Below are 144,179 nucleotides of genomic sequence, written 5' to 3'. Positions count from 1 at the left end.
CAATAGAACAGCACACTTCGTGTGTCCTCTATTCCCAACTTTTCTTTAGTAACAGCATTTGGAAGTGTATATTTGTGATTTGGTCTCATGGGCTGTAAAACAAATCTTTAAATAATGCACTTTTTTATATTGTAAGTAATTTATGGTATGTTTAGTGTGGTCTATTTATTTTACTCTTCAATCTGTCCTTTGGTTTGAAATCAGAGTTATTTCTAAAAAACAAAACAATACAATTAGCTTAAAGTTCCAGCTTTGTTTTGCTTTTTTTTTTTGTGAGTGATCCATATACAGTTTGAAGTTTTGAAAGAGAATGGATGTCTAGAAGTTCATGTTATTGTTACAATTTCAAGATTTTAAGAAATTTAAAATTGAGAGAAAGCAGTATGTGAAAAAATGTTAGAGGACTGGAATTTTTCTAAGCTCTATCACTAACTATATAATTTTACAAAATTTTTGACCCCAATTCTACCACCTGTAACAGGATTCAACTGAAGTTCTGTTTGTTGATAAACTCACACACTGTGGCATTGACAATTTTTCAGCAGCCTGATGATTTATGTATAGTACATCATTTCCAGAAATGTAAATCATCAAAAGAACTTCACAAAGCCAAAAATTGGCTCTTTACTGCTTATTGGAAATTTCTTGACAGCTGAGTTCATCAAAAGTGACAAGTAACAATTAATTGTATTTTCCCCTCACTATCGCTTCAAAGAAAAGTACTGCCTACAGCCTGCATTTAAGACCCCAGGAAATGCCATGGTTTTTTCTTCAGAAGATATAGAATTTGGATTTACCAAAGCAGCATGACTTAATACCTTGATTTCCAAACTTAAAGGAATATGTGCAGGTCCAAAGTCAGCCCACACAACAATGAGGAGTTAAACAGATGTTGCACAGTTAAGTCTCCAACAATATTTTAACTGCTTTTAGATAGGATTTAATAATAAGAAAAAAGTTAAGCCTATTCAGTATTATTACAAGTTTATTTCATTTACTAATATTCATTGCCAGATAATTTGGAAATTTTAAGAAAATTGTTTTTCAAACTTTAAAATGTTAATAGTGATTTCTCCCAGTACATGATGATAGCACATCATTGAAATCTGCACTTTGGTTTAGAATTTAATGGTTTTACTTGGGTGACTTAATGATTTTACTTATAGGAATCACATGACCTTATGAAATCTAACAACATAAACACTGCCAGCTGTTAGGTTCTATGGATGGGACTGCAGAATGACAGATAAAAAACCAAAACAAACAAAATAGTTACGCTAAGAGTTGACTCCTGTGTCCTAGGTGGCTTCCTCCTTGTTGCCTACAATTGTGTGAAACAGTGACTTATATGTGAAAATCCCCATTGTTTTTAAAGTCCTTTGAGACAATGGCTCGACTTGTTTTGCCTTCTCCGCTCCCCGCCCCTTTCCGAGCACACGCGCGCGCACACACTCAGTTACTCACCAAGACCCCAGCGCACAGAGCCTTGGAACCAGCAGGTTGCCACCAACACGGCCATCGACTTAATTTCTCCCTTGCTGCATTTGTGTCAGAAACGAAGCTTAATTAAGAACAAATGAGAAAATTCGGATTTTAAAGAGAGAGAAAAATGAAGGACAAATACAAAGATTATAAATACTAACAGTAGTTTATCAAAGAATATTTCTGTTTGTCCCATTTACAGACTCTTGCTTTTGTTGCTGCTACTGTGCTTGCTGCTAGAGATGTCCTATTTTATGCCCATGACATCTCAATCAAGCTGGAATAAACGGAAATAAATATTCTAGTTCCCCTTGCTCTGTTTTAAAATGTTTGGAAATGTAGCCTTTTTGAAATTATTTTTAGGTGCTTTATTTCTCAGTAGCACATGGAGGGGAGATCCAGCTCTCTATTTTTTGTTTCATTTCTTATAGTAATAATTAAATTCTAAAATTACAAAAAAAGTCACAGAAAAAAGCAATAGACATGTATATCCCTGGGGTAAACCTTTTGCTACCATTTGGTGAATATCACTACAGATATTCCCTTATGCATCTACATAGAGAAGGGTGGGTACATACATGCACGCATGACCCACGAATGGGTGAATGGAGAACAGGTTGATAGATATATTTTAAAATGAGATTATATTTAAGATAAAAGTTATTAAATTGAAGCAATTCATCTTTCTGAGCATGATCGTATTAGGGCGGTGTTTTTTAGTCAGTTTTCTTTAATCAAAGCCATATGTTCCCAAAACACGTGGGTTGCTGAAAGAGCTTGGTTTTGGTTGAGTCTAGCATCTGAAAATTCAAATTATATTCTACAGAACTGCCTAATTCCTGAGGTTTGGCACTGCTATCGCCCTGCCAGCCTGTCTTGCATATTTATTTATATGTATATAGAGAAGTCAAGGTTTATTGTATTCAGTCAAGGCTTGTTTCAGTATCAAGAGTTTCCGCTCACCTGCCCAATTCCTAAACGTGTCTGAAAATGACCCTTCAGAAGCCCTTCAGGCTAGGGCCTCCATGCCACCATCAGCTTGCGGCACTGTCTCTGCTCGGCGCCTGCCCCTCGTTTCCCACAGGGGCACACTCGTCACTCCCCGGGCTGTCCCATGTCCCTGGGCAGGGCGGGCGCTGGGAAAATTCCGAGGGTCGCCTCCACTCACCCGCTTCCCTCGGGGCGCCCTGGTCAGAGGCATCCCAGCGCAGGGCCCTTGCCCAGGGCTTTGCTTTCAGTGGTTTCAGGTCCCTGTAGTCAGCTAAGGTCCACAACATTTCCTGGGAAACCCAGGTACAAACAGCTCACACCTTCTCCGCTGCAGGCTTTCCAGGGGGGCAGGGGGGAGCCTCCGGGAAGCCTTAGGAGGCTCCACAGGACGCCAACCGTCCCGCTGTCTGCACGTCCAGCTTCGCAAGCTGCTCCCCAAGCTCGCTTGGTAGCTGAGGGTTAGCTGACTGGCTCCTCTGGTACCGAAATGCTTGTGTTTATGTAGCCCTTATTCTACTTAATAATGGCCCCAAAGCGCAAGAGCAATTCAGATATGCCAAAGAGAAGCCAAAAAGTGCTTCCTTTAAGTGGAAAGGTGAGTACAGAAAATAGGGCATTTTAAGCGAGAGACAGAGCACCTTCACATTCCTTTCATTACAGTATGTTGTTATAACTGTTCTATTTTTTTATTAGCCATTGTTGTTAACCTCTTACTGTGCCTAATTTATGAATTAAACTTTAAATAGGTATGCATGTGTAGGAAAAACATGGTGTATACAGCGCCATCCTCTGTGGCAAGCATCCCCTGGGCGCCTTGAAGCATATCTCCAGAGGGTGAGGGGCGACTGTCGCCCCAACCCAGGCCTTTGTTTCTTTCCTTGATAGGCACATGCTTTTTAACCCTCACCCAAGGACATGCTTGCTGACTTTAGAGAGAGGGGAAGGGCGAGAGAGACAGAAACAGCGAGAGAGAGGGAAACTTTGACGCGAAAGAGAACACCAGTTGGTTGCCTTCCACACGTGCCCCCGCCCGGGGATCGCACAGGCCACCTCGCCGTGTGCCCTGACGGGGAATCGAACCCGCAACCTTTGGGTGTACAGGGCTGTGGGCCCACCAACGGAGACACACTGGCCAGGGCAAGAGCTGCATTTTTAAGTTCATTCATTTTTCTCTTGTTTATCCGACATTGGTACATATGAGGAGATGTTATTTTAATAATTTTGGTTTCTTTTATTGTGTGCTGGGAACAGGATCATCTATAATTCTGTTTTATCCTGTCCCACCCAGAGCAGGTACAGGTTTTAATATCATATTACATTTGCCTGTATGCGAGTATGTGTGCACACACACACACACACGCACCAATAGAAGATGTATGCAGTTTAGAGTTGTCAAGCATATTACTTGCTAAGTCCTATTTCAGACATTAATTAGATTAAAATTTCATTTTGTTCAAAAGGAAAAATGCCCAACAAATTATAATTTATGCTTCCTCACCATTTTATGAACTCCTGTTATACATCATTTCAGCCAGGTGCTGGCAAGTTAATCACAATCTCAGCACGCTTCACTAACTTCAACATTATTTCTGAAGTATTGTAAATCTCCCCCAGGCCAGACCCTCTACCCCAGCTCCAAGGATAACATACAGAAAATCTTCGCGCATTCATTAACTAAATGGTATTCAATGAGCTATTTCTTAAACCTACAGTTTTAGTATTAAAGATAATTGCTGAATTCACTACATAAACACAGAACAATAAAGTCTGTAGGATGTAATATTAAAATTAAATTAAAATTCCATAATGAGTGACAGCTGAAGGATAATAGCGGATGATGTTACCCTAAAGCTGGCAGCAGTCAAGGAATTCATTTTTCAGCTTTAATATTCAAGTGACATGGCAAAAGCTACATGTGCCTTATACCTATAACTATTTTATATTATTCTCTTTAATCCCTATCAAACACGGCATTATAAAACTATCACATAAATGTTACTGTCACTTGATTGAATTGATATTTATGTATCTCCTCCATCCTATTTTTTCTAAAATATAACGGTGGGATACTTGTCTGCCTGAAGATCAATGTATCTGGTACAGTGTACTCTGTGCTCTTTATATGAAAATACTAGTGTTCCTCTCGTGTTGAGCATTAATTAAACACATGAATACATGTCCTACCACTAGTTAAATAAGCTGGAAAGACACTGCCTGCCGAAATCCATGCTCGAATATGCACAACTGTCATGTAGTCAGAGTATGTCCACACATGTTTAACTTGATTTAACCTGGTAGTTGCCGAGATTTTGAACTTGCTGATTTTGCATATTATAGAGCGAATGAAGAATGTTTATTTTGCTTTTTAGAGAAGTGGTCATAGAGGGATTCTCTGAGGACGCCTAAGGTGATGGTGAAGGGTAGATTTAGCGAAGCAAGTGCAGCCTAAGATAGGAATTGTATTGGCTGTCAAAATGTTTAAGCAGCTTTCTAAGCAGCTGCCTTGGCGCTGACCATCCAGAGCATCCCCACTTTGTAAAACTGGACCTGGACCCTAGAGATGGATCCTAGAAGCCCTCTGGCCTAGCCCTGACCCCTCCCCCTTGGACGCTTAGCAATCAGCACAGAGGAATATGAGGCATACGAGGAACATCAAATTCTTAAGTGTCGTAGTGTGTGAAGGGGAGAAACAATTAGAAGGCTAGGACACGAGATGAGGCGTCGGGGCCCAAACCGCCAGTCCCAGGAGCCCTGCCCTTGCTTGACCAAGAGGGACCCTTTGCAGGGGTTTCCTTCAGGGGGTGGGGTGTAGGGACAGCGGGAGCTCCTGGAACTCTGCCTCCGCAGTATAAATGCTTTAACTGCGTGTTGAATATTTTGCATAAGAATATTTGGGAAAGCATCGCTAAAGGCCTTAAAGAGCTCGCTTGAATTAGGACTGCTGAGAAATTGCTTGTGGTGTGGGTAGATGTCCCAAAGATGTCAGAAACAGAATGTCCGGAACAAGGCGATGCTATACCCGGTCTCCCTCACCTGCCCATGGCACCCACGCCCTCACGGCTGTTGAAGGTGAATCATAGGAGTCATTCCAGATATCACCCCGTCCCCCAGAATGACCCCACAGCAGACCCTCAGCCCCTTTACTGCTTCCCAGCTGCGGCAATGCCTGGCCTCCCGTAGTTTGCCCTGGTTTCACCCTTGCTCCCTCGCAGCTCATCTCCACTAAATAGCCAGAGAGAATTTTTTTAAGAACGTAATTCACTTCTTATAATTCTTTAGTGTAAATATATCAGGGGCTTGTTATACTAACAATAAAATTATAATTCCTTACGGTGGAGTGAAAGGTCCACATGATTCTACAACTCTTCACGCTCTGCCTGTGCCGCCTCTTCATTGTTTGGGAACATTCTAAACCCTTTCCCACTTCGAGGACTTTGCAATTGTTCATCTCTCTTGCTGAAATGCGACTTTTTTATTTTTTACTTTCTAAGCTTTGTTGCATGGCAGGCTCTGGCTCATCCCTTAGCTGTCAAATGTTCTCTCTTTAAAGTCACCTTCCTTAATGACTCCACCTAAAGTACCCACACTACCCCCAGCATTTTATTCTTTCTTATCAACTTAAAACATTCTTTTTGGCAATTAGCACCATTCTCTCTTTTGCACACACTATTTTTTCTCAGCACTGCAGTGTTCCGAAGCGCCACGCTTACGTGTCTGCTCACTCGTTTATTCTTCCAGGATGGAACATCCATGTTTTGTCCCTACCTGTATCCAAGGACCTAGAAAATTGCCTGCCACATGGGATTTGTTCACTAAGCATTTTAAAAATAAGTGGATAAGCCCTGGCTGGTTTGGCTCAGTGGTTGAGCCTCGACCTAGGATCCAGGAGATCCCGGTTCAATTCCCTGTCGGGGCACATGCCTGGGCATTTCGGGCTCGATCCCCAGTGGGGGGCGTGCAGGAGGCAGCCCATCGATGACTCTCCCATCACTGATGTTTCAACTCTCTTTCCCTCTCCCTTCCTCTCTCTGAAATCAATAAAAACATATTAAAAAAATAAGTGGATCAATGATTGCAATAAAACAGGGAAAGTTATTAAAAGCGACTATAATATATACTTTTTGAAGGACCAGGAGAATTTTGGTGATGGAAAGATTACAAGGAAGGGAGACTAGCAAATAACTGTGAGATTCACAGGCTAATGCAGTCCATCTTAGCACATAAGTTTTAGAATTATGAAGCCCCGGGGGTTATAAAGGTAAATGCAGCATGTTCCTGTTCCTGGTATTTCCCGTTAGTAGCTAACAGCTCTGTGCAGGTTGGCAACTGTGGAGAGGTACTAAAGTAGATGTCCTCAATCACAGTTTTATTCCCGGTACCCACGAGAGCATAGGCTCCCAGAGTGCCCTGATCAACAGTGTTTTCCGGGCTTGTAAGAGAAATCACCTTCCAGGTTTGAAGTGTGTGCATCAGGATCTAAGCAGAAAAGCAGATAACACACTCAAGTGGGTTATGTGAGGCACCACAGAAAAGTGTGGGCAGGGTCAATGAAAACCAACATGGGATTGTAAAGCACGGTGGGGTCCTGCTCCCACACACGGGCCTGTAGGGATAGCAGGAGGAGCAGGTGCCTAGATGGAACAACCTGGTGTTCAGCAGGGAGAATACTAATAGAATAAAAACCTTCTTTCTTTCTCTGCACGCCGTGATGAAGGACTGATACTGCTCATTGGCCAAGCCTGCCAGAACCAGAGGACGAGAGAGCCTGTAGCTGTATAATAAAAAATTCCACCTCCTAGAAGACAGCAGTTAGCAGCATGAAGGTCCAGTGTTCTGTCCTGATCTGCATCCATAAATTCTAAAGAACACAGCCTGCTACATAGTAAGTCCTCATTAGGCATTTGGAAAATGAGTGGACGAATGGTTACAAATGGGGGTTGATGCAACAGAGAAATCATTTCAAGCTACTGCAAGATACCCTGTCATAGTGACCGGGAAAATGGCCATATCTGAGGGTATCTGAGAGACAAACGCAAACCACTTCGCACAATTTGTCTTTCATTAGCTGAAATTAATTCAATAACGCATTTCTGTAGTTACCAGTTATAGAATGCCTGCTATGTGCAAAACGTTATTCTAAACCCTGCACGACTGAGGCACAGCCGTAAGGAAGTGGCCAAATTATCTGCTCCAGGCTGCACAAATGCCAGGCGTCGGGCCTGGGACCTGAACTCTTATCTTTCAAATTCTGAAATCGGTCACCTTATCAAAGGATATTGTCTCCTTGCCTTGCACACCAACAATCCCTTTCTCTCCATGCCCGTTAATTTCCCAAATTATTTTATCACTCTTATTTTCCTTTCTGTCCATAAAATAATTTTTAAAAAGATGATGTGATTTTATGCCAGTTCTGGGGTTCTAATTATCTAGATAGGTTATAATTATTTGTTAATATTACAATATAAAAATAAATTAAAAAACCATGCATAATACTGAATGAACGCAGTAATAGCTGTTCCTCCATACAGCCTGGGTCCTAAGGAAATATTCAGGAAATAAGCACCACAGGATAAGTCTATCACACCTTCACCTCTGTGGAAGTGATTTCATTATAGTTGGCTAATGTGCTTTTTGATGAGTTGAAACTTCTTTTTTACTGGGTGATTTATCACATAGGCAATGGAGCAGACTAATTAATAATGAAATAGGTAATAACAAGTTTGAATCTCCCTGAAGCCTGTCCTTTCATTATATTGGTTTTCTGAGGTTGGTGTCATGGGATACTAGAAGGTCTATCTAAGAGATTCATAGACCAAACAATATTTTAGAGTTCCTAAAAAATAAGAATTACCATATATTTTAGTGCAGATTAATATGAGTCATGGGAAAATTTTAGAATTGGACCAAAAGTAAGAAAGACCTATGTTTGGAGGTAAGTGAGCTCTGCAGTTTCCAGCCCTGAAATGCAGGATATTTTACTTAAGTACTGTGAGCATATTTTATTAGGTTTTTGTAATTATAAGATTATATAGGTGAGGCAAAGTGCTTAGCATTGTGCTTGGCCTATAGAATGCACATATTAAGTGTTGGCTGAAGTTATTATTAATATGGGACAGAAAATATCAACCATTATTATATATAAATTCTTTCTTTTCACTTTAGCAGAAATTCTTACAATTAAAAACAGACTGCAGTTAAGCAACTGAGTAAAATAATTTATGTAAGGCTCTAATTTGCTTGAATACAATTAACCATCACTGTACTATTCTTTTTGATCTGTTTAACAGCACCCTCTTTCATTGGATTAAAACAAACAAACAAACCAACCAAACTTCCTCTAAAGTTCTTAAAATCTCTAAGCAAATCTCTCTTAGTTCATTTTTCAAGATATGTAGGTTTAGAGGCTAAAATGAGATACTAGCAGCTCTGTATATCAAAAGCTTGATATGTATCTCCAAAGAGAATTAAAATTGAAGTAGCCAGGTAAATATACTATACTCATACTCAGGGGGAGAAAGGGTTAGATGCAGAATAAGGGGCTGCTAATGACTGTGAGAGATGACTTAACAAATATTGAAATATCATAAACCTGAAGTATAATTTTTATTAAAAAATATATGCTCACTTAAAATATTCAAGTAATATTTAAATGTGTAAAGCAAAAAAGCAAAAGTGAGCACCTTTCCCTCCCAAATCTCATGTCTTTCATATATGAAGTTCAGTTAGGGTTTGGATTCTCCCTCCCAAACTTTTCCAGGAATCCCAGGATTATTTTTATATGCCACCTGAATAGAACCTAGACCTCTCCAGGTTGTAGCAGGGAAAGTAATTTTCCTGCTTTGAGTCCCAGTGGTGGCTGTATAATATGTTTGCTTGGGGCTGCAGAATGTTACCTCCCACATACATTTAAAACATCTGCTTGCAGATCCTATCTTTACTCTCTGGGCATTTGTGATGTTACGTCTGTGGTGAAAACACTGTAAGGTGAATTCCAGTGAGTCACATCCTGTGTAATCTTCATCCCTCCAGCCTCTAGAACATGTGACTTCCTTCTCACCAGCAAACAATGCAAAGGTGTTGAGATAGTCACTCCCATTATGATTATGCCAACTTTCTCTAAGACTCCATTGTAGCAGACTTGAAGGGGAGATTCTCCTGATGGCTTTGAAAAAGTAAGCTGCCAGGATGCCAAAAGACCTGCCAGAGGGTCTTGTGATAGGAAGTACAACTGCTTAGAAGCTGAGAGTGGCCACACCTCACAGCAAAAAACAGGCACCTGAATTCTATAGCTGAAAAAACCCTGAATTCTGCCACATGAACTTGGAAAAAGACCTGAACTCCTGAAAGTAAGAGCCTAGTCAGTATCTTGAATAATGGAAGTCTTCCATTGTGAGATAACAAATAAATTAAACTGCTGTAGAGTGAGTTCTACTGATGACCTCAAACTGCTCACTACTGGCAGCCTCTGGATAACCACTCACATCTGATTTTTTTTCATCACTGGAGGTGAATTCTACATGATAGTGGCATTTTTCCTTCCTCCTTCAGACAGATGCTCCTGTGGCGATGGTGGGAGTAGCGGGAGTAATCGGGAGAAGGTTCAAGTTGGATGCAGATTGCACCTGGAGCCTATTCAAGACTCACGCTTTGCCGTCCGTCCCAGCCAATTCCAATTCCTGTGTGGGGGGTGATTTGCAATCCGAGTTCCAAATGAATGCACTTCCTGGTTTCCTCTGAAGTGCTCCAGCGACTCACATCAGCACCTTGGTCTAAATCTGATGCAACTTGAAAAACACAGGTTCTTTCTCAAAGAATTCCTGGGCATTTTACCAATCAGGACATTGGTTTGTTCATTTTATTTTAAATTTATAATTAGATATTATTATACTAAAATAATTCAGTATTATGAATTATGTAAATTAAGATGTGAAATATGTCATTCTTATAGTCTAAGCTTCAATTAAATTTCTCATCACATATTCTTGCTGACATTTCCAAACACTTCTGCTAAGACTTTAACTATACATATACATAAAATCAAGTACCTATTTCTTATATAAAAATGGAGAAAAACAATACACTTTTGCCAGCTACAAATACAAAATAACATCTTTCAAGGTTAGTATAAGTGAACATATACTGTATTGTTGACTGCACTGGAATGCATTGCAAGTATTCACACACACTTATGCACATACACACACACTTGTGTGTGCATATTTGTGCGTATAAATATATCATATAATATTTAGTTTTGTTTATTTTTGTTACTTCTGTTTCTCTCTGAAATACATATTTCTTAAAATGGGATAAATCATATATTTTTGAAAAAGGCAAAAATAATGTATGCTTCCAACATTCAAATAAAATATAAGAATGTGGTATAAAGAGACACTTCCTTAAAAGAGAGATAACATGTGTGAGATATTACATACATTAATAGAAAAATATAGTTTGGTCCAGAAGTTGTTAGTTCTTCATTTATAAGATAATACTTTGGCATAATAATTATTATGTAGACCTCCTTGGACAAATTCAGTTTACTCCCTTTCATTATGTACTTTTTCTTAGCTCATTTTTGAAATACTATGTAAGAGACATTCGGTAAATAACTTTATGCCAATACTAGCAATATCTGAATAATTTCAACCTAAACTTGTCTATATATTGACCTTAAGGGAAGTATTTAATTGTAGCTTCAGTTAAAATCCATTGTCTATTAGGAACAACTCTTAGAAATGTCCAATATATTAGCCTAACAAGGGAGTATGATACATTAATTATCTTGCATTTCTAGAATATGCTTATGCATCATTTGGGTGTATTTCTGGGAAGATAATAAAAAACCCACATTGCTTCTCAGTTTATCTTGGATGAGAAGCATAATTTCTGGCAGCACTGGCTGAAATTTCTTTCGGGCAGTCATTTTTCTTTCTAAGCAAGGGGGAGGTATTTACCAGTCTCATAAAGAAACCTAATCTCCAGCCCGGCTGGGCATTGCTCAGAGGTTGAGCATTGACCTAGGATCCGGTAGATCGAAGTTAGATTCCCGGTCAGGGCACATGCCTGGGTTGTGGGCTCAATCCCCGTAGGGGACGTGCAGGTGGCAGTCAGTCAGTGATAACTGTCATCACTGATGTTTCTCTCTCTCTCTCTCCTTCCTCTCTCTGAAATCAATAAAGATATATTTAAAAAACAATATATATGTACATATATATATACATACACACACACACACACACACACACACACATATATATAAAGAAACCTAATCTCCAGGCTGTATCTAAAATTTCATTCTAATCAATTACTTAAATCAACAACTCTAGGAAAAGCTGCTCAGAGGCCTTAGAAAATCAGATCAAAAATCAATCTCAGGGAGAACCAAGACAGTGGCGACTGAGTGGAAGCTACACAGACACTCTCCCGGGACCAAACTGTATTTACAACTAAAACATGGAAAAACCATCCTGAAAACCAACTGAAGACTAACTGGAGAGCACCCTTGTAACCAAGAATGAAAAGTGGAGACCACACAGAGACTGGTAGGAAGTGCAGACGCGAGAGGGCTGGCTGGGCTCCCACAGGCAGCAGCTGAAGGTCCAGAGGGAGATCTCAGCTGTGGGGGTTCCCACTGAGGACTCTGGGGCCTAAACCCCACGCTGGGCTCCCCAGCCCAGAGCACCAGAACCGAGAAAGGTGGCCACATAACATCTGGCTGTGAAAAGCAGCCAGGGAGAGGCAGCTGGAACTGCAGGCACCCTCTTAAAGAGCCAAAACACAAAGATTCCTGTGCAGCCACTCACCTTGGGCTCCAGCGGAGGGGGAGTGGAGTGCACTGGAGCTGTGTGGGGAGAGTCTGGGATTGCAGGCTCTGGAGAGTGATCAGGGGATGCCCGTCCGGATTCCTGTGCTAAGTCATTCCCTCAAACTGTGGGGGACATCTTTCTCCAGTGGCAGCAAATTTTTGGCTTTTGCCTGAGGGGGGAAGCAATTGCCCCACCCTGCTGAAAAGCCTCTCAACCTGACCAGAGGAGTATCTACAGCCTGAGGCTTGTTAAGAGACTGATAACAACCAGCTGCCCAACCCTGTGGAGCTTCTAGAGCCTGAGGCTCATTAAGAGAATCAGATTATTCAGTCTGCAGGCAGAGACAGACCTCAGGGTGCTTTGAGTATGCCAGATCTGCTTGGGGACCAGGACCTTAGAAAGGCAGACTTTGGTTTGCATCTTGGTCCTGTCCAAACTCATCCATCTCAGCAGTGGAGACCTCAAGCCTAGGTTTGTTGATAGCTCCAAACAGGGTACTCAGGGCCAGTCACAAACTGTGTCTGACATTGGTCTGTACCAGAGACTCACCCAAAAGACTGAGAGTCCTAGAAGATGTACCTAACACTTAAAAACAAACCAAAACTCTTTTTATGAGGCCAGCATTAGCCTAATTCCAAAACCAGATAAAGACACTACAAAGAAAGAGAATTACAGGCCAGTATCCCTGGTGAACATAGATGCTAAAACCCTCAACAAAATATTAGCAAATTGGATCCAGCAATATATTAAAAAGATCATACACCATGACCAAGTGGGATTTATTCCAGGGATGCGAGACTGGTACAATATTCACAAATCAATAAACGTGATACATCACATAAATAAATTGAAAGACAAAAATCACATGGTCATATCAATAGATGCAGAAAAAGCATTCGACAAAATCCAACACCCATTTTTGATAAACTCTCAGCAAAGTGGAAATAGAGCGATCATACCTCAACATAATAAAGGCATATATGACAAACCTACAGCCAACATCATAATCAACGGGCAAAAACTAAAACCATTTCCCCTAAGAACAGGAACAAGACAGGGGTGTCCACTTTCCCCACTCTTATTCAACATACTACTGGGAGTCCTAGCCAGAGCAGTCAGACAGGAAGAAAACATAAAAGGCATCCAAATTGGAAAGGAGGAAACAAAACTGTAATTATTTGCAGATGACATGATATTGTACATAGAGAATCCTAAAGACTCCACCAAAAAACTACTAGATTTAATAAATGAATTCAGCAAGGTAGCAGGATACAAAATTAACACCCAGAAATTGATGACATTTTAATATGAACTCTCAGAAAGAGAAACTAAAAAAAAATCCCATTTACCATTGCAACTAAAAAAATAAGATACCTGGGAATAAACCTAACCAAAGATGTAAAAGATCTTTACTCGGAAAACTACAGGACACTGAAAAAAGAAATAAAAGAAGATATAAACAAGTGGGAAAATATACCATGTTCATGGATTGGAAGAATTAACATCATTAAAATGTCCATACTGCCCAAAGCAATCTATAAATTCAATGCGATCCCTATTAAAATACCAATAGATTTCACAGATCTAGAACAAACACTTCAAAAATTTATTTATTTATTTTATTTATTTTTTTATTATTATTTTTTAAAATATATCTTTATTGATTTCAGAGAGAGGAAAGGAGAGGGAGAGAGAGAGATAGAAATAGCAATGATGAGAGAGTCATTGACTGGCTGCCTTCTGCATGCCCCCGACTGGGGATCGAGCCCGCAACCCAGGCATGTGCCCTGACCGGGAATCGAACCCCGATAGCCTGGATCCTAGGTGAACGCTCAACCGCTGAGCCACCCCCGGCTGGGATCGAAAATTTATATGGAACCAAAAAAGACCCCGAATATCCACAGCAATCCTGAGAAAGAAGAGCAAAGTTGGAGGGATCACAATACCAGATATCAAGTTATACTACAAAGCCACTGTGATCAAAACAGCCTGGTACTGATAGGAGAACAGACATATAAATCAGTGGAACAGAACAAAGAACACAGAAATTGATCGAAGCCATTATGGTCAATTAATATTTGACAAAGGAGGCAAGAGCACCCAGTGGAGTAAAGATAGTCTCTTCAATAAATGATGTTGGGAAAATTGGACAGATACATGCAAAAAAATGAAACTAGACCACCAACTTAGACCATACACAAAAGTAAATTCAAAATGGATAAAAGACTTAAATTTAAGACATGAAACCATAAAAATCCTGGAAGAAAACATAGGCAGCAAAATCTCAGCCATCTCTCGTAGCAATATGTTTGCTGATACATCTCCTAGGGCAAGAGAAACTAAGGAGAAAATAAACAAATGGGACTGCATCGAAATAAAAAGTTTCTGCACAGCAAAGGAAACCATCAACAAAACGAAAAGGGAGCCCACTGTATGGGATAACATATTTGCCAATGACACATCCGATAAAGGGTTAATATCCAAAATATATAAGGAACTCATACAACTTAACAAAAGGAAGATAAATAATCCAATTTAAAAATGGGCAAAGGACCTGAATAGATACTTCTCCAAAGAGGACATACAAATGGCTAAGAGATATATGAAAAAATGTTCAGCATGGCTAATCATCAGAGAGATGCAAATTAAAACCACAATGAGGTATCACTTCACACCTGTCAGAATGGCCATCAACAAATCAACAAAGGACTTGTGCTGGCGAGGGTGTGGGGAAAGGGGAACCCTAGTACACTGCAGGTGGGAATGCAGACTGGTGAAGCCACTATGGAAGGCAGAATGGAATTTCCTCAAAAAATTAAAAATCGATCTGCCACCTGACCCAGTGATCCCACTTCTAGGAATATATCCTAAGGAACCCCAAACACCAATCGCAAAGAACTGATGCACCCCTATGTTCGTAGCAGTGCAATTCACAATAGCTAAGATCTGGAAACAGCCCAAGAGCCCATCAGTAGATGAATAGATAAAAAAGCTGTGGCACATTCACACCATGGATATTATGCAGCTGCATAAAAGAAGGATCTTTTATCCTTTGGCACAGCGTGGAGAGAAATAGAAAGTATTATGCTAAGTGAAATAAGCCAGTCAGAAAAAGACAAATACCACATGATCTCACTAATATGTGGAATATAATAAACAAATTAAACTGATGAACAAAATAAATCCAGAGACATAGAAGCAAGGAACAGACTGAGGGATCTCAGATGGAAGGTGGGGAGGGGGGAGTGGGTTGGGACAGAGTAACCAAAGAACTTACATGTTTATGGCATAACTCATGGATGCAGACATTGGTATGGGGATAAAAAGGGGACATCTATAATATTTTTAACAATAAAGAAACTTAAAAAAAAAGCTTTAAAAAAATCAGTCTCAGAGTAGTGCTAGTAGAGAATACTAAGTCGTGTGCTGTAGTTGAGTGTAGAATGTGGACTGGGAATTTGGAGGGCTTTGCAGTGTGTCCACCTTTCTAGGCTGAACTAACTTTCCCAGAATTTCCTTTATTGCATGTTGCAACAAGGGAGATTCTGGGAGATCTGAAAGGCAGAAGGGAGGCAGTGGACCCTTTGTAGCTCACACACTTATCGTGGATCTGCTGACTCACCTCACTGGTGGGAAGCACCAGCTGGGCCTGCAATTGTTCTTACCTACGGCTATAGAACTTCTCATTTGGTATAATTGTCAATTATCTTAAGCAGTCTGCTAAAAGATCATGATTGTGTTAATCGTTATCACCATTATTATCATCAAAAGATTCCACAACATATTTAAAGTCCTAGACTCTATTAAACTTAAAATAATTAGGCTAAATGGAATCTTTATGTTTAAGAAATTTGGTTTTCTTCCATCTCTTAATATTGGTTCCTGAAGTTTACATAAACATGGTCATTTTAAGAAATTACTTCTGTTACTGTGGATAGATGGAACAAAAAAAGTACCAGGAGGGACTTAATAAAAGGATCCCCATCATTTCATCAGAATAAACTTCTGGTTTTTTATGATAAAAATAGCACCTTGAAATGTTAACTAATACTTTATGCACATAAAGCAAGTTGATTGGCTGATGTAATTGTAGATAGTTGAAATCATTTCACCTTAAGAATTAACAAGAATGTTGTTTTATAACTAGTCTCTCTAAAAGAACTCAGGAATAAACAGTTCATTACTTATCGCCTCCACCATTGAAATTGACAAGAGAATTAAAATTACCCTCCTAATGGAATTTAGTAAGAAAAAGGCAATATAATGATAGGCATAACCAAGAGCTATTTACTGTACAAATCTGAAAGAATGATAGACATTTACGCATTCATAGATTTTTTTTTAATTTAATGATTCATATTATATCATAAAACAGGGTCCTTGAAACTAATTTACCAATTTTCTTTCAAGCTATGACTCTTTTCAAGTTTCTGTCATGTTTCACCCAACCTAGAGTCTGATATTTGAATTAAAAGAAAAACAAGAATAACATATTTTCTACTTAATAATTGAGTTAATGAAATATATAGAACTGTAAAGTCTAATTGTCTAAAAAAATTCAAGTATATACACTATAAAATAGAAAGTGATGACCTGAGAATTAATTGACTGAACATGCTAGGTCCTTAAGTAAAAATGTAGGACCTTTAAGAATTACCTTTTTGGTATTTTGCGTATATGCTATCCTTTACATTTCACTGACTCTGAATTATATTTTCATGGAATTTTATCAAGGAAGGTAGAGTAGATATGATGCTGTAGTGCAGACATTCTGGTGCACCATTGTCAAATATTCACAAATCCATTAGAGAGTTATAGTCCTTCTTAAGAAGACTCCCTCTGAAATGGTGTATGTGCCATAATCTTATCCCATAGAGCATCTTAATATCAAAATGAATTATGAAATATAAATGTTTTATTGTAATAATCTATACTAGCTAATACTTCAGTTATTTAATGCAATGAGATGGCTGCATAGTAAACCACCACAAAGTTTCATTGGCACACAGTGACAAATGTTGATTTAACTTACACATCAGCATGGTGCATCTAACTGGGCTGTGCTCACTTATGAATCTGCAGTCATCTGCTGATGGACTTGTAGGTGGCTCTGTAGACCTTGGCTCACACGTGGCTGGGGTGGTCAGCTGACTGCTTACTAATGTAGGAAGGTCTCAGCTGGGATGGCTTGGTGCACTTGGATCAGCCACTCCTTTATCTCTAGCTTCAGAGTACAAGCCCAAGTATGTTTTCATATTTTAATTAATTAATTAATTAAAATATGAAAACATACTTAATTAACTAATTAATTAATTGTTTTAGTATTTACATGTCCCCCATTTACTTGGCTCCCCTCCACTCATGCCCTGTCCCATCCCAGGCCTTCATCACACTATTTATTGTCTGTGCCCATGAGCTATGCATATGTACATATAAGTTCCTTGGTTAATCTCTTCCTGCTCCCCTTCCCCTCTGAGATCTATCAGGCTATTCCACGCATCCTTGCTCAGGACACCAAGGGTAAGGATTCTGTCATAGACACTTTTTTTTCATTTATTAGATCATCTAGCAAGGTGACTTAACAAGTTCCTTTTTTAATGTAAAAATCTAATTCAAGAAAAGCCATGTATTATCCATTGTCATCCATTAAGCTTTCTCAATATGGAAATAAAAGCCACAACATTCAAATTTTACTTTTCTACAAAGAATATGCATGATTTTTCACAGGACAAGCATATGTCAAATGAGAACAATAAAGCTTCAGCAGCAGCCAGGAAATGCAAAAAAGTGTACAGATGACGTACTTCAAAGTAAATAGCTTAATTTTGATGGCTGTACAGTTATATAGAAACCATTTACAGAATATATAGTTTTCAGGGTACCAAGGATTTGTTTTCATCAGATATAACAAGACATGTAGATGGAGAAATAACTGCCATGCAATAAGAAGTTTTTAGCGGACTTTGGGCACAGGGTCTGTCCTTACCTGATACTGGGATGGTTAGGGCAGGGGAGTAGTGATCTAGAGTGTAGGACCCTAGTGAAGAAAGTGGTTAGGGTATAAGTTCTGGGTTGGTTGGTTGGTTTACATATAAGTGCCCTCCCAGGTTAGTTGTTTACCATTCTAGAGAGGCAGTCAGTCCAGGGGTAGCAAAGTCCCAAGATGTTAAAGCATCAGAAAACAAATAAACTGAAGCAACAACCTGGAAAACAAAGGAACTATTAATACACACAAACACACACATATATAACTTTTTTGTATTCTTTTTTTCTGTACTGTAGGCCATATTTTTACAACCCTATCATTGTGTTAATGCATAGTCAGTCGTTCTCAAGAAATACTTTAATTATGTATTATTTATTGAAACTGACACAAAAATTCCATGCAATCTCTTTATACAATCTATCTTCTCTCTAGAAATTATTCCAGTCTAATAAAGAAGCTGTTCTCATTAATGCCTGATATGCATAAACTTGTTGCCCTTTGCTTTATCTTGTCGATTTATTTTATAAGCAACAATTGCAGTCCACAAAATAACTTGCTTGCCAAGTCAGTTGTTATATAATGGTTCTTTCCTTTACTACCCACATTTCACAAGCAGTTCATACTCTTAAAACAAGAGAAAATTTATTTTGCTTCTTTGAAACTCCAAAGTATATTTTATGATTTCGGTTACACAACTGTTTTAAATTCTTCAAGAGTTTCACTATATAAACAAGTTAATATTTCACTAATTCTTTTTATTAAAAAACAATATTATCATTAGGATTTGGCAACCATAAATTCTCTTTGTTCTCTTACATGGAATGTTTTAGATTGGAAAGCACATGGTTTTAGGTTGAGATAGTATATACAATATATGTCACTCCCACCTTGCTGAACTCAATATCATTAATATTAAAATTAAAACTATAAATATTTGTATATAGAATATATCAGTGAAAATGGTATAGTAAAAGCCTCCAAAAATTCTCTCCTCTATAAAAACAATGGGAGCACTTGTAAAACATTAGAATCAACATTTTCAGAACACTGAAAATTACTCTAAGTCTTACAGCAATCTGGAGAGCATTATTGCAACAAAAATGGTTGAATCTTGGCAAAAACGGTGAATTTTATGGCATTATAACTTGTTCTATTCCCATTCCCTATCAGCTGCTTGGAAGCCTTGAAAACCAACATCCCACAATCAGGGCAAAATTGAGCAGTCTGCCAGTCACTAGAGGGGGCATAATGAAGCAGGAGGTACTTAATTGCCTTGTTCCTAGAGTATTGTCATCATTTGACCTACTTGGTCTTATTTTTGTTGGTTTGTTTGTGTGTTTTTTGGAACATCCCACTTGCAAGGGTGTCTTTTTTTGAGCTACTTGGAACTCTTCCAGTAGAAACAGCCCTTGGCACCTGGTTGTTTGCCAAAAACAAATAGAGGAAATTGTCTAACTTTACAGCTACATAGGGTAGTGGGTAATAGTTGAGCCTAATTTTATATATTTGTATATAATTTTAAGTCAAAAAACAAAACAAGAAGAAGAATCCCCGCAGGGGGGAAATGATCTTATTTTCAAAGTTGATATATTATATCATTCAACATGTCCTGTTTTCAAAAATAATTCTAAGATATGCAAAGAAACAAGAAAATATGGGAAAATAAGGGAAATAAATTAGTAAATAGAAAATGTCCCAAGAACACCAACATTTTGAACTTACTAGACAAAGACTTTTAGTTATTTGACATGTTGAAGAAACTAAAAGAAACAATGCTTGAAGAATGGAAGGTGTGAAAGGTATGAAAATGATGTTTTATCTAAAACAGAATATTAATGAAGGTATAGAAATTATTTAAAAGGACCAAATAGAAATTTTGGAGTTGAAAATTATACTATATGAGATGAAAAATTCATTATGGAGCTCACCAGCAGATGTGAGCAAGCAGAATTAAAAATGTGAAACTTAAAAATAGGCGTGGCTCAGCGGTTGAGCGTCAACCTAGGATCCAAGCAATCGGGGTTTGATTCCAGGTCAGGGCACCTGCCTGGGTTGCGGGCTCGATCAATGACTCTCTCATCATTGATGTTTCTATCTCTCTCTCTCCCCCTCCTTGCCTCTCTCTGAAATCAATAAAGATATGTTTAAAAAAAAAAAAAGATGAATTGATGCCCAGCCTGTGTGGTTCAGTAGTTGAGCACTGACCCATGCACCAGAAGGTCATGGGTTCAATTCCTGGTCAGGGCACATGCCCAGGTTGAGGGCTCAATCTCCAACAGGGGGCATGCAGGAGGCATCAGTCAGTGTTGATGTTTCTCTCTCATTGATATTTCTATCTTTCTCCCCTCTCCCTTTCTCTCTCACTAACATCAATAAAAACCTATTTTAAAAAAGAGCTGAATTGAGATTATCCAGTCAGAAGAACAGACAGTGTAAGGAATGAAGAAAAAAGAACAGAATCTGAGAAATGTGGGAAACTATTATTTGTGTCAACATTTACATAATATCCCAGAAGGAGAGGGAGAGAAAGAGCAGAAAAATATTTGAGAAAATAATGCCCATAAAATTGCCAAATTTGAAAAAAACAACATTAATATGCACACCCAAGAAACTCAACAAAATCCAAGCAGGATACAGTCAAAAGGATTCACACTTAGTCACACCATTATCTAACTGTTAAAAGCCAACTCCAAAGAGAGAATCTTGAAAGCTGCAAGAAAGAAGTAACTCTTTATGTAGAAAGGAGTCTTAAAAAGATAAATAGCAGATTTCTCAACAGAAAACATGGAGGCCAGAAGGCAGTGGTTTGATAGTTAATGTGCTGAAAGAACAAGACTGACAATGAAGTCAATATCCATCAAAACCACACTTCAAGATTAAAGGAGAAATTGATACATTCTAAGATTAAAAATAAAAATAAAAAAAACTGAGGAATATGTTGCTAAAAATTTTGCTATATAAAAAATACTAAAGAGGACCCTCAGGATGAAATGATAAAACAGAAGGACACCCAACAGTAAATTCGTATAAATTTATATGAAAAAAAATAAAGAGCACTGTTAATACTTCTTAGGTAAACAAACGACAATGTAATTTTTTTTTGCATGTGGATATTTTCTTCTACTGATTTAATAGACACCTGCATAACACAGCACATGTTAATCTCCATTGCTGGGCATAGGAAGTGTAAAGATGGAATTTGTATGACTGTAGCAGCACAAAGGAGAGAGAATGGAATGATAATATACAGGGGTAAATTTTTTGTATATTATTGAAATTAATTTGTTATTAATCTAACCCCCAGATTATTTAAATTTAGATGTTAATAGTAATCCTTAGGGCAATCACTATGAAAAGAAGTAAAAGATTTATATATATTTATATAAATATATAAATGATAATGGAATTAAAATGGTACACCAGAGAATATATGTTTAACACAAAAGTAGGCAATAATAGTGGAATGGAGGGAAAAATAAGACTTAAGACATATAGAAAACAAAAAGCAAAATAGCAGGATGGCCAGAGTCGCAAATTTATACTGATGACAGTGCAGTGGTTAATGGATTGGTTAAAAGTCAGGGAACATAGAAGAAATATAACTGAAAAATTGGTAACAAGTATGTCTGGAGAAGAGGTATGTTGATAGAGATCTTCAAATAGCTACAGACTATAAAGATATTTTTGTCCAGTTTGAATGCTACCCAAGGAGTGGCCTCCACAGAGGAGGATTGTAATCATCAGATAGACATGAAAAAAACCAAAAAGGCAAATAACCCAATTAAAAAGAAAAAAAGTGGTTAGCCCTCGCCAGTGTGGCACAGTGGTTAGAGTGCTGGCCCATGAACAGAAGGGTCACGGGTTCGATTCGCAGTCAAAGGCATGGACTAGGGTTGCAAGTTCGACCCCCAGCCCCAGTCAGCCCATGTGCAGAGACCACTAATCGATGCATCTCTCTCACGGATGTTTCTCTCTCTCTCCCTCTCCCTCTCTCCCTTCACCTCTCTCTCAAAAAATCAATGGAAAAAATATCCTTGGTTTAGGATTAACACCACCAACAAAAAAAGTAGTTAAAGAAATGAACAGGCCCGGCCAGGCGTGGCTCAGCAGTTGAGTGTCACCCTAGGATCCAGGCGATCCGGGTTCGATTCCTGGTCAGGGCACATGCCCCAGTTGTGGGCTCGATCAAGGACTCTCTCATCATTGATGTTTCTATCTCTCTCTCCTTCTCTTTTCCTCTCTCTGAAATCAATAAAGATATATTAAAAAAAAAAAAAGAAATGAACAGACATTTAAAAAAAACAAAGTATAGATGGCTAATGAGCTCATGAAGAGATTCAGCATCATTGGTTACTCGGGAAACAAAATCAAAATCTTAAGAGATACCACCTTATAAACACTATAGAACGAGTGTTGGCAAGGATATTGAGAGGTTGTAATACTCACACACTGCTGTTGGGCATGTAAAGTGATGCAGCCGTTTAGAATCTGGCCAGAGAATTATCATATGGCCCAGCAATCCAGTCTTAGAGAATTAAAAAAAACATGTTCACAATAAAAATTGTACACACATGTTTACGACAGCATTATTTGTAATAGGTAAAGAGTGGAAACAACTCAAATGTCTATTAACTATTGAAAGGATAAACAATATGGTATTCATATAGTAGAAAAGTTTTATATATAACCCTCAATTCACATTTATATACAAATCACCACATTTATTTTTTTATAACAGTTAACTATTTCCCTTGAGTTAATGGTTGCACACAATATCATGTTTTCTTACTAGGATTATAGAAGTCTTCATAAATAGGTAAATTAACTAATAAGTATGCTTATTTTCATATGCGTACTTCTGCTTTATTTATCAGTAAATGTGCTTTTAGGTTATTCTGTTGAACAAGGTATGGACATGCGTTATTGCTTTTTTGATTGATTTGAATAATCTACTGAGCAGATCATTACAGAAAGATTTGGTGTTCATTTAATACATGTATAGACTGTTCAAAACTAAAAATATTATCCAAGGTTTTAATTAAAATGCCCTCTTGTTTCTTAGATTCAAACAGTTTTAAATATCTTCTTTAGGTATCTACCATCAGATTTTTATTTTTATACTATTTCTTGATACCTAAAGTTAGGATCGAGTGACTTTCAACTATGAACAATAGAGATTTAGGTTTCATTTCTTTACACCTATGCTAACGTACATTTTCTCTTCCCACATCCTTAAATATGGTTATAACTAGATTTTTTTAAAATTTATATTTTTACATCATTATAATAATGTTAATATTTTTCATTGATGAACTTTGTACTGCATTATGAATTCCTTTCCCTTCTTACATAACTGTTTTTGAAGCTAATAATTACCTTAACCATCTGCCTAAGTTTCTCAGCATCTAAGTTATCACCAGAGAGGATATATCTCTTCTAATATGTTCCCCTAATCACATCAGGGAATCTATTATCCCATTTTTTATCTTGGAGATATGACTCCGGGAATCCTCTGTCCTTTCGCTCAAATGCATACTGGTTGTTTTCTAGGTCTGCTTGAAACCTGCCAGCTACACACCTGACATCCTCAGACATTCCTTCAGCGTCATTCTAGAAACTTCTCTAGTTTTCCTCATGTATTTGGTTCCTTTTTCTGTTTTATTAATTTATATCTTTGGATCTAAGGAAGAATGCATGAAAGTCAAATATCTTGAGATATTTAACCTCTGAAAGTATTTATATTCTACCTAACTCTTGTTTGTTAATTTATCAGACTTTATTAGTTTGTTAGGGCTGACTTTACAGCGTACCCAATTTTGAGGCCAAATGTCTAAGAACAAGGTGTTGGTGGGGTTGGTTCCCTCTGAGGTCTGTAAGGAAGAATTTGCATTCAGTTCTCCAGATATAAGGAGGCAAGGCATTTACTTGGGTTGTGTTTACGAATCCAATTTGATGAGATTAATATTTTGGCAGATATTCTTTTTCCTAATTGTGCTGTGTGTCACTAGCACATGGCATGCAGTCATCTGCTGACAGAGAATGTGTGACCTGTTTACCATCCCTGCTGACTGTGTCCCCAGATGATTTCGATAAAGAGCAATTTTAGGGCTGTAGCAGAACAGATCTGAGATAGTGTATAACATTGTCTAACTCTTTTGCAGATATTGATATAACATGGGCTGTTGAATGGTATAATTTCCACTGCATAGTTGCTATCGATCTCTTCCAGTGAGTCAATATGTGCTTGGTTTACCTGCTGTCATTTAGACAATTGAGGTTAACCAGAGATTTCACAGTCGAATCTGTCCTTTGGTCTGCTAATAATGTACAAATGAGCAATACTTAATATTTTCTACCACTTTATTTACTGTCAAGACTAGGTAACGGAGTTCTCTGATAAGAATCATAAATCTAAATTAAAAACAAACGCTGAGTGGTCTTCCCTAATGCTGTTGCTCATGCAACCCTGGAGAGGCTGTTAGGAATGAGGCTCTGAAGAGAGAGGCAAGTGTTACTGTTCTGACTCTGTCACCTCCAGTGTGCAGTAGTGGGCAAGTCTACAATTTTTCATCTATAGAATACAAATAGTAATACTACTACTAATAATAATACCTCCTTCCTGTTGTTAAAATAAATGATTAACTGTTTGATTAAATTATGTGCTTGGAACATGGTAAAATCTATTATTATTATTATTGTTAAAAAAGTTCAAAAGCTTATAGGTAGCTGTAGAAAATTTCAAGATTAGCTGTCATCTGGAGCCATCACTTTTCTGGAAGAACAACCATATTTCTGTGTCCTTTGCCAAAGTCTTGTCAAGCCTTTCAAATTTCTAAACATTTATTCCAGTAATATTGGAAATTCTTCACATAATATGGTAGAGATTGTTTTCAGATGTTTTCTTGAAAGATAGTAAATTTTGTTTTGTTTGGGAGCAGTGAGTAAAGGGTGGATAGGTGGAGGGAAGAGTAGCATCCTTTGTGACTTTTAATAGCAACTCCATTGCTTGTTTTATTGCAGTTCCTTTATTTTTATTTTTTAACAATTTTTATTGAATTCATTGGGGTGAAATTGGTTAATTATATAGGTTTCAGGTGTGCAATTCCATAATCTATCATCTGTACATTGTGCTGTGTGTTCACCACCCCAGGCCAAGTCCCCTTCCATCACCGCTTACCGCCCACCTCTTTACCCTTTCTACTGCCCCCCACCTCCCTTTCCCTCGGGTACTCACCCTGCTGTTGTCTGTGAGGTGTTTTTTTTTTTTTTTGCTTAACCCCCTCACCTTCTCACCCAGCCCCCTAACATCCATCCTCTCTGATAGCTGCCAGTCTGTTCTCTTTATCCATGAGTCTGTTTCTATTTTGTTTGTATATCACAGTCACTTTTAAAAATAATATGTCTCTTATTGATTTCAGAGTGAGGAAGGGAGAGGGAGAGAGAGAGAGGTAGAAACATCAATGATGAGAGAGTCATTGATCTGCTGCCTCCTGCACGCCCCCTACTGGGGATCGAGCCCGCAACCCGGGCATGTGGCCTGACAGGGAATCAAACCGTGATCTCCTGGATCCCAGGTCGATGCTCAGCCGCCAAGCCATGCCGTCGGGCTATCACAGTCCCTTTTAATTGCAGATGCAAAACTGAACAATATGACATATGGCCTGAAACATTCTCATTCAGTTTACACCTCATGGAGCATCCAGACTATTGCTTATGTTCTAAAGATCATCTTACCTCAAATGTTGCCCATATTCTCTTTTGTTTGTGCCCTTAAAAGCTATAGCCCAGATTTATTTTATTCTTAATGGAAGTCATGTTTTGGTGCAGAGAAACCTAAGGCCAAGAACAGTGAAAAAGAGCTCAGTGTTTTAAAATGTTTTAGGATTAAGCAAATGTTCTCATGTCTGATCTTAGTTTATCCTCAATCTCTCTTTTTTCTTTTTGAGGGATTTGGCATTTTACTCTTAGTGTCTTTTGATATGCCTATACCCTTTTGCAGATGAGAAAAAAAGTTCAGAGAAGACATATGTTGTAGCATAATGCTCCTTTACCCCCACAGATGTCACAGCTTAATTTGCGGAACCTGTGAAGATGTTATTTTGCAAGGCAAAGGGGACTTTACAGATGTGATTAAGTTAGGATCTTGAGATGGGGAGACTATCCTGAGTGCCTGATATAAACAAATGACCTTATAAATGTAAGAAAGAGCAGAAGAGTCATTGTTAGAGTGATGAAGTGTGAGAAAGACTTGACTGGCCATTGCTGGCTTGAAGATGTAGGAAGGGGCTATGAGCCAAGAAATTCAGGCAGCCTGAAGAAGGGAAGGGAACAAATTCTCCTTCAGAGCCTCCAGAAGGAACATAGCCCTGCTAACATCTTGACTTTAGCCCAGTAAAATCACTTTTAAACTTTTGATCTCCAGAAATCTCACATTATAAATTTGTACTGTTTTAAGGCGTTTTGTTTATAGTAATTTATTAGAGCAACACTAGGAAACAAATACAGTAAAAGATTGGCCCATAACTTTACAAAGGCTGGTAGAAACAACCCTTCAAATCTATGGATTACCAACCTAGCACTCTCATACCATAACACAATGCCTCTAAATATGGTTTAAATTGTATAGTTTATATATTTATACATGAAAATGTAGATTAAGATAAAAATGTTCTCACTTTTGCAATGCAATGTATACTTAACAGGTTTTATGCTATTTGAAAACACCACTAACCAAGAATAGAATAGTTAAATGATGTCATAATATATAATATATAGAAACACAACTCCCAATTAATGGAAGCCATATTCATGATTCACATATGAGTGGTGGTAGAAGCTGATTGACTCATTGGGCATAGAAATTACTGTTTCCTCATCGTTACTGCCTTGGACTTTCTTTCCAATCATTCTTGTTTGCTTTGCCACCCTCCATTTACTAGCTTCTAGCTTTTCAGTGAGGATTGGGTTGAGGTGTGTTTTGTGTATAGATTAAGTTAATCTTGTATGAACTTCTTAATTGACCTCTGCTTTTACCAGTCCCATCTGCATCTTACCTCTGCCTCATTTCATGAAGTCTCCTAGAAATGAGCAACTTTCTTCTTTGGCAAGTTAAGTGGCTCCCTCTTTGCACGTGATCCAATTCTCCTTAAGAAACTGGCCATTAATCCCCCTGCTCCTTTCCTGGCATCTTCATTTTCTCCCTCTTGTCTATTCTTTCTCTTCTGCTTTCAAACATAATGTATGTTCCCACATCTCCCACCATCCAAAAATAATTTTGCCACATTATATGATGCCACCCTGTAAACCTCTGCCTTTTTCATAAAATTTTGAAACAGTAATCTACAATTGCTTTTTCTAGTAATAATATACATTTGTTTTTTTAGGGATATTATCTAGATTTGTTTTACAAGTAAAGGAGAACCTGATTCAATGCCAAATTTGCTCTTAAAAGACAAGGAGAACCTGAACTAACTATTGGGTGCGTTAGGTAAAATATACTGAAAGGAAACACCAAATTATAAATTCAGTGGTCCCCTTGCAATCTTCGTTCTTCTGGACATACTGGCAGCATTTGACATTATAGTCATGAGGCACATAAATATGTTTCTCTTAATGACAAACTATATACTTGCCAGTGATCCCATATGATTATAAGGGAGCTGGAAATTCCTCTCATCTAGAGATGTTGTAGCCGTCACAATGCGGTACTCACGTGTTGTGGTCATACTGGTGTAGACAAACCTACTGCACTGCTAGTCATGTAAATATAGCACGTACAATTATGAACAGTACAGAATACTTGCTAAAGGTAATAAGCAACTGTTACTGGTACATGTATTTACTACTATACTTTTTATCATTATTTTAGCATATATTCTTCCTACCTATAAAAAAACATTTCTGTAAAACAATACGCCATGTTATACCATGTTTATCACACCTGATTGCATCATTTTCTCTTATGCTTGATTTAGTCTCATGTTGTTTTGTTTATTGTAGCCCCTAAGTGTACAAAATCTATTGCTAATGTTGCCAGTAAAAGGCTACATTGAGTGATTGACTTAGAAATGAAATTAAAAGTAATTAAGGATTGCAAAGGTGGAAACATCATTGGTGGTTATTGCTTGCCAGTCAGACTTGTCCCATTTCACCAGGGCTGCAATCTTGAAAAACAAAAACAAAATGATGGAAACTCTTAAAGCATCTGCTTCATTGAAGGCATGAGACTAACAAAAATTCCAGAGGGCCCATATCAGACATGGAGAAACTTCTAATGACCTGGATTAAAGACCAGGCACAGAATGTATTACTCTCAGCACCATGACAATCAAGGCCAAAGCAAGAAGTTTGTGAGGCTGAAAAAAAAAGGCTGGATTAGACTACAATGTTGAATTTACTGCTAGCTCTGGATGGTTGAAATAATTCAAGAATTGTTATTCGTTACACAATGTGAAAGTGAGCAGTGAGTCTGTGAGTGCTTAGGTGAAAGCAGCTGAAGAATTTCTGGAAACTCTAAGTAAGCTGATTGTAGAGGAAAGGTACTTGCCCGAGCAAATATTCAATGTGAATGAAGACCCCCCCCATCTCCTGAAAGTGAATGCCTAAAAGGACTTCTATCTAACAGGAAGCCAAGCCAATGCCAGGTTTCAAGGCTTTTAGGGACAGGAGAACAGTCTTTCTTGGGGCAATGTTGGAGGCTATCAACTGAAACGCTCTGTGATCTGGCACAGTGAGAATCCCAGGGCCTTCACGCATATCAGTGAGCACACACTGCCTGTGTACTAAAAGACTAAGAAGTCATGAATGACCCAGCTCCTCCTTCAAGATGCCCTCCTGCTTTGCTGTGCGAGAAGAATGGAGAAATACTATTTGGAAGATAACACACCTTCCAAGGATTTCTTTATTGGTGAAAATGCTCCTGGACAGCCTCCTTTTATTGGTGGTCTTCCTCCAAATATCAAAGTGGTGTTTCTCCCTCCAAAGGCCACTTCTTTGCTTAAACCAGTGGATCTAAGAAGTATAGCAGCTTTTAAGGCCTCCTACCTGAGGAGGTCCTCTATCCAGGCTATTGCTGCAACTAAGGAAGACACTGAGAAAATACTGATGCAGTTCTGCAAGGATTACAGCATCTATGACTGCACCAAGAACCTTGCTTGGGCTTGTGATGATGTTACCTAAGAGTGTATGAATAGCATCTAGAAGAGAGCACTCAAGAGGCTTGTCCAGGACTTCAACGGTTTCACCAAAAATGAGGCAGTCACAAAACTCAACAAGACTGCCCAGCGGGCTTGGCTCAGCGGTTGAGCGTCGACCTGGGATCCAGGCGATCGGGGTTTGATTCCCGGTCAGGGCACATACCCGGGTTGCGGGCTTGATCAATGACTCTCATCGTTGATGTTTCTATCTCTCTCTCCCTCTCCTTTCCTCTCTCTGAAATCAATAAAGATATATTTAAAAAACAAAAACAAAACCTCAACAAGACTATGGTTGGGATACTGACAGCTTTAGCCTGGGGTGGATGAAGATGACACTGAGGAGCCCCAAGAGGTGGTTCCTGAGGAAGTGACCAGTGAGAAGTTGTTGGAACTGAAATAGGAACTTATAGCTGTAGTAGTGGCCAGAGGAAAGGAGCCTGCAGGAGGAGAAAAAGAAGAACCCCCCAAAATATTCACATTGAAGTGTTTAGAAGAATCTTTTGCAGACCTCAGCGAAGCTCAGCGAAGCTCCTTTAAAAAGTTTGAAAACACAGACCCCAACACCAAACGGTTTTCATTAATACAAAGGAATGTTTATGGTGCATTATCTGCTCACAAACAAATCTAGAATAAAAAATTAGAATAAACAAATCTAGAATAAAAAAAAGCACCATCACCATATTTCTGAACAGACTGAAACCACAAGAAGGGCCTCAGGCAGATCTTTTAAGATGTATCCAAGATGAAAGCATACATTATATTCCTTCTCTTAATAAGAAGGTGATTATAGGAGATGACAGATCCAAAATTGTTATTGTGACCTGAGACCTTCAAATAGAACAAGACGTGGAGCTGGACAACCCTGTGTAGGCCTAGGCTAATGTGTGTTTCTATCTTATTTTTTAACAAAACAAGTATACAAAGAAAAAAATTAAAAAATAGAAATACTCTTATAAACTAAGGACATAAAGAAAGAAAATATTTTTGTACAGTGTACAATATATTTGCATTTTAAGCTAAATGTTATTGCAAAAGAGTTAAAAAGTTTATACAGTAAGAAAGTCACAGTAAGCCAAGGTTAATTTATTACGGAAAAAAAATAAAGTGTAGCCCAAATGTGCAGTGTTTATAAAGCCTCCAGTAGTGCACTGGAATGACCTAGGACTTCACATTCACTCACCACGCACTCACTGACCCACCCAGAGCACCTTCCTGTCCTGCAAGTTCCATTCATGATAAGTGCCCTATTCAGGTGTGCCATTTTAAAAATCTATTATACTGTATTTTTACTGTACTTTTTCCATGTTTAGATATAAAAATGCTCACACAATTGCCTGCAGTATTCACTACAGTAACATACTGTGCATGTCTGTAGCCTAGGAGCAATAGGCTATATCATATAACCTAGGTGTGAGGTAGGCTTTCTCATTTGGATTTGTGCAAATGCCCTCTGCCATTTACACAGTGATGAAATTGCCCAGCAATGCATTTCTCAGAACATATCCCTGTCATTAAGGACACATGACTATTGATTATACATCACTACACTTATAAACCTGTTCTTCACCATCTACACCATTGTTACACTACAAGATTGTTGTGATCATTAATTTCTTCCTATTCCTAGAGTCCAATATTCAAGCAATCACCAGTCCTGTTTTATCAGAAACAGGGAAGACACTATAACTCTTTTAGTCTAGAAAATTTAAAATAGAAATTGTTCAAAGGTTGAGGAAGAAAAGAAAGGAAGGCAATATCACTTGGATCAATAATGCAGGAGCACAAAGGAGAATGGATTTACAGATCCGGGAACCTACTGCAGCTGCTTGGAGCCTGCACTTTAAGTCAGTCTGATCCTGACACCAGAAGCTGAGCACTCTTGATGGGAAGTTGAAAGTCTAGACCACAGATGTCACAGTCTGCTCCACAACCCAGAAGAAATATATTCTTTACATGCTCTGATCTCTTTCGAGTGTCTCTCATTAGAAAACAGAGCCAGAAACCAGTTGGTAACGAGCTTAAAAAATGCAGTTTGTGGCATATCAGTCCCTTCCAATTACAGAAAAAAGACCAAGTGGTTGGAAGCAGAGTCTAGAATGTTTGGAAAAGTTGGGGGAGTCAAAAATGGGAGATATGGTCACTCAGATTGTTATAGAGAAAAATACTACTCTGCACCCGCATCCCAGGCAAGTAGTTTTATAGAATGACTAGGATGAGAGGTTATAGAACAAAGGCAAATTACTCATGCAGTTACTCAGCATTTACTCATGTTACTTCTTTCAATCCCATCACTGTTTTCTTTATATTCAAGATTGCATGCGTTAACAATAAGACATCACGCTCCCACTTATACAACCATCGCTTATATAAGGCACTCCCTCCCTCTTGGAAAGAGAACAGGTACAAAGTGCAGCTTCCACTATCTTCAGCTCTGATGATTAATTCTTCTTTGAACTCAATCAAAATCCTACCTGAATATTTTGTAACCCAAACTTGTAAAGATAACCAGGGATATCATTATCCTTTCTATCACTTTTCTCATTTATATCAATAACTTCACCTTCACTAGACTAGGTTCCACATAAATAGTTTCTCCAGTGGTAGCAGTGTCAACATTAGCTATTATTTCATAACTCCATTTATGTCCCACTCAAATGTTAATTCCACTAATGCAGTTTTCATTACTTGGTGCACTTTCATTTTTGTGGGACAATCCCTCTTTTAATTACCATTTTTTTCCCAGTGGTCATATAGGTTTATCACTGGGATACAAAATATCAGAACTACTTTCTTTCCTGTCGGAGCATGAAAAAGTAGCAGATGCACAGTGACCAATCACAAACAGACTTCGAAAAAGTGACCCGATTGGTCACTGATCATGAGTCACATGTTATTTACATAGTGATCTGTGGAGTGTACAGCTGACAGTGAAGATTGTATTTCATCCAATTACTCAAAGTTAATGCACCATAGTACTTGGAATTTCAGCTGTGTTACTGGAGGCTAGTAACTTCACTAAACCATAGCAACTAAAATTTGTATGTATTGGAATCATGCAAATGGGTACTGTTTATACATATTGCTTCTACTTGATGATGAAATGCTGCTGCATATCTCATATTTAGGGCTTTCTGGATCAGACAGTACCCAGTTCATAAAGAACAGTCCAGTTTGCAGAAGCTTAGATCCCATCCAATGCCAAATGACAAGCCAATATCAGTTTCCATACCTCAAAGAGTTATTTGCAGGGTCACAGTTTTGTTCAAAACCCTGGAGTTCTGCGATACTGAGACTTGCCAGAAGCTCTGTACAAATCCCTAAAATCTTTCAGTTTGCTTTCTCTTCTGCAGCTCTCCAGGCTGACATTTTTTCCATATGCTGACAACCTTAGTTCTGAATTTTCATGATTTCATATCTTGAAGGAAGAGTCAGCTTCCTAAAGATGTTCCCTGACTCCCATCATTTCGACTGTTGTGATTATGCCACAGTGGCATTTATAAGAAGAAAATTTGACCATGTAGCTCCTCTGCTTAAAAATCTGTCAATATTTCCTTAAAACGCTTAGGACAAAACCAAAACTCCTTAGCATAGAATAAAAAGGGTTTCATAATATGTCTTCCATTTAATGTTCAGCCCCTTCTCTTAGACCTTGTGATTCACTCATTCTGCACACTTGTGGGCTCCTAAACAAACTGATTTTCTTACCCCTGTTCTTTCCACATGGTGCTCTTACTGCTTAGGCGTCTAGCTTTACCTGGACCACTGTTGGTTGTCTAGCAGAATTATCCTAATAATAAACCTTTGGAATGTCTTCCATCACAGGCCAAGTTTGGATAATTATTATCTTCTAATTTGTGGCCTATCATTATTTAAATATTTATGACACTGTGCTGTGCTTTATTCATGTGTTTCACTGCTCCATGATAACAGAAAAAATATATTTATTTTTTGTCCCTAAGGCTCAGTACAAGAAAGCACATGTTCTGTTTCAAATATCTTTCCCCCTTTTCCATGGACAGATTCTCTCTGAGCCCCCTCCGCTGTCCTTCGTTACTGCTCTGCCTCATTCTATGCCTGTGCATCTTCTCTTGTGTTCACCTCATTGCATTGGTTTTGCTCAAGCTCTGACCAAAGCTCTCCTACTTTTCTTTATCTGTATGTTCTTCCCTATCCTGTTTAAACATCATGGCTTTAAATATTGTCTTTGAATTGCTAATGCTGCCATGGCTGCCATCTGAATCCATATCTTCACTCTAAAAGCTTTTCAAATACCCTAGGTGATATTCACTACTGTTTATTTGAAATCTTTATGTTAATGTTGCAAAATATTCATGACAGACAAAAATAAATACTTCTGTCCCCCACAACATAGTTCTCCTCTTAATATTTTAAGTAATAGCATCACCCCCCATTTAATTTTTGGAGCCATTCATTCATTTTAAAATTTATTTAAATAAATTTTATTCACAACAAAAAATGAATATATTCTATTTCCTAGGCAGCATGCTAAATTATAAGAATAAAGAGCAGAAAAACACAGAAGAGCAGTGGTGAAAGTGCTGTAACAGGAAATGTTCCCCTGTGAGAGTGATGCCCAATTCTTTATTATTGGGGGCTAAGGGGTCTTCAACATCATTAGAAAAGAGATACAACTTGAATGTTGAATTTCCCAAGTGACGAAACAGTATATACACAAAAAAGGGGCTGTGTAAAAATGTTTCACATTGTCTGATCTCCCTAAATCAACCGATGTCTAAATCCTTTCAATTGCACCTCTGAAACTCCGGTAAAATTCACCACCTGTGTTCCATAAGGACGACAAGACCTCTGTGCCAGCTACACCATCTTACCTCTTACCCTCTGGTTTTGCTCCCTTCTCCTCTATCCTAATATTTATAGCAATAACTTAAGAAAAAAACAGGTTGTGGCATTTGATTGCATAAAAATAGTGATTAGCTCCTATTTTCTACAAGGTTAATGAAAATTATTTACCTTATAATGACATTTAGATTTAGCATCATACCTTTTTTTCTCTTATATCCCCACCAAAACACAACCAAAGCAGGAATCCAAGGTCTCAATGAGAAGTGTATTGACTTAATGAGTAACCTCTTAACAAAACCACTTACTGAGCAACCACTGAACCATTCACTATATGACCTATGAGATGCACCTCTCTCTCTCCCTCCCTCTCTCTCTTTTTCCCTCCCCCCTTTCTTTCTCTTATATATCTATCATTATCTATCTATCATCTATCTATCTATCATCTATCTATCTATCTATCTATCTATCATCTATCTATCTATCTATCTATCTATCTATCTATCTATCTATCATCTATCTATCTATCATCTATCTATCTATCTATCATCATCTATCTATCATCTATCATCTATCTATATCTATCTATCAATCATCTATCTATTATCTATCTATATCATCTATCTATCTATCATCTATCTATCTATCTATCTATCTATCTATCTATCTATCTATCTATCTATCATCTATCTATCATCTATCTATCATCATCTATCTATCATCTATCATCTATCTATATCTATCTATCAATCATCTATCTATTATCTATCTATATCATCTATCTATCTATCTATCATCTATCTATCTATCTATCTATCTATCTATCTATCTATCTATCTATCTATCTATCATCTATCTATCTATCATCTATCATCTATCTATCATCTACCTATCTATCATCATCTAGCATTTATCATCTATCTATCATCTATCTATCTATCTATCTATCTATCTATCTATCTATCTATCTATCATCTATCATCTATCTATCTATCTATCTATCTATCTATCTATCTATCTATCTATCTATCTATCTATCTATCTATCTATCTATGTATCTATTATCTATCTATCTATCATCTATCTATCTATCTATCTATCATCTATCTATCTATCTATCTATCTATCTATCTATCATCTATCTATCATCTATCATCATCTTTTACCTATCATCTAATTTATTCATTTTCTCTCCTTTAACTGTTTTCCTCTGGGATGGTTCTAGTCTTTCTAATAGAAATTTTCATTTATTCTTTAAGATTTAATTGAATACTTATGACCTATGTGAGTATATTCACTCAACAAATCATGATTGATTTTTTCCCCTTATTTCCTTGAGACAGTTACCTATACTTTTCTCTGAATAGTATTTTACTGTAAGGATAATAGCTGTTGTAACGTTGTATTATAATTGTGCCTTTACTTATCATTTTTTGTACATTAATTTAGCTCTTTGGGGCAGAACACTTTAACTTAGAGTAATGTCTGGTTCATTGTTTACGTTCTATTAATATTTTAAACTAAGGAAACAAAGCTTTGATCTAAACTCCTTTTTGGAATCAACAATACAATTTTCCATAAAAACTAGATTTTTTGAAATAAGGCATCTGATTTACTAAAAGTTAAAAACACTTCACAATATATTTCAAGAAAGAGTCTGCCTTAAGAAAATTGGTTAATGACCAAACTAGGGTAGAATCTAAAATATTTGACTACTTCTGATACACATTTTTTTCTTCACTTCCTATTGGTATGATAGAAAGTGATATATAAGGAACATTAAAACAAAATAAGCAAAACAAAGCTCTAGAGTTAAGTGTTCTCAAGTACACCCTGGGTTACAATGGATCTAGTGAGCTGGAAGGAGAAGTGATTCTTTCTGCACTCCCACAGGGAGCTCGAGAGGTCAGGAGATTCCATAAATTTTACGCTGTCTCTTTGAATTGTTAATGAAAGTGGATGCCTGGTTACAGATAGAGGAAGTCCTTATTCCACAACTGTCCCTACTTTCCACAGGGGTATGATTAACATCATAATTTGTTTTGTAAGAACAGTTGGAGGAGTACTCTGAAAGTTCTGGTACATTACACACTCACTGCTTCTGGATTTTCCCACTCATACCTTGGACTTTCCCTTCACATGGTTGTATCAAAGACAAATTCTTTAGATGGTCTGAATTCTTATCTGCACCTTTTTTTCCTGTCAGCAATCTTCACAAGCTGCTTCAGCTGAGCAAGGACCTCACTCTGAGAACAATCACAGGGTCGTTTTCCTTGAAGATTTCCTTTCTCTAATGTTTTCCTTGGCATCTTAGGTCATTTCTCTGAAGAGCCATCAATCTACACAAGTGCAGATTTCCATGCCTACGATACTGATTTTACCACGGCAGAGTGACTGCCTATGTTAGGTAGGTTTTATTTTTTTACATCTTAATTTAAAATTCCACATATTACTTAGAATAAGTAATAAAATCAAATGTCTTAGAATAATATACTTTGACAAGTATTGCATGAAAACACGAACACTGAATTAAATTGTACTCTATTATGCATCAGCCAGCTCAGAAATGATTGAAGTATCTTATCAGAACTGATTGTAAAGAACATTACATTCATATTGGAAAAGCCATTCATTCTTAAATTTAGTAACTTTTTTTGGGCCTTAAGTGCGTTTATTTACAGCTACAAAGATAGTTCTATGAATGATCGTGTAGTAGAATATCCCTTTTAGCAGGGTGACTCTCATCAGTTTAAGCAGGCAATTGATTTGAATGACATTTTTAGTGACCATTTGCTTTTTGCTAAGCTGATTAAATCAATATAAAATCTATGAACATATTCTAATTATAAGAAATAATGCAATCATTAAGAGAAAGAAACACATTTACTTCAATGAGCAGTAATACATATAAATATATTATTTTATCCACTTTTACTAGCAATAAACATTCTTAATCAGACAGTGAAAAGGCTATTGAATTAGTCAATTAAAGAGTGGAGAAAGGCTACAAATGAATGAAGACGGCAAAGCTATTCTGATTATTTGAATATAGACAAAAATGGCATTGTCTCCCATAGATAATATATAATTTCTTGTCATTAATTCGTTACATTTCTTTTAGCCAATCCCTAATTCAAAATTATTTCATCAGGGTCTAGCGCTTGCCAGGACTCAGGTTTGCATTAGAGGGTGCACAATCACTAATAAAGCAACTGTTTGGAAGAAACAATTTTGGAGAATATGCATGTGGCAATATGTTTATATCCTATAAACAAAGGGTGTTTGCATTGGAAGCTGGGAGATGACCCTTCTCTGCCATTATTTTACATACTTTTCCAAAGCTTCATAGGCACAAGGGTGAGAATGGGCTAAATATCCCTAAGAGTTATAAACATAATTTCTCAGTACACAAGTCCAGTCCTAATATGTATCAAGATGTAAGAGCACCTAATACAAATTACACCATTAGCACAGAGAGTGGCCTTGTATCTCTGCGACTACTCGTATGTTCCTCTTTCCATGGAGAGGAGTTGGACACAGGCAAATAGGCACATGAATGTAAGTGAGAACGTGTGTGCGTATGTGTCTGTGTGCATGGCAAAGAAACTGCACCTTTTAACCCTGCGATCCGCTGTGTGAACATGATTCTTCTCATGCAACGTCTCAGAGTGGATCTGTGATGCAATTAACACGGTACTGATAAACAGGTCTTCTTAACGAGACTCCCCTTTGTAATTTTTGTTACTGTGCTTACTCTCTTCTTCCTTGAATTTCATGTTTGTTTGATTTCTAACACCTCATTGGCACTCAATATATTGTACAGAACTTTATAATTAAATAAGTAACAGTTATTAGCTATGTGCTTGATAGAAACCTATTTGAGTGATATCCCTAGGTTTCAGGCGCCTAAGATATTGCCAACCATCCTTCTAGACGTCTGACGTATATTTCTAGCAGAGTTAAATTGGTTGATTGTTATTTCCGGAGGTGTTGGCCCAAAATTTCTATGTAGTTCCACTCTTTGGGGAACTATGCCGAGGTGTGATTAAGCCATGAGGAATATATCTGTCCCTTAGAATAAGACTGGTATAAAACTAAATGATATTTTCCTTGACTTATCCTCTCTAGGACTCATAAGATATTTCAAAGCACCATCCCATTGCAAAACACCATCCGGGCCAAGCAAGACACATACTCCTCTCATTAAGGACTCCACAGCTGGAACCAGAGAAAAACCCTCAGGCCTTCACCTAAGTGAGAATTCTTTCTTTGTGGATAGAGCAAAAGGAGAGGAAGACTCACATTCTTCCTTGAGGATAGAATACTTCACTTACACTCTTCTAAGTGGGATTTCTGCTATTGCACTTGAAAACTGCAGTTAGGACAGAAGTGTAGCTTTCCCTTGGAAGGGATTACATCCTCAGAAACCTTATGTCTGTACTAACACCACAGTCCTAATCGCTGGCAATCTCTTTATGTTTAACCACGGGAGCAATAGGAAGAGTGACTCAGCACCTCAAGAATGTATATGATTTTATTTTAGGTGTTGCTCTAAAATCATCTGAAATTTCTCAGGACATTACTAAAATTAAGTATGTCCCAAGGACACATTAAATAGTTGGTCAAGAATGTACACTGTTGTCTAATTTTCTTCTCAAATTATGCATAGTTATAGCCATATTTGCCAGATGCTGCAATGTGAATCTTAAAATAAATGGCTCTATGGTATGTAGTTTCAGTAATATAAAATATGCAAAATATTTTCCTCATTATCTTAAATTTTAACAATAGCAAGACAACTTAGTTGTTTTTTTCTTTTTTTTAGACTTTTTAAAAACTTTATCTTTATGTTGAAAATATTACAGATTTTCCTTTTTCTCCCCATTAACCTCTTCTTCCCCCACCCACTGCCCTCCCCAGGCCTTCACAGCCCTATTGTCTGTGTCCATGGGTTATGCACAGATGCATATAGATTCTTTGGTTAATTTCTCCCCACCTACCCTCCTCTTTCCCTCTGAGATTCCTCTGACCCATGCTTCTATGTCACTGAATCTATTTTGTTCATCAGTTTATTATGTTCTTTAGATTCCACATATAATTGAGATGATGTGACATTTGTCTTTCTCTGCCTGGCAACTTAGTCTTCTCAAGAAAATGAAGTCCCTGAGTTGCAAAAATATATATGTTCTCCTTTTTAATTTCTTCTTTTTCTCCTTACCCTGGCTAGATTCCTTATTGGATGAATAATTCTGAACTCACCTCCTGAGATACATATATATATAGTATTTTTAAACTTATCTTCATTGTTGAAAGGATTACAGATGTCTCCTTTTCTTCCCATTGCTCCCTTCTACCCTGCACACCCCCCAGGCCTTCATCACACTTGTCTGTGTTCATGGGTTATGCATATATGCAAATAAGCTCTTTGGTTAATCTCTCCCCCTCACCTCCACCTTCCCACTGAGATTCCTCAGTCTGTTCCATGTTTTTGATACCTAAGACTACCAAAGACATTACAAAAAAGGAAAATATAGACCATTAATCTATGTAAACATTGATGCTAAACTCCTAAAGAAATATGGCCACTCCATATCAAGAATCTAAAATTGCCTCATAGCCTGACCAGGCGTGGCTCAGCGGTTGAGCATCAACCTAGGATCCAGGCCATCGGGGTTCGATTCCCGGTCAGGGCACATGCCGGGGTTGCGGGCTCGATCAATGACTCTCTCATTATTGATGTTTCTATCTCTCTCTCTCCCTCTCTTTTCCTCTCTCTGAAATCAATAAAGATATATTTAAAAAATAAAATAAAATTGCCTCATAGACAATGGATTAAGATAATTTACTATACCAACTATATAATAGAGAAAATTCATATTGCTACCTTAATAGATACAGAAAAAATTAATTGAAGTTTACACTTTTTATAATAAAAACTGTATTAGCAAAATAAGAATAGGAGAGAACTTCCTTAACCTAGTGTAGGATAAATACTTAGCAACAAGAACAAAACAAACACAATCCTCAGAAATCGAAGGATTTGCCTCTGAAATCAGGCTTTTCTTTTTACTGGGTTTCTGCTATCATCACATGTATTTAACATCTTATCATTATTTCCAGCAAGTATAATAGGTAACATAAATAAATAAATTGTACATATATTAGAAAGGAAGAAATAAATGTCATTGCTTATAGTTGACATGCTTTTTGTATGCAAAAAACCCATAAGAGAATACAGGTTAACTAGTGTAATTAATTAATGAATCAGGAAGTTTCCTGTACATAAATCAATTACATCTTTTATTTACAAATAGAATTTGAAATTCATAAAAAAATACACATCTTAAAATATCAAAAATTTAAAAATTGAGAATAAAACCAACAAAAAGTTTTGTATAATTATATATATATATATATATACCAGTGACTATAGAGACAATTTCAAAGTGAATCCAAATAAATGGACTATTATATTATGTTTTTGGATTGAAAGACTAGATATTGGAATTATGACAGTTCTGCTCAAATTTTCTGAATACGTAATGTAATTCCAATTAATATCCTAAAAGATTTTTTGGTGAAAATTGATAGGGTTCTTCTTAATTCCTGTGGCAATATAGAAGTCAAAGACAAGTCAAAACAACCTTGGAAAATAAATTTTGAGAAATTACCTTACCGGATATCAAGATTTAGAAATAGCTACATGAATTTTAACAAGTATATTATTTCATTTTATCTTCATTGTTGGATTATTACTTATACCCGTGTTCCCTACAGTTTAACTATGAATCATTAACTAATCATATTGTACCTTCAAATAATATAACACTATACTTCTTTGTGCCTACTGTAAGAAACTTACAACCTTGTACCCCCAGTTTCTCCCTCTAATATTTTGTTCCATTGTTGTTATATATTTTACAGGTAGGTATGCTATAAACACCACAATGTATGGTTAATATTTTGTTTTATACATTAATTTTAAAGTAATTAATATAAGAAATAAGTCTCTTAAATATTTCTTCATTTTCACCATTTCTGGAGATTTTTATTTCTTTTTGAAGACCTAAGTTTCTGTCTGGTATATGTTCCTTCTGCTTGAAGACGTTTCCATAAAACTTATTGTAGAACACGTCTATGGGAAATGGATTCTCTCAGGTTTCTTTTAGTTGTTGTTGTCTTGAAAACATATTTATTTCATCCCCTTAATTTTTAGAAGGTATTTTTGTTGATAGTTTCTAATTTGTTCTGGTACTTTAAAGCTGTCACCCAGTTGTCTTCTGTCTTCATTTGTACCGTATGTACAATAAGCTTTGGCGCCCCTCTGCAGCATCAGAAGACTTTTCTTCTGTAAGGGTGATGGCTTTGGGCAAGGGCTCATCCCTTATTTCCACCAGTGGTTCCAGTCATCCTCAAGGATGCCATCACCAAGGGAAGCCCTCTCCAGTCTCCTGCCTGTACCCAGCCTCTTTTATGACTTTGGTCAAGGTTTGTGGAGAATGTTTTATACGTGATATACACTCCTCATATGTCTGTGGTTCCCATAGTTTCTCTATTCTCATTCTAGACCAACTTAGCCTCTAGCAATTTGTGAAAAAAAGAAAAGAAAACTTGGATTCTTTTAACCCTCTTACAAGATTTCTGGTCACCAGGCTCAGGCCTTATCTTTCACTGGAGGGTCTTAAATTTTGGGCCACTTTGTTGCCCTGTGATCTCAGCTCTTGCTAGGTCTGGAGTTATGCTGTTTCTAGCAATTTTTCTCCTATGCAAAAAGGGTCTCTCTCAATCAGTATCTTGTTTCTCATGAACAAGGTAGAGATCTTAGAGCCTACTACCTGTAAATGTGTTACCCTCTTCTCGGTTTATTGCTTTTGTTTTCTAGTTTGTTGTATCTATCCTTTCTGCATCCACAAATTAGGTATTTTTATTATTGCTACGTGTGATTGGCTTAAAAAAATTAGTTTCACTGAAAAGAATGTTTACCATTTTGTTTGCTTACTATTTTTTCTTGCATATCAGACCATCTTTTTGAGTCTTTTAAAGCTCTTTTAAGAAATAGACTCCTCTTTTCATGAATTTGTTGACAGTGATTAGTGATGATGTTTGTTTGAAATATTTCATACTTATTCACACTTTTAGAAATACAGTTTCAGTAGCACACAATTCAAGGTTTACAGTTATTGTCTTCCAAGGACTTTAAAGATATTCCACTGATTTTTGGCTTCTATTTGCATCAAGAAGTTGAATTTCAGTCTAAATATTTTTGACAATTTATTGTAAACAATTTATCTTTTATTTCTTACTCTCTTTATGTATTTCTTTACTTTTTTTCTGCAACTTTATTAATCTATATCGAGGTAAGAATTTCTCTGCATTTCTATATATTCTCATTCTGTTCCATATAAAATCCTGCATATAAGAAATTCACTAATTCTGCAATTGGTTTATTTTCTTGTTGACTATTGCTTTCAGTGTTTTAATAACTATAATTTTTATTTTGCCAATTTGTTTTGTGATGATATATGTATGAGGAAGAGGAACCTCTATATAATTCTTATTTTCTGCCAGTTTTATATTCACAGTACACAGGAAGGAAGAAAAATCATATATTAGAAAATAAAAAGACACCAGGAGGAAGAAAAAATATGCTTCTGTTTCATGGTGATAGGTCACTTTCAGGCTGTATTTCCCATACCTAAAGGGACAGAGTCTCAGGAGTGGAATAGATTGAGAGTTTTCTTCCCTCTGAAACAGTCAAAAGAATACATCCTAAGCTAAGCTGAAGAGAAGAAAACTCATTATTCATAGCATAGTGTCATTCACCCTGTAGGCTTTCAACAATATAATTGATGATGATGATGTGACAGTCTTATGTGTACATCTCTTTAGTCCTTGACATTATAACTTTCATTATTCTCCCTACATGTAACAAAATAAACTACAAAGTCAGTCAATATAAACTAGAGTTTCAGGAGGTAAAATGATATTAGATTTCAAAATAATCCTTTCTTCTGGGTTCCTCCTTTATTCAAAACCACTCACAGTGACAGCTTTTCTCTTTATAATTTCTTTACAGAAATCATCTCTGATTGCAAGCTCTGTCTCCAATTTTTGTGACAGGCATCAAAATTATGGCACTAGCATTTACCCTCTTGTTCGCATCAAACTGTTCCTTCTGTTCTTGGAATAATTGAGAAGATATGATATTTGAGCAATGCAAGCTTAAAGGACAGGTAGCTTCTTCTGATGGCAATGACAGTGGCCTCTTGTTCTTGAAAAAAAAAAGCCTGACCCTTTACACCATCTCTAAGGCCAATGTAGACACTGCTTTAGAGGCAAATAACAAGGAAATGACTCAGTATCGAGGAATTTCAAAACTCACAAGCATCCTGAGATTTTATTCCCATCCTTTTATTTTATGTATCAGGAAACTAAGTCTACAAGAAAGTTTAATTTGCTCATAGGCACATATTTATTTCGTTGCTAGAATTCTTATTCCCTGCATCATAATAAATCAATTAATACATCAATTTTTACCAACATTCCTTTTCTTTAGCACTAATCAATTTTGTATGAAGTTGTTCAATACAGAAAATATTATAGAGGTTGATTTTAAAAGAAGTAGAAATATAGGTTATCCAGCTTATTGATGACAACAGGCTAGTTTGTCCAATGATAGTCTAAAGGATAGTCTGGCACTTTTTTTCACATGTCGACTCCTACTCAAACATTTCTCTGTGTTTTCATGGTCCTCTCCCAGGGAAATGCAACAACAGGTCACAGACCATAGAAAATTGCTTCCTACTCCTCTCATTTGCCTGCATGAGTTTCTGAAAAATAAAACAAATCCTTGATAAAACAACAAATCAGTTGTTGTTTTGTTTTGTTTTTTGTTTTTTTGCAATTTCAAGAGTTTCATTTAGCTTCATTATCTCTATTTTCTCTTAAATCCATGTCTTACACATGGTGGGTTTCTACATTTTATGGAAAATATTAGATAAACTCCTTTATATTAAGAAAGAATAGTTCATGATACTAAGTTAGGTTTGAATTTAAAAGGAAGGCTAGATGAAGAAACTTTTTGTTTAAATGATAAAACTTCAGATGTTAGTGTCAGAATGCCACTGTAGACCAATTTGTTCATCTAACACAGAGTCCTATGGGGTGGATGGTTGTAATTTTTGCCTCTCATCACTACTGAATAATCACCAGCCTTCAAAAGTGGTCATTGACTGGAGACTTGAAAATGTTGCTGTGTTTCAGCTTTCTGATGTATTACTTAAAATGTTAAGATGGCAAACATCACTTGCTGGAGCAGTTGATAGCATACCCAGATCACCTTTTAAATTTAGCAGAAACTAATTTAGACTTCACTAAAAGCCAGGCACTTTTTCAAGTACTTTATTAATATTACTATTCACTCTTAATTAAAAACAAATCTTTTGCAGAGGGTCCTATTATTAAGCCCATCACATAAGTGAAGAAACTGTGGTTAAAGAATGTATCTGGGTCTAGCACATGGTTGATAAGGATCATCTATCAATGGATACTGAAGGCAAATAAGTTCAGAATTTAAATGTTAAAGTAACTTTTCCAAGAAAGAAAAAAAAGTATTCATCATAATTTGTAAAGCATTTAAACATTTTTTCAGTATATAATCTTTGATGGTTTTGTTACTTATTATACCAGGAAACTTTGAGGGAAAATTGGGGTGATTGGAGTATCGGGTTTGGTGGGATATTCCCTTTCCCTGGATGTATCAGGAACACAGAGATGGCCTTTATCTGAGACTAGAGTTTTACTAGAGTCTTGCATACAATTATTCAATATCTGAAAGTCTATCATCTAAAGCTATTATGTTCTCATAATGCAGGAGAACCTAAAGCCCAATATCTATTGAGCCATTCTGAGGAATGAGGTCACTCATTCTGTGAACTTGAAGCACCGAGTTTCTTTCACAGTCACACAGACTAGCTTGTGCCATGTAATCTACTTTTTAAGAATGAAACTCTGCTACATCAAATTATCTACACTCTAAAATTTGGAAGTTATAAAATAAAAACTATTGATTGGGACTTTATTGTTGGAGTTGCCCAAACATATCTTCTAGTTATAGACTCATTATTTTACTAACTACTTTAGCCCTTTAAAAATTATACATATTTGTAAATAAAATTTATAAATTTTCACTCAAAGTTTCCTGGTGTAATAAATAACAAGCCCATGAAGGATTATATACTGAAATATATTTAAATCCTTTACAAATTATGATGAATAAGTTTATGAGGCACAGTAAATGAGGTGCAGTAACTGTCAGCATGTTTCTTCCTTAATCATAGTTGTAAGACTTCCGCTCAGCTAGATTTCAGGGGGTTCTGAATGACGGCTGTTCTGTATTTTAGTTGTAATTTTGATGTGGTTGGGGGAGGCAGCCGGTACCACGGTAACCTACTTTACCGTCTTGTCTTTCCTCAATAACTTTTAAAAAGAGATTAATTATAACACATAAGCAACATTTCTATCAGTTGCAAAAAAAGATGACATTGACATTCGGTGGTAGTTGCATTCTTGACATACAGAGATAAAATTTTTTTAAAATAAAACTATTCAAATATTATATTTCATCATTGATGTATACTTTCTTTGCTTCCATTTTAGCATGATTTTTCTTGACTCATTCTCAAGATTCTTTCCTCTAAAAACTGATGAAAATAGTGAATGATACATAAAAAAGACTTCTGATTCCAGTAAGATGACTCTGATGTGCTTTTTACCCAAATCATTTGGTGTTTACCTTTCTCATATGAATAAGAAATACATTAATTTGATTTTTACCTAATGGAGGTTATTAAATATTTATTGAGGTGTGGTAACTGTACTTTATCAGTAGTTAGATGTTCCTCTTACAAAAGAGATGAGGAAGATAAATGGGCTGGTTTGCTTTATATTATAAAACTTGTTCATCATTGTCATTAAGGTTGAACTACAAAAAAGTAGTATAAAATGATAAAATAGGTATATCTATAAACCTGTTACAAGATTAAATAGATATTAATAATTTTTCATGACTGCTTAAGACTACTCTTTCTTTTTCTCTGTTTGTGTATTTATATCTTAAGTTAAAACGCATCACATAAAACGAAAGCCTGGGCTTCTGCACTTTGAGACCTTCCTTACCCAGTGTAACCACTGCTGAATTTGAATGTATCCTTTAGTTTTGTCTTTACATATCTAAAAATTTATGTTCTAATGTTTTATATGGATTTTAAAAAGGTTCAATATATAGTATTACATATAGACATATAGATTTACAACTTTTCTATATTTACTCAACATTATGATTTTGAGATTTGTCCACATTCCTTCCTATAGTCTTATTTGTTCAGTGTAATTCTGTACACACAAAATTTTATTATTAAGTCATTTTATATTTTCCTATTCTGAAGAACATATTGATTTTTTTCTGTTTTTTTTTTTTTTTTTTTTTTTAACTGACAGATTTACTGCACTTAACCTCTTTACTCCTTACATGTCTCCTTGGCAGGGCTATAGGTAGAAGATGAAGGGTTATAATTTGGGAGGAAGAGGAATAGGTTTTTCACAAAATCAAGAATAAAGAGTAACAAATCCATCTAGGATATAAAATAAAATAATATATAAAATTGTGCAATAAAATATCCCTCCCTCCCTCCCTCCCTCCAGTCCTTCCTGTCTTTCTCCTTTCCTTACTTTCTTTCACAAATATTTGAGAGCCGATTATGTGTCAGGCACTGTCCTAGGCACTTGGGATATATACCTCAATAACGTAAAGATCCCTGAACACCTTAGCTAAAACCTAGCATTAATCTAGCAGGATCATCTTTTCTTGAGGCTCCTGAGACATGGAAATCCTTATACTTTTGCATTCCAGCTCTACTGGTCACTGTAACTGTGAAGCATATTTATACTTTTAAGAGATATAAAAGCTTTATTTATTTTTTAATAATAAAAGCATAAAATTTTGAAATGTCTGAAACATAAAGCTATCCAGTAGTGTCCAGTGCACAGTAAAGAGGACACTGTGGGTAGAGAAAACAGCAAGGTCAGAACAGCAAACATGAGTCAATACATGTTGTGTCCTTATGATTGCAAGTACTCCAGTTTGGCTGAAACAAAGAAAACATGTGTAAGGTTCTAGTGAAGATAAGTTTACAAAGATAGATTGGGCAATGCTGTAGGTTTTGCTTTGATGCTCAACCTTGCATTAACATTTCTTTTTCTTTTTTGGAAATTAAATTATCTTTATTGCTAAGTTAATTGACAAGTGTCAAGATAGAAAAAAAAATCACTATTTCTCTTATAAAGTAGAAAGCTTGATACATACAATTTAGGAATTGCTGCTACTCACATAACTGCTTAGATTTTATTTGGAGGTTAACACAAAAAGGAGGCTTGCACTTAAGCTAATGATTAACATAATGTAATGTTTTAAACTAGAATTTTAAAACCGCTCTAAAGACTTACATGTCTCTTAGCTAATTAGTTAATATAACTGTATAATATTATTTAGGTTCAAGATCTTCCTTCAATGAGTCATCAGAATAACATGAATTGAAGGGACTTTCCAACACTTTCCCTCTCCTGCTGCTGACTGTCCATCATAATTTGTTTTTGCAACAAAGCCGTTTCTTTTCTAAGTTCATTCTGTGCATCAGTAAGTAGAGTATTATGATTCTTCTCCAAGTCCTCCGTACTCTTTGTGAACTGCTCATATAACTGTTTAATTTTTTTCAGCCTCTGGCTCTGAATAAATATAGATTATTGGAAAGCCTTTTGTGGATGTAAAAACAAATTATCTAGTTTTTCTTCTTGTTTCTCAACTTTCTGTACATCTATCTCCCACTACTGAAACAAAGTCAGAAACTTCTGAAAATATTCTTGGTTAAGCTTCTACCTTTGATCTTGGTGGATTTTCCAAATATGTTCAATTTTCTGGTTACTTCTTTTGAGAGAAGCCTTGGTCTACACTGCTGGTATTTTTCTCTTTGCAAGAAGAGCATTGTTAACCTCAGCTCCAAATTTTTACAGCATATTATGTACTTCACACCCGGATATATTCAACTATTCCTGCAGAAGTCATTTTCTTCCCATGCTTATTAATAACTGGAATCTTCAAATCAGTAATGTCCTCCTCTGAACCACTCAGATCTTTTTTATTTTCTTTCTCAAAGTGATAGGCTCTTACTACTGGATCCTCCATTGATATCGTCCCAATTTCCTGGAATTTTTTTTTTCAGAGGGCACCATATTTAGATGTTTTCTGACTGAGGTATCCTCTTTTCTACCCCTATGCTCCTCCAAAATAGAAATATTTTGGCTTAAATATTTCTACTAATTAGTAGAAATACTAATTTCTACTAATTAGTGTTGCTTAAACTTCATTTACTTAATCTTTTTCTGTGTCTATTGTGCAAAGGTAAATGTCTGCTGTACACTGTGAGAAATGCTGAAATTATGAATAAGTTATCTATAAAAAGTGATCTCTGAATTCAGTTTACTATAAAATATGCATTAAACCCACAAAAACTTGTTCCACTTATTTTTACACCAATAAATTCCAAGTTTTCCTACCGTTCTATATATAATTGAATAAAGATAATATCACCAACTTCATGTAAGAAAATAAAACCTTGATGTTAGAATTTTCTTATTCAAATACTCTTATGATATTTCTCTTTCTACAAAGAATAAGAAACAAGAAAAACAAAATATAATAATTATCATTTTGTTTTTGGTGTTCAAATCATATTATACCCAATATATACTTTTATTCTTTAAGTTGTTGCTAACTCTAAATAAAGATGAGTGGACAAGTGCTTGTTTTCACATTGCCTAGGCTGGACACAAAAGAAATAATCTCATATGTAATAATTAACTAGAAGGTATTAGTGGCTCTTTGTTGTTATTTACATGGTTTGTGCAGTATTAGCAGGTGAGAGGAGAAGACATTCCTTAAGAGTAGTTGAACTAGAAGTCCATCGTACTAGAAATAAGATTGTTTTGAAGTTCATTTAACTGAGCTTTTTAGGGACAAATCAACAGAAATATCTCTGAGAAAAACCTAAAGGGTTATTGCTTTGCTAAGGATCCATCATAACTTTTACTTTCTAATATTCAGGCAGCAGACAGTGAATATCATGCTTATGACTGAGTTTCCACTTACTGTTGACACCATTAAAATTTCTAGAGGTGTTTGTAGCAGAGAGGATTCCAGGCAGTGGCAAAACCAGGAGTCACTTAAGGGTTATGATTTGGATATAGGAAAGATACACATGATAAACAAGGTGAACTGGTGATGTAGGAATGATTCAAACTACTAATGCATGTTAAGGGAGAGTCACTAATTTGAAACAGAATATATGGACTAAAATGAAACAAGTTCAACTCATTAAATAATTCCACAGAAATTGTAAATAATTGTTAACCCAATAAACTCCCTGTGTTTTGAGTGTGTATTGTGTTTTTTATTTTATTTACTTTTTAAAAATATATCTTTATTGATTTCAGAGAGAGTAAGGAAGAGGGAGAGAGAGAGAAAGAACATCAATGATGAGAGAGTCATTGATCAGCTGCCTCCTGCACATCTGCTACTGGGGATCAAACCCGCAACCCAGGCATGTGCCCTGACCTGGAACTGAACCACGATCTCCTGGATCCTAGACTGATGCTCAACCACTGAGCCACACTCAGCCTGGCTGTGTTTTTTATTTTATTTGTGTGGTTTTTTTTTCTATTTTGAATTTTTTCATGAGTTTTCTCTTTACATAAAAGATTCTGATACATCTTTCTCTGCCATTCAAATGTATTTTTATATAGAAGCTTTTCAGATAAATCTAGTCTCTCTCAAACAAGTAATTTTAATAACCTAATTAGATTGTCTGAGTGTTTCACTGTTACAATGATAGACAATATATAAACTAACCCAGACTGCCACCTGAACACTCAGCGTAGCCAAATTTGCATTTGAATAGTTGCCAGAATGTATTTTTTGCTTTTGGGTCCACTGCATCATGCATTCTTTTAGTCTTTTGTCAAAGAAAAATCTGCAGCAAAATTGCAGAAAGCCTTGTTAATTCATTTTTTAATGAATAATGCCCTTTGGCATTCTTTTTCATAGTCATGGTTTGCTGGAATGAATAGCATACACTTCTCTTTTTGGATTACTGTAGCCCTTTTCAAGCTTGAATATGCCTTGGGGGTAAAATAGAGGGTTATCCATTTGTACACATGAGGGAAAGTACTTAGATGAATACCAAAATAGAAGTATTGGGGTGCATAACAAATTTGCTTAGTGGAGATTGAGGGCTAAATGAGTTTGCCCATGGAATAATATTTTAATAGGATGTATAGACCAAGGTTATGCTCTCACATACAATGTGAATTAAATAATTCAGGTAGTTTCCCAGACAATATAGCAAATAGTAATTTCCAAACTGTGTTTTTTCTTTATTTGTATACTTTTATGGGTCAGAGTTTAAGTAATTTTAATAAATGTTTATTGATTGGCTACAAAGGTCCTGTGACTGTGCAAAAAATTGAGGCTAAAGGCACGCATGAAATCTAATCTCTAACTTTAGGATTATATCATATCAGAGGAGACAGACAAGTATCTAGCTAACTATGATGCCATGTGATAGGCAGCATAGTAGAGACATAAGTATAATCATAACTAAATGAAAGAGCAACGCATTTTTCTGAAAGGGACATCTGGTCAGATTTTGCAGAGCACAGGACATTTGAATTGAGAGTGGAAATGCTAGTTGATTTGTGGCAGGTGCAAAGTGGTTTCAGAGCATTTCAGCGGGAGCACTGCAGGATAGTCGCTGGGTCAAGGAAATTCGTGGGTAACGGCCAGGATGAAGTAAGGAAGGTAGTCTGGGGCGGCGCTGGGAAACGGGAAGAGATGGGGGTGCAAAAATAAGATGTCAGGGTCAGCGTCAACTTAAACTGCCTTTGTAGCTATAACCAACACCAGTGTCTGACAGTCTTGGGCCATGGTAATTTCTGGAACAATTTATGTGTGTTCACCAATGGTTTTGAAACAGCTGTCACTTAATACCACAGATTGTTTTGAGAATTTGGAATCAGAATATGGTTTTAAATTAGTTTCTGGTCTTGATATTTCCTTTTTGTATTATTAGCTGTGGTATATCACAAGAGTAACATAAATATAAGCAAAGATTATTATAATTATGTAAATTTAATACGGTTTATAGAAGTATAGGTAAAGAGTCTAGTCCTATCAAAATGTTCAACCAAAGACAAAAGATTCCAAGTTCAATTAAGTTTGGGAAACCAAATAATAAATTACCTTTTATAAGAGTCACATTCAGAATAAAGTTCTGAAAATCCCCAAATAGACAATCTTATTTAACTTTGTTAAACTCATTTGTTTGAGCAAAAATAGATATTATTTTCTTAACATAAAAATCTATTAACCTTCTATGGAACTAATTTACCAAAGACTTACTTATTGGATCATACAAGGCGCTCTATAAATATTTCAGAAATGGATGGCATTATGTTAAGGAATGGCAGGTATCAGAGATGCACCATTTACCAAGCACATCTGTGAACCATGAATCAGTCCTTTGTGTGTTTTTTCTCAAATCCAATCATTGTCTTTCTGGTGCTGGGCTCTATATAACGGGGCGGCTGAGCCTACTGGCTGTTTTCCATATTGCTGGGCAGCAGTCTTGCAGCTGAGTTAAACCAGTAGGAAAGAGTGGTGAGAAATTAGAAGGTTTCTAAGGGAAAAGCCAAGGTATGCCTAGCAGTTCCTATAACCCTCCCCCCTTGGCTCCAGCTCTGACTAAACAGGTAAGTGGTTCCAGCAGCCTTTGGCTCAGTCCCTGGGTGCCAGTAACACACCTCCTCACTTTATCATATACTTAGAGTTTGTAGTTTCTCCTGTTGTTGATAATACTTCATTTTCAGACTGACTTCATAGCTCTTTCATTAGCAGTGTGACAAGCCATTTCAAACATTTTTAGAGAAGTTTCTGTTTCCCTTGATGGACTCTGATACAACATTGTAAAAATGTCTCCACACCCATCAGATTTGTACAATTATTTTAAAAGGTTGCTATCATTTTCCATTTCTTACAAATAAAAAAATGTGAGTACAGAGTCTCTAATTCTGTTTTACTGAAGCCAAACCCAATGCTACTCTGTACTACAAAAAATGCCATTTGCAAAAGCCCTTGCTACAAAAGCAAAGAGAAGAATAAGTGTAAAGGGGTGCTTGAGCTCCCAGCTAATTACATCGTCTCCCTCCTTGCCAAGCTGCCTAGTAAATCCCATCACTGCTCAGGTCTGAGAATCTTGCCCTTAAGATCTTCAACAGCATCTACAACTTCATGCCTCCATCCTAGGAGTCAGAATGTTAGGACATTTTCTCTTAGGAGTCTAGGTTTTTAAGATATGAATCCTGCCTGTACCTTTGTCGAGAGCTCCTGGAAGCTATCTGCAAACAGATTGGTACCCAGTCCAATATTTCCCCATATGCGTCTAAGTCTACGATGAGAAATACAGCTGGTTTGAGTGTTTCATGTATGTCTTCTAGTCTGTTAACAGAGCACTCTTGTCATTTGGTGCTAATTCTATTGAGGCAACATTAAGCAGTCCCTGCCTTCTTTTGGAAATGGAATACATTTCCCCCTTTTATTCTACATAAAAATTACAAGATATTAAGAGATGTGGAAAGAGGATTACTATAATTAGCTTTTATCTAGGTATTTTATTCCGTGTTCTCTTTCACTGTGTTTTCCCACCTGCTACTCAATGACATAATTAAAACACCATAATCACTTATTTTCAATATTTCTAGTCAGGAATAATATCTTCAGTACTTAATGCCAAGTCTCTAATTCTTTATGGCTCTTAATTCATGTCTAATAATATTGATCCTATATTTTCTCTCTTCTTTTTCTCATTTAGTTTAACAATTTAATAGCAATAATGGTATATATTTTACTTCTTTTGGTGAATCAGCAGGCAAAATGCTTTTCATTGACATCAGTTCTCAAAACAATGCCTTCAAGGGTATGTTTTGAACAGGAGACATTCACTGGAAATATAGCTGTGTTTTCGATTGCTGACTTTCACAGTTTTGATAAATTTTTTAAAAATATTCTTTTCCAGAGACAATCAACTTTGAACTATGTCAGAAAACACTGATTTTTATTAGTAAGTTTTTTAGATATTGAAAGAGGTGGCTCTTATGTGTACATTTTTAGAGGTATAGACTTTATACATTTGTGTGAAAACAGGGCCTGGAAAAAAAGTGCTGGTAAGGATAGTGGAAGAGTAATCTGTCAGAGAGATTTTATTAGAGTACAACAGCTCAGCTCTATTTGGTTTGTAAGATCTCCAAATTTAAACCAAGCTGGCTATAATCTTGAATATACTCCAAAGCTAATAAACACAAACTGAAAATGCAGAGGGATTATGGGGAACCAAACGGTATCTTTTAAATGTGGTAATAACTAAAATGAGAACTCTCCATGTAGTAATAATGAAAGTTATCTTTTAGAATTCTCAGGCTCCTGGATTTGGAAAGCAATCAGAATAGCTATTCCTGTTGGATAAAACGTTCTTTTGTACAAGTGTTTTAGCTTAAAGGAGATCTTCACAAATGAAAGGAACAAAACTGACTCAGTCAAGCTATTCTACAATAAGGATTTAAAAGCATATTCAACAAGTTAGTAAGATTATAGCATCTGAAGAGCACTGTGACAGGCACTAAGTCTGAGCCCATGCATGCTCCAGCTGAAGGGAAAGGAGAGCTGAAATCATATACAAGCCATGATCTAGAAAAGCTAAAAAGAGGGCCGTATCAAAATCTCTAACCTGTTGGCAATAGGAACTGCACATTTTTTAGATCAGAGAATAGGCATGATGAATAGCATTTTAGGAAGGCAGAACTTGTGATTAATATTTAGGTCACGGACTCATTTAAAATTTTGAGATTTTATTAGAAGCTAAGGAACATTCCTCCTCAAAATAACTGTATGCACTTATACAACAAGTTTCCTGTTATATTACAGGAGTTCATGGACACTTAGAATCCAAGTTACTAACAGCTTTTTACAAGATATAGTATATTTGTTGTGGACTGAAGTAGAGATGAGATATGATACTGTATCAATCCAGGTATGAATTGATAAATTCATAAGAAAGTGAATTAATGGATGTCAGATTCAAGAAGGAAAGATCCACAGGAATTTTTTTTTTAGTATTTTTAAATTAAATTTACATTGTAAAGGTAAATCTACATTGTCATGATTTAACTAGTATATTTTTATTTCATCTATTGAGGAATCTCATGTTTATACACCAGTAGAGTTTAAGGTATTAATTAATTTATCAAAACAAAACAAAACAAAAGCCCTGATATTTTTAGCATTTTTTTAACATAATAAAACTTGAGCTCATATAAATTTAATTATTGCAATTATAATCTTCCCATCACCAAAACTCATAGCTTCTCCACTTAAACTCCACCGCCTAAAATGCCTATTCATCTATTTCTTGATCAATTAGGTCACATAATTTTTATATCCTAAAAGAATTCAATTCCAAATCATGTGATCTGATAGGTAGTTCACAGCATGAATATTTGAGTATTTGTTTTCTCCCATGCAAGCTAGAGTACAGTTCTTTGATGTCCTTTTCTGTGAACATCTGGAAAAAAGCTGTCTGCCCTTAAAGGCCTTATGGAATTAGGTCAGGTCCACTCAGATAATTTCCCTATCTTAAGGTCAACTATTTTGGGACATTCATTATATTTACAATATTCCTCAAGCAATACCTAGATTTGCATTTGATTGAATAACTGGAAGAAAGAGTGTGCCTAGCTGGGCTGATAATCTTTGGGCAGGGGGCATCTTATAATACTGCTTTCTACACCCACTAAAATAACAACAGCTCAGTAAAGTAAAAACAGAAGTGTGATTGTCTTCCAAATTTTCATCTTCCTCTAAGAAATAATCTATTCATGCTTATCTCATTTTAATACAATTATTTTTGTTCTTGTCTTTCTCCAACATTAATAATGAGCTTTTTGAGGAAAGCAATCGTGTGCTATGTATTGAGTGTCCCCAAGGAGCACAATGCTTGCAAATTAAAGGTATCAATATAAATTAATGGAAATTGTACTTAATGCTTATAATTTCAAAGTAGTTAAAACAATGATCCATGCATCTCACTGTAGATCACAATCCTTTCTAAGAAGATGACTTTATGGAAAGTGTAAAAGTAAAGAAAGCAGTAATTTATAATACAACATTCAATGATATTTTACATATGAAGAAAACAAGACCCTATCTTCTTTGTACAGTCACTTACAAAATGCCATTTTGTGCTTTAATTTTAGAATAGATATTTCTGACTAAGAAAGCATTTCGATATATATATTTTAAATGTCAACAGTACAAAAGAAAATGTCATGTCTGTTTTTAATCTTTCCCCACCTTCATTCCTGACGTCTAGAAAAGACCCACAAAAGCAGGCAGGAGATAAAAAGAAGAGATGGCTTTGAGTCATCTCTAGTCTTTGCTCTAACATGGGTCTGTCACTGACACAGCTTCACTGAACATGTGTAAAAGTGTTAATATGTCAAGAGTTCTACCACAATTTGCCCCTAATATTTACCTTTTCTTCACTAAGAGAAGTGTGTGAAAAGGAGGAAAATGTAGGAGCATATAAAACAATACTTAATAATATATTTCTTTAAATGATCCATTACTCTTTCCAAATACAATACAGTGAGAGCTAAATCATAATTTCTAAAGAGTTGTTGACTCAGCAATGCTTAAAGACAGAAAAATTGAGATTGTTTTTACATTCACATTACTTTCTTTTGGTTTTTTTTTAAATATATTTTTAAAATTCTAGCTGTATTGTTGAAAGCATTACAGATCTCCCCTTACTTTCCCCCATGGACCCCGTCCACCCCGCTCCCATCCCCTCCGCAGGCTTGCCCGGCCCATCTGTGGGCTATGCATGAATGCATATAGGTTCACTGGCTTATTATATTTTTAAATTTCTGAGTAAAAATAAAAACTGAGTAAAACTATATTGTGATTTTTTTTCTTCCTATTCAAAGACTTATTATAGCTTGTATTTTCTCCTCTGGAAATAAAAATTTGATTATAACACAGGGTCTGCTCCAGCTGCTGTTAGAAAATTTCACCCTCAACTCATGTACAATATTCATTGTTAATCCAGTACAGCGGTGCCTCGGTTTTCGAACGTTTCTATCCATGAACATCTCCGATGATGGACATCCGGAGCTACCAACGCCGCAAACCCGAAGGAAAAGCTTGGGGTTTCGAGCCCGCCTGGGAAGTGGAACTGGCCCGGGGCCCCCGCTGCGGGGCGGACCCCCGGTTTCCAGCCTGTCCGAGCTCGGCCGGGCCTCCGGGCGGATCCCATTCGGAAACCGAGGGGCCGCCCTGCGGGGCTGACCAGGGCACACCTTTGGTTTTCATCTGCCCCTCCCCACGCTTGCTAGGAATCAGAAATTTTGCTCAGGTAAGTGAAAGTAAGTAAACCTAAGGCTTTAATTTGAATGTGAGATGGATTCTGTAGCTATTTAAGAAATCACTCTAAATTTCTGATTAAGATACAACATGCAGTTTCCCGGGACTAATAAATTATCATAAAATTTTTTTATCTCAATGCTTGATGATGAAAGTAAAAATGTTTATTTTATCTACTTCATTTTTAATAGCACCTCTACTCTTCAGGACACAATAGTCGATCTTCTTTATTTTGTGGGTAAAATAAAGGTAGAATAAATTAATTTTAGGGTGAGTCCATTGCATTTATAAAAAATAAATAGGATTGAGTTTGCCCAGAGATTAATGACTTTTATTTTGAAGCGGAGAAGCGTCACAGTCTCATTTGACTGTGCATAACTATAATACCATTTTAACAAGCACATTTAAAAAATAGATTAGTTACAAAATAGACACCTCTCTATGCCACATAAATGGAAATAAACCCTGATGCTACTACACGCAAAAATCAAAGGGGCAAATAAGGGCTGAGTAAGGAAGGGAAAGTAATGACCCCAAACGAAAATGAGTAGCAGTGGTATTTTACATCTTTAAAACTTAATAACTCTATGTCAGAACAAGCCAGATGGCACAGCGCCTTGAACATGCTGAGCTTGCTCTGTGGACACCCGCTCCGGGCGGCGTGTTGACCAGCAGCCTCCTGTCCACCCAGCAGGCAGGGCAGGTGGCTGACAGAACGCTCGGCTCAGGGAACGCCGTCCCTTGTCTTTGGAGAAGGAAAGCATAGCAACCAACGTAAACAGAGTTTTGTTCTTCGCTTTCATGATCTTTGTTCTCTACCCACACGGTTGGGAGTCTCCTCACTTCAGCTCCAGCACAGCTTGCGTGGCTGTTTCTTTATGGAGCTGGCAGTTTCTGGATGTACTAGCACTCTGCCCACGAAGAAATCTTCTCTGTCCATTAGGCGCAAGGGCAGCTCCCCTTCCATGGGACAAAATGCACCTGTAGTTCATGCAGGCTTTCAACAATTCGCACAATTTCCCCTTCCATGGGAAAAAATGCACCCGTGGTTCATGCAGGCTTTCAACAATTCGCACATAGGTACACATACCCACATTATAAGCTACTCTCCACACCCAGCCATTAGCTGGTTCCATCCAGCATTCCACACAACGCTCTGTCTTCCATTACTGCAGACCAGGTAGCTTTTCTTCCACACCCTCAGGCATTACACTGCCTTCTGCGACTGGTACTCCATCCCCAGCATCGGCCAGGGCTCAAAGGCCATTTTTAAGTCCACAAACTTTGTGTCTTTTTAGCAGCAACTTCGTCAGTGAATTCCTACTTTTGAAAATTCTTCCTTTAGTTTTCATGACACAATACTCTGATAGACTTTCTCTTACCTTCCCACAAACACTTCCTTCTCTCACTGTCTTCCTCTACTCAGCTATTTAATCTTGGGCATTTTCTGTTTGTTTATTTTTTAATCCTTCACTCATTTTTTTTTTGAAACTTGAAAAATGTATTCTGTTGCAATATTCCACAAATGAAGAATTACATCTAAAAACCGTTTTGATCTAATAGGAAGTACTACTCTCATAAAAGTATTACGCTAAGTGAAATAAGCCAGGCAGAGAAAGACAAGTAACACATGATCTCACTTATATATGGAATCTAATGAACAAAATAAACTGATGAGCAAAATAGATCCAGAGACATTGAAGCATGCAACAGACCGAGGGATCTCAGGACGAAGGGAGGGGTTGGGGGTGTGGAGAGATTAACCGGAAATTTATATGCATATATGCATAACCAATGGACACCGACAATAGTGGGGTGAAGTCCTGGGCAGGGTGTGGAAGCAGGGTAGAGGGTGTCAATGAGGGGAAAAAAGGGGACATCTGTAATACTTTCAACAACCTTGGGCATTTTCAATACCTATTCTTACACTCTTTACCTTTCTTCTTCAATGTCTTTCCCTAGAGTATCCCATTTATTTCACAATTTTAATCATCTCCTATATGCTGATGATATGTATTTTTTTAATTTCTAGCCTATACAATTTTTTTGAGCTCTAGAACAATATACACTATACCTAAGAGTCCACTTGACATTTCCACTTGAATGTCTTACCGAGAGCTCAGAATCAATATGTCCTATAACAGACTAAAGATTTTTCTGCATTAAAATAAAATGTACTTCAGTGCTGTTTTTTTCTATTGTTTCCTCTATCAGTAAATAGTAACCACATTCATCCATTTGCAAGCCAGTGATCTCAGAGTCATACTAGACCTTATACCATAAATTCTCATTGATTGGACATCCTAAGTATGTCTTACTCTTTCTGTTTTTCTCAAGCTTGTTAACATCATGCAAGCCCTTGAAATGACTTCGTGACTAGTCTCCTTGCTCCCACTGTAGCTTGTCATCCACCCACACCTCTCCAATCTGTTCTTCATATTGTGGGATGATCATTTTCAAAAATAAATCTCAGCATGTATTTCCTGTACTTAAAGAAGACAGTTATAATTTTAATTATTATTCCATGAACAAAAGTATCCTTGGAATACTATAGTTATAGTATTAACTAGAGTTACTATAGTTATAGTAATAACTAGAGTTATTACTATGCTCTTTAAAAACTGTTATGATCTATCCTTAACTACTTTTCACGGTCATCGAACATAATGTCTTCTCCACTCTACCCCAATTCTTTGCACTCTTTTTACTGGTCTTCTCTTAGTTCCTTAAACACTCTCTGCAAATCTTGCAATAGTACCTTTACACATGTCATTTCTCTTCAACTTTATCTAATTAATTCCCACTCTTGCTTTAGATTCTTTCTTTAATGACTTGCTGCTTTGTCAGGGAAGCATTTTTGCCTATTATATACTCACAGTGCATCTGCTGATAAGAGCTTTAATTTAGTATCATTTTTTTATAAAATTCAATCATTTTTATTCTTGGTATGCCAACTCCTTCAACCCAGGAGCCCCCTGTCTGCTTTTATTCACTGTTGTTGTCAGATGCCCACCAATCAGAGTCTTCGATATGCTGTAGGCACTGAATAAAGAATTCTGTAAAAAAAATAGATGGCTTTTACCTCTTGTTTCTTTGAGGCCACATATCTTATGTTACTGAGGATGCCTAGCTATTTTCTTAAAACTGATTTCAATGAATAAATTCATGAAACTTCAGTAGAATGCAGATACAGTATTAAAATGTATTTTCATGTGTCTGTCCTGGATTTATTTTCTTGGTTATTTTGCAATTCTCATTCAGTTCTACAAGTTGGAAGCAGGCTAAGTTTCAGATTTCTTACACGAATTTCCAGGCCTAGATGATATTCATCAAGTACAAGGCTCTATCACATCATCACTGTTTTTTTCCTGAGGATTTGTTCATATCAAAAATTCTGCATTGTCTATAAAGGTATAAGGGCTTTGCCTGATATTGCTCCTTCTAAGAGAAATTTCCTTTTGCAAATCTTTCACTCTAAAATAAAGTGCACCTTCAAGTTTCCTTTCTAACTTTATTAGATATTTCAATCTCTTAATCGATGACTAGAGATAATTGGAAGGAGGCAGTTCCTTGCTTTCCTCACAGTGTAGTATAAGGCAACATATACCATAAAACAAATTCTTATTTTATTAATACAAAAGTACTCGCCAATCAAGGAGTAAAAGGCAAATAAAATGAATAGAAAACTGACCAAACCGTCTGAAGGATGATTTCACAGGAAAACAAAGTTATTACTAAACATATGAAAACTCAGTTAAAAATGTGCAAATGAAAGCAATATATGTGGCACCAGTTAAATGTATCACACTAGTAACAATTTAAACTTTTAACTGTCCAGGGTTGCATCATTTTTCCTTTGTCTTTGCAACCCATTCCTTTTTGTTATATCTTTCATCCACTAACCTGGAATCTTTTTTTTTTTTTTGAATTTATAGATTTTCCAATTAGAGTTGGCATATAATAATATATCAGTTTCAGGTGTACAACATATTGATTATATATTTACATACCTTACAAAGTATGTCTAGTGCCCATTTCATACCACACATAGTTATTAAAATATTATTGATTATAATCCTTATACTGTACTTTACATCTCTGTGACTAAATTCTTTTCACTAACAATTTGTACTTGTGAATCTCTTTCACCATTTCACCCATCCCCACACCTCTTCACATTTGGGGACCATCAATTTGTTCTCTGTCTCCATGAGTTTGTTTTGTTTGTTGATTGATTTCATATTTTAGATCTCACATATAAGTGAAATCATATAGTATTTGTCTTCCTCAGTCTGACTTATTTCACTCAGCACAATACCTTCTAGTTCCATCCCTGTTGTCACAAATGGCAAGATCTTATTCTATTTTATGGTTGAGTAATATTTCATTGTATATATGTACCACTTCTTCTTTACCCATTCATCTGTCAGTGGGCACTTAGGGTGCTTCCATATCTCGGCTATTGTAAATAATGCTGCAGTGATCATAGGGTGCTTATATCTTTTCAATTAGTGTTTTTGTTTCTTTAGACAAATATCCACAAGTGAAATTGCTGGGTCATGGGGTAATAATGATTTTTAATTTTTTGAGGAACCTTTGTACCGTTTTCCATATTGACTGCACCAATTTACAATCCTACCAACAGTGAATGAGGGTTCCCTTTTCTCCACACTTTCACCAACACTTGTTTGTTGATTTATTGATCATAACCATTCAGACAAGTGTAAGATGGTATCACACTGTGGTTTTAATTTGCATTTCATTGATGATTATTGATATTAAGCATCTTTTCATTTGTCTTGGGACTATATCAAACTAAATAAGTTTTTGCACAGCAAAGGAAACCATCAACAAAACAAAAAGACAGCCTACTAAATATTCCAAAACATTTAAAGAACTCATACAGCTTAACACCAAAAAAACTCAAACAATCTGATCTAAAACTGAGCAGAGGATCTGAATGGACATTTCTCCAAAGAGGACACACGGATGGCCAACACACCTGGTAATCTTGTGAAGGGAGTTATCATACTATCTTTAGGGAAGCATTCTGGAGGGGTAACAAATTTCCCCTATCTAATAAACTATAGACTGCAAAACTATCCTCCCCACAATTACAAAATGTTTTCCTTCAGGAATATTCAATAAAATGCATACACATATATACAATGATATTCACTGTGTCACTTTAAAACTCAAAATTTTAATTAAACAGAAATGGAACATTTTCTGGAAAAATAAGCAAAAATATTAACAGCTGTTCCCTCTGGACAGCACGATTTGGCAGGCTGCGAGAGAGGACTGTGCTTTTCACTTTCCACATTTCAGTAATAATAAAACGTGTGTGTGTGCATGTGTGTGATCATAAACTTTTAATACTGTTAGAATGAAAACTTTGCATATCAAATGTGTAGAAGAAAACCAAAGAAAGAAAGAAAATGGAAATGGAAATGCTTTGTGCTAAACAGGCCAGCGCTCGGTTTTTCCTGTTTTTCTGTTTGCTTTGGATTATCTAAATCTGAGGGAGAGGGGTAGAGGTTGAGGGTGTCTGGGGAGAATATGGTATTAGACTAACAGGGAAGCATTAGTTACCACTTCTAATTTTTAATTCTATTCTAAACAAAGGATATGCTCCTCAGATTTTTGTAATCAATTGGCTCTCTAATTCAGTTTGCTTTACTTTAAGCTTCTGACTTCTTTTCTTTCATAGGTGTCTTATTAAACATGTTGAGACACAGTATTAAGTACAGATAACAAGATACCATTTTAAACACAAGATGATAAATGTATTAAATTAAATAGTTCAAAATAACAGGGTTTAGATTGAGGGCATCTTAAAGAAGTTATTGGAGGCACCCTAGGACTGGGTGTGGTTAGGCGAATATGTAGGATTAGGAAGCAACAGGATTAGGAAGCACCGTCTGCATCACAGTCTTCAGGTTATAATTCCCCTTGAATAGGGAACTTATATTCATATCTTTGTTTCCAAATTTGTAAATAAAATGATAATTCAGTCCTATTAATTTTGATAAGATGAAACTTTGAAAAATATTTAACGCATTCTACAAGGGCTCTATAGAGGTTACTAAGCGTGTAAACCAGATTTTGTCAGGAAGGGTAGCACTATAAGGAGACTCCCTCCACTTGTCACGCGTAGTCCCAACAGTCTCCTGGACTGGTGACCCTGACTTCAGTGCTGCCTCCTATAAGCCGTTCTCCATGCAAGGATTTCATTACTTTTTTTTTTTTTTAATGAATTTCTTCATGTTACTTTTATGCTTATATATCTCCAACTGCTTCCTATCATATTAGTATGAAATACAAGGGTGGGCAAACGTAGGTTTACAGTTGTAATATAAATGATACAATAATTAATAAATAATAATACAAGAATGAACTCTGTTTTGTGTACTCACCGCTGTAAATCTACTTTTGCTCACCCCTGTATAAACTCCACCATGGTCCAGTGATTTTCAACCTTTTTTATCTCATGGCACACATAAATTAATTACTAAAATTCTGTAGCATGCCAAAAAAAACCATTTTTTCCCAATAGGACAAAAAATAGGTATAATTTTGATTCCTTCACACCAGACAGCTATTGTCGTGTTGGCTGTTGTCATTATTTTGACCATCTAAGGGCAAAGAGGTCAGTGCCCTGACTAAATAGTCAGGTATTTGCATGCAAAAATTCTTGGGGCACACGGGTTGAAAATCGCTGATCTAGATGACTCTATACAATCCAGCCCCTGCCTAACTCCCTAACCCCATCACAAGTTGTCTCCATTTGCTCCCATAGTTCCAGTCAGCTTGAAGTATTTCAAGCACACCAATCTATTTCTCCGCATTATGATCTTTCACGCCCTAGAATCTCTTTCATTTGGCTACTTACACTGTTCTTTACATCGCATTATCTCTGCTTAAAAACTGTCTTTTTCAAAACCACCCTATCACAATCACCCTGCCCATCAGCCTTTTCTCTTAATCAAGAAATGATGTTATACATGTAAGTGTTTAGTTGCTAACTATCTGAACGATTCTACCAGCATGCAAGTTCCATTTGGGCAGGGATTCTGTTTTCACTAGTTTATCCTCAGAGACTAAAATAGGCAAATAGTAGGTTCCCAGTACATATTTGTTGAAGGAATACAATAATGAGTACTTGGATGAATAAATAGCATGTGAGAGAAAAACTACCTAGCTGTCTTGCTTTTTCTGTTTTACACAGTTTTTATTTTTTCCCTTTTGGCATCTAATTTATAGAGACAGAATTGTATCTTATTTTAATAATCCCTAATAAATCACTCTAAAATTGGTGGTTATTGATTCAGGCTTTAATTAAACCAGCAAAATGCAAAGGTACATTTACCATCTGATGCTATTATGACAGTTTGACACTTATTTGCCTTTTTATATAGTTGTTCTAATACTGATACGGTCAGTTTGTAATCACACTTGTTTCCCACTGATCATTTTTTTGCAACAGCACAGTGAAATGTGACGACACATGTAAGCTCCCCACATTCACATAGGTATACAAGCACACATTTATTAGCATTTCCTATTGCTTCCATCTGCTGTGTTGTGTGAAATTAGCTGACTGAAGGGTCAGCAGTCCACCAAGACATCGGAGGATTTCTCTCATTTTCCCTTAACAGCCTCAATGTCGGCACCTGGACAGTATGTCTCCAAATTATTTTAATGCTGCTTTATGAGCCTGGTAAACACACATTTGAAATTGGTGGTTTCTTGTTTGTCTATTTGGTTTTAGTTTTAGGTTTTTTCCTCCCAATTTTATACACATATGCATAAGTGCCACTTTCTATCCTGCATGCAAAGGAATAGCTTCTTATGTCTAATTATTTATTTATTTTAGAAGTATAGTTCTGGCAGGTTTGGCTCAGTGGTTGGAGCATCAGCCTGCAGACTGAAGGGTCTTGGGTTCGATTCCAGCCAAGGGCATATACCTCGGTTGCAAGCCTGATCCCCAGCCCTGGTAGGGCACATGTGTGAGGCGACCAATTGATGTGTCTCTCTCACATTTCAATGTTTCTCTTTCTCTCACATTGATGTTTCTCTCTCTCACTTCCATTCACTCTGAAAAAGCAATGAAAAAAATATCCTTGGGTGGGGACTAAAAATAATAATTAAAAAATTAAAAAAATAAATATAAATCTGAATAATAAAATTATAAAACATTGGTGAGCTAATTAACAAATATTAGTTTAGATAAAGAAAATAATTCAACCAAATAGCTATTTGATTTCTCTTTGCTTTTATTGATATACTGGTAACTCTAGGTTAAGTGCTTACAGATTTTATTTAATTTAATCATGAGGACAACCCTACGGGAAGGGTATAGTTGGCCTTATTTCAGAAATGAGGTGAATGAAACTGAGATAATTAAAATAGCTTAGCCAAGTGCACAAAGCTGAAAAATGATAGGGCCAGGTAATGAACTCATGGCTGACCAAAATATCATAAATTACTCACTATGTCCACTCTGTAATCTTGGAGAAATCAGTTAGCCTCTCTGAGCACAGAGTCACACACTTCCTGTGAGATGCAATATAGAAATATACCATTCTTATCCAACCCTATATGAGGTTGGGGTATTGGAAGGGTTAGTCCAGCATGGGCTTCTTGCTTAACTCCCGACAACATAATGAGGAATTAGGTCCTAATCTCACGCAGGGCCCCGTTGCCTTTTCTTTTTTTAAGTGTTTGGAAACATAAAAAAGTACCAATGAAATACTTATCACTTAATCAGTTAAGAGAGACCACTTTCTGTGGTCTTAGCAGGCCAGACCACAAGGCTCTCTCCTTTCACACCCTCTTTAACTGTTTTAGCACAATCCTTGATGGCTTGACTTTCTGCATCTAGAGGGATAGAGTCCAGGAGCAAGGGCTCTGAAAATGAGGAAATAGCAGACACATAGTCCCTAATCTGAGTGACTTCTTGAGTTTTTGTTTGTTTCTATGACTTTCTGAAGAATTGGAAAGCTGCCAGTCAAAATGACCAATTGCTCATTTGTCAGGTTAAATGATTGATGCTCCAATTGCTAGTAAGCAAGGAAGGGGCCAAAAAGTCAGCTATTGGCTCCACTTAAGGCATCAGTGTGTGGTTTCCATTGTTTTATTGGATGACAACTGAAATAAGCAAGGGCATTTAGATTAAAACTTCAACGTTAGGACAAAAACACTGTTATTCACCTGGAATAGAAAAGTCAACCAATATATCCAGGAAAGCTTGAATGTTAATATAGGAAATGGTGAGCACTGTGGTGAACTGCTGTGCATATGACCTGCCTAAAGATGTTTTCTCAATATTTATTTAGATAAATAACTGTAGCCATTTATTAGATTCGAAGACCAAAGTATTGGTATAAAGTTAGACAGCATCTCATGATGGGATGTGAACCTTTGCAACACACCTTGAGAATATATACATTAATATAAGGATTTGGGACAATTAAATGAGATAATGCTTGTAATTCTGTATTACATGATCTGATTATAGGAGGTGCTTAATAAATAGAAACTATTACGATATTTTTAGTAGTCATTTGTGAAATGCTGTTATTATTAACTAACAACTTCATTGTATTTGGTACTTGAAAAATGTAATTCTAGTTGTGAGGTCAGGTGAGTAGTTGTTATTTTGATCTCTGCTTTACCAGATGAAGAAAATGAGAGGAGAAAGAGAGAAAGTCCATTCTAAATAAATAAATGTGGGATAGTAGAAAAGCATATTGTGCAGAGACTTCCACAAGTTTTATCGATTATTAAGTGAAACATAACTCCTAACTCTTTAAATGTGGACTATGTATAGTGACTCTCTTCTACCCTGTACATTATGAATGGGGAAGTGGCGGTGGTTAAACTATGTTACAGTCGAGAAACTGACAGTCTCAGCCACGTGACCAAGGTTAACATCAACAGTGATAAGTCATGTTGGTACAATGCACACTTGATATGATGTGATGAAAATGGCACTGTACCTCTCTGAACTTCCTCCCCAAACACATATCCTCAGTCTAATCATTAGAAAAACACTGAGCTAATCTCAATTGTGGGACATGCAACAAAAACCTGACTAGTGCTCCTCAAAACTTTCAAGTTCACCAAAAAAGAAACTCCTGAGAAAATGTCACAGTCAACAGAAGCCTAATGAGACATGATGATTAAGTAAATGTAAAGTGACATTCTGGACAAGATCCCAGAAGAGATAAAGGACATTAGGTGAAAGCTAAGAAAACCAGAAAAAAAATGTGGACTTTAATTAATAATAATGCATTGATATTTATTCATTGTCACAACTGTACCATGTTAAAGCTAGATGTTCAGAATAGGGGAAACTGTGTGTGGTATATGGAACTCAGTGTACTATCTTAATAATTCTTTTGTAACTCTAAAACTGTTTCAAAATGAGACATTTATTTAAAAAATAGAATTCAATTTGATAGAATTAGAGTCTCTTTGAAATGTCTGTGTGAGATAGTCATTATAATCATCAGTAGTAGCAGCAGCAAAATCAATGTGTCAAAAATTAATTTCAAAATATAGTATTCAACAAAGAGAAATTACCTAGTATTCAAAGATAAAACATTCAGACTCAGTAATAAATATTAAAAAATCAAATAGAGATTGAAAAGACATGTTGGCCTATTAACTGAGCCAAAATCTAGAAATTGCAAGTCTCCAAATTGGCAAGTGTATTAAAACTGGTACTTGAAGGAGTGAAGGTTTATTGTTAAGTGGTTCAATGTATTTACAGAGTAATAGAACATCATACTGATTAACCCCAGTAATTCTAGAAATATTTCCTGGAAAAATAATTCATATTTGAATAAAAATCACATGCATGGTGTTTTTTGCCATAATATTTAAAATATATACTTAATTATCCTAAGTGCACAATGTTTAAGAGAATGAGTAAGCATTGTTCACTCAGTGAAATATAACATAGGCATGACATACTCTGATCTCTGTTGTGAAGAGACCACTCCAATCACTTAGTTGAAAATAGACTGTAGATGGGGAGCAGTGGGCTCTAAGTAGCATTCTGTTAGGAGATATCACAAAACTCCAGGCAGAAAATGGTGGGAGTTTGGAATAGGATACTGAAAATGAGGGTATTGGGAAGTAATTATTCTTAGGATCTACTCTGCAGATTAATTTGAGAATATTTGCTGATGGATCAGCTTTGGGATGCAAGGAATAATAGGTCAAGCATTACTCAGAGACTTCTGCCAAGAGCAACTGAAAGAAAGGACTCAGCATTCAGAGAGAGGAGAGGCTGGAGAACAGCAGGCTTGAGAAAAAAGTCAGCCTTCTGGAAACTTTTAGTTTGAGATAATTATAGTTTGATTCGAAGAAGAGATATGTCACAGCAGGTATGAATACTGATGGGAATGATCCGGAATTAAGAAAACAAACTGATGATTCCAGAGAAATTGGAAATAATTGCTGGCATTATTTCTTTGAGTATACCTTAGGACACAAATATTGTTATCCAGACAAACAGGAAGGTAGACACAGTAGACAGACACAGATGCAGGTATGTGAATGAAGTGGTGATGGTGGCATGGGGGAGTTCTTTCATTGTTGCCCTGTTGTCAGGAGGAAGTAATTTGAGAAAGAAGACAGGTGCATATATGATGGAGGCTTAAAGAGGGAAAAAATGTTTAAAATAATTTCTACCATAGTGGAAGAGTGAATGAAGTAAAGCTAGAGTACTAACAACTCACTATAGGTGACTATATGTCTTAAAAATAAAAAATATATAAAAATAAATAAGGTAAGCATTCAATTTAAGAAGTGCATAAAATGGCCAGTCTCTTCAGAAATACTGGTAATGCCAATCATCCAATTCATACACACAGACACACACACACACGCACACAGGATACAATGGTGTTACCACGATTTAGAGAAATATGAACTCACATATGCTGCTTGTAGACCAATAATTGTTCAACCACTTTGGAGACAAATTTTATTTTACCTAATAAATGTGAAAATGAACATCCTGTCAGACAGTTTCCATGCGGGAGGAGGTCATCAAGGGAACATGACCACTAGTGGACCCTGGGCGGGCCCAAGGCAGCCAAAAGCCTCTCACTGCCCTCCCTTGTCTCTGTCAGGCATGTTCTGCCCACCTTCTCAGGCGGGAGCCGTTTTCAAGAATGTAGCCTTGAGAGGGCAACGTGTTGTTGAGACCATCCGGATGGTACATGGACTGAACCCAGTTAGGCCTCTCTACACACTTTTAGATTCTAGATTGAGAACAAGCTGACGGCGCAGGTAACAGCTGCACCCACCGCCTCCCGCAACCACATCACAGTCACAACTAAATCCAGACCCACCGTCACTCAGAGCCTCCTGAGATCCGGCTGCACAGAAGCCCCACAGCCAGGGAGCTGAGGAAGCACCGAGACCGGGAGAAGGGGGGAGACGCGGGCGGACTGGGGCTGGATCCCGGAGACGTGGTCACGGGCCCACACCCGGTGCCGCGGGGTAAACCCGGGAGGACATCTCGGCGGCGGGGGTTTCCCAGAGGAAGGAGGGGTCCCAGCCCCACAGCAGGCCCCCAGCCCAGGGCTCCAGGGCCAGGAAGAGAAGTCCCCACAACTCCGGGCTGTGATCCAGCGGGGACTGTCCCTGAGGGTCACAGAGGCTCCAGGAGCCCCAGCAGCTCCTCTAAAGGGCCCGGCACGGACTCACTCGGACGCTCCCCCTGAGCCCAGCGCCGGGCAGCAGCCGGAAAGGACCCGGGACACTCGGGGGGGGGGAACTAACCTGCCTGAGATCCCGGCGAGAGCTGGAGGGCGGCTTCCTCCTGGGCAGAAGGGCTGGCGGAGGCCATGGCTCCTCGGCGAGTCCTCCCCGCACAGCCGGCAGGCAGGCGCCATGTTTGAATCGCCAGCACCTGATTCCCACCTTTGGCCCCGCCCCTTGATTCCCGGAGGCCCCGCCCCCCCACCTGCAGCTCATCCAGGCCATTTCCAGGGGCTTTTCTGTGCAAGTGGCCTCTCGAGCCTCATGCTTAGGACTTTCCTAAAATCTCTCAAACAAGCAGCAGCGGGACCCATACGGCTTGATAAGCGGCCCCAGGCCTGGAACTAGCGGCAGCTGCATTGGCTCAGAGCTTGGCCTCTCCTGGGCACCTCCAAGCCCAGCACAAGTAGCAGCAACTACGGTTTGCATGTAGCTCATGCTGGGGGGCCCTGGGCAAGGCACTGGCACAGGCTGACTTTGCACCTCCCGGGAGGCCTCAGAGACAGTGCACCTGGTGGTCAGACTTGACCACGCTGGATTACAACCCTGCCACATCCATGAGTGACACACTCAAGGGGCGCACTCGGTGAACACCAAAGCCCCACTGAAGTAAATCCTGCTCCATAGGGGTGTCTCCAGCACAGCGGCTCTCTGGCTGTAGTTGCAGCTGGTCCTCACAGCTGATTGGCCTGGGGGTCAAGTCCTCCCAGGGATGCCCACAGCAACCAAGGCTCACCTACAACAGGACAGTGCACACAGCCCACACAGGGGAGCACCTAGAAGGCCCAGCTCAGGTGACTGGGGAGGCTGAGCCACTGGGCCCTACAGGACACCTACTACACAAAGCCACTCGACAAATTCCAGGAGACACAGCAGCTCTACCTAATACATAGAAACAAACACCTGGAAGCAGCCAAAATGAGGAGGCAAAGAAACATGTCACAAAGGAAAGAACAGAAGAAATCTCTAGAAAAGGAACTAAATGAAATAGATCCAAGCAAGCTACTAGATACAGAGTTCAGAATAATGGTTATAAGGATGCTCAAGGATCTTAGTAAGACTACTAAGGAAACTAGAGAGACCATTGATGACATAATAAGGCACCAATCAGAAATGAAGGCTACACCAACTGTAATGAAGAATAATTTACAGGGAATCAACAGTACAGGAGAGGACACTGAGAATCAAATCAGCAATTTGGAATATGAGGAAACAAAAAACACCCAACCAGAAGAGCAAAAAGAAAAAAGAATCCAGAAATATGAAGATAGCATAAGGAGCCTCTGGGACAACTTTAAGAGGCCCAACATTTGTATTATTGGGGTGCCAGAAGGCAAGGAAAGAGCAAGAAATTAAAAACCTATTTGAAAAAATAATGACAGAAAACTTCCCCTACCTCGGGAAAGAAATAGACTTACAAGTCCAGGAAGCACAGAGGGTCCCAAACAAGAGGAACCCAAAGAGGCCCACAGCAAGACACATCATAATTAAAAGGCCAAAGGTTAAAGACAAAGAGAGAATCTAAAGGCAGCAAGAGAAAAGCAGTTAGTTACCTACAAGGGAGCACCCATATGACTGTCAACTGATTTCTCAACAGAAACCTTGCAGACCAGAAGGGAGTGGCAAGAAATATTCAAAGTGATGAAAAACATGGAACTACAACCAAGATTGCTCTACCCAGCAAAGCTATCACTTAGAATTGAAGGTCAAATAAAGAGCTTCACAGATGAGAAAAAGCTAAAGGAGTTCATCATCACCAGACCAGCACTACAGGAAATCCTGAAGGGTCTTCTTTAAGGAGAAGCTAATGAATAAAAGAATCTGACCAACTAAATAGATCCAGAGACACTGGTGCATGCAACAGACGATCATATTTCAGAGGAAAGAGGGAAGGGGGGTGGAGGGTGGGAAGAGATTAACCAAAGAAGTTACAAGCATATATGCATAACCCATGGACACAGTCAATAATGGGGTGAACACCTGGGGAGGGGTGGGAGCGAGGTGGGGGTCAATTGGGGGGAAAAAGGGGACACCTGTAATACTTTCAACAATAAAGATAAATTAAAAAAAAGTAAGAGTCTAGTGGGACAGGTGCAGAGATCAATTTATCTTTCAGTTGCTAAGACGAGCCTTGTAAGATTTCTTGCATATATATACATATATTTTAAAATATATTTTAATTTTTTATTTTTATTTTTAGAGAGAGAAAGAGAAACATTGATTTGGGAATGGAACATCTATGGGCTGCCTCCCCATGCCCCTGTCCGTGGATTGAGAATCCCAACCAATGGAGCCATACAGGCCCTAGCTAAATTTTCTTGCTTATTAAATCTCCCAGCTACCAATCTGGAGTCGTTTGCCTCTTTAGTCTTTCCTCGCCCTCCATGAATGGGGACCAGTTTGCAAACTAATACCCAATAATTCAACATATAAGGATAGTTCCATGAGCTTCATTTCCCATACTTCCTTGGACTTAGCCATCTGAGTGGCTCTGTTTCAAATATGGTCCCAGATGCTCTGGAGAGGATCATGAAACAATTTGTTAAGAGTATTCCCAAATTTAGTAACAATAAAGTGATTCTTGCTATTCGGAGCCCACTGCCTTAGATAAACACTACATAGGAACAATGGGAATGCAGGGAACATTTATTGAAACTTAGTTTATCATAAACAACAAGTTTCAACTAAAATATTCATCAATAAGGAAATAAATAGATAAATAACAGTATGTATTAAGTTCTTGAATGAACAAGCAGACATAACTTAAATGAGTAAATAAATCTTGAAAATATAGTCATAGATACTATATTGCCATGAAACATGTTAACAGAAAACATGTCAAACAGTACTGTATTTCCCCTACAGATGCATATAGATAAAAATTGAGAAAACCATGCAAATAATAAATACCATATTCAGACAGTGGATATCATCTCTGGAGTACATTTAAAAAGATAAATGGGAAGAACAGATTATATAAACTTTCATATCTGTCAATAATCTTTTACTTTTTAAAATTTATCTGAAATAAATATGGTAAATCATTAACATTTATGAAGACACACAATAGTTTTACAGTTTCAAGTTTATGTAGTTTATATAAAACTGTAAATTTACACCTACATATATTTGGTCTATTTTAACTTTTAAAATTCATTAAGTAAAATAACTTATTGCCTTCATGAACAATAGTCACAAATAAAGCATATGCTCCACGATACTGATGATTTTCATCTTTTGTTACCAGGAGCACTTTCTCTATTGCTTTAATACTTTGTTGCCCCAGTATAACAACCATTAAATAGCTAATTAGTCATGGTTATTTTATAAAATAATCGTTAGTCTTATGCTAGAAAACAAGCACTATAAAAGAGGACCTATCTATAAACCAATAAGTAATAAAAATCATGATGCCCGAGTTTTTAGATTGCAGTAAATGGGTTTAGTGTTCAGAGACAAGCTGGTTACACAACAACTAATATATTGTTTAAAACACAAAAAAATAATGTAAAAGAAAATTCTCTTCCCCACCCCAACCAAATGTTACCAGAGGGAATTTTTCTCATGATTCTTGTATTTTGGACAAAACATTATGCATCTGTCTTTCCTGCTTACTTTTGATGTCCTTGAAGCCAAGCTTGGTTTCTTCAATTTTGTGACCCCAAAACTAGACCCCAGTCTGTCACATATCAGTGGCTCAGTATATGTGTGAATTGAATTTATGTCAGATACAGTAACAAGAAAAAAATGCAAGAGAAAGCATAACAATTCCCAAAGGATTCTGTATTCTAATTCTTACATATGCTAAAAGATGACCAAATGCTAGAAACTTGAATTAGCAACAAACCAAAACACAATACCAAAATTATTATTTCACTGGCTTCCTGGGAAACATCTTTACATGACATCCACACAGTATCACAACTGAACCTACGTGCTCTGCTGTTTTAAAAATCAGGTTATCATTGTGCTTCAAAATATGTATCCAGACTCTTTTTACTATATTTCAACATATATCCCACATGGCATGTGTCGTGGTTACTATTTTTAGAAAATATAAATCTATGACTGACACTTCAGATGAAAGTGTTAAGAAAAGTAATCTCTTGTTAAAAGAAGAAAAACAGAGGCTAAGAACTTCCATCCCATAGACGGAAAAATAAGTGATGTTCTTGGGATAAAATACTCTTTTCTTTCTAATTAAAAAAAATAACGTCTCTATCAGAGTAAATTTTCTTAGTGCACAGAGATGCATATTTATGTATCCGGAAAATTTACACATGGAATACTTACACAAGCTTTATTCAAGGTTACACATGGGACTACAGGGCAAGGCGCCTGAGTGCCTGCAGACCTTGCTATTAAAACTAAAACCAGGTGTTCTCTTACTGCAGGTATCGCAGCCCTAAAAACCACTTACTCTTGGAAGTTCCCTTGCCTTCTCTTCTCCACTAGGTAATGTGCTCTATTAAGAGATAGTCTTTTGATTAACACTATCTGCAGTGCAGGCCTTTAACATTCTAAACCATTTCTAGCCAATGATGTAAAAAAATGGTGAATGCTGCTTGACAGCTTAAAAATTATCTTTCAGAATAATTCCCTGAAGGCATATCTTTGTATAATATGAAAGCAAAATCTAAAAATACTTTTGATTACTTGGCACATTTCTTATAAAAGCAGGTTTATATTAGAATGAATCCTTATTTTTCATTTAAAAAGCCTCAGCTATGTCTGTATATATGTTGGCCGATTTCAATATTGTAAATTGTGAAATAAATCTCAGAGCAGAGCATGAAAAATCACAGCTACATCTAAAATGAAGGATTCTTTATGCATTATCTCATTACTTTGACAAGATGGAAAATAAATGTCATTTTTCCTAAAAGATGTTAGATTGATTAGAATTGGTTCATATATGAAGAATGTCTTACTGATCTAAGATATTTTGCTGATTTCTTTCAGTCTAAGTGTACATGATCTCATTAGTAAGACTTTTATAACAGGTCAAGTTAGATTCAAACCAAATAACTTCCTACTAGTCCCAAGTATTAGAATTTTCTGTACAGATGCCCAGAGTAGGGGTGTGTGTGTGTGTGTGTGTGTGTGTGTGCACTGCATAGTCAGCTACTGGTCCTTATAATTTCATTTCTTCCTAGGAGAGAAGTATAGAGGAGACCCTGATTATAGCTACTTCTTAAGCATTTTGCAATACCGCTGGTCAAGTTGACTTGCTACATAGTAAAGTGTAGCTTTGCTAGAAAATCTCATTTCGGTTTAATCCAAATTATGTAATTGGGAGCAACATGGGGGCAGTGCTTGTTTTAAAGTAATGAGTTTTTTGTTAAACTACCTGGTATTATAGACATAATGACTCATCATGACACTACTTTGTAGATAGAACATAAGACAATTTAAGTGTAGGTCATCTCAAAATGAAATGATTTGGGAACTTTAATACCCAGTTTTCTTTGGTTAGATTTTACATCAGATTTGTTTTCTGTTAAATGTTATTCTCTACATTATAGATATATAATCTGTTTACAGACACAAACACACAAACATGACCAAATTAGAAATAATTCTTCAAAAATATTGTTTAAAAAAATAACTGTGCTGTATGTTTTCAGATCAAAGAAATGCTTAAAGATATGTTCCTGCTAGGGAGATAAATCAAATCTAAAAATAATTACATAGGAGATAATTATATTTAATTTATTTGTAAATTTTCCCTTTATTAAGATATGTGTAGGAATGGAGCTTCATAAGATATCTGCATGATTACAAAAACCGAAACTTTAATAAAACAAATTCTCTTATTTATAGCATTTTGAAGATCCTTATGAGAAAATGGCATTAAAAAATATATGTATACTTTTCATCTATAACACATTTATTAATTTAAAGTTGCTTATTTCTGTTCTGACTCTGCCAATACCCTGTTACTGGCAGGTCAAAAGTTGTTTGTAAATATAATTAGAATTTCAAGGTATCATCTGCCTATAGCTACAAAAGAGGTCACATCAGCAACAAAAACAAACTTTGGCTGCCTTTTTGCTTCTGCTTGTCAACTCATAGGATTTCCTCTATATCTGAAGAAATATCTGAACAAATCTTATGAATGCAGGAATCCCACAATGCTTGTGTCCAATCAACCCAGCAAGACCAATGTCCCGCCCCCCACCCCAGTCTCACTCAGCTGCTGGCTCTGCTCTGTGCTGCTCTACCAGCTACGCTCCACAGGGATGTCCTGCGATTGTTAGAGGAGGTAACATTATCCCGCTCCTCTTTGTGGGATAGTTGTCAGCAAGATCCACAAAATGACAAATCTGAGCACTGGTCTGAAGAAAGCCAGAAAATGGTGCTCCTCATGTTCTCTCAATAACTTGCTTTTCAGGCGCTGTGGTTTTGCATGTTTCAGTGACACATCTCTTATGCCTTAGCCCACAGCATGTCCAGGGCAAGATCCAGGTATAACATAGCGACTGAAATTTACTTTAGAATAGTTGGGTAGGCACATGTGTGCCACATATTTTTCATTTATATTGGTTCAGTAGTCGGTTAACAATTAAACTACCTTAAGCTAACTAGGAGCTCACATTCCAGAAAGAACTACAAAAGAGCTTCAGCAATCTTTATCTCTGACCAAGCAGAGGTTTTACTAATTAGCATAATGATGCTACAAAGCATTTTTATAGGTTTAAAGATTGATATTCAAAATGTAGAAATTGGTTATAACTATTGGAAAGAGATGGCCAATGCTCTTTGGCATGAGTCTCTTAAAATAGGATTCAGCTCAATTCTGTGTACAGATGCTTATCAGAGAATTCTGTTGCCTGACACTGGCTGTTAGTGTAGTTGTATCACGCCTGTAGAATATTGATATGCCTGCCTCTAGTGAAACTTTCATTCTAGGCACTCACAACACCTAACAGGACAGAGAGTTGAGATTACAGAACAGGTCGTTTGACCATTTGTGTACCTGCTTACTAACAGATGTTTGTATTCAGAGCAGAATTTAGCCTGTGGCTTGTTCCATTCCACATAGCTGGGGAAGGGGAGGGAGTGGGAAAACAGGGAGAGTGCATGTGGTCCTTATGTACTTCTTACTGCTCAAGGTTAACAGTGTTGTTTTCCAACAAGAATTCTAATAATCTGTACTGTTGGAAATGGCTCAGGTCAGTTTGTACAAGGTAACTATCAACAAACATTGCACAAAATCTCTTGAGAGCTCTGTTGCTGAATCTCACTATTTGCACCTATTTTCTTAGTCTCCTGGGATGAATTTTCTACAGTACTTGGGTGAATTCAACAGAGTTGGCTCATTTCAGAAATACGTGTTCCAACATATACTCAATTATATCTGCATTTCCAGTGGGACAAAGCTTTATCTCATTTCCCTGGCTCCTCTATACACATTTAAACATTTCTTAAAGAGTCCACCAGTTTTCCACACAGGCCCAGGCATGACCAAATTTTTAATAGTAGGCCCAGCATAAGTATAAGTTAATGTCTCCAACATATAAGAAAAAAATATAAGCACTATGCTCTAAGTTATGTGTGATTTGTAATTCAGTTTTTATTCAATGTGAGATTAAGCTACACACAGTTTGGGGGATCATTAGTTTTTAAAGAGAATGTAATATATGTTCAATCAGACTCTGAGAAATAGTCCTATTTAGTTATCAGATTTTATACCTGAGGATCTGAGCTAATTCCGGTTAACAATTTAGTTAAAAACAAGGCCTTTTTGGAGTCTCTGTTTCTTAAGGAGAATTTATGTTAATTACAAATAAATAAATACCTTTTTTTCCTAAAGTTTAATTTTTTTTCCTTTTAAGTAAACACTAGAAAATGCTGCTCCTTATCTTAGGGTGTCAGGTAATACAGGATGCCAGCTAAATTTGAATTTCAGATCAACAGCAAATAATGTCTTACTATAAGCATGCCCCGTACAACACTTCAAATTGTAATTTTTCAGAAATTCAAATTTAAGTGGATGTCCTATATTCTTATTTGTTAAATCTGGCAACCCTAGTCTATATACAATTGATAAAAATTATGTGAGGAATAGGGCAGTATATGGAGCTGATTTATTTCAACCATATGTATATCATATATATCTTTATATTTTATGTACATACGTACATATACATATGTATACACACATATACGGGGGTGGGCAAAAGTAGGTTTACAGTTGTGAGCGTATGAAAGTTTATTCTTGTATTATTGTTTATTAATTACTGTGTTTTTCCATATGCGCAACTGTAAACCCACTTTTGCCCACCCCTGTATATTAACGGTTTCAGGCAAATAAGACATAAAATAAACCTCATTCATATTGAAGCAAGTGTCTTTTATGTTTTTCCAACTTGTGCAATTCGAGGATACATTTTTCTTCCTGAAAATGTTGGCTACTGACCCAGTTCTGGAGATGAAAGAGTACGCCCCCCTCGCCCAGTCCCACTCTGCCGGGCCTTTGGCGTAAGGAGCCTTGCACCTCCCCAGCCGGCGAGGAGCCCAAACTCACTGGGCCCCTGCGCCACTGCGAGCTAAGCTCTAAGCTCCCTGACTTGAGCGGCTCAGCTTCCCATCGGCGAGCACGCCTTTGCTCTCAGTTTCTTTCTGTCTTCACGTCCTCTATACTGTACTTCAGGTGCTCTGCTCTTGACCTTGCTACTGAATTAGTTCCCAAGAACTGATTTTCCATTTTTCTTTTCTGGGTTTTATCGGTGAGATTTCCAGGCCTAACTGCAAATATAGACTGTCCCTAAAAGAAAGTGCTCTCTGTATTAGCTTCTGTTTTTCTAGTGCCTCTCTACTCTCTCCCTTAGCACGTGTGCGATATTCTATATTCCCATCAATCGTGTTAGGGACTAGAAGAGCCTCAGTGCACTTGTTTTTAATATGTTGTATTCTAAGGCCTTTCTCTAAGGAGCTTGGTGTACATAACTAAGATTATCTAATTAGTTCTCACAGCATCTGTGTGAGGCTTTGGTTTCCTGCTCTTGTAGCTTCTAAATGATGACATGGCCACAAGGTCACTCAGCAAGTTTTGAAACTTCTCAAATTATTTAAAGGAGCTCATAAAACTCTCCAGCATTCCTCTAACCTTCCACTCACTGGAAATCCTCTTTTCTCCCAGTTCCTGCCCCCAACTTTCCGTTCTCATTGTCCTAGGTCATACTAACACATTATTTCTCTTTAAATATGCCTATCCCAGTGATGGGAACAACTGTGCTTAATTTACTGATTCAAATCACAGCTCATGAGTTCACTATGCTACTATGGGCAAGTTATTCCAACTTTTGAGTCTGGCTTTTTCAAATGTGAAAAATAATTTTTTTCCAGTTATTTATAAGAATTTGGAGCAGTGAACATAAAACATCTGACACATTGCTCGGCATTCAGCACACATTTAGTAACCTTCGTTGGTGTTGCTGGAATAATTAGATTGAGGCTGGGTGAGCAGTTGCTATAAGGAATTTTTTATAGACATTCATGTTGGACTTTCCTCAGTTACCTCCTTTAAGATAACTGAGATGACAATCCATACTCTGCACTCATAAGAAAAAAAACTGAGGATGTGCCCAGCATGCAGTTGGTATATAAGGGGCAATAAACCTTAAGTGAAAATATTAAGAGGAAGAATATCTTTTTTATTGAATTTATTGGGGTGACATTAGTTTGCAAAACCATACAGGTTTCAAGTGTACAACTCAAACATCATCTGCGCACTGCATCACAATCACCCCAAGAGGGAAAATATTTTTAGGAAATTTTAATGGCAGGCTCTTATTGAAAGCTCTTACTGATCTCTATGCCTGCTTGAAGACATTCTTGAGGGCACTAATCAGTAAATACTAATAATATTTTTGTTATTAATAGACTTCTTAATTTATGTATTTTTAAATGATGATGATTTATTATACAAAATTAGTTTTCTGAAAATCTTAAGCTCCTAAAAATGTATGTCCTAATTCCAATATTAAGAAGTGCCAAAGCAGAATGCTTTCATGCTTTCATCAAAGCTTTTTCAGCCTGTTTGGTCATTTGGAAATGAAATCTGGGTGGTCACCTAACACAATTAACTTGGTGCTAAGTACAAGTCCATTAATATTAGTTCCCTGTGCTGACTATAGGCGTCATCTTTAATATATCATTTCTCTTGCCTGTTTTAGTGTTCACTAGAACATTTAGAGTACTCTAGCCTGCATATTTCATATAAAGCCAATGGATACCACTTTCATTTTGACCTATCACCTCAGAATTGCCATTTTGGTTCATTTTGTCTTTTAAAGTGACATATATAAACTGAATATTGAAATCAAAATGAGTGGATTTAAATATTATATATTCTACCAGTCATTTCTAAACACTCTAACCTCCTAGACTGTTTTAGTAGAATATTTATGCTTAAGAAAAACTTTATTAAAGTTTTATATTTGAATAGCACCTATCATGCATTAGATTAACCCAATGAAATGGTTTTGCACCATAAGCTCAATCTAAATATACACAAGATGATTTCAATCACATCCTTCACTGAAGTTATTGGTAAACCTTAAACTCAACCATTAAAAAAAAGATAAGAAAAGAAAATGGGCTAAATTCTGCCCACAGATATTCATACAAAAACCCTACAGAAATCAATTTTGAGAGTTCTGTGTGATTTTGGGGGAGTAGAAATGGGTTTAACCCTGTTTAAATCACTCAAATATTAGTATAAAATGTGATAGGAGCCCTAGCTGGTATGTCTCAGTTGATTGTCATCACATGTACAGAGAGGTTGCTGGTTCCATTCCCAGTCAGGACACATGTCCAGGTTACAGGCTCTATCCCCAATAAGGAGGGGAGGGGGGTGCAGGAGAAAGCCAATCAATCTCTCTCCCCCCCTTCCTTTCTCTCTAAAATAATAAGAACATGTTTTTTAAAAATGGGATAGGAAAATTTGTACATTTAATGGGGAATATAAAATAGAAAACTAGTGAAAAATGGAAATATCTTTCTATCTTTACTTTCTTCCATCTTCTTGTTGAGCCTGTACATTACTTTTCCTGCACTAACAAATTTGTGGCAAGGATCTTAATTATAAATTTTCACTTCTGGTTTTTAAGTTCTCTAAATAGAACACATTCTGCTGTAGGCCATAGATAGGCTATCTGTAAACCAGACGATACGGCAAAAAAAAAAGAGAATTATATAACTTTAAGTGGACCTTTTCTCACATGTTATAAAAGTTAGTAAACTAAAGTCTCTATCTCCTCTAACTTGGCAATTCCCTTACAATCACCACAGAATTCAAACTTCAGGGGATTCATGAAGACAGAGATGCTCCATGTCTTTTTATAGATTTTATATTGTTTTTTAGCTTGAAAATACTCATTTTTAATTGAATTTATTGGGATAAATTGGTTAATAATTTATATAGGTTTCAGGTATACAATTCTACAACACATCATTTTTATATTGCGTTGTGTGTTCACCACCCCAAGTCAAATCTCCTTTCATCACTATTTATCCCCCCTTTACCTCCTCTACCTTCTCCCACCCCCACCCCCACCGCTTCCTTCTGGCAATGACTATACCGTTGTCTGTGTCCATGAGTCTTCCTTTTTTTTCTTTGCTTAATCTCTTCACCCTTCTCACCCAGCCCCAAAGCCCTCCCCTCTGACAGCTGTTCTCTTTGTCCATGAGTCTGTCTCCACTTCGTTAGTTTTTTTGTTCACTAGATTCTGCATATAAGTGAAATCATATGGTACATGTCTCTCTCTGACTGGCTTATTTCACTTAGCATAATACTTTCCATGTCCATCCATGCTGTCCCAAAAGGTAAGATTTCCTTCTTTTTTCAAGGCTGAGTAGTATTCTATTGTGTAAATGTAACACGGCTTTTTTATCCACTCACTTACTGATGGGCACTTGGGCAACTTTCAAATCTTGGCTTTTGTAAATAATGCTTCAATAAACATAGAAGTACATACATTTTTTCAAAGTAGTGTTTAGACATATGATAGGATGCTAAACATCACTAATCATCAGAGAGATGCAAATTAAAACCACAATGAGCTATCACCACACATCTGTCAGAATGGCTCCATCAATAAATCAACAAACAAACGTTGGTGAGTGTGTGGAGAAAGGGGACCCCTCATGTACTGTTGGTGGGGATACTAACTAGTGCAGCCACTGTGGAAAACAGTATGGAGATGCCTTAAAAAATTAAATGAAACTGCCTTATTAGTCAGTGATTCCACTTCTGGGAATATATCCAGAGAAACCCTAAAATACTCATTTTTAATTTTTTTCTACTATATAATTTTTTCCTGTGTTTCTTATCCTCTTTGTTTTACAAAATCAGTCAAATATATTGCTTCTTAGTCACATTTGTTCCCTTGTCCAATTCTCCAAATGAGGCAGGATAGAAAAAAGTTAGGGAAAACTCTTGACAAGTGGAATGAAGAAGTAGGGGGTGTATATCACAGGCCGATAAGCAGAGATCCAACTTCATGAATGATTAAAGGGAAACACTGTATGGCAAGGGACTCCTTCAGGGACAGCAGAGGTCCACAACAACAAGGAATGGCTAAAAACAGATCACTCCAAGATGGAGGAAAAACTGACCAGAAACCACCCCAAAGCTCATTATACCATCACTATAATGACACCACAAGTAGAAGGGGGGCTAGGGAGATAAATGTCATGACACATTTGGAACATATTAAGAACATATTAAGAACAAGAACCCCCTCACAACCAGAAAGTGAAGTCAGAATTTGGTGCCACAAAGTTTAGAAATAACTCATCGTGAAAACACATAAAATCCCAGGAATGGACTTTCCTCACATGCAATTCACTTGCGAGTTTGTCTGTGTCCACTCAGATGTGTACGTTTGCTTCTTTCACAGCTATGCCCTGTGAGACTTGCAACCAGGGGGACAGCAGGCAGCTAAACCCTTGATCCTGTCTCCAGGAACCCAAGTCCTAGCCTCTTTGTCTCTATCTGATTAAAATCTGATTAAAATGCTTTCCTCTCACTTGGACTTGTTCTTGAATTTTTTCCTGTATGAGTCAAGGGTCTGGAACATGCTGGGGCAGGGCCAGCTCTTGGCACAGAACAAGTCTGGTGACATGACCACAGATTTTGCCATAGGGTCCTAAACCAAACTCGTGATTCAGTTTTCTCTTCTAAGCTCATTTATGCATTCCTCAGAGAGAAGAATAATGGAAAATAGCACCAATAATGAACTATCCTCCGCAACTTAGAAATTTTAGGTGGTTACATCATAGCACTAAACTCAGTATTTACTAAGTACATATCATAAGGGAAACAGATTAATCAAAATAAATCTTGTCAAAAATTGGGGAAACATCTAGTATTTTTTATTCTAACTTCAGTTTTCAAGCAGAAAAGTTAGATGCAGGGCTAGTGTAATTTGTTTTGAAAATGTTAGAGCAGAGTGATTATCAGTAAGCAGTCCTACATTTTGGGTTCTTTTTCATTTTCTTTTCTTTTTATTTATTTAGTTACATGTGAAAGGCATGCATTTGGGAGAGATTTGATTGGAGATACCATTGTTATCTGTGGCATAAACTCTTTTTTTCGATGTAAAAGTTAACAGGCTAAGGGAAACTAGTCTCAGTGGCACAGGTATTCAATGTTATCAACTTGAATATTAACATAAAATTTAATAATATCAGGCTGAGCTGAAATATTCTAAAGCATATTTTAGGTATATGCTAATTTTTATTCAATAAGGAGGTTTTCATATGTAATAATAATGCTAATAATGTATTCAGTTAGCTTCACTGTTTAATAATTTCAGACTCATGGAGTTTTCTTGTCCATTTAGAATGCTATAGATCTCTGAAGGTCGGATATTGTTTGACACTCACAGTCTGATCAAATAAAAGCAATATTTTCATTTGGCTTTTCTTAAATTGAAAACTTAAAATTATGTACTTTATTGAAAATTTAATACTAAGGCCATCTTTTCAGAATGCTTTGATCAAGGTCAGGAAATTGCAGTTATGAATCAACAAAATCCAAGCAGTTAAAGATTCCAAAGTGAAAATTCAAATATCTTTTTTTTATATCGACATTTTTATGGTTTTCATTGTGGTGTATCTAACTAGTTAATAACTATTATATATATTTACATATTCAATTATTTTATTTATTTTGGCATTTGACAAAGATATAGGTGACATTTAAGGATATTAAATGTGTTCCTTTGAAGATATTGACATATACATTTCAAATTAAACATCTTCCCAGAGTCATTCAAATCAACAGAGCCCATAATATATTGATTTAAACCAGCTAATTAATAATAGTTTATGTTTATGTGTATTTTCTATCTTTGAGAAAGTTTTATGAGGTCTTTTTACATAAATTAATCCATTCCATCCATATAATAACTAAATGAGATAAAGGCTATAATTCTCTCCATTTTATGGCTAAGGAAACTGAGATCCAGAAAAGTAATGTTCCCAAAGTCAGAGAGCTATACAAAGTGAGAGAAACAGAATTTGGTTATATAGGTACAGATCTGTAAATCTATCTATATATTCCTGGATATGATTTATTATTCTGGACATTGACAATTTTAGCTTTTAGTTGTCTGTTTCCTGCATGTGATTATATTTTACATAAAAGCACATTAGAAATTCCATTTTAAGAGACATTTGTCTATTGTGGTCTTATGTCATCAAGAATATTATACCACATACTACTGAGGGTAAAAAGCCTAACATGTATGCAGGTCATGTAAGCAAATTAATCAACTTCAGGTATTGTGATGGAGACTGTGCAAATAAAAGATGTCCAACTCAGAGTCCCATTTATAAAAGCAAAGAAGAGGAAAGCCTTTTATAATTGATGATTCTCAGTTAAGCAGATGTGAGGATAATTCTCTTTATATTTGGCCTTGCTTTAATAATCTGAGAATTTGAGGAATTACTCAATAATCAATGAATATCACTATTTATGGCTAAGCACTGTTTCAGGTACTTTGTAAAATAGATAAATAAAATAGTTATTCACTAAAGAAGCTCATTCTCTAGTGGTGGGTACACATCCTTAAACAATAAAATTGTATAACTTTATTAACAATTTTGTAATAGAAATAGCCACCAGTGCTATGAAAACACAAATATGACCTGTATGATCAGGCTGGGTGACCGTGGAAAGTTGTATTCTTTCCTTCCATACTGAATATAAATATTTACTTACATGTCATGTATTGTCCTTGGCTACTGGAGTACAGAGATACAAAAAGCGGGGTTCCTGTACTTTAGTTGTTCATCAGCTAAAAGTCAAAGGGAACACATATATAGAAAAAGAAGTGATTGTTATAATAGAAGTTCTCATATAAACTTTTGCAACAAACATGAGTATCAAAGTAGAAGTTTAACAAAATAATGTCTGGGGTGATAGAAAAAGGACATGTGAAAAAAAGTATGAGAGAATGGAACACTCCAGAATTGGCTCAGGTCAAGCACACCTGTATGGCTGGGCAAGTGGAAAACTAGAGGCTCAGGCAAGGCCAAATAAGTTAGGCCCAGTACAACAATTATTAAGAAATTTGGATTTTTTCCCTTAGCTCATTAATTCTTTTTTATGTCATTGATTCTAATACTTTCATTTATATAAGAAGCAAATATTCTGTTCTTTGGCTTAGTTGTATCTTTGAGAAAAATTTTCTAAATAATGGGAAGAAATGAAATGAAATTATTTTGGAAGTCAAGATGCTAAATTATGGAAACCTGAGCCATGACAGTAGGCAGGAGAATCAAATACATGGAATCTTTTGGAATAATTAACATTATTAAAATTTTAGTGTCTGTGGGTTGAGCTGGTGAAGGAGAGAGAAAATAAAACCAAAAACTTTATTTTTAATCGCTTCCCCACTATACTCTTGTGCACAACAGATGGTCGTGCTGATTTTCCAACTGGTTCCTATGTGCATAGATCCTAGGGTAAATCACAGCATCTGACCTACTGTGTGACACATACTAGAGACTATTTTAGAGTGAAAAATGCTTTGTGACAATAAAACATCTTTAGGGTAAATTACACTTTCTCAATTAATGTATGACCCATGTTAGAGGTGAATTTATGTGAAAAGATGTGCTTTGTGGTATCTGATAAATTTTATTAAATTTTTGTCTTGTATAGAAGAAGCAAAAGTTACATTTTTCCCCCTTTATTCTTGACTTTGAGATTGTAAAAAGCTTTGAAACAGATTTGTAGTATTTTGCCAGGTATTAACATTCCATAAGTCTACAGCTGGATGCTGAATTTGGAGTGTCTCTCCAAATGTCACTGTGGTGCACTAGGTTAGGGTCACAATTGTGTAATATTATCAGCAATGCCATTAATGTGGATTAGAAATATAACTGAATTTATAGTTTTCATTAAGAATATCCTGATATTTTTGCTCTTTTTCCATTCCCCCTTGTGTTATTTTATACTCCTTCCTACTTATCTTTAGATAAATCTTAAAAGTCACCTACTAGTCAAAGACGATGTCCATGATGAAGACTAGGTCAAGGATGTGAAAGAAAATAGAAAACTACATCAATTGCTTCACTCAGTTCATTTAATGTATGTGTCAAGTTACTTACTCTTCAATAAATTTCAGAATTTAAATGCAATCCAATGGAGTCATTCTAGTTCTAGTAATTGGATGTGATTTATATAGTTCATATTTTCTCTTGTTGCTTTTTTCTGAGCACATTACAGTCATCCATAGATTAAACAAAGAAAAAAACCTTAACACTTTATGATTTAAAAAAAGTTAAACTTGTGCCTTGGGAAAAAAGTTTGAACTGGTTGGTCTAGGACTGAACTTTTTAATTAAATTGGCTCTTGCTTTTGTTTTTTCCCCTTTTCTTCCATGTGTTTGATTTATATTAAAATATGACATTTTCATCATGCTATGATTGAACTCCAAATGCGATCTCTATCCCCTGTACCTAAGTGATAAGAGCTGTGAAAAATGTCACTTAAATTTTCTTCTCAAATTTCAAAAATTCATGAGGTACTATTTCCTGAATTCCTAATGGTTTGAGTGCATTCGATTGGAATCATGTATAATTTAAAATTATTTCAGCACTTCTGTGTGATTTCTTTTTTAAACAATACACTCTTTGTTTTTTATTTAATTACTTAAAAATTGCAGCACATTCTAGTTGTGAAATAATTTCACTTATTATGTTACCAGAGCTGAATGACACACAGGAATCGCCATCAGTCAACATCTGACCTCCTCAGCGAGGAAACAAGCATTCTTTATTCCAGCCCTGGAAAATGCCTGCTACGTTTTCTCTGCATGATCCTGCGAAGCTTATCCTCTGGATGTGCCTGGAACTTGCCTCCTGATGGCATTCACTGACTGTCATGTCTTCTACTTCGACTCCTTCTTCCACTGTGTTTCAGCATCTAACCCAGATTTTTAAATTATCCTCTCCTTCTTGAACCACCATAATATCATATATAGTTCATTTATATACTGTTTTAATGGCAAGGTTTTTAAATGCATGCCTATTTTAAAGTCGTCTAGTCAGTTTTTTGTAGTAGACTGTAAGCCATGCAATGACAATGATGATGTGTTACTCTTCTTTTAATCCATTTTAACAATAGGCATGGTGGGTAAAAATACTCCATAAATAAATAGTGGGATTGAAATATTCCTCCCTGATAATTTTAATTTTTATCTTTTGGTTTTTGTTTTGGTTCTGAGTCACTTCTCTCCTTTAACATATTATTGACCACTTATTTAACTATTTTTATATATTGTTAATAGTGAGCTTTCTGAAATCTGAGAATATATCTTATATATTTTGGATTCATGCAGATGCTTAGCACATTATTGAACATATAATAGATGAACAATAAAATACTGTGGCTTTTGAGTTCATGGTGGCAAAATATAACTTGTTTGATCACTGACCTTTCTTTTTTTTTACTTTAGTAAAAGAGGATGAAAGAGACAAATCTGATATTCCTGTGAGATCCAGAAAGCAAGCTAACTATGAATCTGAATAGTTTCAGGAAGCATCAGGTTTGCATCCTTCCTTGCTGTGTGGTGAACTGTTGATTTCTTTGTTTTTAAGTGATGCATCAATGACCTGTGGCTTGCCAGCCTCAAAGTAACAGCCCTTTTACTATTTTTTAACCTGCAGTGGCCTTACCTCTGCAGCATTACAACTTTAATCACCAGCAGGCTTGCTTTAAGACTACAATGAGTCCAACTTCCTGCTCAAAAAATGTGCTACGACTTCTGGCTGAGCATTAAGACATTTTAGAAGCTCTCCCTCACATGAGAAAAAAGGCACCAAGCCACGAAGCACATGCATAGATCTGTCACTTATCTAGAATCTGGCACTTAGTTCATGTCACTTAAGGGAAAAAATATGCTGAGAGATTGCCTCCAGCACAGAGATTGCAATTTGGTTTCTTTTTGGGGGGTGGGTGGGTGGGGGGGTGGGTGAGTGGGGGTTGTTTTGTTTTGCATGTATGAAGTTTGCAATTTTTCATTTCAAATGGGTAGGCAAGCATGGAAAGCATTCATATAATATTATTGCTAAAGAAATACTTTTAGGGATAGGGCTCTTCAACACGTGAATAATAGAAAACTTGAATTTCTGAAATATGATTAATATCTATGAATTTTACAGTAGATGAAAGCAAACTGTAGTGAATTGGGGCTCCACTCTTCTGAACATTCTTAGTAGTTATGTTCTTCTTTGGTAGCAATTGTCATTTTGAATTGGTTTAGGAGTGATTTTGGCTAATTTAAGTAGGAAATAGGTAAGTAGGTGGAAGATGGGTTAAGGAAAGAGGGGAAGCTACAGCAGGGGAAATCAGAGCAGATATGTTTTAGTATGTAAAACAGTGACTTGGGCTGCTATTACCGACACGATTTGTAACCAAAATTGAAGGTGATCACAACCTAATTTAGTCACATGCTTGAGGTACTTAACCTGACAGACAGCAAGCGTCTGCACTGTGAAAGACCCCAGCATTTGATTGCTACAGAACATTTCAGTTCTTTGTCTTGGTGCCCAGTTGTGTACGTGCATTCCAAATTCAGAGCTCAGTACTTTATGAAAATGTAGCTCCTGAGAGTGCTGAAAGATGCGGACAGCCCAGGCTGCTCAAACGAAGAGAGGAAAAAATGTTTCTAAAACAATTACAGTAAATAGAGTTAGCATGTAATGGTCAAGATAGGCTTTTCAAAGCTTTTAGGTGCAAATCAAACCTCCTTAAAGAGCAAGCTTGCAAATTATTCAGAATTGCACTTGGGAGAGTATATTCCTAAAGCTGAAATTTAAGACATTTTCTGCAGATTTCTTCCCTAATTTTATCCAGTTCATCTAAGTTGCTATACTGTTTGTTATTCATCCTTGGGTATTTGTTCTTAGCTAAGCTCCTAACTGGATGGTAGTTTCAAAAGTCAGAACAAAAGCATAGTCATACCAGCCACAGCCTTGTGCTATCAAGGCCCAGGGCACAGGTCGTGAAACGGAGGAGACAGAATGGTAAATTCTCAAGTTCTTTACTTAAGTTACACTTCATTAGAAGAGATCCAAAGTGAAATGTAACTCAGAGTTAGATGCTCTTTACCATCCAACATACTGAGGATAATAAAGTGAGTATGTCAACTTCTTCAAACTTGCACTATGTCTTAATACATCATTCTAGAATCAAACGTACTTTTTAAAGTTTTTCATCATATTCCTTTGGAGTATTTTTCATACTTTTGATCATTTCAAATAAACCAAATAAATGATGCAGATTATTATTATCACAAAAAATATAAAACAAATAAAAGGAAATGTTAAAAATAATTGAGCTGATAGCGTTTCTAAATTAATTGTTGGTTCACATGCAATTGCAAGAAATAATACAGAGAGATCTCTTCTCTTTACTAAATTTCCACCCACGGTAACATCCTGCAAAACTATATAGTACATCACAATCAGGATATTAACTGATTAGGTCAAGATACACGTGATTTCTATTACCATGTAATCCCTCCTGTTGCCTGTTTATAGCCACACCCGCTGTCCCACCCCCATATCATGAACTGTACTTTATTTTTATAAATTTGTATTTCAAGGATGTAACATACAGTGTATATATCCCATGGGTGCTTGGAAAGACTGTGTGTATTCTGCTGTTCTTGGATGACGGTGTTATATAAATATCAATTACATCCTGTGAGTTGACGGTGTTGGTCAGGTCTACTTCTTTATTGATTTTTCTGTCTAGTTGTTCAATCAGTTGTTCAGATAAGAATGTTAAAATCTCCAACTATAGTTGTGGATGTGTCCGTTGCTTTCAGTTCCATCAGTTTATGCTTCATGTATTATGTAGCTCTGTTGCTCGCTGCATACACATTGAGGACTGCTATGACTTCTAGGTGGGTTGACATTTTATTATTATGTAGTGTTCCTCTCTTTCTGCTAATTTGCTCTGAAGTATAGTTTACCTGACATTAATATAGCCATTCTTGCTTTCTTTTGATTAATATTTGCATATGTTTTCCCATCATTTCACACTTAATGTAGTTATGCATTATATTTGAAGTGAGTTTGCTGTAGATAGCAAATAGTTGGGTCATGTTATTCAAAGTCACTCTGACAATGTCTTTCTCTTCATTTGTTTATTCAATCCATTTAGATTTACTGTAGTTATTGGTAAATTGGGCCTAAATCCTCCCTCCCCCTTTTTTTACTAGCCTTCCTTCAGATTGTTCAAATATTTTTAAGTATTCCGTTTTGGTTCATTCTCAGTGTTTTGAACCATCTATCTTTATATAGATTTTGTAGTGGTCACTCTAGGTATTATGTTATAAATACAAAACTTATTACAGTCTACTGCTGTTGATATTTTACCATTCAAGTAAACTGTCAAAACCTTACCTACCTTAATGCCCCCTTACCCTATTTTTGGTAGTATATGCATCTTAAGTTCTGCCTGCATATGTCTTTAGAATCACTTCAGACATTTGCCATAAGTCTTGTCATTCCTTGAGGGGAGTAAGGGCTTTTCATCGCCTCCGAGTTTCTGAATGTCCTCTAGGCTTTGATGTCACACTCCGGCTGTGAGCAGCAGGGCCCTGTCGCTGCTCTCAAGGCCCCCGGCCACCTGGGGCGGCAGCTTCTTCCCTCTGGGGGTGGAGACCCCGACTCCCCACAGGCTCCCACTGACTGCACTCCTGTGGGCCATGGGCAAGCGCTTTGTTATTTCCTGGCGGCTGGAAGTCTAGGCTCCCCGGGCGGTTTCCAGGGATGTGACAAGCTGGTGGGGTGCCTCCTTTCAACCTGGGGGTGCTCCCTACAACTTTTGCTAAAGTAAATGGGAACAGGGCTGCCATTTTTTTCTGGGGTGTCTGGCTCACATAGATCAGCTATTGTCCAAATGTTGTCTCTCTTGCTGGGCTGTCCATTCCTGGTCTTCTGGGGCTTTTTACGTCTGTGCTTATTAACATTTTAAGTGTGTCATCCTCTTCAGCTCCCAGTCCAGGAGGAATGAAGCAGAAAGAAAAACCAAGACACTCACTCGCCCTGCTCTCCTTGGCACCCAAAGTCCCTCCCCTGCTTTCTCCTTCCCGCCTTTCAGAGGGTTCTAATGTTTCTTTTACAGGGTTGGAGATTTTTACGGGAAAGTATATTTGCTCCATCTTCCTGGAAACATAAACCTGATGGAAAATATTTTGTTTGTTTGTTTTTTTCATGATTTCTTTTGAAATGTATTAACACTTATGGTTATTCCCCAGAAAAATGCACAAGACACACACATATACCAGCTATTACACAGAATTCAGTAGAACCAAAGACACCTCACTTTACTCATAGATTTCCCTGTCAGAGTATGGTTTCCAAGTTTAAAATTTTACCCTGATTTAAAAAAAATTACTAACCAACCATAGCAAATGTATTTTGTGTGTTCACTCTCTACTAGTCATTCTGTTACTGTCTTACCGCTATTTCAGTATATCATTCACATAAAATTTTGAGAAGCAATTATTTTAGTTTTAGGCATCAAATACTTGAGACTTAGATGATGCAGCTTTTCTAAAGAACAGAGAGCTCTTTAGAATCTAACTCAGTATAATATAATCGAGTTAACAGCTAATCTAACCAGTATGACATCTTGGCCATGACAATGTGCAGCTTTGGAAAGCCCTTCTCACCCTCGTCCATCATAGAATATAGAGTGTGTGCTGCCTTCTGGAGTTACATAACCTGGAAGCCTTCTCATGCATCTATTAGATGCGCCCAAAGTATGCCAGATTCATTCTTATTTATTATACAGCGGACAACACCCTTTTACATTTAAACTCTTTATACATTTTTGTTCAAGGTAGAGCAAATGCCAAGAAATTTAAATGCAGATTCTTAAAGTCACATAGAAAAAGATATGGATGATGTATTGTGCTTTCTTTGAAGAGAAGTGCCATTAGAATTAACACTAGAAGAAATAAAGATATAGTAACATGAATGTTGCCATTGAATACATTATCTCTTCTTATCTTCATTAAGAATGCATTTGCATCTCTCATCTCTTTTTAGTTATTATACCTGTAGCCTATGGGATTTCTAGTAGAATAGTTAGAATCCATTGGGAGAAAGGCGTAAGTCACCTAAGTTATAGTCACCATAATGACTTGAGAGTCACCGACTCTTTGTACTTAATAAATTTTAAATATTTGAGCAACATTAAAATAGTTTGGAATTCTTGCTGTAATTAATTGTTTGGCAGAACAATTTAATAGGGAGCAGTAAAGTAACATGCAAAGAGCAGGGTCTTAAGAACTTTGAAGATCTGAGTTTGATAACTAGTTGTACACTATGCTAATTATATGAGTTAGGGCAGATTACTAAACAAACTCAAAATAAAAAAACCTTTCAATCTCAATTCTCATATCAATTCTTAGCTTTTATGTCACAGAATTTTCCTAAAAATTAAAGTGATATAGAATTGCCTGCTACCGTTTATGGAGTACATAAACTCAATAAATCATATACAGTAGCAGAGCAGTAACAATATAAATTGGGGCACTAACATAACCATACATTAAAACGCTCTCAGGTATTAAAGATCCTTTCCTTTTTATTCTCCACGGAAAAGGGAAACTTTGTGTATCTTTTCATCTAAATAAAATAACAAATGATTAAGAAATTAGTAAAAATGTACAACTCCCAAAATGCACCCAATTTTATTGGACTGGAAGTTTTAACAACCCTGCAGGAAGAACAGAGATCTCAGAGAGACTCACTCTAAGAAACAGGACTCTTATGGGGCAAGAGATAATACTACTGGTGTTATGCCACAATGTCTTTTTTTTTTTTTACGCACTGGCTTTTGGCTATTATTTATAATAATGAGAATACTTCAAGGATTGTAGACAGTCACTATAAGACAATCTTACTTATTTCCTTTTTCATCTCCCCAGAAAGAACTGGAAAAAAAAAATAAAGAGGCACAAATACTTACTTAAAAGATATGGACACAAGAAAAGATATTTTTAGCAAATATCTTGAGAGTGACAAGAGACATCTCTGATAATTTCCAATAATAATCTGCTATCTCCATCCTACATTTTAAACCTTTAAATATTATACAAGTTAAAGAAGCCTGCTCCCACTTAAAAAAATATCTGTATGTTCCAATGGTCTTAATGATAGAACACTTCAGCTTCTAACCAGTACAATTGCTCTGTGTACTAGTTGAAAGCTCTTTGAACTGACAATCCTTTGTGCACTCAAATTCTCAATACAGAAACCAGTGGTAATACCCATGCTTAGCTACCTAGAGAACAAAGAGAAGATTATAATAAGATTTCTTTTGTATAATAATTGGAAAGAAGAGAAAAAAATACTGTATTGACAAAAGATTTAGGGAACTTTTTATACTTTCATGTCTTGTGAGGCAAATCTATTAAGAAGTTTTATGATATATTTGTTTTTATAATTATACACAGGGTGTTTTATTTGATGATAACAATAAATTAAGTATGATAAATATACTTTTTTATTTGTAGCAGAAGAGGTTCTGATTAGTCAAGTATCTCACGTAAGTACAAATAGGAGCAAGTCATATTTATTTACAAACCTTGAATTTTTAGGTGGCATTGTGTTTATAAGCTGCATATATTTATATAAACATTTATTTACATTCACACAGAATATTAATATATGTTTAATCATTTTTGTCATATTATGCTTTTGAGTCTCAAAAAGATAGGCCATCACTTTGCTGTATCTCATGCCATATATATTTAAAACCTTACTGACGCTAAATCTAACATCTAAGAGGAAATTCACCTCCTAGGTACTGTCAGAACTAGGAAAAAAATGTGTTGCTGAACAGTGACCATCTGTCAAACAAAACTGTACTAAAGTAGTGTGTGGTACCCACATGATAGAATCTCATTTACTGAAATTGAACTGGGAACACTGCATGCATTTCACATAAGCAAGGGTTTCAATTTGACCTTGGAGAGATTTATAGAAGGAAAAACTCACTCTTCTTGCATTGCTTGTATTGTCTTCATTATCCTACCAAGGTGTTTAATGAAGAAAAAAAAGCAAAGGGATGCAGGCAATCATACAAACCAGTCAATGCATACACTACATTTTTTAATTATATATAGGTTGTACTGAAATATTTTATATGTGATAACCTGGAAGAAACACCTAATAGGGTTCCTACAGCATATGCAGCAAATTCAGGACTGTAAGAAATTCTTTGAGACCAATAGTATCACTTCACATTTCCTCCCACTTCTGTGGTACAGCACAGTACAGGCAGATTTTTTAGCACTCCAGTTTTATCTTCAGACTCTATCAGCAAAATGATTAATTCAATGCCCTCTGTATACCAAATCTATTTTGGTCACTCTGTTATTTAACACTGGCATCCTGCAGAGAAAATATTAGAAGTGTCCATGCTTTTTCCATGTGTATACATAAAACAGAACTTGTTGGATTTCTTCTTTATCCAAATATAGAAATGGTTAAATAATTTTCTTTTTCCTAAATTAGTGTTACATAAATGCAGTTATCAAAATTGGTTATAGGCCAGGCCAACCAGAGTAAATTAAAAACAAATTATATGCTAGCAAACTATCTTATACAATGGTTTTCTATGCATGCTGTATCTATGTAATATAGCAACCCCAATATTTTGCCTTACATGTTGAATATTGTTTAGAATTCATGGCTGTCATTTTATTGTTAGAACTTTTATTGCAAAAAGATGAAATAGTGTTTGATTACATTTCTTTGACATTATGTTTTGACTCCTGTGTTATTGGAGAAAAATGTGCCTCTTCTTTCGCCATTGCTAGTGCGGATGGGGTTCTTGGAGGGCCACTGGAATAGCATTCCCGGAGGCCCCTGCTGGAAGATGTGATATGGTAGAAAGACTTATTTCCATGGAATTACACCCCTGGATTTCCAAGGTCCCATTTCCCATAGTCCAGGCATAGAAGTATAGCTGGGGTTTCAGTAGAGCTAAAATCACAGCCAGTGTGCAGAGTTTTCTTTCCACGCTGGAGCTGGGTCCAGTTCAGCATCAGGCTAGCTGCAGCCCATTCGTCCACTGCGTGTGGGGTGTACACGGCCATGGGCCCCACCGGAGAATGTCAGCAAACCGAGTGTGAGCCATTAGCCAATCATGCCAGTGGGAACCAAGAGAACCAAGAGAGCGAGCTTCTTTGTTTAGGGGATTATATACTCCCAAATTTCCACGCGCTTGTAGTGGCTGAGCCCATTCTGGCCAATGACCTCTATTCCCAGGTGTGACTGACAGACAGCACCTTCCCTGTCACCCAAACTTTACTGGGCACACATCTGTCTTCCCTTTGTGCAGTCCCCTCCTCCAGTGTTTTGTAGGGAATATGCCTGTAAGGTCTGGCCTTCCCTTAGACCTTTTTTTATTATTAATAACTAGCTAATTACAACTGTAGTACCTGCAGGTACAAAACCTACACATTCTTTGGTACTTCTGATGGGATCTGATGACATTTCTTGCAGTTCCACTTTTCTGAGACTTTGTAGTGACTCAAGGTTGTTCAGAATATTAATTTTACTGCCCTTCTTGATATTCATCCTAAAAGGTACAACTCACTCATTCTCCATATGGAAATGTGTTGCTTTTTCTTACCCTACAGTTCAATGCTGGTTATGACTGACTTGCTACCACCTTCAAAACATAGTTTCTCCCTTGGGTAAAATTTATGTTCTTAATATGCATCTCATTAACACATCAACTTGGCATCCAGTCTCATGTCTGGGAAAATGTGGACAGCTAATGGATGTTTGTGGAATAAATAAAGTTTTAAATAAGTGAATGTTTAGCTCATTAGGTGAATTTTACGTTTTACTTAACTTTTAATATTCTGACGCAAAATGCCTCTTTAGACCTGCTGCTGATCATCTCAGCTTCCTCTGCCTCTTGCTCCAGCTCGGAGGGAGTGCTGACTGCTCCCGCCTGCACTCGTGGCTCTCCAGCATCTCCTAACCACAGGCAGGAGCAGCCCGCAACGCCCTATGAGTTCCATCACAGGTGGGTAACACACGCATGTGCAGCCCCAACACGCACATCCCTGAAGAGGCAGAGAAGTTAAAAACCCCAGGAGCTGAACTTTGTCCAAGTGATATAGAAGCAAGCGGATAAAATCTTCCTCCTTTCAATCCCTGTGGCTAGTTTGCAACAAAATTTATGTTTCCTCCAGAGCATGATCCCACAGATCAGATGATTAGTCACCTTAGTGGTAGAGACAGCTTGCTAATATACCTTTTCATGAAACATCCCTTTTTTCTTGTTTTATTTATTTTTTTATATTCCTCAATCATGAGACTGCATTATCTAATTAAGCAATACACATAAGCTCCATGTCCATGGTTGTGTTGTCTGTAGAACCCAGGCTAGGTGAGCCGATCTCAAACCTGCCAAAATTTTGTGTTTCTTATCTTTTAGGGTTTCACTGTTAATATAAAGACCTATTTATGTTTCAAATATACTCTTAATTATATAAAAATGGTAGTTAATGAATTCATTTATTAGATAAAATTGTATATGCCTTTTGCTTTACTAAGTCATAGAAAGTTAAAGATGGAAGACATGTCTTAACCTTAATGCTTACAGATTAGGGAGAAGAAAAAAATACAAAGACGAAACACATGCAACACCTTACAGAGCACCACACACTGAGGTGGAGAGGCTGAGAGAGCCAGAGTCCTGCAGCCATCACTCAGAAGAGCCGAGGCTAACTTCAAACAGAAGAACCTGTATTTTCATTTGTGTTTATCAGAATACCGTTCCTGGCCTCGCTACCCCCAGACTCAGTGACCACTTGTGTAAGGGGTTCCGCCAACTGGGTAGTCGAGGAAGAAACTGGCCATGTGGTGCTCATTCTCTCCCTGAATTTTCTGCCTTCGGACAGAGTATTTATGGGATTTCCTGGGTAGGGAGGCCACGGTTCCACTGAGGCCTTTGACTCTTGTGGAGACTGTATTCATGCGCCAGTTCTTCATTTCTCTTTTCAGCTGCGCCCTCTGCAATGTGACTTCGTAGTTTCTTTCACCAGTGAGCCAAAGAGTATTTCCTAGTCCTTTGATTCTCAGTTAAGCCAAGTGACGTGCTTTGACCAAAGGGATGTCAGCAGATGTGATCTATGTATAGGCTTGAAAAAGCATGTGTTTCCACTCTTCTCTTTGTCCTCTGTCACCATTGTGATCACGTGAATGAGTGAATGTGCCCTAGGATGAGACGCAGATGGCCCAGTAGCTCCAGTTACCCCATTTGACAGTCTACGAAAATCCAGAAATGTGAGTTCAATTAAAACCAGAAGAGCCACCCAGCCTTAATGCTGAACCACAGTCTCATGAGATAAATAAGTGGTCATTGGTTTATGTCATTAATTTTTGGAGTGATTCATTGTGTGGCATTATTGTGGCAGTTGATAACTGATGCAAAAAGTGGTTCCAGTAGTGGAGGGAGGGCTGCCATAGCAGAAACTAAAACGTGTGGTTTTGGTTTGGGGGCTGGATGACAGTGGAAAGGAGGTGTTAGTAGAGACTGGAAAAATAGTGAGGATGTTGTTGGAGAAGCCTGGAAAAAAATTACAAGGAAACTTCTAAAGGGGTCTGAAAAATGGCCACCTGTGGTATGTCTCTGTAATCATCTGGTAAAAATGTTGCCTCAGGTAACTTGACTTTTTAATATTCCTAAAGAGCTTTTGGATTTGGGAAGAGTTGTCTAAGCAAAATATTGAGAGAATATATTAATTCATTTTAGCTGTTTAGGAAGAAATGCATGAAATAAAAAAATAGCCGAATACTTTGGAATTAGAATTATATCAGAATACAGAGATATCAGGACTTGCTAGGTTGCAAAATAAAGCTATTTTTTTATATCTACTGAACCAAAGATTCTAAAGAAATAGTGTCAGGATAAAGACAAAATCAATATTGTAGCTATGAGATCCTTTGTTAAGACCTCTCAAAGAATTAAGGTAGTGTTTAGCAAATTCTTTTAGGAAATTCAAAGTCAGAGCCTTAAAAAGTCCAAGCTAAGGGATAGCCTGCTATTGAGAGATCTTTATCTAAAACGACAATTTGTATGACTTTTGGAACATGGTAAAATATAATCAGATACACAGAAAGCCCATAAAGATTTTAGGGAAGTTGTAGTTATAAAATCACAGGCAGCATGAAACTGATACTGTTGAAATTATAAAATTACCTTTGAGCTTTTGATTTTCTATAAGATACTAGAATAAGAAAGTTGCCTTAGATAGGTATTTTACTTAATACGTTGTTGCTCTACTTACACATACTGGAATGAGGAGAAATTTATCTAGTTTTGTTTCTTCAAAATCTGGATTTGTTGCTTCTCCATGGACTCCCTGATAATTTGTGTGAAGTTTGTATACCTTGGATTCAGTGACTATTTATTTGTGTAAGGTTTGTTGATAATTTCAAAAATGGCTAAATCACTTAAGGTTAATATTCTTATATTCAAGGAACAGATAAGTACAATGACTTATACAAGGATCAGAAAAATTTTCTGTTAAGAGTCAGATAGTATATAGGCCCTTTGTGGCACAAGGTCTCTGTCACCACTACTCAACTCTGCCATTATAGCTAAATTTGTCATAGACAGTGCATAAATGAATAAGAATGGATATGTTCCCATGTAACTTTATTTATTGGATTATGAACTATAGTTGGCTGAATTCTGATTTATCAGAAAATATAGAAACTGAGACCGAAAGCACATTTGTCATGTGATAGTATTCTACTACATTTGTAATGAAGTGCTCATATAACTTGAATTAAGGTAAATAGGGAATTCTGAGCTATCTTACATTTGAATATTTGTACAATTCTTCTGTAAATTCTTAAGGTGATGTAGATTAGATTGGTTGATATCTACAATTTATGACTCATGTTGGATTTCATGTAGTGTGGCTATTGGTTGATATTTACAACTCATAATCTATGAGGATTTCATGTAGTGTGACTATTAAATTCCAAGAAAATTATAGTGCACCTAAATGCACTCTTACCAATATTTTTCTGCAACATTTTACTTTGGGAGTTTCTTTCTTTCTAAATGGAATGTGTCCCTAAGTGTAGATCCATATAACCGCAAAGCTAAATTATGGGGATTCAAATCTCAAAATGTATGTTACTGAATGCACTGAGACAGAAAATCTTTGGTTCATCTTAAGAAATAATATGTGTGTATTAGATAGAGAAAGCTAACTAGTTTTCAAGTTGGTACTAATTTTAATTCTCCTAAGCATAATTTATTCTGTTTCAAGTAGGAAAACAAGCCATCTGTCAAATGTGTTTCTCATTCTAATAACATTAATATTGTAATTAGAGGAGATTTAATATAGATAGTGCATGTATATTAATGACTGACTTTTTTTGGTGTCAATATGAATTTCATTTTTTCTGGGTTTTCATTTTAGGAAAAGTTGGAAAAAAGATTAAAAGGGGATTATGAGTAGAATGCTATTTTAGACTATAAGTTTTGGTTTTGGTTATAAGAGCATTTATTTTATAAAAAATTTATTTAATAATTTTTATCCACATATTTTTAAACTATAATTTTTCTATTCTTCATTTGGGCAAAATTTTAAAAATCAAAACGTTCTCAACAAAAATCATTTAATTAATTTGATTAAAGTTTGAATGAAAAGGAGAAAGATATTCAGAGACACAAATATCCTATGATCAGCTGACTGTTTCCCCTTATTTAGTTTTATCGTATCCAAATTTATTAGCTATTTAATCATATTACTTATTATTACTTAAGAATCTATCATGTGTTACATATTGTGCTCCTGACAAGACAGAGTCTTTGAACTCACAGATTATGATCTACCAGGTGAAAAAAATTGTAAACCAATAAATGTACATGGCATGAAGGAAAATACCATGTATAATAAAAACATAAGAATGGGAACCAGATTTTTTATGGCCAGCAAAGAAAAGCTCTTCTAAGTAAATGAGTTTTCTGCCTAGATCTGAAGAGTGAGCAGGAATTAGGCAGTTGGAGGGTTGTGTGAGCAGCATGTAAGCAGAAGGAAGATCACAATGTAAAGGGCCTTTGGAAAATAAAATTTGTTGCACTTCAGCTACTGAAAGAGAATCATTGTGATCAAAACATGATAATACCGAGCAAGAATGTTAGAAAGGAAGACCAGAAAGTTAAATTGCAGTTCATTAATATTTAATTAATATGGGCCTTGCCATGTTTTAAGTATTTTAGTGTTTAACCAGTGAATATTGACAGCCATCAAAAAATTTTAATCAGTAAAGGGATATAATCAGTTACTTTTTAACACCAAGTAATATTCCATTGTCTGGATGTAGCACAATTTATTTATCCATTCACCTACTGAAGGACATCTTGGTTGCTTCCAAGTTTGGGCAATTATGAATAAAAATGCTATAAATATTCACGTGCAGGTTTTTGTGTGGACATAAAATTTTAATTTCTTGGGGTAAATATCAAGGAGCATAATGGCTGGATCATATGGCAAACTTATATTTAGTTTCTGATAGGAAACTACCATACTATTTTTCAAAATATCTCTATCATTTTGCATTCCCACCATCAGTGAATGAGAGTTGCCATTGTTCCACATTCTTGGCAACATTTGGTGGTGTTAGTGTTCCATATTTTGTCCACAGTAATTGGTATATAGTGATATTTCACTGTTTTAATTTGCATTTCCATGATGACATCTAATATGGAGCATCTTCTCATATGGTTATTTCCCATTTGTATATCTTCTTTGGTAAGACATCTGTTAAAAGTTTTTGGCCCATTTTGGATTGAGTTGTTTTATTATTGTTGAGTTTTAAAAGTTTTTTGCATACAACCATTTTCTTATTTAAAATTTCTGTGGATTATTTTTATTTGTTTATATGTCTTTTGTGGAAATGTGCCAAACGTGAATAATAAGAAGCTATCTCCCAGGGAGATGAAAGTGATGTCACGTATTCTATTAGTGCTAATGCAAGTGAGAAAATTCTATATTTTTGAGAAATGTGCGATACATTTGACCAGAATTTATGGCTGGAGAAAAACACTGGATGGTGAGAAACAGGAAGATTGTTGATAGCCACACCCTAATGATGTTTACTGAAAAAGAAACGTTTAAATTCATGACAGTAAAGCAGGAGTTATTTCCTTACCCTTGGGTATAAAACAAAGTGTCCCCACTGAGAGCAAAGTGTGGTGCTCTCAGCCACCACATACATGTGAAATAAAAGGAAGAAAGTCATCCAGCATTGTCCGAAGGCAGATTTATCTTTTCATGGTCTAAATAGCCTTTTAAAGGAAGTATTTTATAATTAGGTGTGGAATACTCACTCATACATGTTAGTCAATAAAGGGCTAAAAAAGCCCCGAGATAAGGTTTACCACGAATTCTAAAGTAATGCTTTAAAATTATTAACAATAATTCTTCACAGATGCAAAATAAAATGACAGAAGTTGTTATATTTAAAAAGAAACATTTTCTATGTTTGAATAACTTAAGAGTGAACATTTCTTTATAGGGCATTTTTTTTTAGACCAAAACAGTTTATTTTTTTCATTGCCTTCTGGGATGGATATAAAAATCATTTATCGAACCCTTACTAGGCCCTGGTTAAGCATTATACATGTATTAACTTACATAATGCTTATAAATTATAAAGCTGGTATGATTGGTATCACAATTGTACATGTGGGAAGCTGACATATTGAGACAGAGAGGCTCATTTGCCACGGGATACCCAGGCAGTAATTGAAGAAGCTAGAAACAAAGCCGAGGCGACCCGACTTAAGATCCTGCTTATGCATTAAGCCAGACACAGTGAGAAACTCACTTCTCATAGTCATGATCAGAATAAATGTGATTTTGTTTTTAAGTCTTAAATTCAGTTACATCAGTTCCTCTCTATCAACTGGGCAGGACGTAGGTATATATAAATAGTATCCATAGACCTTGCTCCAGAATGAGTGTCCTATTATGCTGTTTTGTTTGTTTGTTTGTTTTTTAACTTCCTTGCTTTGCCTCGTTGTCTCCGGATGCTTCCCCTTGGTTTCAACAAGTGTTTCTCCCTTTTGTATGGTCCCTTTGAATGATGCTTTTCTTAGGTCCTGTGTTCCTGGTCCTGATACCACTCTCAGGTTCAGTGATTCGGAACTCAGAGAATTCAGAAAAGCCGTTACACTTAAGGTTATGGCTTATTACAGGAAAATAGTACAGGCTCAAATCAGCAAAGGAAAAAGGTGTAGAGGGCTGAATCCAGGAGAGCTGGCCACAAGCTTTCCGTTTTCCTCTCTCAGGAGCTGCACGGATAGCGCTTAATTTTCGCAGCCGTGATGTGTGACAATACAGAAGGACGGGCGCTGCCAACCAGCGAGCTCGCCTGAGCCTCGCGCCAAGGGGCTGCGCTGGTGGCTGGTCGCGCAGGCATGAAGTACGCGTGTGACTGCACCTAGTTTCTGTCTCCAGCCCCACTCCCAACTGATCAGGTTCATACCTCGTGGCCAAAATCCCCCACCGCGACTCGCATATTTAGCCTAAACTATGTGGTATAGTCAAAAGCCCCAGGTTTACAAATTGCCATCAGCAGGTAGGATATTAAAAGGGCTTCGAGGTTATGTACCAGAAGCCAGTCAAAGGGCAGTTTATTTGGAGTGTGCAGGGTTTTGACACCCAAACCATGATGAGTTAACCTTTTACCGCACAGAATGTCTGCTTCATTCTTGTCTATACGCTTGACTCTTGGATACGGACAGTATTTCCCATCTCCCCTGGTTCCATATTATGGAATATTCACAGGAGGGCCTCACCCCCAGCCGTCAGCGGTTCTTGCACAAAGAATGCCTGGCTCTATAGGGAAGAATTATGCTGGTGTAATTATTACATTTTCAAAAAGGTTGAAAAACTATAAACTGAATCACATTTGTGAAACTTCTGGATATTTATGTCCACCTCCAAAATAGCTTTTTGTAAAAAAAAAAATTTATTTTTAAATGACTAACTGCCCTTAATTGGCCTTGTACTTATCAAGATTAATCTGTTTGGAATAAAAGCTGCTTACATCATTCTCTTTTTTTTTTTAAAAAAAAGTGGAATTATTTATAGCGATGCAGTTGCATTTTTAATGTGGTAAAATATACCTAACATAAAATTTACCATTTTAAGGATTTTCAAGTGTGTGATTCAGTGGCATTAAGCACATTGGCATTGTGCAGACATCACCATTACCCATTTCCATAAGTTTTCCTCTCCCCAAACTGAAATTCTGTACCCATGAAGTAATAACTCCTTATTCCCCATGGGAACCGCTATTCTACTTTCTGTCTCTGTGAATGTTACTACTCTAGGTAGCTCATGTAAGTACAATCAAACAATATTTTCCTTTGCACCTGCCCGATTTCACTTAGCATGATGTTTTCACAGTTCATTCATGTCTTAATCTGTATCAGAATTTCATTCCTAAGGCTGAGTATTATTTCACTGTAGGCTTAAAACACATTTTTTAAATCCATTCATCTGTCAATAGGCACTCGCGGTGTTTCCATGCTTTGGTTACTGTGAATAAAGCTGCTCTACACGTTGATTACAGATACCTATTTGAGTCCCTGCTTTAGGTTCTCTTGAGTATATTACCTATAAGCAGAACTGCTAGGTCATATGATAATTCTATATTTAACTTTTGGAGAAACCACCATGCCATTTTCCACAGCAGCTGCACCATTTTATATTTCCACCATTAATGTACAAATGTTTCAATTTTCTCACATTTTTGCCAGAATTTATTTTGTCTTCTTAATAATCATCATCCTAATGAGTATGAATTAATATCTCAGTGTGGTTTTGATTTGCATTTCTCAAAGATTAGTGATGTTGAGCATCTTTTTATGTGCTCATTAGCCATTAGTATATCTTCTGTGGAGAAATATAGTCAAATCCATTGCCCATTTTTAAACTGCATTGCTTTTGCTGTTGTTGTTGAGTTGTAGGAGTTCTTTCTATATTCTGAGTATAAATCCATACCAGGTATATGATTTGCATATATTTTCTACCATTCCCTGGGCTGCATTTTCACTCTATGGATAGTGTCCTTTTATTTTCTAAAAATTTTAATACCTAATGACTCCACTGTTACTTGTAGTATTTGTTGTATACAGTGACTTTAAAACACTGATTCATTGATCCAAGAATTTATAACGATTCCTGCAATAATACATGCAATTGAAGGCCTAAACATTACTATTGGTTAAATTTTGAAAAACAACAACAAACAAACAGAAAAAAGAACAAGCTATTATTGTGGAAATATTAGAAACAGACTTATTCTTGTCATTCTTTAAGTGATTAAAATTTCTCACTTTTATTATCTTGACTCAGGATTTAAGGAAAATAATATGATTGATAAAGTTGTTCTCAAAGTCTTTAAATTAATAACATTTTTTATATTCTTTCTGAATTGACCACAGAAATTTAGTTTATATTTTACAAAAACATTTCCTTAAGCAACTATATCCCTGATAGTCATGATGAAAGGCTCATTTCTAAGAGTTAATTCATCAGTGAAAGAAACATAATCCCTATTTCCACAATAACAGTCTTTTAAGGTTATACATCTCAGAAGTATAAGAGTCCTCTCCTCTTATCAGCAGTTGAGGAGAAACAAAGTTAAAATACTGAGTATTGGTCAGCAGGGTGTGTTTACTGTGATACATATTTTACAGCTAAGGAAGTCAGTTTTAGGTCTAATTTATTGCCATAGATTTCCCCATAAGAAAAACACTTTGGGAGAGATCCACCATAACCAAATCATGGTACAGAAAGCTTTGCAAAACAGTATTTATCATAGTAACATGTATCTCAAGGGAGAAGAGAGGCAAGTAAGAGCTTCCTTCCCTTGAGAGACCTAGAAGGGATGGACACCACCATTGCTACTGCTACTACCTCCTGTCCTCTTAAAATAACTGGTCAATTGAAGTTGTAATGAATGGCTTGAGAAATGAAGTACAATTTTGTTCTTTCTTTCCTTAATTTTTCTAGTACGCTCAGAGAATGTCACATTTCTTCATCTTATAACACTGGAGCAGCCCACTCTTTGAAAATTTTGGTCACTTATAATGCATTTTATTTCCCAAATCAGTATGAACTCGTTGGAAAGAGTAAACTTGGAATATAATTGATTTATCTATTTGTAGCAGATTATGGTGTAAAAATTTTGGAACTCAGAATCATTCAGTATGAGAACATTTGTATTACATATTGGCAGACAGTTGTTTGATTTTAAAAAAGATCATTAATACTGCCAGGAATCTCAAACTTGTAAGGGTGAACCAAGGACAAAAATAAGATCCGGGGCTGGTGATCATAAAATTAAGGTGCTAGCCTTTCCAAAATAAATTGCTGCACCTGTGTGTGTCAGTGGCCGAGAAATCAATACCTGTTAGCATTCTCAGTGGGGAAAAAGGCTCTGCTACTATTCATCTGTGAACACATATTGTACAATCATCAGTCACGGGGCCGCATCTAATGTATGCATGCTGGAGGTTCAGCTCTGTATCTGCATCTCTGAATTGGTCCCAGCTTGACAGAAAGCAATCCTGCCATTTGGGGTTAAGAAGCAAATAAATGTAGGTAGCACAAGCATTATTGGAGGAAACAGCTATGTATCTTTTCTCTCTACTGAGGGAGAAAAACAACATCCAGTGTTGTAACTACACTGTGCACCTGCCTCCTGCAGTAACGTTTCCCTTTCAGGCCCGTTGGGAGGTGGGTGAGCCGCAGTGCCTGCAACTGCGGAGACATCCCAACCCTCGCAGCTGTCAGGAAGGCCTACACTAATGTGTCCGGAAAGAGTGATTAATAGGTTTTGACAATATCATTGCATTGCATGTTTAATCAGATTACACATCTGTTAGAGATGGTTTGCTTCTAACATCTGCAGTCAAAATCCGCAATCGGTATTCAGACCATCACTTTAACAGAAGCATGAAGCTACTGTCTGTCAGTCTTACCGTTGACACGTTAGAACTGCATGCCAGGAACAGATGAATCGTGACATTTTCTTGATTCATTTAATGATTTTTCCCCAAAATTTTCTAGAAGTTTATCTGTGTCTAAGTGAATGTTCATTAACAAGGAAAGAGATTAATACAGGGTGGGGCAAAAGTAGGTTTGCAGTTCTTCCTATGAGAAATATTACAATAATTAATAAGAATACAAGAATAAATTCTGTTTTATGCACTCACAATTGTAAACCTACTTTTGCCCCACCTTGTATATATAATTGTAAGTTATATTCTCAAGGAAGAGATTTACAGAGGATTGATGCCATCCTAAAGTTGATTATAATTTTAAAAACATTTTAAATGATAATGCTAGTCTAAGAAGACATATTTTGAGACAGATTTTTAGATTAAAAAATTTACAAACCGAAATAATCACTCTCTAGGTCTCATCTTTCTTGATTTTGCTGTACTGTTTAACAATGTTACTCGTGCCATTGTTGAAACAGTTCATTTTTCTCTCTCTGGGATCTATGCATGCCCCATTTTCTTTCACATTCTCGGGGCATTTTTTCTTGGTTTGCTCTGTATTGCCCTCCTTCTCTGACTTATTCTTAACTATGGGATTCCAAGTATGTCATTGGTCATCTTTCTATTAGGAATAAAGATTCTATAAATATATCTGTACATAGTTTCAGGAGAACAGATCTTTACTTTGGTTTGATAAATGCATAGGATTGAAATTGTTGGTTCATGGTACTTGTATATATTTTTGAATTATTAGAAACTCAAAAAAATTTATAAAAATTGTTATAAAAATTGCTATAAAATTTGACTTTCCCTCTACAATGCATTAGATGTCCTGTAACTCCACAATCTCAACAAAATTAGTATTTTCTGTTTTTAAATTTTAATTTCAATCTTTCTAATTTGTGTGTAGTGGTAGCTAGCTGGTAGCTCATTTTTTCTTTTCTAATATAAATATTTTAAGCTCTACTATTCTCATTAAATATTGCTTTAATAGCAACAAAAATTTGGGGGTACGTTGTTTAAATTTTCATTTAATACAAAATATATTTTAAAATCTCTTCTGAATTTTTAAACATGTATTATTCAAAACGTGTTTTAAAATTATTTTATTGATTTCTGGGGTTTATAATTTTATTCTTTTTATTAAGAGAAAGATTATGTACTATTTCAGTCATTTTAAATATATTGAGACAATTATTGGTGCAACAAATCATCTATGATTTGAACTTGGAAAGCTCCATTTGAAATGGGAAAAAAATGTTATATTTGGGTGGTTTGTTCTATAAATGTTACTTATATTCAATTTATGTCTTCTATATCTTCTTCATTTTCTATCTTTTTTCCTATGGTTAACAGAGAGAAGTACTGAAATTGCCAACACACTTGTAGATTTCCCTTTTCAGTGACCTCAGTTTTGGCCTTGTTACTAGGTAGGTGCCTATGAGGAAGACTGCTGTTTCTTCCTGATAAACTGTCCCCTTCCTCAGTATGAAATATTCCTCATCACCCCCGAAAAGATTTCTTACACTGAAATGTAAACACTTTGAAACTAACACGGCCATTCCCGCCATTTCTGGTTGTGTTTGAATAGTATGTGTTTCTCTACTTTTCACCTCCTTTTTTTTCTTGTTGTATAAAGTAACTTTTCTATAGACAACATCCAGTTTTTTTTCTTGCTATTAATCCATTCTGTTAAGGTTTCCCTTTTAATTGGAGCATTTGGATAATTTCTCTTTAATGTAGTTATTTGATTGGGTTTAAAGCTGCAACACTCTTTTGTCACGCCTGCTCTTGGTTCTTACTTTCCTCTTTGCCTGCCTCCTTTTGAGTTGAGTACTTCCGATTTTCCAATTTCTCTATTATTAGCTTATTTAGTGATACCCTTTTGATCTGTTTTTACAGGTGCTCTATGGTTTTAAAATGCATCTTTCCATTACCAGTGTCTACCTTCAAATAACTTCCAATGTAGTTTAACAAATTTATCAGAGTATGTGCACCAAACCACGGCCCACTATTCTCTTCCACCCTATTGATCTACTTTCCTTCTGCATGTATTATAAACTTCACAGTACAATTAAGAAAATGTTTACACAGTCAAAATGCATCTTATTTACTCACATATTTTCCATTCCATTGTTCTTTAATTTGCTATGTAGATAGATCCAAGTTTTCTCCTGGTAATTTCTTCCTGCACTAAAGGCTGCCTTTAATATTATTTGTACTGTTTGTTGGAAGTAAGTTACCTCAGATTTTACTTACATTCTTATGTATACTTATGCACTCTTTTATCTTTAAAAATTATTTTGGCTGAGTTTAGATTTCAGTTTGACAGTTTTTTCTTAATTTAACATTTTAAAGTTGGTCGATTGTCTTCTTGCTTCCACTGTGTGGGACAAAAAATACAAAGTTGTTTCTTTTTGGTTTATCTGTTTTCCTGTACATATTCTCCTGGCCCCTCCCACCTGGCAATTTTGAAGACTTGATCTTTATCAGTGGTTTTAAGCAATATTTTATAAACATACCTCAATGTGGTTCTCTTTGTGTTTATCTGCTTGAGAATGGTTGAGATTCTTATATCAGTGAATTTATGCTATTCATAAAATTTAATACATTTTAAACATTATTCAATTTTTAAAAATCCTTCCCTGATCTCTCTTTGTCCTTTCTTTGACTCTACTTACATATATGATAGAATTTATATCTCAAGACTATTTATGCTATTTTCATCAGTTTCATTCTCTTTTTCCCCCCGTATCTTTTATTTTGAATGGTTTTATTGCCATTTCTCATGTTTGGTGATCCTTTCTCTTCCTGTGTCTAGTCAACTGTTATCTCATCAAGTGAAATTTCAAATTCAATATTGTATTTTTAAATTAAGGCTTTATTTTTTAGAGAAGTTTTTGATTCACAGCAAAATTGAGGGGAAAAGTACAGAGTTTTCTACATACACCCTCTCCCCACACATGTATAGCCTCCACCATTATTAATATTCCCCAAACAAATGGAACATTTGCTATACATCATAATCATTCAAAGTTTATAGTTTCCATTAGAGTGCATTCTTGGTGTTGTACATTCTATGGGCTGGGCAAATTTAAAATGACAGGTATCTATTGTTTTGGTATTATACAGAGTATTTTCAATGCCCTACAACTCTGTGCTCCACCTATTCATCTCTCTCCAATTCCCCCAACCCCTGTCAACAACTGGTCTTTTAAATTTCTCCATAATTTTGCTTTTCCCAGAATGTCATATAGTTGGAATCATATAGTATGTAGCCTTTTCAGATTGGGATCTCTCACATAATAATATGAATTTAAGTTTCTTCCATGACTTTTTATGGCTTGATAGCTCATTTCTTTTTAGCACTGAATAATATTCCATTGTCTGAATGTGCCACAGTTTATTTATCTATTCACCTGCTGAATGACATCTTCATTGCTTTCAAGATTTGGCAATTATGAATAAAGCTTCCATAAACATCTGTGTGCAGGTTCTGTGTGGACATAAATTTTCAACTCCTTTGGGTAAATGCCAAGAGGGTGATTGTTTCATCATATTCTAAAAATATGTTTAGTTTTGTAAGGGACCAACAAACTGTCTTTCAAAGTGACTGTACATGATTGGATGCTAAATATTGTAAATTTATTCTCTTGAGGGATGCATATTATGTTACTATAAATGTTATTGGATTTTGCTTTACCTACTAACTAATTTACATGTAATTCTGCTAGATTAAATTGAGGCATTCTTTTACAATATCTTTCTCTATGATTCTGGTTAACTCCAGTCTTCTTGTGGACACACACACACACACAAACACACATTTGCATTTTGTGCGTCTGCACATATATGTGCATCTTGCAGGGCTGCATATATAGCTGTTGATATTTTTAAGAGCTCTTTGCTGTTTCTTTGTGTGTGCATTTTTTTTTTTTTTGCTTTCATATGATGTTTGATGGAAGAAGATTCTTGGTTTTAATTCTAAGTTCCAACAATTTATCAAGAGTTTTATTTGTTTTATGCCTCTTTTAAAAAATTTTATTTAAAATATTACAAATGTCCCTTTATCTCCCCAATGACCCATTCCACCCTGTTCCACCCCTCTCCCCAGTTCCCCTCCCCACCATTGTCCGTGTCCTTGGGTTGTGCATAGATGCAGATAAATTCTTTGGTTACTCTCTCCCCCTCCACCCACCCGCCCTCCTCCATCCCTCTGACATTCATCAGTCTCATCTATGCTTCCATGTCATTGAATCTATTCTGTTCATCAGTTTATTAAGTTCTTTAGATCCCACATATAAGTGAGACCATGTGATGTTTGTCTTTCGCTGCCTGGCTTATTTCACTCAGCATAATATTCTCCAGGTCCATCCATACTGACCCAAAGGGTACGAGATCCTTCTTCTTTACAGCTGCTTAGTATTCCATGGTGTGAATGTCCCACAGCTTTTTATCCACTCACCTACTGCTGGGCACTTGGGCTGTTTCCAGATCTTAGCTATTGTAAACTGCCCTGCTATGAACATCGGGGTGCATATATTCTTTCTGATTAATGTTTCAGGATTCTTAGGATACATTCCTAGGAGTGGAGTCACTGGGTCAAAAGGCAGCTCCATTTTTAATGTTTTGAGGAGCCTCCATACTGTTTTCCATAGTGGCTGCCCCAGTCTGCATCCCCACCAGCAGTGCACTAGGGTTCCCCTTTCCCCACACCCTCGCCAGCACATGTCGTTTGTTCATTTGTTGATGGAGCCATTCTGACAGGTGTGAAGTGATACCTCATTGTGGGTTTAATTTGCATCTCTGATGATGAGCGACGTTGAGCATTTTCTCATGTGTCTCTTGGCCATCCGTATGTCCTCTTTGGAGAAGTGTCTATTCAGGTCTTTTGCCCATTTCTTAATTGGGCTGTTTGTCTTCCTCTTGCTGAGTGCTATGAGTTCTTTGTACACTTTGGAAATTAGCCCCTTATCAGATGCATCCTTGGCAAGTATGTTTTCCCAGACTGTGGGGTTCCTTTGTATTTTGAGGCTGTTTTCTTTTCCTGTGCAGAAGCTTTTTAGTTTGATGTAGTCCCATACGTTTATTTTTTCTTTTGTTTCTCTTGCCCTGGGAGATGTATCAGTGAAAAGTCCACTACGTGGGATGTCTGTGACTTTACTGCCTATGTTTTCTCTTGTTTTATTTATTTATTTTAAAATTTATCTTTATTGTTGAACTTGTTTTAAAAGTTTATTTCCTTCAACAGATATTCATGGTATCATCCTATGTAATCTTCTCAAAGTATTACTATTTTTGCTACTTGTACTTAGATCAGCACTCAACCTGAACTCACTTTTTTGAATACGATGATAAAGTAGGGTCATAATTATTTTATATCTTTTCACCTGGCACCGTTCATTAAAAAGACCATCGCACTGAGTTGCCGCCTCTGCTATGAACCAGGTATCCATAAATATTCAGACCTGTTTCTGGGCTTTCTATTCTGTTCCACTGACTCATTTGTCTATTCTTATTTATTATTTATTTTTAACCCTCACCCAAGGATATGTTTTCATTGATTTTAGAGAGAGAGGAAGGGGGAGAGAGAGAGAATCATCGACCAGTTGCTTCCCTTACGAGCCCCAATTGGAGGTCTAACCTGTAACCTAGGTATGTGTCCTGATTGGGAACCAAATCCACAGCCTTCTGCTTTATGGGATGACATTCCAACCAGCAGCCAACCGAGCCACCCAGCCAGGGTCATTTGTCTATTCTTTCATCAAAAGAATACACCCATTACCATTGGTAATGTAAGACCTCCCACCTTCTCTTACATTTCAGCATCATTTACCATGCTATTTAACTCTACATTTTCATAAATAAATTTTCATTATATATAGAAAACTTGTAGTATTTCAATTGAGATTTTATTGAATATATAGGTTAATAAATTATTTTAGAGAAATATATATATTTTAATTTTTGAGTTTTTCAATCCATGTATACACTGAACTGCTCCAGCTGTTTAGGCACTCTTTAAACTCTCCCAATATTTATTTGGTAGATATATTTCCAAACATATTATATTTCTGGACTAATCGTGGAAAAACATAAGATGAGCTATGCAAAGCCTACAGGAAATATGTGTCACCAGCATTTCACAGTGAATGTTTGAGAGGCATTGTTTAGTAGCCTACTGGTCTCTAAACTGTGCTCCTAGGTGCTTCCCCTGAAGGGAGTGAGGCATAATTTGTGGCGATGTCATTGTGAGTCTCCCTTCTTTCGCTGCCATCTTAGAGCCATCCTGATTTTATGAGCAGCCTTTCACACATCAGCTTCCACATAAGAATCTTTTGAAACAACTCTAGTTTTTAAAGCCTCAGCGGCATAAAGTTTATTAGCTTTTCAGTCTAGTAAGCCTGAATTTGAATTCCAGTGTTCTTATTTACTACTATTGTGCTGCAGGGGCATTGCGCACTTCACCCTTTCAAACCTCACTTTGCTCATCTATAAAATGAAGACAATAAAATTACTGCAAGTTGATTATAAGCAGTAAATATGAAAGTGTACAGCATGTGGTAGACATTCGATGTAAATGGTAGCTACTTTATTTTTATGATGAGGTCTGAATAGTAGGAACTCTAGAAATCACCTATCGTGACATTCACTCTATAGCTCAAAAACTGGAACTCAGGCACCCATCCAACAAATATTTATAGGTTACTTACTAAATGCTAATGGGTTAAAGAGTGAGAGGCAGCGAAGGTGCCATTATAGAAATGGTGCTCAAAGAAAAACTTTAGAAGAAAGAAATATATTAGCAGTGACTTCAGTGAAATGATAGTGAGTCGTGCAAATGGCTGAAGAAAAATTAGAAAGAGAAGGAACCATGTGGGAAAATACCCTGGGGAAGGAATAAGCTTGATAGTTGAAGAAACGACAAGAGCTGGTATTGGAGTAAGCTGTGTTATGTGGATAGTGGTATGAAACGAATGGGATAAAGCGTAAAATTGGGTCAAATATATGGTAACAGAAAAAGATTTGACTGGGCGGTGGGCACACAATGCAAGATACAGATCATGTATTGTAGAAATATACACTTGAAACCCATATAATCTTATTAACCAATGTCACTCCCAAAATTTAATAAAAAATAAAATAAATAAATAAAATAAGAATAAATGATTTTAGAGATATAAGCTAAGGCCATATAATAAAGGTGGTATAGGTTTTGTCAGGAGAAACTACTGAAGAGTTTTGAGCAAGGAAGTAAAATAATTTAATGTAGAAGTTGTTTTGTGTTTAATAAAAGAAATTTATGTTTCTATCTCTCTTTTTAAATGTAATATGTAAAATTTATCAAGCCTAAATATGTGGATTGTAATACTAAAAATCTTATTTTCAAAAAAAAACCAGATTTGAAAAGGATGGTGTTCAGTGCATTGGAATTACACTGGACTCCCTAAAACCGACTTTATTAACAAAATATAAAATACTTTAACTTGCTTGTAAGATCAGTATATTCTCTTTTGCTGGTGTCATAGCTAAAATTTACTGAATTTCTTATAATTTATCTGAAAAGGTGAGATTAAAATAGACTTTCATTATGTTTTATTTCTTCCTCAATTAATATTTTATTGTATTGATATATATTGGTTTTCTGGTACATATAAATTCCTATTCAGATATCAGTACTTTCCATTTATCAATTTTAATCCATTTTGCCTCAAAACCATTATTTTAATCTAGTTAAAATTATTTAAATAAATTTACACTGATTATGTGCAGTAATCAAATTGATAAAATTCTTACAGTGGACTTAGAATGCTGTTAGTTTCTGTTCTAACTAAATTCTGACTAACCTCACAGAAGATTTCATAACCTTTATCCCAGTCTCTACTCAGTAGAGTAGGTTAATGACAATATCTAGCTTCAAACATGTTCTCTACCAGTAATGTATTAGAAGTTATAACGGTAAAGTGTACTTTAAAACAGTAATCTAAAATACTTATTAGAGTCCAAATATTGAAGATAGAACTTATTCACAGCATGCCCTAATTTTGTAATTAACAATGAATCAAAAGAAGCCATTAAGCTTCTGTGGCATATCTATTCTTAATAAACCTCATGCTGCTTAATGCTCGAAATTCTATTGTCCTCTTAATGTGTTTATAGATTTTTATAGGATCAAATATAATAGTATGTTTGAAGGATAATTATTTTCATAAACATTTATAAAGAATTATTTCAACATTTTCCTCTGTTCCCTTCCCATTATAACTGTTTAACTTTCTGATTTCCCTGCATATTTTCATAGAAGTTTCAGGAATTATAGAACAATGTCAGTGTGTATTTTTCCCCCAATATGCTGATATATTCAGCATATTTTCAAATTTCCCAGGTGTTTGTTCATAGGCATGACTGGTCAATATTTAATTTTGGCAGACTTCATTAGTTTTTATTGTACTAACATTATTATTTTTTTTTTCTGTAAAGAACATCTACATTTACAGGGTAAGCATTTTCAATCATGCTATGAAATACCTGTTCTATTAAATTTATCCTAATGCTTTCATGTTATTTAAATGCAAATACTGACACCATCATAATGCAGTATAATTTTCTTGCTAAGAAAATGATAGGTATTAGAATAGAGTATTTAGCAAAAGTAGGTATACATTAAGAGATAAACAAATGATTATGTCCATTTCTTTGTCCACAAAATTAAGGGAGAGAAAGTGATAACTCTAAGAGTGTGGCACGCTGTGCTTAAATTGGTACATTCTTATATTCTTGGTGAGTTTTAAAGACATTACACAAACAGAAAGGCAAGATGAAATGCACAGATTTAATCATAGAGACAGCCTTATCTTTTGACCCAGGAATCCCACTCTCGGAAACGTAAGTTAAAAGAATAATTGAACCAAAGTCAAAAAAGAAAGAAAAACAGAAACAAAAACTTCCACTCATAAAAAGACACCTGGCATTTCTTTCTAATGATTAAAAAAATGGAAAAAGGTAATAGTTTATAAAACTGAAATACATGTAAATGCACTGGCCAGCCATTAAAATGTGTGATTATTTAGACTGTATTGTAACAGTGGCTCTTTAATAATATGGATTGAAGTAAAAGTACTAAATAAAAGACATGCATAAAAATAAGCTCCTCCTTTAACTGAGCTTCTATACAGTTTCAGATTGGATGGCAGTGTATAAACTAGAGATAGATGTTTAATGTTGAAAAGATTATCACTTTTAAAATTTATTTAAAATATTTATTAATATTTTTGAAATGGTATTAATTTTAAGTGGTTAAATAAGTTTCCCATGGAAATACTGACAATAATGTGTACTATTAATAATGTATTTGCTATATACTTTAACTAGAGAATTAAAATGTATAATTTTGACATGACAAATTAAATTATTGTCATTAGGACAATAGAAAACACTACACATCATTTAAGTCAAATTAATAAACAATATGTTTCATTTTATACTTTCACTGTTCATATAAGGTTTTGAGTATAATTAAAGCAATTCAAAGTATGAAATACATTTAAAACAATGAATTACTTTATAAAGGGAAATATAACTATCACTTTATAACATACATACATCTAATTTGTTTTCCATGTGGACATCCAACATTTAACCTTCTTCTTTTTTTTTTTTTAATATATCTTTATTGATTTCAGAGAGAGGAAAGGAGAGGGAGAGAGACAGAGAGATAGAAACATCAATGATGAGAGAGTCATTGATCGAGCCCGCAACCCGGGCATGTGCCCTGACCGGGAATCGAACCCTGATCGCCTGGATCCTAGGTCGACGCTCAACCGCTGAGCCACGCCCGGCCGGGCTAACGTTATTCTAACTAACTCAAGAACCTTATTTTCCCTAAAGACTTTCCATTTACAAAGGATTGTGATGTTTTCAGCATTATTTACAATAGGCAAGATGGAAACAACCTAAACGTCCACTATTCTTGTGTATGCCATTTAATAAATATGCCATCCAATATTCAGACATTTCTTATCCCTTAATTCATATTTCATTAGATTCAGGAGGCCACAAAGAATAATAGGGGGAAATCTACGTAGTTAGGATGCTTATCAGCTTCTCTCACATTCAACAAATGTGGCTGGTCCTTAGACACAAATCAACCCATGACAAACAGACAGGAAATCTATAGCCAAGGCAGAACACTTGAATTCCTGGGTGGGCCGCAGAAACACACTCCAGACCGATCTTATAAGACAAATGCCCGAAGCCGCAGTGTGGTTCTGTGCTGCTGAGCTTTTGGCCGCCTCTAGAACCTTCGGGAGTGATAGAATGAGGGAGTCACTGCCTTGGCCTCCTGCTACTTCTGCCAACACCAGGGAGCCTTGTGCTAAGGTGATGGTACAGTCGCCAGCTTCAGGACGATGTCGCCTCTGCTTTAATACGCAGCCGCAAAACATGTGCTCACATGGTCCCCAGGATGGCCTCCAGGCCGGGGACCGGGCACTGAGGCCTCCCAGACAGCTGCTGGGGGGGGGCGAGGGGAAGGGGGCCAGCGCTGCGCTGCGCTGACCTGCCGCAGCTGCAGGAGGAAGGCGCCGCGGCGGGCCGGCCAGGCCTACCCGCGGCGCTCTGCTCCTGCTTCCCGGGCAGCCCGCCCATGAGCCTGATGGCTGAAGCTTCTAACGTATGCAGGCTTTCCAGCCCGGTCCCGGCTGCAGAAACGCATCCCTGGAAGAGGGGAGAGTGGATGCCGAGTCAGCCAGCTGGCAGTAGCTGTCCGAAGAACATTTCGGAGGCACTTTGCATGCTCCAGAGAATTTGTTGAAACATAGCTGAAAATTTTGTATTTGTATCAAGCATAAAAGACACCTAACTGGTTTCTTTAAGAATTATTCTTCACTGTGAATGTCTCAGTGAACTCTAATTAATAATTACTTTGGAACCTCCGGAGATGACAAGATATTAGTAACTTTTTTTCGTGTTACACCTTGATGAATAGACTTAATGAATGTGAGATATTGAGAAATATTTTATTTAAACAATGCTAACTGAGTGGATGCATCCTTGAAGGTTCCATAGTTTATTTATTCATTACAAAAATATTATTATCCCCATAATCTCAGAATGTCATAAGTTATATGGGAACAAGAAATAGAATTATAATACTTAAATCATATTTCACATTTAAGAAATTCATTTTTTTACCTTAACATCCCTAGAATTAGTATGCAACTTAAATACATTTCATGTAAATAGCATTTATGATACAGATGTCTAAAGATAGATATTTAAACTATTATTTTCACCTCACTTGAGTTATGTGCACTGCTATACTAGTGAATTTTTAAATTTAATTGTCATTGAATAGGTCTTTCCACACTGTCTATGAATTTGATAGCATTGGAAACATACTCATATTTTACTTGTAATAATGGTATTATTATGAATTAAATGTCTTAAAGACATACTTTAGAGATAAACACTGAGCTATACACATACACTGAACAGTAACTAAATGGCATGATTGACTTTAAGTGCTCCAGTGAAAGAGGAGGGCAATGAATGAGGGTATAAATGACTTCCTAATGATTGAAGCTGAGTGAAAACCACATTGAGATTAATTATACTTATCTCTCTACTTTTGTATATATTCAAAATTTTCTACATTGGAAAAAAATTAAATTCTTCAAAATTTGGAGACATGTTTTGACATTAAAAGCAAAATACACTGTGTTTGACAGATAGAACAAAAGTAATGGTAAGTCATAGAATAAAAATTAATGTCTATGTGATTGTAAAAGAAATGTCTTAATAAGCAAAGATAAAAACAAATAAAATAAAACAACAAAATAAAATTGAAGTTATAAGAAATTATGTCATATTTTAACTGGCAATATTTTATGCTTTCAAAACATTCCTAAAATAATGGTGTCTTACATTATATAAAATAAAATACATAGACATAGTTTCCTTTATAATGTGACTCTTACCAGAAGCACAATACATCCCTAGCTATGTAAATTTTAATTTACCATAATGAATTACTACAATAACAATGTAATGTTAATATATTATTCTCTTATGTTATTAGACATACTTAGTTTATAGACTGTACCAATCTCACAATATAATCTGGAATTATTACCCTCATTTTATATATATAAGGGGTTAACTGTAAGCTCAATGACTTCTTAGAGGTTACACAATAAATTTGAAAACCTTCTTACTACCTCATGAAGTATTGAAACGTCAATTGTTTTAGATGAAGCATTTGTCTTGTTTCATTTTTATGAATTAATTCACCATAACATCAGCTGTCATCTTAATGCAGTTATATAATAAGCAGAATACAGTTATCAACTAATAATTTTATTGCTTTTGAAAAATCTTATTATAGAGTCCTGCTCTATAATAAGATTTTTGAGAAGCATAAAAAATATATGCCTATACTTTGCAGATGGTACAGTTTGAAAAAAAATTCTTAAACAGAAAAACTTGGGAGAAAGTATGTTTTTCTCTATACATATGATTTCAACTATATATATACTATATTTAAGCCATATTAATATCCCCATAAGAAAACAGATGAATGTCTATTCTTCATTTAAAAAGGACTAGCCTTAGGATTCCAAATAAAGTGTTTCTGGTTATGTGTTCATTGACCCTTAATAATATTTGGTACTAAATTTTTGATGGTTTCATATATATTGTTCAAGTTATTTTTGTAGCTTCATATGCTTCATGACATAAATACAAGGTCAGTAATTGACCTTTACTAGGAATGGGCACTTAGTTATACTTTTTACTTTTTCATAGACTCTTTAGCAAATTAACATTATTGATTATATCACCTAAAATATTTCCAAAGTTTCATAAGAGAAAAACTGGGTGGGTAAGTGCACACAGCATTCTTTGGTTTGTCACTAGGCTGGAAAAGCTACTGTGGAGATATGAAAATACACAACTAGGAGGGATTCATATCATATCACACTTTTTATTCTTTGGTAATGCCAAACAAAAGCCATTAAAAGAAATAAGTTAAACATGAAAAGCTTTACCAATGGAAATCAGCCCCTTGGTAAACAAGTCAAAATTGTGTCCTTTACTTATAACTGATGGAAACTGCCTTCTCTCTAAACAAAATCTTTTATTTTTTTTAAACATATCTTTATTGATTTCAGAGACAGGAAAGGAGGGGGAGAGAGAGAGAGAAACATCAATGATGAGAGAGTCATTGATCAGCTGCCTCCTGCTCGCCCCTGCTGGGGATCAAGCCCGCAACCCCGATCTCCTGGATCCTAGGTCGATGCTCAACCACTGAGCCAGGCCCGGCCGGGCTAAATGAAATCTTATGTAGCATCTCAATTTCATTCTCTTTACACTAGAATTAAAAATAATTTATTATCGTCTGCTATAAAATGATCCTTTATATACAAAACAACTCTTTCTAATGTGGGTTTACTCCTCTCTTCAGTCAGTCTAAAATAATGTCAGTTATATTCTGTTGAATCTGTGTTTTCTATTTTAGTTTAACACTCTTCTTTTCATCTTTTAATTCTTTACTAGTAAAACATAAAGGTCAGAAAATTTGGAAAACTTTAAATTCTACCACAGTAATGAGATGGTTGCCTTACATCTTCAACAGATTTCTAGCTGTTTTTCAGGTGAGGCTAAGCAGTCTAGATGATTGTATTACTCTTCTCAGAGCCAACATTCCTTTTCCATTGTGTCCAATTACTTTCTTTTTTTCTTTTTCCTGAATGCTAAAATTACACTGGGGCTATGCAAAGACCTGCTAAATAATATAACACTACAAATAAAATAAGACTATCTTGAATCTTAATTTGGAAGTTTCTAATATAAAGAATCAGAGTTTAGATTCATAAATTACCTTCTCATCACAAAAAGATACATATATTACAGACAAATTAAGACTCAACTGTAATCTCATTTAATGCATTAATAAGTTAGAAGGGTTGTTCAAGTTGAAGATTTAAAAAGATACTCCAGCCCGACTGGGGATGGCCTAGCAGTGAACATCAACCTATGATCTAGGAGGTCGCCCTTGGATTCCCGGTCAGGACACATGCCTGGGTTGTGGGCTGATCCCCAGCGGGGGGCGTGCAGGAGGCAGCCGACCAGTGACTCTCTCATCATTGATGTTTCTCTCTCTCTCTCTCCTCCTCTCCCTTCCTCTCTAAAATCAATAAAGACATATTTTAAAAAATAAATATGGAGTAAATAAAAAGATACCCCAGTTAACCTAAAAGTTACTAATCATTTTGATACAAGCATTGTCCAAGAAATTAGTGACTTTCCTTCCTTCCTTCCTTGTTTGAGATTTGAGATTTTTGGATGACATAGACCCTATGATCCTCTTTACTATCAATATAATCACATATTAGGTTAAGTGTTACATGTTTTGTTATTATAATAGAGAGGACAATAACAGTGCATGATTCAGATTCAAATTCAGGAAAACCACATCTGTTCTGAATTATATAATAGGTTTTCCAAAATGCTTTTTAAAAAAAATCAATTTCTTTTTATTATTCAACTAGTTACTGAGCTGGAAATACTTGAAAAAATATGTAATAGACTTGAAATAATAGAAGGAAATAATTAACTGTAGTTGTATTCAAAAATTCAAATTAGTTTAATATAATGGTTGGGTTGATTTAATAAAATTATTACATATTGGGGTTATTAGTTATTGATGTCCATTGGTCCAGTCTGGTTTTCTCACTCAGAAATTTAGACTGAATAATAGAGGTCATATCAGTGGAGAAATTGAAAGAAAGTTTTAGATCCCATTAAATGAGGGATGGCCATATTTGGGGGCTTCTTTTTCTCATGAGTTCTCAGTTTTCAGACTTTTTTGGTTTCATTTTTAGAACTCATCACAATGCTGAGACATCTGAATCCTTGTTTTTCCCCCTAAAGATGTGAGTGTAGAACATAAAGGAATTGATACCAATAATGGTTCAGTAAGTTATAAACCTTTACCTGGACCATGGAGCATTTCAACATGGTTATAATGCAGTGAAAGGGTAAAGACCATGAGGTGTTCATTCTAGTGAAGAACTGAGTAGCCTGCTCTGTGGTCCATCAGCAACACAGGTCATGTGCACAGGTGTGAGGATATTTGGATCCAGGGGAATGTGTCAGATCAGGACAATGGGCTGGATGATTGCTTACTCAGCCTTAAGTGAAGTGAAAAAGACACACTCTGATGCCGGATATTCTAGTTCTAGGCACATAAGCTGTGCAGCTATGACTGAAAGATGGGCTTCAGCAGCCTCAGACTGATGAAAACCAGATCCTAAAACACACTGCCCGTGACCTCAAAATTCAGCATCATAGATATTCAACTGGATTAATTTCCAAGGATAAAATTAGAGCTCTTGTTCAGAAGAATGAAACTATGCATAAGTGAGGCCATACAGTATTTGTCTTTCTCTGTCTGATTTATTTCACTTGGCATTTAAAAGAAGAAGAAAGAAAAAAACAATCAACAAACGAAACAACCAAACTCATAGAAAAAGAGATCAGACTTGTGGTTACCAGAGGAGAGGGTGGGGGAGGGGGAATTGGAGGAAGGTGGCCAAAAAATACAAACTTCCAATTACAAAAAGGGTAAGTACTAAGGGTGTGATGTACAACATAATGGCCATAGTCATCATTGCTCTATAATATACAGGAAAGTTGCTGAGAGAGTAAATCTTAAATCGCATCACAAGGGGAATTTTTCTTTAATTTTATTTTCATTCTAATGAGATGATGGATGTGAGCTGAACCTCTGTGACAATCATTTCAAACCATCATGTTGCATGGCTTAAAATTATACAGTGATGCATATCAATTATTTCTCAGGGAAACTTGAAAAAAAGTAAACATTAATGGAAATATATGTGTGTATACATATATTCCAAAAAATTGGAACTAAGTCATCAGAAAGGAGCATATTTAGGAAATCTAAGCAGTTCATCATCACAGTCACACTTTTTCATTTTACTCATTGCGCTTGTTTTCTGAGATTAGCTAGGAGACAGGTAGATGATAGGTGACAGGTAGGCAGGTAGACAGACAGATAGAAAATTGTCTTTTCATTTTACTATGTCCCCAGCAGTACTATATCTACAGCAGTAAGAACCATGCCTAACACTTGGCAACATATCAATGACCATTAAATAAAAAAAAAACAAGTTGTTGTAAAAATACAGAACACACGTAGCACTGGAACACTTCTCGCCACTTTCTTTCCTTTTCTTTTAATGAATTGAACCTTTAAAACATTTGTCATGATCTATGACCTGGATTCATAAACATGGGCCTGATGGAGCTAATTTACATTCAAAATTCCAATCATTGCTTAGATAACACTGACAAATTTAATGTCAACCCTGGGTAAGGATTCAGGATCCTGACCAATAGTGCTGCACAATTGATATCACTTGCTTTACATTTCATTAATATAGTTAGATAATACAGATAACATTATAGCATACAAATTTATAGGTGGTTGTCCAGCAGGCACAATGTATAATTTTAAGGCTTGCCATATTGGGTGCTTAGGGAACATTCCATAATTAATAATATATTTAAAGAAAATATGTGGGTGGGAAACTATGGCCCTAGAGGTTAGCTGACGAGGCTCAGCTGAGGCAAACTCGGATCCAGGATTCACATTCAAGTTAATAGTATAGAATGTATAGAAAAGCATTTGAAAGACTGTGGAAGAAATTAGTCAAGATGTATTTTGTATGTTCAAATTTTTTTCTCTGATGATATTTTTGTCAGTAATCAAAAAGCTCATTATTTAGTGACTGTTGATTAGGAAGGTCAAACATATGATAAAGTTGACCTTACTGCACTTTCCCAAAAGAGATAAGTAACCCCCCAAAAAGGAGAGAAGCCAAAGATGGTCTAGCGCAATTAGCAGCTAGCTAAGGATTTAGGATCCTGACAAATAACGCTACACGATTGCTATTACTTGCTTGATGTTTCAATAATGTATTTAGATAATACAGACAAACTAAAAAGCCCTCCATTTTCCAGTTTGTGACCATAATATGAATGTTGGATAGGAAATATTATTAGTCACTCAAATGATTGTCACAAAGACAATATTAGTATTAATGTTTCTGATACCATTCCCCCATACTTTCTACTGTATTTCAAGGTTTCATTGTTTGTCCCTCATTGAATTGAAATATTTAATAGAATTTCTACTAAAACAGTTCAGGCAATTAAAACATTACTTTATGGGAAAGTAAAACTAAACACTTTCCATTAAGGAAATGAAATAGTTTTAGTGTAAGGGATTGATGATATTAAACATTTTGCTAAATAGAGGAACTGAAAGGGATTTGTGTGTTTATTTGGCTCAACCATCTTTAAGAGGTAAGAAAACTCAGTTGCAAATATATACTCTAAAATTATTGCAGAACTTAGACAAGAATCCAGGTGCTTTGATTTTTAATCTAGGTTTCTTTTCTCTGAATGTCCCCAAGGAGGACATTGTTTCAAAATGATGGAAACTACTGTAATGGTAACATTTTAAAGAAAGGAAATCCAGTTAGAAATGCACTAAACTGTATTATCTTCTTATCTATTTTTTCTTGTGTTTATTACCAGATGATAAAAAATGAACCTATTTTTTATTTCCTTGATTGTTGTCTTTGGTGCATTTTTATAATAGGAAAATTACATGTAGAACTCATTATTTTTATATTATGTTTGGTAGTGTATGTTGGACTGCATTAGAAATACAATTTTAATTTTTAAAAAATCACTATTAACCTTTATAGCTACAGTGATAAACTATGTTTTTATTCAGAATTTAATATTTAATGACTGTTCTTATAGAAACATGAACAAGTTAATCAAAACATAAAGAAAGCTTGGCTGGCATGGCTCAGCAGCTGAGCATCAACCTAGGATCCAGGCGATGGGGGTTCGATTCCCGGTCAGGGCACAGGCCCGGGTTGCGGGCTCGATCCCCAGCAGGAGGTGAGAAGGAGGCAGCCGATCAGTGACTCTCATCATTAATATTTCCATCTCCCTCTCCCTCTCCCTTCCTCTCTCTGAAATCAATGAAAATATATTTTTTAAAAATGTAAAGAAAGAAAAGAAGTTGGGATTTGTAATAAGTTAAATTGTGAGACATGTCATGAAAAACCAAACACTTCCAATATTTTCTCAATGCTTACTCAGACCTGTGCAGTGATATTTTTCTTCCTTTGCTCTTAGGAGTTTAGGAGCACATTTTATGACTTCTGAAAATTCGCTGTGGTCCCTGAAAATTAAGTTACTGCAAGCAGTAGAGGATATGTTCACCCTTGTTTTCTCTCTGAATTCAAATCTTTGTGTATAGAGGCTGCCTTGCAACTTACAAGGTCTACCAAGCCACCCATGTTGCTATTTCATTATTTCAGTGCTGTGCTTTGCTTCCCAGGTTTTAATAATCGGAGCTGGCTAGTGATTTGGTAAGTTAGGAATCAATGCCATAATTTGGAATTCAAGACTAAAATACCTTTTGCTATTACAAAACACTCATTACAAAAGTATTACTTAGTTTTGATTGTTTGCTCAGCTAGTTAAGAAAATCCAAGGCAGTTGCACTATCCAAGAGGAAAGTTCTTATTACTCGGGATTCCACATCCTAAACCACTGAATTCTGTTGTTTAAGAGACGAAAACGTGAAAATAGAGATTCAGTGCCTGATTGTTTATCAACTAACAAAGGTGCCAATATATTTCGAAAGATAAAGAGATTAAAGAACTTAAGCAAAAGAAATATTTATGCCACTTTATAATCAAAGTAGGGAGAGCTTCAGATATCCCCAAATAACATCTACATTGTGTCACTTTTTGGGGTAGACTGTTTAAAGCAATGACACAGTGTGTACATACTCCAAAGGACTGCTATCCATGTCTATGCAGAAAGCATGTTCTTCTCCTGAGCTTTTTAAAAATAAACACAAATATTCTTTGCCAGCCAAGTAACAGCTTCAGTTTCTCTTTCAGTTTTTGTAGGAGACACTGATTAAAATATGGATGACACACAGATGGAACGTGAAGCGCACTGTTCGCCCGGATATTAAAGAATAAACCAACAAGGTCTCTTCAGACTTCAATCTTTTTTGTCAGAATGATCAGAGAACAGTAACGGGATGACACCCGTTAGGGAGAACTCAAGGCCAACCATGGCGATAGGTTTGGGAAACTTCCTGAGAGTATCTCCTGGGAACTATGAGGTTGACAAAACAGGACTCTTTCTGTCGAGGCAGACATCTGAATGGGGGTCTTTATTTAAAACTAACATTTGGTCAGTTAACTATATTCCAAATTTTTATGCTTGTTCTTTTTTGTTAGGTTTTCCTTCTTAGTCAAAGAGAAGTTGAGGTGGGGGTGCAGCATTTTAACATCTGCTCAGGACTTTCTTCTTACTACACCTGTCTCTAGGTCAGTGAACATTCTAGAAATTTTATCCAAATTCTTTTAGTGCTGATCAATTGTCTGGTCTTAATCATCACTTCTGTAAACTTTTCAAGTTTCTCTCTACCTTGTCTCCTCCTCTCTCTTCTATCTCTCTCCCTAATTTCCATTGATTTATTTTAATTCATAATAACCCGTGACCTGAATTTATGTCAAGAGCCCCTCCCTGGTCTCTCTGTCTCAGGCTGCCTCCCTTTCAAGATGTTTGCACACTGTATTGAGTGGTCACTCAGAATCTCAGCTCTAGCTGTATGACCCCATTGCTTGAAAGCCTTCAAAGACTTTGCATTATTTTTAGTTTTGGACTTGACTCATTAAAACAATGTGACATTCTTTACTTTACACCTTCAGTTTTCTCTCTCATTAATCACCCTGTAAACCCTTGCCCTACTTACTGACTTGCAATTCAACAAATGCAACACAGCCTCTCTCATCACTGCTCATTTAGGTATGACAGTCCCTCTACTTGAAATTCCATTCTTCTTGGAAAACTCTTATCTACTTCAGATTTCTTTTTACATATTATTTCCTTAGTGATATTTTTGCTTATTTCTCCAAGACTAGATGGGGTGGCTCCCCTACGGCTACTTAAGCCTGTATTCTGTGTTTACCCTCACAGTAGTAGCACTTATCAAACTGTATTAGAATTACTTGCTTTATTGCTCTCTCATCTCCTATCCAACAAATTCCTTCAGAGCAGAAACCGAGTATTGTTCAGCAGTTGCCTACTTAACTCCATGAACATTTAGTAGATACATAATAAAATTATTAGATGATTCATAGATTAATAAAATTAACATGGCTTTATTTACATATGCTGAGATTATATTTTCTCATAAATGTCTTTTTATTCCTCAGGGCATTGACATTTCTAAGCCAAAATGAACTTAGATGCAACCATGAGAAGACAGATTGGAATACTCAGAAGGAAAATGTCAGTCCTGAAAGAAGGCACTGAAATATGGAAACTATATTAAACTCTAAGAAATATTAAATGTTTTGTACAAAAGAGAGAAAAGCAAAGATAGGTTACAGTAAATGTCCTACCTGATCTATTCCTTTTATTTCTGGAAGAGCTCAGAAGTGCCTTTTGATAAGACCTGAGACAATTTCATGACGCCATTTTCAGTGAACATGTGAATCAACTCACAGAAGTGCTGCATGGGACACGTTACCAGTCAGGCGTCCGAATAACACTGGAAGGTTTCCTCACCTCCATGCCTCGGTGCTGAGAATCATCATAAACAGTGAATTTGGACATAATAGAGAACTTGTTACGTACGTTTTTAGGGCTTTCGGAGCAGGTAGCGATGAATCCTTTTGTAAAGAATATGCCCAGAATCAACTAGTTCACTTATTTAGGAGAAATTACAGCTGCCACTCCTGTAAGCTGCGCTTGGATCAACCTCTTTACATTTGAGGGAAAGGAAAATGTAACAAGAAAAAAATTTTGTACTGAGACAGCTTCTGATCAATAGAGTGTTTATTTGTAGAAAATTGAGATTAATGATATAATTTTGAAGTAAAGCTATCATTATTAAATATATAGAAAGAATTCATAGGTGTTTAATTTTTTCCTAAGGTGGTCATAAGAATTCAGCAAAGAAAATGCTTACATATCTTTAAGATTACGTATTCTAAATTTGTAGAATTTTCACAGATTTCTATGAAAGGAACAGTCACTACTAACTCTTAGGATGTCAAGGAAGTCTGTAAAATTGAGGCAGAAAGTCTGATATTCTGAAGATCCAGTGTTAATTTTATATACAGAGACCAAGTTCTGCTGTAGTCACAACTTGAGTGACAGAGTTTGGAACATGAAATGAGTACAAAAGATGACTTTCATTCTATAGGCCACAGAATTTTGCAACCAGATGGACACGATCAGATTTACATTTGCGACACGATCAGATTTACATTTTCGAAAGATCACCATGTTAGCAGTGAAGGAAGAATAGGTGGTGACAAGGACTAGGACACAATTCAATGTCTGGAGCTGTCAACTGGGGTCTTGAGCTAAGATACAAGTAATCAGGGTAGAATAGAGAGATAATAAGAGAATATTAAAAAGAGAATCAATGAGAGTTTCCAGTGTGAGGCTTGGCCATCATTTGCATATAACAGGGGGGTGTGATTGCACCCAACTGTGAAGGAAAAATAGATTATTTTAGATTGCTGCAACTTGTGAGTGTAGGTGCAAAATAGTACAATAGGTTAGAAAGATGAAGACACCAAAGTGAAAAAGTTGAAGTGTTGTACCACTAAGGCTGAAAGGCATCAAAGAAGAAAAGAAAAGAAAACCCAAATGTGGCAAGGATTTTAGCAGAAGGTAAGGTCCAATCACTGGAAGTCTTCTGAGAGGTTGAAGAAAAAGATGCTGACTAAGATAATGAAATATTCAGAGAAATGGAAGAAAGAATCACAAACCAAGTGGGAATGGTGGTCATCCCATTAATATAACAGGCCTTACTTATTTTAGTAGTAATAATGTCCTTTACATTCACACATACACATATATATAAATTCATATATATTTACATATATATTTACATATATATTTACATATATGTGTGTGTGTGTGTGTGTGTGTGTGTGTGTGTATATATATATGAAAAGTAGAAATGCAAGCATACTGATGGCCACATTTTTTTACCCCTATCAGAAGGTGACAATGAGTTGTGGGGACTGTGGTGAGCTGCACAGGGTATAACATATCCAAAGGAAGTAATAAGTACTTAACTCCAGCCAATTGTTGTCATGCAGAAGTCATCTAATGCAGGGATTGATTGAGAGTATTAAATCTGTACCCAGATTACCTGTCTGCACACCTATTCCTGTCCATTATGAGGACAGCAAACTCCAGAAAATCACTGAAACCTTCTGTATCAATTTGTTTGTAAAATGGAGATTATAATATTATTTTTTACCCCACAGTGCTGTTATTACTATTATATTTCTTAATTTAAACACTTAGAAATAAACCTCACACATAGAGGGCATTCATTAAAAAAATACCAGTGTGATTTTTTTTGGGCAAATGATTTTCTTCTTGTGAACTAACACTGAAGTATTGGTAGTGGTTGCTGTAATTGGAAAGGATTGGGTCACTGTATTGGAAAGAATTGGATACTATCTCAGATGACCCTAGAAGGTGTTTGAAGACTCATCATATAAAATTTTAGGTATAAAATAGTTCAACTTCTAAAATATAAAATAGTTCAGAGTATGGCCATTGGAATGATTAATTATGAGTTAAATTACAAGAAATTTTGGAGCTAAATTTTATTTGTCTTCCGTCTAGAAGCAAAAGTCACTCATGTTTAATTAGTTATGTTTTCTATCAGCATGTTGGCATATGGTGTGTCTGTGTGTGTGCATGTGTGCATGCATGTGTACATGTGTAATAATTTTAAAAGACAGTCAAATAGAAAATAGATCTAATTTCCAGGATGATGCAAATTGAAGTTTACAAAAGTATTGAGTAAATTGCTAGACTGTTTATTAAATGAGATTTAGAATTTCTTTTTCCAAATATAAACAAATTCTTAGAAGAAGCATAAACAATTAAATTGCAATTCAAACTGTAATTTCACATACAGTCATACGCCTCTGAAAATAGGTATATGTTCTGAGAAAAGCGTCATTAAGCAATTTTCTTGTTTTGCAAACATCATAGAGTGTACTTACACAAACCTAGACGGTATAATCTACTGCACACCTAGGCTAAATGAGATAGCCTATTGCTCTTAGGCTACAAGCCTGTATAAAACAACAGTTGATTAAATCAAGCACAGGAGAAAATGGTGCAATCAAGAGACTTGGTAAATATGAGATGTATGAGGCTGCTGCTGCTGGCACAGCCCAGCACACGCTTTTACAGCAACCTTTCTTCTTTCTTTCTTTCTTTCTTTCTTTCTTTCTTTCTTTCTTTCTTTCTTTCTTTCTTTCTTTCTTTCTTTCTTTCTTTCTTTCTTTCTTTCTTTCTTTCTTTCTTTCTTTCTTTCTTTCTTTTTCTCTTTCTCTCTCTCTCTCTTTCTTTCTCTCTTTCTCTCTTTCACTCTTTCTCTCTCCCTCCCTCCCTCCCTCCCTCCCTCCCTCCCTCCCTCCCTCCCTCCCTCCCTCCCTCCCTTCCTTCCTTCCTTCCTTCCTTCCTTCCTTCCTTCCTTCCTTCCTTCCTTCCTTCCTTCCTTCCTTCCTTCCTTCCTTCCTTCCTTCTTTCTTCTTAATAAATAGAAAGAGTACATCCTAAGATAATGATAAAAAGTATAGTACAGGGAATATATAAGCCACTCACATGGTTGTTCGTTATCAGTATCAAGTACTCTACTGTGCATGAGTGTATGTGTCACACACTTACAGGGCTGTCCGTGCAGTGGGTCTGTTACACGGGCACGACCACAGCAGCACGTGAGTCATGCCAGAGTGATGGCTCTGATGGCTATGGTGCCAATAGGTGGGAATTGTTCAGCTCCATTACAATCTTGTGGGGCCACTGTCATATCTGAGGCCTTTATTGACCACAGCCCCATTATGCAGCTCATGACTGCATATCATAGAAACGATGACTTCTTGGTATCAGACTGGTTGAGACCGATGTTGAAACTGAGAGGGAAAGAAAAGCCTGTTGTTTTTCACCTTACTGATGTATGTATCTGTCAACTATGATGACCAACAATTATCACATTGCCAGTGATCTTCAGAAAGATGAATCCTATCGGAGCAATAATTTTTTTACAGTCATATTACAAAAATTCTGGAACAAATAAGCAATGTCATTTTAGAAGAGATTAGCTAAGACTTATTTGAAATAGTTTTCTCTTTCCCTGGATATTAATCTCATTTTTTATGAATTCTAGTAGCTGACAAGTATAATGTTTTAATATTGCAATTATAACTTTCCAGAATCAAAAGTATTGCACAAAATTATTTTAATCTACTCAAATCAATATGATTTCTCTTTAACTGAATATTTTAGTTTGTTGAGTTAATATGTAATTTAAAGTATATATTTTTTGCCCCACCAGTGTGGCGCAGCGGTTGAGTATTGACGTAGGACCCAGGAGATCACAGTTCAATTCCCAGTCAGGGCACATGCCCAGGTTATGGGCTCGGTCCCCAGCAGGGGACATGCAGGAGGCAGCCAATTAATGACTCTCATCATTGATGTTTCTATTTCTCTCTCTCTCTCCCTTCCTCTCTCTGAAATCAATAAAAATATATATATTTTTAAAAAGTATATATTTTTCTAACCTTTTCTTTCAAAATGGTGGAAGCATTTATAGGAGTTTGAAGCTTAGTGCATGCACTATGTACCATTAACTGGCCACATTTAGTGAAGTACTGAGTAATGGAATACTTTTTATGTAAGTTAAATATTTAATCACTACTGGAGACTACCCATTCTCAAAGCAATAGTATAATCATTTCTATTTTGTCTTGTTTCTGTATTTTAAATTTTAATATAGAAAGCAGGAAAACTTATTAGTTGGACAAATTATGTTACGGCATTTATTTTTCTCACTAAATTATATATGTAAACATAACTTCTGAAATTCTCTCTTTTTTTTTTTTTTGTAGATGACATTCATTATCTTAACTGAGTTTCCTAACAAAATTAGGCTCTTCTGATATTTGCAATTGTTTATCAAATTTAAATCAACAATCTTCACAATTTAATAATACCTGGGAAGCAAAAGTCTAAAAACAAAAATTTCTATTATAACAGTCTCTGATAGATGCTAAAACTATGTGTATGTTGTATTATTTGTGGAGTGTGGAATTGTCAGTGCCCTTTCTCTGTGTGTTTCAAAATGCTAGAGTAAAAACTTCATTACTATTATAGAGGAATTTAGTGAGGTATCAAGAAAATGCATATTTATGGTGAAGGTAAAGCTTTCCACAAAACAAACATGTCTTCCATGTAGCTAGGCATCAGGCAGGTCTTGCAATACTGATTTTTGTGAGATTTGTTCATGAGACACTTTGATGGGTAACAGGTATACTGGGAATTACTTTGTTAAGGAAGGAAGGGTCAATAGACTTTTTTTTTTTTCCACTCTGTAAGTTTATTTTTTACTTTTTCTTGAGAGAATGGACCTGAAAAGATACAGTCATAATAACTGCAGGCTACTGCATAGAGCTGTAATTCAAAACTGTCAACAAGTAAATCTCCCTTACCTTTCAAAGGGAACCTGCCTTTTTAACCTATGCAGTGTATGTGATTTGGTGAGAATTTCATCTTCAGGCCAGTTGTAACACTAAATTGACCCCTTCGGCATTGACCTGACCCTAAGTGGTCCTGGAAGTTGCAAGATTTGTATTATACAGATCAGAAGGCCGGTTTTCCAGGAAGGAGAGTAGAAACAGAGAAAGGCTGGCCAGGAGACAGGAAGGGTAGAAGGCAATGTTTCCAAACTTGCCTTCTGGCCATAAATCGATCTCCCTCCCAACCCCCACCACACTGCTCCTCCATCACCTTGACTCCAGTCACTCGGGTGGATTGGCCTCCCTGCACATGTTCTAGGGGTTGACCTCACATCCGAGCTCCCTCACCCTGTGGCTAGACCACTTGAGCAAGGCTTCACTCATTTACCTTATGGCATCTTCTGTATGTCATCTTGTCTGCTTTGGTTTGTGACTTGGAATTTAACATCTGAACAAAATCGATCTGATAAAATTTTAATTGATTGAACCAGAGACATTTATTTAAAGTGTTGGAAAGAGAGAGACTTTTCTCCACCAAACTTAACCCGGCAATATGCCAGCTGGAAGCTACCAGGGTAAATCTCAGTAAGGAAAAGCTTGCACCAGTTAAACCAATACCAGAAGTAAAAGAACCAAAGTATAAAAAATGATTTTCTTGAACTACACCGGTTACAGGGAAATTTCTCAAATAGATAAATTTTCCTTTGGAATAATTGCACAAGGGCAGGCAGTGAAACCTGTGAGTTTGTGTAGGAGGTACGCATTCAGTTATATTTTCAAAATATGCTAGGCTATGCAGATATAAAGATTCATTCTCCAACCCCAAACACATCTCTCTTCTAAGCAATGACATAAGGATCCAGGCCAATTCCATCTACTTTGCCACCTCAGCCCATTTTCCCTACTCTCTCCTCACTGGCTTACAGTTCTCAACTTGAAGTGTCACATGTTATTTCTGTTTCCATTTAATTGGCTAGAACTGGTGACATGGTTCACCTGGATTTGTGGATATTGAGACGTCTGCATATCCTATAAGGGTAAGGGTAAATGGTATTAGTTTTTGTAAGAGTAATTAATTAATGGTTTATGGGTTTACTTTTGGAGAGGAGAGAATGATTCCAAAGTGAAAGGCAACACAGCTCCCTTATTACTCTGACAAAGGGCCTTCCCACAACTGAGGCCAAGGCATACATTTTGCAAGTTCATTGTGAATACATAAAAAGAGAAAACCTATTAGAATAAAAATTAAGCATATCTGTTTTATTTTTTTAAATCCTTGCCTGAGGATATGTTTATTGATTTCAGAGAGAGAGAGAAGAAACATCAATGTGAGAAAGAAACATCGATTGGTTTCCTCCCATACCCAAATGGGAATCGGACCTGCAGTCTTTCGGACAACGCCCTTACCAACTGAGCCACACAGCCAGGGTCATGCTTATTTTAGAATGTAATGTATAAGAATAGACATTATGTATCAATAAGGAAAAGGCCTATTATTTTCTGAAATGTCTCTAATATTATAGAAATATATGAATTTTAAATGAATTATATTAGTTTTTATTCAGAAAAATAGTAATACATTTAAAAACATAACTAATGTGGACTTATTAATCAGTTATTATTTGAACTTATTACCACTTCAGAAGAATTTCACATTTAAAATTATGCCTTTGTTTCTCACATCTTTTTTTTGCTCAAGTATTGATGAGTTAATTTATTAAAGCAGCACATACTTTGAAGTACTAATAATTGTATACTTTCATGGAAAATATTGGTTTAATATTTGGATATGTTTTGTATTGCATGTAATCTATAATTGGGCTAATGATTTTATGGAGAAAATTGGGCAACTAAAATTACTATGTTTCTTTTAAAATATATATAAAATAGATTGCAAAGAGAATATATGTTTATGTATAAAAGCAAATATGCATGAGTGCCTGCACACCCAGAGACAAACACAAATATTTCAATAACCCAGGCTGTGCAGCATTTTTCTGTACTGGACAATGTGGTTATATTGACTACAGATATAGTACATCTATATGGTCAGCCCTCTGTATCTGTGGGTTCCACAGCCATAGATTCAACCAACCAAGGACTGAAATAATTGGGGGGGAAATGTTACATGTTGCTGACATGTACTATGAAGTTAGGCCTACGGTAATTGCACTTATCCTGAGCATGTACAGATTACTTTGTTATAATTCTCCACTAAACAATGCAGTATAACTATTTACATAATATTTACAATGTGTTAGGTATCACAGATCTATAGATTTATAGATGATTTAAAGTATACAGAAGGATGTGTATAAGTTATATGAAAATACTACCCAGTTTTATGTAAGGGACTTGAGCATCTGCGAATTCAGTGCCTGCAAGAAGTCCTGGAACCAACCCCCTACCGATATAGAGGGATGAATATATATGCACACCCATACATATGCATATATATATTTCTATGTTATTTTATATTGCACATATATGTTAATGATGACTTTAGAAAAACTTTGGAACTAGTAGTCATTAACCATTCATTGGGTATTTAGAAGATCATGAAATCAACTAAGTTTAATTATTTTTTCATTACCAAAAGAAATATTAAAACTTTGTTCAAATAAGTTAAAATAGTGATAGAAAAAGAAACAATATTAGGAAAAGCACATACACAAAACAGACTGCACAAAATGAAAGACTAAAATAAATATTTTTTAAAAATATTAAGATGTGATACTTATATTTTTGAAAAATGAATTAGATTTTATCTTAGTTTCTCTTACTTCCTAATGATCTACATTCATTAACTTTTGTGTATAAAAAAAAGAATTTTTAGCTTAGAGATAAAAAAAAAATAGGGGGACTGATTGCAGGATGCTTAGTCTACTAATTTTAGAAACTGACTTTAGAAAGTTGACTACTTCTAAGTATTTCTCTTATGTCCAGCTATAAATGAACTCTTGTGCAAAAGTTGTAGCTCATCACAGATTGCACATCACAAGATTTAATACTAAGTCAAAATATACTTAAAATGGTAATGCTTACAGGAAAGAAATACCAAAATTACAAAGATAAAGAAACACATCCTAAAACACATCAACCAATAAGTGGTATAAGGAGAATACGGGAATACATAAATAAATCCTGGCCACAAATTTCCAGAAATTGGAATAATGTAAGTAAATAGATATCAATAATGTCATTTAATATTTTAGCTAAACTTATTTACAGAAAAAAATTAGCATAACGCTATGACATTTGTGATTACATAGAACATAAATATTAGACTAAAATAATTTAAAACTAGATCTAGTCTCTTGTGACATGCTCCTACATTTAGTGTTACATAATTTTTAAAAATGCATACCAATAAATTTAATGAAAACATAAAAATAAAAAAATATACTGTATATACATCATGTGTCCATTGGTAAATTATATTCTGGTATTTTACTTAAATCACTGTATTAAAATGTGCTCATGTTGTAGTCTAACAGTATGAAAAATGCAAAATACTGCATGAATTAGCATTATTGTTTTGTCTCTATTCATCACCAATTTAGTCTTTTGTAAAATGAGCAAAAATAGGGAAAATAGAGAGAAAGCTCTTAAGCCTTCCAGGATTAATTGTACTGCCAGTGTTGTTAATCTCCCTCTGTTGAAGAGTATATATATATATAAAAAAGCCCCTGAAACAAAATCAGATGTAAACCTAGTCAAGCCTCCAAAAATTACTAATAGTTGCTGATAAAGCCCTAACTTCCACTCTTCAGTGACGATTTATAAACATTTAAACCTTGGAGTATCCTGAGAGGATGCATTTTTGGAAGCAAGCTGTGGACATCTGGAGCCAGTGTTTTGAATGAACAATGTTAGGTGAAGTGTGGGTGGATGTTAGCATCTCTTTTCTTTAGAAATGTTTTGGCCCGTTACAGTACAATACCAGTGGAACAGGCAGATTCCTGTAATTATGCCACACAGCCCCTCCCACTGTAGGCAACAGAGATTTTACACACAGAGCAACTGAAAGGCTATATTTTCAGGGACCATTTCTTTAGTGAGTAACAAGAGTGGTGAAATAATAGGGTCTTTTATTTATAGAGTTTCTTAGTTAAAAGAACTAAAAGGAAGCAATAGTCATGATCTCATTAGCAAGCACAGCAACTCTGTGAGAAAACATAGGACCAATAACAATATTCTGCATACAGGGAAACTTGGGCTTAGAAAGTTGTGTGTGAGACCCAATTATCTTTACCGGAATAGTGATAGGAGTACACACTTTTCCACTGAACAAAGCAACACACTTAACACCTCCTACGCAGCCTCCTGCAGGTTGTTTGATTACAGAGGTGGTTGTAATTTGCCTTGGTTTCCTTTCTAGCTCAGTTCCTAATCCCCACAAATCCCCAGAAGTTCCTTTATGTAAAACACAATCATAATCACAATGAATTTGCTGAAAGAGTTTTCCATAAAGGCTTAAAATATGATCTTTCCCATCGAGGTAATGTTTTAGTTTTACATATGTTGTTTAAGATGAGTTGATGTCATGAATTTTAGTGTATCAACAAATGGTTGTAGTGTTTTGCTCTGGTTATAAGAAATCTCAGATTAGGATTAACTCAAGGCTCTGTGAAAGGCATTTAGAAAAAAGTTATAGCATGCCCTGGATGGTGTGGCTCAGTTGGCTGAGAACTGTCCCTTGCATTGAAAGGTTGCCAGTTCAATTCCCAGTTAGGGCATATGCTTAGGTTATAGTCTGGTCCCAGGTCCAAGCATGTGCAGGAGGCAACCAATTGATGTTTCTTTCTCGCTCTCTCTCTTCCTCTCTCTCTAAAATCAATTTTTAAAATAACATTAACAAAAGGTTATAGCATGTCTGTATTGAGAAAGTCCAGGTTCATTCACTTTCTATGTATTTAGGAAAATAATTTTGAAATTCCAATTTACTGGTATCCATGAAGTCCTAAAGATAAAGATTGAAGATGAAGAATATTGGTAGATAGTTACATTCCATTAGTCTTAGAGAATTATTGAAAACTGCCTTCAGAGTAGATTAGCTCATGTCAAATTTTCATATTTTTTTCATGTACATTCTTCTGAACCAATTTTCGCTAAGTAATAATGATTGAGCACTGTTCTTTCAACATCCATTGATGTGCTTCCTGGAGAATAGTCAAATCCATAACTAAGCATTTCAAATGGCTACTTCTTATATCTAAGGGATGCATGCATAGAATTGAAGATGCATCTCTATTTTAATAACAATTATTTTTCATCACTTGGAGAAATTGAGAAAAGTCTCATATTCATGGTTCAATAGTCAGTATTGATTTAAAAACGTTTTGCTAAGGTAAGAGCACTTGAACTTACAATAAATACATATCATCAACCAAGACACTTAGATGCTATAGTTGAATTTGAACACTAATTTTAAGGGTCTTTTTCGCTGGAAAATTCACAGTATTTTATTTCCCTAAGTTATAAATGGAGATATTTAATAATATGATTTAATCAATAAGCCAACATAATATGAGTGATTATTAAACATTGGCATTTTATGCTTCAGTAATTTCTAATTTTCATGGGGAAAACCAAGTAATGATTGGCTGATATTAAAAAACAAAAGAAAAAGAATTTTTAAGTAACTTTCCTCTGTGATGTAAATAAAATTTAGTTCATCAGTTAAATGATGTTCATCTAGCAGTGTTATTTACAATAGCCAAGATCTGGAAACAGCCCAAGTACCCATCAGTAGAGGAGTGGATAAAAAGCAGTGGTATATTTATGCAATGGAATATTACGCAGCTATATAAAAAAAAAGCAACTCTTACTCTTTGCAACAGCATGGATGGACCTGGAGATTATTTTGCTAAGCAAAATAAGCCAGTCAAAGACAAATACCATATGACCTCACTTATATGTGGAATCTAAAGAACAAAATAAACTGATGAACAAAATAAAACCAGAGACATAGATGCATGGAATAGACTGAGAGAGGTCAGAGAGAAGGGGTGGGTGGGTGACTAGATGAAAAAAGGTGAAGAGATTAGACAAAGAACATATATGCATAGCCCACGAACACAGTGTGGTGAAGGCCAGAGGGAAAGGGGGCAGGGGCTGGGTGGAGAGGGGCGAAGGGGGGGAAATGGGAACATTTGTAATAGTGTCAACAATAAAAAAAGAAACAAAATAAAAACAGCCTATGTGATGAAGTTGTCAAGCCTTTTCTCTTCTACTTGAAGGTCACTGAACAGACACCAGAGCACCACAGCACAGAGGTTAAATGATTCGCTCAGGCATGTGCTATATATATCAGATGAGGAACCTCATCCCACCCTCTGTAATATCCACCCAGAACTCTATAGTTAACAAGCCATTTACAGGTTCAGAAAATTATTTGAATCTTATTGCAAATAGGGTTTTAAACATTACTTTCTGGAATTCTTCCTTCCTTTGTGAGGTGACAGAATTGTCCTTTTTTTGGTCACCAAAAATAAATAAGTAAATAAAGTACAAATAATTTGAGGTCTTTATTTTCATTATGTAACCTGTTTACAGATTACTATCCATAGTTACTTTTTTTGCGGATATGAAAATCTTATTGAAATTTGTATTGAGAAGCTCCATCAGAGTTACCCCTAGTAAACAGTATAAGAATTTAATTGGGCTGCTTGAGGATCTGTTGAAATTTACACATTAATAAAATTTTTTCTCAGGATGTATATATGTTTTTGAAATTGATTTTGGTATTTTTTTTTGTAACTGTTGTAAATAAATCCTTGCATTTATTTATCCGTATCTGAGTGTGCATGCTCTAATACCTTCTTCACTGTATATTCTGGCTCCCCTATCCACTAGTTATACACCTTAGACAAGTCATTTCATTTACACAAAATATATATTCAGCAAATAACTTATTATACACCTTTTCCCCCACACCTCAGATAATTCTCATAGATGATGCACTGATTCATTTATATATTCATCCAATTATTAGCAAAGATTTATTAATTGCTAACATAGTGCATTAGTTGCTTAGATGCTGTTTTGTACTGTGGACACTGAAGATGACATTAACATTTTTAATATTATGGTGATTGTCATTTTAAAGGCAGGAACAGGATGCTATAGGATCACAAAGAGGGCAATTGATTTAGTCTAGGGGCTTAGCAAAGATATGCAAAACTCCTGAATCATATCTAAAGTGATGAGGAACCCAGTGAATGAGGGGAAAATGTATTCCTGGTAGATAAAAAGGTATCAATGTGTGAGAGCCATTCAGGAATGTATAGCACATTCAGAAAAAAGAAATTTCTTTTTGTAATTGATGAATAAGTACTTGTGGAGACCTCTTATCAGGTGACTCTAGAAGGGTAGAAGGAATGGGACTCATGAAAGGCTTTAAGTGCTTACCAAGGAATTGTATATTTTATCAAAAGACAAAGGTAGGAATAATGTATGAGTTTTCTTTCAAAAGCAAGGAAAGACATTACTATATTTGATTAAGTCAAAATAATGCCTGAACTATTTGATTAATTAAAAATAATGCCTGAACTAGATTGTGCCTAAGAGGATTTTTTTCAATGCTAAAAGAAATATTAAACTACTCTGAACTGGACTTGGCTCCAGTTAGCCTGACCTTTGTGTATTTCAAGTGGAAGTTTTAGCAAAGATCAGAGGTCGGTTTATAGGATTGGATATAGGAAATAACTATATGGGGTACTTTCAACCTTAATACATTTCTTGAATATATATTCAGATAATATCCAGTCTATGGAAAGTAAAGGGTGATAAATTTAAGGAAGAGAAATTTGATGTTTTAGAGTTATTTCAGATATTAAGTAGATTTATTATCAAGTTAAAGTAATAAATGAATGAAAGATATTATGAACTCTAGCCTTAGCAATGAATGATAAACTAGTACGAATTGGAAGAGAAAGAATTCTAGTTTATAGTTAAGGAAGAAATAAGTAAATATATGAAAATTATCACTTTTGTAATTAAAGTTGAAGTCAAAGCTTTATAATAAGTATAATCTCTACATGAAATGGAGAGAGTATTCAGCAGTATGTGGGAGTTCAGGGAATTAAATGCTCAAATTAGTAAAGTTTGTGGTATGTTTATAGCAGGCAGTTAGACAGGCATGAGCAGAGCAGGAACAATGGGCCAGGTACAGAATGCCACCAGGGTGGAAAGCCCCAGGAGCCTAGCAACAGGAAAAACTGAGAAAACAAGAACCTTGCCCCCAGGCTGATCTTACCTCCTCTAGCATATTGCTGGTCATGCAGTTTAGATCCCCTGACCTTTCATACTGATGGTCATACCCTGACTTTTCCTCTCCTAGTCATATAGTTTAAGACCCCCTTACAAGAGGAATAAGGGGACAGAATATAGCCTCATATGATTCCCATACAGGCCCTGGCATGACCACTCCCTTAAGCACTGGGCACTCAGGACAATGAAGTTCTGACCCACATCAATAATAGACCTTGGAGAAGGAGTTTTGGTCAAACTAGAAATAACATCTAGGCGTCAGTTGTGTTTCAGCTCCAGGCCCAGAAAAGCAACAAGGCAAAGTGGGGTGATGCCATGGCTAACATCAGGACCAGATGCAATGATGACTGACTCCTTCCTCTAGAGCCTTCCAATCAGCAGAGACCATAACCCTGAAAGGACACACCTGGAAAAGCTTATGAACTTTCTATTGAGTTCCTCCCTTGGGACCTCCCTTAAGATCCCCGCCTTTAGAGGCAGAGGACCCAGTGCAGCTCTCCCTATGGAGTACACCCAGGCCTTTCCCAACCCCTTCCCCCAGGGGCATTTTCCTTGCCTTTCTCTTTCTCCTTAGCTCCATGGGCCCTTCTTTTGCCTCCGTAACTTGTTTTCTGAGCCCATTTCTTCTATGCCACACTTCTACCTCTATCTTTCTTTTCTAGTTTGAATCTTGGCTCTGAATTTTCTCTTAAGCCAGGACTGAAGGACCAAGTTTGCTGGACTGAGGTCCAATCACTGGTAATATTCTGGCACCATTTCACCACCAACATGTTTATTATATCTCAATAATTTTGTTTAAAAACCTGTTAAAAAGAAATAAAACACACAAGTCTTCTCTTCACTTCCCAAAATGGAGGGAAAATAATTTTATCAAGAAGGTAGAAACAAAAAATTTAGAAGGTTTGTCTCTTAACCAATATGAGATTATGGGATCTCTGACCTTGGGAAACCAGAGAAAGGGATAGAGGGAGATAGAGAGATAGAGAGGATTTAAAAACCCATTTACTTTTCTTTGATACCAATTTTAGTTCAGAAATTCTTCTTTCTTTTAACCATCCATTTTTCCTACTTTTTGTCTATATTCTTGTGGCGTGCTACACTTCAATCCCCCCCCCCGAAGCTAAACCTCTTCTAAGATAATAATTACAGCCAAAATATACCATTTTTAAGCAAACTTTTCTATAGAGAATATGTATATGTAGGGCATAATATGTACCTGAGAGCCTAGAAGACACAATATTTTTGCAAGCCATCTAAGTTAAATTCACAGTGAAATTGCTTTCTATTTGCCATAGACATTTCTTCAGAAAATATTATTCAGTACTAAAGCAATTAAGTTATATATAAATTTGAAACACTCTCTCCTCCCTCTAGAATTATGTCTTAAAGGACAAACTAAACAAAGATGGCTGAGGAAATACTATGAAATTTTGTATTAGGATAAACCCATGTTTACACAAAGATAAATCAAACTTAAATGATTAGATTTTATTATGAAAACCTATTTGATGATGAAATAAAAAAATTCAAAACTGGTCAATGTCCAATTAAGGTAGAGAATACTCTGCAATACATATTCTAAATAGCTAATATTTAAAAACTATTAATTAAACAAATCGGTGATCCATTATGTCCATGGAGGTCTCTAGATATTTGGTACCAGCAGTACTGAAGTAATCACTAAGTATGGAAAGCAAAGGTAAGTCAATTTATGAAATAGGTTTGTTGTCTTCATAATATCTATATCTGCTGAGATGATTTCAACAAGTTTCTGAAGGGAGTCATAAAAGAGATATAATTCAAATGTGATCAACTGACATTAACCCTAATGTTCCCAGAGTTGTATGGTTACATAAAAGGTGAGGTAACAGACCCAGAAGGACGACTCTAGTTTGCATGCCAGGCATCCTCTTTTTAGATAGTCCATAATGTGCAACATGAGTATTACAAACCACAAGCTTCTGTGAAACTTGAGTTCCTCAACTGAAAATAAGGATAATGTTCCTACTACCCAATCTCAGCAGATTAATAGGAGAAATGCAGAATAGAAGTCATTATATAGCTAATGCAATTGTTCGTGTAAAATAACCTAAATATTGGTATATGTCATAAGAACAATCCATTTCAAAGGAAAATTTAGCTTACATTCAACTTCCCTGAAGCTATAATGAGCTTTGAATTCAATGTTAAGTTCTAATTTCCTTAAATAGAAAAAAAAATCTATGTAAAATCAATGTGAGCTTTACAATAATATGCTTTTATTATGTAGTCTTAGGCCAACCTGGAAACAGGGGCTAATTTCCTGGCATATTTTACTGAATGCACTAAGAATAATAGGTGCCCACCATAAGATTTAAAAATCTACTTAGGGCCTGTTAATCAAAGGCCAGAGGACTAGAAATCAAATTTTTCCAGACATAATCACCTCCTAAATAAACCTTGCAGTAATTAGGAGCCTGTGATGAGAACACTGAGTTGGGGGATAACCAGGGCAGAGGCAGGAAGTGCTCAGAGACTTGTCCTGAATTTTAACCAACACTAAGGGCAAAAAGAATTTAATGCTCATCAGAGTCTATTTTCACATTTATGTTAAATCTTTTCAAGTCACATATTTAGAATGTGACACATAGTGCATTTATGTATTACTACCTAACAAAAATAATTTAATATATTTTATAGATATGGTCAAAAAAGATTTGTGGTAAATAAACAAATTTGACAGTATTCTTTGACTGCTAGTAATTTTAGCAGAAGAAAAAATATAATACTTTTTAAAATTTTGAAAGCCTTTTTGTTTTTGCATAATCTTTGCATTTATCTAAATTTGTACTGTGCTGATATCAATGATACTATGTCTTTACTTCTATTTCAAGTTACTTTTTAGAGAAGATAATATTTTTTTAAAAAAATTGACTTGTAAAGCATTGTGAATATTTATGTGGCAGACAGTTATTTGTGACTCCAAAGGATACCTTCTAGAAAGCACTCACTGACCAACTGCAGGAGAGTGGTTGCTGACAGACTCCAACAGTCTACACCCTCAGGGTCTGCCTGAGTTTCCTAGGAGATCCAATTCTCTTCTATGGAACCCTCAGCCAGTGCCTAGCCCAACATAGTGCTCCTCTAATGAGCAGTCTTTACTTCAGAGCTCCCCTTTGGGCTGGCATGTCTACATTAATTCCCTACAGGTAGATTTCTAAAAATCTGAGGGAAATTAGCAGGCAAATGAAGTGTGAGTCAGAGAGTTTCTTTAGTAACTTGTAAGAAACTCATTTTATGCAGAGGGTAAGGAGAAAATGCTGAATATCAACCCAAGGATTTAATAGTGACAGTGCTGAACTTAAAAGGTGATTAAATTCTCAACCTAAGCAAATTTATTCTAAGATTAAGTCTCCAACTCAGGAAACCTAACTCCTGACAAATAGGACAAGCATAACTTTGTGATGGACTCAAAGACTTTGGTGTCCCAGCTTTCACCTTTCTCTGTGTGGAGAGATAATAAAGAAGTCTTTCCCCAGTAAGGTAACAGCTGTTCCGTTCATGAGCTACCCCTATTTCATTTTTGGACTTATAAGCAGTGTTCATTTACATTCCAAAGAAATCTAGATCATCCAGATGCCACATGAAACAGCACATTAATCCACTATGTTAATGGCATCATGCTGATTGCACAGGAAGAGCAAGAGGTAACTGCACTACGGGAAGACTTGTGAGACTTGTGAGATTCAAAGGTGGGATTAAGCCCTATTGCAGAAGTGCCTCCCCTCAGCTCACATCTAGGACATGGTTCAACAGGTGGTTCCATTCGATCAGATGCATAAGAGAAAACCAGAGTTTGGTTTGTAGATTGGTTTCTCAGTAAGTGAATATAAACTTAAATGGAGCATGACTGCATTATAGTATTGCACATAAGTGGACTTCAAGACAGGGGTGAAGTAAGAGTTTTTCCAGTGGGTTTTTCT

The 144,179-nt window shown here is 36.1% G+C and overlaps 1 pseudogene; it reads right to left on the bottom strand.

Moving 5' to 3' along the window:
- Positions 1-47,858: 47,858 nt before the first annotated feature.
- Positions 47,859-48,569, bottom strand: LOC107535223 (synaptonemal complex protein 3 pseudogene; annotated as a pseudogene).
- Between the last annotated feature and the right edge of the window lie 95,610 nt (positions 48,570-144,179).

This window comes from Miniopterus natalensis, chromosome 1 (assembly GCF_054644295.1).
Source record: "Miniopterus natalensis isolate mMinNat1 chromosome 1, mMinNat1.hap1, whole genome shotgun sequence".
Taxonomy (NCBI): domain Eukaryota; kingdom Metazoa; phylum Chordata; class Mammalia; order Chiroptera; family Miniopteridae; genus Miniopterus; species Miniopterus natalensis.
This window is presented reverse-complemented; position numbering and strand designations above follow the sequence as displayed.